This window comes from Zosterops lateralis, assembly GCF_965231275.1.
Source record: "Zosterops lateralis genome assembly, chromosome: 1".
Taxonomy (NCBI): domain Eukaryota; kingdom Metazoa; phylum Chordata; class Aves; order Passeriformes; family Zosteropidae; genus Zosterops; species Zosterops lateralis.
In genome coordinates this window covers 58011207-58154975 of record NC_139762.1, presented here as the reverse complement: position 1 = coordinate 58154975, position 143769 = coordinate 58011207, and the positions used below count along the sequence as shown (strand labels likewise).

The window sequence follows — 143769 nt, the reverse complement described above, 5'->3', positions numbered from 1 at the left end:
GTGCTGAAGGAAGCACACAGTGAGGTTTTTCTGTCTGGGTGTTGTTAGGAGTGTGTGTGGTGGCTGTGTGCTTGGGCTCCTTTGCTGCTCCTGCATTTTGATTCATCGTGACTGTTCTTGGGTTCTTGGGAGCGACATGGATGCTGTTGTGAGGATTTGCGTGGACACACAGTCTTGTGTCAGTCTGCAGCTTCCCAAAACAATTTCAGTTGAAAAGTGTCTTTAAAAGTAACGTGAGTAAGTCTGATTTCTCATACAGTAAATATAAATTGATTCCTGTAATGGACTCTAAATTATAATTACAGTTCTTGAAACACTTGCTGTCGAATCGCCTGCCATAGCTCTTGAATAAAATTCCACAGGGGAATGTTTAAAATACCTCTCTAGAGGAATGTTCTGGTTTGTTTTGGTTTTTGTTTGAGCTGCAGTGTTTACTACTGAAACCTGAAATAGCATGCAGTATCTTATTTGATGCCATAACCTTGGATTTAATGCAGAATGCATTCAAACTCAGTGAAATTGTGTAGATCAGCCTTTATGGGCTCCGTGAGATGGTTGTATAAAAGGCTGGATGTTGTTTGCATCATTACAGTACCAGAGAGCACTTTGTGCCTGAGGGAGGTTTGCTTATTTATTCAGCCTCTCTGGCCCTTAAGCAGTGTTAGTTATGCACAGCACTCTCTAACTGCTGTTCCATGGGTGCTGGACAGTCCCTTCACTAGACCTACTGCCTGCATTCCCCAGGGAAAAAATGCTTCTAGGGCAAAACTTCTTCCCAGAAACAAATACAAATGTTCTTGCTGTGGTGCCTTCTCGTAAGTGGCAGACATTGACTTGTAACCTGTTCACTGAAAGTACTGAGACACATGATTGGGCTCACTAAATGCCACAAGAAAAGCTCTCATGTTTCTTTGAGAAATCTCATTCTCCTAAATTTTATAGAAAGATTGCACTCTCAAGTTTGCAGCCTCTAGTAAAAAAAAATGCTAAATTTTTTAAGTAAGTGGTTGAAGCAACATCCTTCACTTGTTTGTCACAGTGCATTTTTACTGATTCTTAAGCTAAAAGAGAATTGCTTGCTCCTCTTCCTTGATGTATGTGCCTATGTTTGTACCAGTGCTACACTGTTGCATTTTCTAAATGATTCTGGTTTATTTGAAAAAAAGCCTTAAGAATAAATTTGCCAGTCCTTTCCTTATTTGAAGGGTAAAAAAATCCCCTAAGCCGTGTCTTACTTGCTCTTGTCTCTGCAGGTGCTAAGTTCATGTATGCAGAAAAGCTTTGAACTAACCAGTAAAGGCCTCTAATCTTATGGTCTTCTTTAAATACTAAGAATTTTAAAAACTTGATTTAGTTCTGTGAGTTTATTTAACATATATCATTATTTACTTAATCTGAGATAAACACCATTCCTTTCTAGTGTGTTTGGTAGATATTTCCTGTTTGGCTCATTTGGGAGATGACTTTGTGTCCATGGCAGCCCGTTGAAATCTGTAATACATAATGTGTAACATCTTCTAGCTAGGTGGCACCATATGTCAATGAACTTTATGTGAGTTCCCATCAGCTGGAATATGCTGCCATTGAAATAGAGGGGAAATTCCCAGGGTGTTTTGTAAAATCAACCTAGGGGTTCTATAAAAAATTGAGACAATTAAATGCATTTTTTCTGTTTTTTCCTCTAATAACTGCTGTATCAAAAAGTGTATTGCACTAGGGTGTAAGCCATGTTAAGAGAAATCTTAGATCTGTTCTTCCACAGAGTAGAAATAGATCAATGAAAACGTAAAATTGTCTAAACAACTGTAATTATTCTTTTCTCTTTTGTATGTCTGTCATCAATCTCATGTTTTAGCACAGTCATCTTCAATGGCAGCAAAGGGAATGTTGAGACTGTATTGTACACATAGCAAACATCTTTGTAAACAAGGATTCAGCATGGAGCAACTTTATTCCACTCTCTGAGATAGATAAGTACAGAGAAAGAATTTACTTGAAAATATTAGGTGAAAAATAAAAAATCTTACCTTTCTAATCTTCCTCCCTTGCTCATTATTAAAAAAGAAAAAGCACAAAGACATTTTTAAAGCTGTGTGGTTCTTTTGCTTTCTGGCAGATGCATTGCTGTGATGAGAGATTTATGCAGATGAGACTTGAGCAGCTGACCAGCAGAAATAACCTGATTTCTCCACCCTGCATTCCAGAATGAAGGGCTGGTTCTTAGCATGCCACCCATTTTTGTGTTTGTTGCTTTGCTGTTGTTTTTCTACCTGGCGACAGTAGGATATGGAGTCTGCACACCATTACTTCCATATGGATGGAAACGCACTGCTTTTTCTGGTTTGATTTTTTCTACCCTTCTGCCATCCTTCTTGGAATATATGTTATTATAAATGCTGATCTGTGTGCTGATGAGGGGAGGGGAGAAGAAGCAAATCCGCCTCACAGGGAAGACTAGGCATTTATTCCTAGTGCATTTAAACTCTTGCTTGACTATTGCAGAACTCAGTTTATGTAGATGAGTTGGGTTTGTGTTGCAGGAGGGTGTGTGTGTGTATGTAATTGTAAATGTGAATTATGTGTTTTAAGGTCCTTTAAGTGGATCCTTTAAGTAAAGGGGCAGGGGGTGGGAGAGTGAGAAGATCCACAAATGTTTGGAAGCCAGGGGGCAATGCTTTGCAGTTGAATGATTTTTCCCAGACTGATCAGAAATTGCTATAAATCTCAGAAAGTAAGACTGGATGCTGTTTCTGCAAGGCAAGACCCCTCAGAAACAGCCCTGTGTGAAGCAGAATGCCCAGCTTTCCATTTGCTTGTGGGGCACTCAGTCCATCGTTGCAGAATTAGGTGAATCTGTCATGGAATTATGAACTAACACGAACTTTATTTTCAGAAGAGTCAATTTGGATAACATTAAATACCGTGTTTTATGTTAGGTTACCTTCTTTGGCAGTTCATTTACATTACAGAGCACAGTCTGAAGTTCTGCATAATGTCCAAATAAGACTTTTCATTTTACATGGGAGAGGGAGAAAGGTTTAACAGCATAATGAGAAAGAAAACACTGATAGGCAGTAGTTCATTCACTTTTTATGTACAAAACATAGATTGTTGCTAGGAAATGGTACAGTGTCAGTGGAGAACTCTTGTGACAGCACTGTAATTCTTGTTGAAACAGAGGTTGAGCAGTCAGCACAGCTGTAGATCTAATGCCTAAGGTCTTTTGCAATGTGTTTAAGAAAACAGTCTTAATTGTGTCCCTGCTTTTGCTTCTTTTGAACATACCCTGGAAAAACCAGGTTGCTGATGATTATCATGCATTTATAGATGAGTTACAGCCTTGCTGAAGCTCTGATGTGGCTGCAGTTGTGTTTTTTCTGTCATTTGCATTCTCTGTATTATCATCTGAGGAGATATGTGTCAGCTGTGTTGTGTCCCGTAACCATTTAAAATGCTGGAGAGATCCAGGAAAAGAAGACAGAGACCTGTAAATTCAGCAGCATGCTGGATTTCTTGCTCAGGAATTCTTGGAAGAGATGACAGATGAGGATAACCCATTCAGAGGTCTTCCCATATATCTTTCTCTGGAGGAGGAGATAGGTCTAAGCTAGGAAGACGTGAAGAATCCTACCAACTGCTGTGAAGCTCCATTTTGATTCTATATTTTCAAAATATAATTGGTCTATATCAGCTGTAGAATGTAGTAAGAGGTTTTGATTGTAACACTGACAAAGGTATAAAAGAAAAGGCAGTCAAAACAGGCATTTCTCACGTATTTGCCAAAGTGTTTCTATGTTCTAGCTGACAGATGATTTAAATACAAGAAACATTGAGACTTATTTTCCCTTAAATTTCTGCCTCTTTTAGCAAGTATTTGAAGAGGCAAAATCCTAAAACTTCTGAATCTCTGCACTGGTCCTTTCTGAATCAGATATTTTTTCTCCAGCTTAGCCGCAGTTCTGTTTCTGATGAATAACAACTTTGCCTAGACATCATAGGAAATAATTGCATTTGGGCACACAATGAGACTTCCTGGACTGGTGAAGAAAACACACCTTTCCATTGTCCTTGTGTTGTGTCAGTGAGCAGTCATTCTCTTCAAAATATTGGTAATTGCTGTCATGGTAACAAAACAAAAACATGGTGTGGCAACTATTTTCAGCTTTGCATGTGTTCTCTCTCCTGGCTGTAAAACACTTCAGTTTTTAACTAGGACAAGAGAAGAGGTGTCCTCTAGTTTAAGCCTGGCATGGGTATTTTTTTCTGAACAATGGTCCAGCTGTATGCAAGGGTTTGCAATGGTTTGTTGGTTTGTTTTGTTTTGCTTTGTTTTGTTATGTTGGGTGTTTTCAGGCAGATGAGCAGAAGGCTTAGAGGTAGATGGGGAACTACAGGACAACCACTGCAGAGTGATCAGCCTATTCCTAGTAGCTATTTGCACTACCTGTGAACACCTCTGCAGCTAGGATGGGGTTGGCACTGGAATTCTGGGGGCTCTGGCAATACTTGCCCTTGTGTTCTTTAGCACAAGATTAACCAAGCAAAAATGACCACAGGAGCTTCACAGGAAGCTGTGGTCACACTGCAACTTCTAGAGAAAAAAGGTTTCTCAGATGGCTGTAGCAAAAGAGGCAAGAAAACAGTGGGAAGGAGGGTGAGATAAACTGGCATGGAAAGAACACTTTTGGAGGAATGGGAACAAATTATGAACCAAGAGTGCACAGATTTCATGTGTCATTTTTTTCTTGGGCTTTCGCAATAACAATTTATTGTAAAAAATTAATGCATATCATGCATCTTTTCTTTTTTTTTCTTTGCCTTCTTTGCACCAGCTAAGTCTTACAAGTAATGACTTGTAAGAATTGTAAAGAGCACCCAGAAATGTCCAACCCTGACTAAGGCACTTCATCTACTTCTGACTCTTAGGGAGCATTTAATAGTAAATGATTGTCTTAGGATGTAACTGGGGAAGAATGAGGATGGGTTGGGGAAGAAAACAGAGCTTGAGGGATTTTTTAGAGTGTAGATTTACTTTCTGTTTTGAAGAAGGCATGCTGGCCTTGCAACATTTGAGTTTGATTCCAGTGAGGAGGGTTCAAAAATGTGCAAGAGAGAAGATTGTAATGGAGGATTAATTAATTCCTAATACTAATAATTTGATTTTCAACCCACACAGTTATGTGGCCTGTCACAGGCTACCAAAAATTTGAGAAAGGGTGGAGAGTGATATTTAGCTTTCAGTCAGTATGCATAAAAAAATCTGAAAAAAAATATTCTCCCTTCTTAATATTGAAAATCTACTCTTGCCAGTGAGAGGGAAAGGTGCAAAATGAACATAGGTCCAACTTGCACAAGAGGAAGATAAGCTACGCTGGATAATTTTTTCATTTTCAGTTATTATACTGAAGCTCTTACCAATTAAAAAAAAAAGTCACTTGATACAAAACTGTTAGAAGAGGCACATACTTGATCATGTTTTGTTCTCCTTTGAGCAATTTTGTCATTAATACATTTGATGCTTTCGTAACTTATTTTAACACATTACTGATCTTCCAGTCATCACCCCATTTTCTCACCCTGTTGCTGCTACAGTTGACCCAGCAGTGAAAAATGTGCTAAGAAAAACTTGAATGATTCTGCTCCAGTCTTTGACAGAAATAAACATGAACATATCATCAAGGATCAACACTTATATCTGCAAAGACAAGTATAAATTATTAGATTATGGAAACAAGTTCCAGGTTTTAGGAATATTCTGATTTTTATTCTTTTTTTTTTGGCCATATTAATGAAACTATAATCATTCTAATTCTTCATACATGTAGTGTCATTATATCTATAAAATCCCATATCTTTCATTAAAGCAACCTTTTGCTACAGTTTGTATACTCACAAGCAGAGAGAAGATATTCTGCTCTTAAATGTTAGAAGCACTTTTCTAAAAATAATGTTGCTGCTTCAAGGTACAAAATTGATTAAAGTGCTGCTTCTATCTATTTTATGGATCTCTACAAATCTTTTTTTAGAAGTCTGTCACACAAGTGGTTTTTCTCAGCAGTTTATAGAGAAATCAGCTTTGAAATTTTCACTTCCCCTTCTACAGAAACTACAGGAATTTCCAGGTCTTGCTGTGCTTCCAGTTTGTTTCTAGTCTACCTGTAAGTATCTTGAAGTTAGATACTGATAGCTTTGATTCGTTTCAGAATAATGTTAACTCCTCATTAGGATTTGGAGTTAGTTGTTCTGAAAAGCAGGGACTAGAGAACTGACTTGAAAGCACAAGAAAAGTGATCTGATGGGATTGGTTCTCTTAGGTAAGTGTTTAATTCAAACCCTTGTCTTTTCCCTGGTCCTCCCTAGTCCTGCAAGTGGGAATAGGCTTTGTGTTTCTGTCTAGCATGGTTTTCCATTTACCCTGCTAAGCAGAACTCAGTACCTTGTGCAAACACATGGACTGACTGGCACAAACTCTGCTGGGTTTGCACTCCAGGAGGTCATGACCATCCTACCCCAGCTCTGAACAGTGTGGTTTGATCACAATGGTATGAAATATATTGACTAGGCTTATCTTGGGATGTTCCTCCTTCCCTCACTGAGCATTTTTCTTGCACTGTACAATATTTGTTCTGTCTCATTTTCTCAAACATATATGGAAGTAGAGTAGTAATAATAATAGCACTCCTTGAGCCATGAAAGTCTTCAAGTATAATATTTTTTACATGCCTTTCAATCTTTCCTTTAGCATGGTTGCAGAAGAAATATGACATTTGAACTTCTACGGTTAGGTTAGCTGATTGTTGAATGGATGTCATGTAACAAACCTAAAACTGACTGCCTGTAACTTCATGTATATATATTTGGTTTTTATAGAGAAAACTGGAAAATTTTCTATGTTCTGTGATGATAATATGCATGATATTGGATCTAAAAATTTCTGCTTACAGGACTTGTTATTTAAAATATTAATCTGATTAAAATATCTGTTATATGTATTATGCAAATATTTTTTGAAGAGCCATGTTTGTCTTTTTTTTTTCCACACAATTGAATGATGCTAATCTAATACAGAAAAAAAAATATTCTGTTAAATGTCCACAGCCAAGATTTATATGGACAGCAAAACAGTTGAAAATGGTATCTTATGTATTCTGTACCTTGTTTGACCTTTTTTTCTGTAACCACATGGTGGATGAAATCTTGATCATGGTGAAGGTGATTTTACTTAAGTGGAGGCAAAATTTTCTGCAGGTATCTAGAATACTCTTTTCTGTTTTATCTATTGCCAGGCTATGAACAGTATGAGTAAGCTGATCAGAAGAATTTGAAAATATCTATGAGAGAGAGGAAGAAAAGATCTTGTATTAGGAACCTCTGATATGGAAAACAGGGCAGGATATGCCTTGGTCTTCTCTTCAGAAGAGTCTGAGTCATTTTTCTTGTGAACAACCAGATGGTGTTTCTCTCTTGCTGCCTGTCCTCCATCTAAGGAGAGCAGCAGTTGTCTAAAGTAATAAAAATCTGTAGGTTGACCATAATTTAAAGGATTGATGTTTGAAAAATCAAACTCAGAGTGAAATTGTGGAAAGCAATTTATTCTGTTATAAAAAAATGTAGGAAGGAGGAAGAGGGGGGAAAAGTAAGTATTTTGGTAAAATAACAGTGAACAGACACCCTTTTCTGCCATGCTGTGCACAGGCAGAGCCAAAATTATTTTACTGGAATTTGCATTTTGACACCTGGAAGGGAAATTATAGCTCTTTAAATTTGTTTGAGATCATGAGGATTTGTATATTTCCTTGGACATGTTTGGACCTCACCCTTTGGGTGTGTGCCTTTTGCTGCATATGTATATTTAGCCAAGCTGAGTGGGCACCACTGAGAGTAGAGAAAGCTGGTTCCAGGTCACCTCTTTGTCAGTTTGGTTAATCCAGGTAAATAGCCCCAAAGTTAAACATCCACACCCTTAACTGGGAATACGTACGGTTGCGTTTTGAAATCTCTGGACAAAACCCACTGCACTCTGTTTATCAGGCACAAAGAAGATCTATCTTTTGTAAGTAGTGGCAGATCTTCCAAATAATACTTTTCCATACCATTATATACTAAATGAAGCTCTAATAAAGGTTCATTTGTACTTTGAGAACAATCAATCTGAAGTTTTTAATATTTTTGAAGGTTTTTGCGTTGTTGCTCTTTTCCATTTTGTTCTTTTACTACAGAGCCAGAGTTCTGAGGGTTTTGTTCTCTTATCCCCTGGTCATTAAACTACAGTGTCTCACTGAGCTCACACAATATGGGTAAAACTGCTTCTGACATAAGATGTACAGCAAACTTGTAACACCATTCCTGGTGGATGAAATTACTGAATAACTTTTGGAGAACTAACATTTCACTTCTGTCTTTAAAACAAATTAAAAATCCTCTGGGTGATGGCAATGAATGAATGAACAGTTTATGTGTGAACATGCTTTCTTAAGCAGTAATGTGGAGCTTCTGTTTCAAATTATTTGCATCTCTAGGTCCTCTGTTTTAAGGTGCTTCCTTTGTCTTAGGGCTTGGCCAATGGTAATAAAATATAAATATTTATACTGGCCTTTGAATTGTTAACTGACTCAAGCAATAGCTTAGCAACTGAGATAAGATGAGGTTATCTCTAGCATTCTGTTCTTACCACGCTATTTTGCTGCCAGAAATGCTATGAAAGGCTTCAGAAAAAGTCATCTCGTGGCCAATGGTGCACAGGGACTACAACATTCTTGAGGTTTACTACTAAATAAACTGTCTTGCAGTGACTTGTGGTGCTGTGGAGTCGTATTCCTGTTGTGATTCAGGATAGCCTTGTAACTGGATTTAAGAATGAAATGAATTGATGAAGTTATAACACTAAGGGTGTGATGAGCAGAGAAAGGCTCATTGATCTTTGCACTAAACCATAAATCTGCTGACATAATTTTCTAGCAGTCTGAGTTAGCAGATCTTTGTGCTTTAAATGAAACCCTGCAACCTACATGTAATGTGTGTCTTATGTCAGTATACGTAATACATGTGTGTACTTCAGGCAAAGAACAATGCAAATGATTCTCCATGTTAAAGTGCTTCCTTTGCTGCTCTTCTTTGTGTTGTGTGTATTGGGATTTTTTCTTTGTTTTTGTTTGGTTGGTTTTTTGTTGTTTTTTTTTTACAAGAAGTTTGATATGTTTATAATTTCACAGAATTATAGAATGCTAGAAAGGCTTGGGTTGGGAAAGACTTTAAAAATAATCTCATTCCAAACCCGCTACCTCGGGCAGAGATAGCTCTCACTAGACCAGGTTGCTCAGAGCTCTGCCCAACCTGGCCTTGAACACTTCCAGGGATGGGGCATCCACAGCTTCTCTGGGCAACCTGTTCCAGTGCCTCACCACCCTCAAAGTAAAGAATCTAATCTCTCTCTTTCACTGTGAGGCCATTCCCCCTTTCCCCTCACTACCTGGCCTTGCAAAAAGTCTCTTTCCATCTTTCTTGCAGGCTCCCTTTAGGTACTGGAAAGCTCCAGCGAGGTGTCCCTGGAGCCTTCTCCAGGCTGGACAATCCAAACTCTCTCAGCCTTTCCTCATAGGAGAGATGTTCCATCCCTCTAGGCATCTTGGTGGCCTCCTCTGGATTCACCCCCACAGCTCCATGTGCTTTCCAAGCTGGGGACACCAGGGCTAGATATAGTGCACAAGATGATGTCTCATGAGAGAGGGGTAGAGGTGTATTCCATTAATGCCTTTTTATTTAATGGAAAAATACAGGCATACTTTCTTTTTATGGCTTACAGATTAATCAGAAACACGTTCTGTTTTCTAATTAAAAACTCACATGATTTTTTTTTTCCTACCCCTATGCCTAGGAGGTAAGTATCAGTATCTTGGTAAACTTGCATTTTGTAGAGTATTAGCTGTGAATCCCCCTTAAAAACTAAACACCACCTGTACTAATTTAAAAAAGTTTTCTACTGTTACACAATCAAGCAATATCTAGTGCACGAAAAAACCCTACATCAACTGTAGCAGTTGTGAAAAAATACATTATTATGGTTAACTGGAGATTTATTTCATTTGCAATATCCAATTCTGAAGGATAATTTGCGACACTGCTTTTTTTCTGAATATGATGTGTTGTGGTTTGTTGCTAAAGATTTCCTAGGATAATTCTCAGAGGAAGCCAGCATAACAATGTGCTTGCAGAATAGTAAAATTATTAGAAAGGTAGAGTTTGATTAATACTACTCTTGAAGGAAAGCTTTTTTCTTTATTCCTCTCTAGAAGTGGGTTCTACTTCTGCAGTCAGATTGTAGCACTGACTAAGTTGACTGCTGTATTTATAAAGTGAAGGAAAGGATGGGAATAGTAACAACACAAGCTTCCTAGTGTTGGGCCTTTTTACACCCTGTAGTACTTAATTATTGTCTGTTGACTTCAGGTATTTCTAGAGGCCCAACTACTTTGGGCTTTGCAAATTGCCAAGCAGCCTCATGTTACTGCCCTTGGCTGGTACTGCTGGTACTCTGAATATCTGAAAATTAACAAGGCTAGTGCAGGTTCTGAACTAGTTTATGCTTTGCAGCTCCAATTTAGGAACTCTAACAGTGTTCTTGTAAATGTAACCATTTTTTTTCTGTTGTTGACATATTTAACGTTTTCTGGCCCTACAAATTTTATCAGTTAGTGTCTCTTAAGAGCATGACCTCTACCATGGGGGTGACAATGGTTGCAATAAAGCAAACAGACAAATGTTCAGCCTTCTACCTGCAGACCAGAGCCCCTAAAATCATCATTTAAAAAATCAAGAAAGGCTCTTATGTCCTTCAAAGGCATTCACTCACTCTTTGGCTGCAACATGCCATAAATTAATTGCCTGTGCAAATAGTGTATTTATTACTATACTGGGACCACTCCTCACTCAAAAAAATAATACTCCTATGGTGCTTTCTATGTAAAATTATTTTCCACCTAGAAATGCAATTTTGTAGCCTTAAGCATAAAGCTAAGGGAAACCAATGTGCCATTAGGGGTGTTGTATGAAATCAGGCTGAAATGTGATTTTTTTTAAAAAAAAATATCTAATGTTTAAAGATCAAGCCAGTTCCAAATTAAAGATCAAGTGTCAGCTGTACCAAAACTTCAGAAATGTCATTGCTTGCTTTACCAGTTTCTCTCCAAGTTCTCAGGCAATTCACTCAGGTAGTATTTATATGCAGAGTTGCTGCATTTTATTAAAAAATTCTTTTGAGATGAAACTGAAGTTCTTCAGCTCTGAGCTTTATTAAGCTAAGAAAAAGCCTACACTACAAGTAGAATTTTAGCTTTCAATTAAAATTGCTAATTTTCTGCAATAATTCAGGATACCTTTGCTCATCTCTTTCAAATAATGTTACACGATATCCTTGTAGACAAACTGACAAGTTATGGACAAAGGAAGTGGACAGCAATGTCCTGAAGGACTGGACCCATGCACAGGACTGTGGTCAGTGGCACAAAGTCCAGTTGGAGGCATGCTGCTAGTGGTGTACCCCAGGGATCAATGCTGGGTCCAGTGCTGCTTATTATCTCCATTAAAGGTCTGGATGATGGATAGTGAGCAGCTCAGCAATGTTGCAGATGATACAAAGCTCTGAAGAGTGGATTATGTACCAGGTGGATGTGCTGCAATTCAGAGAGGACTTGGCAGGCAGGAGAACTGGGCAGACAGGAACCTTATAAGGTTCAACAAGGGGAAATGCAAAGTCCTGCAACCTGGGGAGGGATGACCCCATGCTCCAGTATGTGCTGGGAACCCACTGGATGGGAAGCAGCTCTGCAGAGAGGGACACTGGTGTCCTTGGTGGCCTACAAATTGCCCACAAGCCAGCAGTACATCCTCAGGTATAAAGCAGCCATCTGTGTTCTGGGCTGCACAAAACATTTTTGTCAGTACTGGTGAAAGACATCTGGAATGCCACGTCCAGTTCTGGTCTCCCCTAGTACAAGTGAGAGATGGACTTCCAGGAGCACTTCTAGCTCAGGCTGACAAGGATGGTGAGGGGATAGGAGCACCTCTCAGATAAGAAGAGGTTGTGAGAGATGGGACCCTGCTCGGGAGAAGTCTCATCAATGTGTGCAAATATCTGACAGGAGGGAGTTAAGAAGAGGGAGCCCAATTCTTCTCACCCTACTGACAGGACAAGAGAAAATGGACACAAATTAAAACATGTTTTATCACTTGCTCAGGTTTTATACTCCCTGTTGGGCTGAACCAGGTACCCACTTCCCCAGTGCTGGTCTGGCTGCCAAGGAAGGCTTTGCTCTCCACTGGTGTCACCTCAAGACATAGAACCCAATGACCCACTTGTGTGTCCACACAAAGAATATCCTTCAGTGCCCTCTGTATTGAGACAAGCTTTTTTTTTTTTTTTTTTTACAATAAGTGGTGATAATTATTTATATACTCCCTGAGATTATTATTCTTTTGGTCATCTCCTCTGATCTTTCTTCTGTTGTCAGAGGGTTTGGATCAGTTACAGTGGTTGAAGATCAAAAAAACTAAACAGCAAGGAAGAATAGTTGGTCACAGAGTAAAGTGACAAATAAGCTAATTTTCATTAAGGTTCAAGTGAAGTAAAGTGCTTCAACCTGCATTTTATGATATGTATTTTGAAAGCTGCAGCTGCAGACTGTCATATATTGGTCACTTTTCCTGCTTTCCTGATTTTGCTGCTTTATTGCCCGATTTCTTTTGCCATATTCTGAGCAATTTATTCTCCTCAGTAGTTTATTTTAATTTTTTATCCTAATTTATGAGCTTCTAAGACATCTTAATAAGCTCTAAATTTTTATGGTCTTGTATGCTCCAAATTGGGAAAAGTATTCTATTTGAAAATATGCAACAAATGTATTTTAGAGATGAGATACGGGGATGTTTGAAACTAAGCACTGCTAATATTTTCCCCAAATGGACAGATTCACTGGCTGAATATTAGATTATGTAAGTTGATATAAATTTCCATTTTATAGCAAACAGAATCAAATTAATTAAATTTGCTCAGTTCCTGATCTAAGAATATGAAGAAACAAGTTTCAGTTTAGACAATGTTTATTTTTTTAAGGAAGTGGGGTGGTTAGTGGAGTGTATGTTGTGGTGAGAGAGTAAGAAGAAGATATAAATTCAGTTATTAATATGAGATTTCTATATGTCCCACACATTTGTATGAAAACTCAGCAAAAAGCAAGAAGCATTTTTACATTTTTTACATAAACCAAGTCACAAGTCACTTTTTTACAAGTCTAAACCAAGAACTAAAAAGAACTTTTTATAATAAAATGCTCAGTTGAGGACATGAAGAAAACAAACCATGAAACTGTAAAGGCATGACTTTTTTAATTATAAGATTTTTTTTCCAAGTCTCCATTTATTAATATCAATCTTTTTTTAGTCTAATTGTCATGACTTTCACTGTGTTTTGAGGATTTCATGTCATCAGTTCAAGATATGTTTTTGTCATTAAATAATAATTTTAAAAAATCCCCTGTCATTTTGCATTTCCTTCGAGAAATCAGAATTTTAGAGCTCATGAGTGCTGATGGAGATCATGAGCACATCTTAATTTTGTTGGTTTTGAGGTACAGGAACATGGGAGGCTTTAAGGCTTCCATGCTGAACTGCTACCTAAATCTGAGGCTGGTAAAGATAAATTTTCAGGAAAATCTTCAGCTGCAGTATGGCAAAACACTAAAACTCAACACTCAAACTAGGTAGAAAAAGTCAAGATGTAAGCTAAAAAACCCATATAAATATGTGGCTAAAACAGCATATAAATGTGTGTTTTAAAATAGAATTTTTTATAATTTAAAAATACATATCTGGCATTATATTAACAAAGGATTCTTTTTAAACTTATCAGTGTTTCATTAATCTGCATTAATTAGAAAAAGGAGACATTTTGAAATATCAAACTGAAAAGGAGAAATAATCAATCTGTGTTTTCTTTCCTGAAATTGATGCAGCATTTTGAAATGAAACTAGTAGGAAACATGTGCATGATCCATGATCTCATTATAACTTTGTGATCATTGCACAAAACAATAACACAATGAATATTTTTAATAAGACCAGAAACCTTAATTGCTTTAAGACTTTATTTCTGTTGCTATAGTGATTCTGAGAAAACTCTAATGCAACAACTGAAGCAACTTCCTGCCATGGAAGCCATCCAAAAATCAGAACAAAAGCCTCCTACAGACTGGATGTGACGTCCTGGATTGTTATCATTCAGCATACATGTCTTAGTAAACGAGCAACTTTTCCTAGTTCTAGTCCTAGAATGCTGCAGATTCTTATCTAGGGGGGAGAGACCAGGTAAGTGTATTCTGGAGGCAAAGTGTCCAGATCTTCCACTGAAACTTCTAATTTTACAACAGATGTAGTGGCCAACTGGTTTTGACACATGTTAAAAAGGTGTGAGACAATTACACTCTTTGTGTACCTCTCTGAATAGCTTCTTGTAATGAACTTTACTGACCTTATTTCCATTTATTTTCTCTTCTGGTCTTTGGGGATATGTCCTTTTGCCTGCTGCTGAGAGAATAGCTGAGGTGAGTGGCACAGGAATACGACATGGCAAGGAAAGGGTAAGGAAAAAGCAAGTTGTTGCCACCTGTCCTAGTATCCTTGTCCCCCAAACAGCAGCAGGAAAACTAAGCCAAAGATTCCAGGTCTTTTCCACATGTTTGCCTCATTACACCACCTCCTTTTGCTGTTTGTGGGAGCAATTTAGATCCATTCTGCTCATCCTCAGAACAGCTGCCTTCAATCTCGCGTGGGCCATTGAGAAATCTCCAGCCAGTTTGGAGGCAATTTAATGAGGACACAGTAATAGAACTGACATCATGGATAGGCAGTTTATATATTACTGGTTCTCTGGTAAACTGGGAATTATTTTATTTTTATGAGAGACATACCCATATTTTGTTGAAAAGAACAGATTTGCTTTTCAAAAGGTTAGATATTATCTGAGAAATAGTTCCTAGAAGTCTACAGCTACAAAGGAAACCTGCAGACATAATGTCTGGTCATTTTCTGTGTTAAAAAAACAGGTTAGAAACTGTCAAACTATAGTCTTATCTTTAATAAATACCCTCTGTAAAATGTAAGAGAAACATGGAAAACCACCTGGGTATTAACAGAGGCATCATAAAGGTGTTAAATCCATCTTCAGAGAACTTGAAGCTAAACATATCAGTCACAAAACTAAGTGACATAATTCTGCTGGGGCTTTTTTGCTCCTGTACCTACAGCACCAAGATGGTTTGACACAGGTATAAATATTCTTATCTTGATGCCTTGATGCTGAACACTGGCCTTGTGGGTAGCAATGTGTAGAAAGATGCTTGTCCCAGTAACTGCAGTGCAGGAGGAAGAGGGTAAAATGTGAAAACATTCTTGCACCCTGGCAAAAGAGAATGGGAGCAAAACGCATAACGTGTGTTCAAAATTTAGATTAAGTTTCATGTTATTCTTACTAGAAAAAAAGTAGCAGCACTGCAGGGAAAATAACAGGTGTATTTTGTGGTGTTACAGAAAAGATTTAGACAATCCTTGAGTTCAGCTCAGTCTGGAAACACTTTTGTACCCTATGCAAGAGATTCCAATGGGCCTCTCAGCCAAAAGAAATCACTTTATACCACAGAAAATGAAAGGCATTGATAAGCTCTGGCAAGAAATTTGACTATTTTCCAAAACACTGTTTGTAGATCTGTTGTGACTGTTTCACGACAAAGGTATTCCAACAAAACAAAATCTTTCTAATCTCAGAAAATCCATTTTTGTTTATTAGTTCTTTGTTCCTGGTTATTGGCAAGTGTTTGAAATTTCCTTTGTTAAATTGAAGGAATGTTTCACAATTTTTATATTTCATAAAGAGAAATTATATGTCTTATATCAATTTTTCCCACCCTGCCTAGTCCAATATGTACAGAATTGAACAATTGCTTTAAAATGAAAAGTAAACAACCATGAAGAAGGTTTCCATGTAAAGAGTGTCAAAACACTGGCATATGAGAACCTGAGCTCTCTGCTTTCATGTTAGCATTTAAAAACACATTTTAAACATGTGGAACTACTAGGTTCTGCATATTCTTCCTACAAAGCAACAAGTGTACTTTCTTCTTTCCAGATCTTTGATTCAAGATTAAAATCTTAATGTGGGATATAGTCTTCATTCTGGAGACCCCACACAAAAAATTTTGTAAATGCCCTTTCGAATTTAGATTGTATTATTTTAACTTTGAAGTTGCAGCAAGTGCTTGTACAGGTATTTTTCTGTAGTGCAAACAGAATTCTAAGAGGAAAAGGTTCCTTACATAGTCTGCAATCTGGCTCAGTGTTGTTTTGTTCACCTAAAAATTCCATGTGGCTTGTGGGAAGTGGGGCATTGTTCCCTCAGGAGATTACAAATGTCTGTGTAAAGAAGTGGCCAAACTTGTTTCTTGTAACCTGGGTTGCCGTAAAAGATAAGAACTGTCTTGGCTGTCTCCAAATTTTGCCTGAAGGGTGTTGTGATACACTGAGGGTGTGTTTGTCCACACTCACCTAAACTGAGTGCATTTTAGCTGACACTGAAATGAAAGTGCATTTTGATGATTGATATTCCTAATAAGTAAGAGCTTTGAGCAGGCACAAATGCACTTTTAAAATAGTGCACTTCATTAACTAGCAACATGAATAGTAGGGAGGCTGGCCAGGGAGCAACTGGTCCACTTCCCTAAGCCCTGATTCTGGCTACTCCAGCCTGTTTTGCTGACGATCAAGAACCACACGCTTTGCTGGTTTTCAGTTCACAGTCTTGAGTATAAATTAAGAGTTAATCAGAGTAGAGTGTAAACTACTCTAGAGGAATGTTTGTCAAAGTACTGAAAACTTGCAGTTGAAAAATTCTTGTGATGGCATCAGGCACCTTTGAGAGCATCATGTAGTTCAGTCTGCCTTTTTTCCTGCTACTTGTTATACTCCACATACGCGTTGGTGATGGAACCAAGGAGAGCAATTTTCTGTGTTAGGATAGGTACTGTGTTTCTCTGCTTGACTTTGAGTAGCAGAAGGGCTATTTCAACCCCTCCCGACTCTCATTAAAACCTCATGTAAGACAGAGAGGTGATCATGTAGCCATATAAGCTTTGTTGCCTTAATAAGTGACGCTCTTTTCATGATGAAAAATGGATGGGACCAGAAATAGTAATTTCTGTTTGTTTGTTCTTAACAGGGATCCCATGTGGGATCTGCTCCAGTATCTTTAACTTGGGAAGTAACTGCTGTGGGAATGAAGGAATGGATTTGTCTATCTGTCTCCCACATTAAAGGTTGTTGTATGCAGCCAGATTACCACTGGATGGCTAGCAGAGTTCCCTGTGTTAAATATGCCTAAAATATGGGGAGCTGTTAGTGGTCAGTGTGTTGAGGAGCACATTTAGTGCTCGTGTATGGAGTGCAGTTCCGAGTGCTCTGGGTGTGGGAGCCCAAGCCCCAGGCAAGAGGCCATGACCTGCCCAGGGACCTGTCAGCAGGTTACAGACTGCTTTAAGTATTCTCAGTTCAAGCCACTTTGACTGGATAAGGGTCTGGAGTTTAATTAATTTTGTCACCATTTTGATGTCTATTTATATATTTACACCATTACTACATGACTAATGTCATGTAACAGCCATAAGAGTGTAAGCAAAAACTGTACTTTCTGTGTTGGCCTGCTTTTTGTAGCCTTTGTATCTGCTTTGACAGGGCTTTCTGCCAAGCTCTAAGTGGCTGGAATGTTCACTGAACTGAAAATTGCTGTCAATGTTTGTTTGAATATGCAAGTATTTGTTGTAAACACCTGTGATGATTGGTTAACTGTAGCACTTCATGCAGGATCTGCTAAGATTAAGGACACAGTTTGCACTGGAAAGAACTTTTTAAAAAAATTAACAACAAAAAAACAAACCTGTGTACCTTCATTTTCTTGTGGTTTTTTTTTTCCCTTTAATTACTTTAATAGAAATTACCAATGTCTTTGTTTTCAACATCTAGAATGATTTTTTTTAATGATCATTTTCATGCATTGGTGTTTTTCAGGGGTTTTTTGCTTGATTTTTTTTCCTCCCATGTCCTGTGTGAGTCAGATCTGTTAGTGCAAGGTGTGGATTTCTGGCAGTATCTCAAGTAAACACATCATGGAATCATCTGTTTGTTGTTCAACTGATAGCAGTCATGTATTCTACCAACCAAAAAGTAAATGATCACCTTTAAAGAAGTTTGCTGAAAAATCCTGAGACGGAGTAGACATTGGTTTTAAAGGCTATTTTTTGGTTTTAGCTGGTTCACAGGATTCTTTTCATAGTATACTCACTTATGGTTCAGAAATACTGCCTGAAGACTAGATAAAAGCAGAATGGCTTGTAAAAAACATGGAGGCACTGAAGTATAGATTCTATCATCACAGAAGGAGTTTAAACTGCAGCCACCCAACAAACAGCTGAATTAAGGTGTGTTCAGCAGTTTGAAGCTATGTGTCATATGGATGTCAAAACATCTTTGTGTGGCAACTGATAGAGGTTGTTCCTTCTTTATAAGGAAAGGCACCTGGCAAGTGCAGTATGAAATTATTTAATTGACAAAGCCCTTAAAGAAGACAGAGATAAATCTGAAAATGAAGATGTGTTATTTTCAGTTATGACATTATTTTCAGTTGTGACATACTTGTTTAAATAGAGACTCATCAAGTTGTTTGTTATGGATAGTTCTCATAGCCTTCAGATGCAGTCCATAATTGGAGCAGTAATGAGGAGCCTTGACATTTTTCATAGCATTGTTCTTAAAAGTAGCCTTTGCCCTGTACCCTCTGGGAACATATGTAGTTTCAGTGTGCATAGAAGGAAGAATTATTTATCAAGAGCATGAAGTAAAATTTGTGAGGCAACAATTTTTTTCACAATTTTTTCAAGTGACACCTGAAAACAAACAAGTAATTGCTTGCAGTTCTGTTGGATTTTTTTAATGAACTGTTTACTGGGGCATTGTATTGTGACCTATTTTGCTCAAAGTATGTTTCTACACAGCTGCCCTTTACTGGTTCAGTAGAAATGCTAATTTTCTCTTGTGTATGTACATGCTGTCTCTCACAAAATGCTGCTGGGGATATTATTCTTCCAAGAGACCAGTTTGACAGTCTGTTAGACTGAATGGTTGGGGTTTTCTACTGAGCAGTGTCTGGAACTGGATTGCTGTGGAATGGATGCAAAGATAAAGAAAATTTCTCTATAATAATTAATAAAAAGAGTCCAGCTAACTGTCTGCCCCTGCTTTGTGTGTTCCTGATACAAATAAACGAGGAATTTTTTAGAAGGCCTTGTAAAAGCACCAGCCTCTCTTCTACACCAGCCCCTGATGTCTTACCCTTCACTTATTCAATTGTTGGGGTTATGTTTACTAGTCATTATTGACCTCTTTGTTAACATAGCTACTGTTGACATCACTCTCTATCCAAGAGAGATAAGGCCTTGTGTTCTGTTGCATTGTTACAGGGCAACTGTCCAAGTGCAAATTGTTCATCTATATTTGAAATATTTGTCTTTTGAGCTTTTTAATGAGACTTGTTTACATGGGGGAGGGGAGGAGAAAAATCCTTTTAAATGATTGCAGTAGTCTCAGTAGAAAACCCCATAATAATTCAGTGAAATAACAAGGAAAATGTGTTTTCCAGCTGCTGTTTGTAGATCCCTGTTGCTAGGATGCTTGATATCATCCGGTCCCATGGTTACGGTCTGCCTATCTTTGCTTGTCTTGACAACAAGGTTAAAGACTCATTACTTATCTGATTAGAACCAGCTCAGAAAATTAATGCTAAGAGAAAAAAATCTTGTGAAGCTCATGTAATCATCAGGATGTTGGATTTCATTAAGGACTGCTAAACCCGTGAATGACTCATTGGAGAGGTGGACATGAAAACCTGCCTTGCTTGCATTCATTTTATTGAGTTTAATTAGGGGAAATGTGTCCTTCAGTGTGATAACAGTGTAAGAATAATGTCTTTGCAGAAAAGGGAAGCTTTTGGTCTTTAAAACAAGGCTGGTTGTTTGTGTCTTGAATTAAAAGCATGAGCCATTTAACCATGGGGTCACTGGACAATTGGATCATACATCTCATTGCCCTTATCTATGCTAGTAGGTTGTAGAAGACTGTTCCCTCTCAGTTCACTCAAACATCTCCTTGGTACTGATTAACCAGTATGAAAATGTGTCATAGGAACTGCAGAAAGACAGCAAGCAAGAGGTTTCCTGCAAAAATCCCAATGCTTTGTGCTCTAAACAACTAAAACAACAAAAAGGAAGAAAACAACACATTAACATCTGTGTCTGGAGGAGAAGAAAGCAGAGGTTGGAGAAAACATCACAAGTTTTTTCACAAGTAACCAAAATGCTCCTTTGGACTTCTTGTTTTCTCTGCTTGGTAATTAATTATATCCCATTGTCTTCAATGGTAAACCTTGTTTACCATTCATGAGCTGAATCAATCCTTCCCTGACCCTATTAGTCCAGCTGTTGGCTGTATTCTAAGCTACGTGGCTGCTTAGTTGCATCTGACATGCTATTCTTTCTACCACCAGTCAGGACCAGAACAGCTCATAAGGCTTTAAACTCCCAAAGAAATCCAACTGCTGTTAGTCTGGGCTGTAAATCCCCTGGCTTGTTGTAATCCCTCAGTGCAGTGACATGCACAGTACTTGAAACTTTGAAGTGTCAAGGCCGAGGCTGTTACAAAGCTGAGAAATACACATACAATCAGCCTTTTAAGATGGGATATTTTGATTAAAAATGCTTCAGTGAGTTTCCCAAATTTTCATTGCATTGATGCCTTGTCATAAAGAATTTCCTTCAGTAAATTAGTCTTTGAAAGATACTGTCTTAAACAGAGATTCTGAACAACATCCAGTTACCTTACCATGGCTCCTTTGTTCTGGGAGCATACTGGCCCCAAATTCATCATTTGTGATATGACAATCTCAGGTTATTCTTGTGTTTTAACATGAGTAGTAAGCGTTCTAGAAATGGCTCTTAAGAATGATTTGTTTGTTATGCCTCTTTGGCTGTGCTTTCTCCTTTTTCTGCTTATGTCCAAACATGGAGTCAGGAATGAAAAACTAAGAAGCAGCTTGTCATCTGCTGGTCACCTTCCAAGAAGTGACTTTCTTCACTTGAGTTAGGGTGGTTTATCACCTCCATATGATCACTACAGGACAGATGATATCAGACTGTTATTAAGTTTGTAGTTGTGCATCTGCCATACTGAGCACATTTTGGTTAGAGGGCACCATCGATCCTTTTGATTTTCCATTTGTTTGGGCAACTAAAACCTATCTGAAGGGATGAATAACAGGCTGCAGTCATAATGTGACCTACATATGAATGACTAAAGAGCATGGTCCCAATTGCAGTGGGCAGGGTTTTGAAAGAAAAACACTTTAATGGATAAGTACAGAGCTCAACTTCCACCACTATCAGTAACTTATCAGTCTCCTATTTTAGATAAACATAAAATGCCTGAAAATGAGCTTCACACATTCTCTTAATTGTATGTGTGCAATATACAGGTAAATTTAAAATTTAAGTGACCAGTTCTGAAGAGGCAGAATATTAGTCCATGAGGATCATTCTCTGGTTTGACAGGGATTACTCGAAGAGTATCAAGGAAGACCAAACTGAGTATTTCACCTGAAGGATGCTCTAACCACTCTTACAGTTCTAGTATTCATGGGCTTTTTAAAAACACTCCTCTGAAAAAGTACAGTTGAAAGAACCACATCCAAAACTTCTCGCAGTTCTGCAGGAAGGCTACTGAAGTTTTAAATTCCTTTAATTTCCTTAAAATCCTTAGCTTTAAAATGGTGCAGTTCCTTACAACCAGTCCTGTGTCAAATCATATAGTAACAGAGGGTTATATATATTATGTGTAGATAATATATATATTACCAAATATATATATATATATAATATAATATATATATTACCAAATTCAATTCCAAAAGAGTTCCTGTCTGTACAGATGTGGCTAAAAATAGCTGACATTACTAGTTCTTAGTCTTATCAGGAGTTGTTTGTCAAACAAAACCCTAGATGTGAGAGAATTCATAGATGTTCCTGTATGCTCATGGTGCCAACATGACAGTTCTGTAAAATTCCCTGGTTTGTTGGATTTTCTCTTCCCATGCCTGTACCATAATTTCCCTCCTTTTTAAACTGCTGCTTGTCATGTTCTGTTTTCAAAAGGTTATAAATATATTGGATATCTGGATGATTCAGAATACTTGCCACCTTGGTCAGCTCCAGCTTTGCCTAGGCGAGTCTTGAAAACTTTCAGGGCTGGAGATATCAAGAATCTCTGGCAACCTGGCTACACGATCCCTCCTATGGCAAGCTTGTTTTGATATTTTTCCTGACATCCAGCACAAAAATGATAAAGCAGGTGTTGGCAGTACCTGGGTACTTCATCTTGGAACAAGTTCACAGCTCTAAATAAGCAAGCCATCTTTCTTCAAATGATGTCTAAAACTTTAGCTGTCCATATTTTAAAGGGGAAGAAGTGAGTCTTACTTCACACCAACATTTATCCAACTAAACAAGGTAAGAACTTGTACCATGTTGAAAAGTGAACATATCACATTATTTTTGCTACTTTCTTGTGGTGAGAATCCATCAATCATGAAAACGGTAATTTACTTTCTTTTCTCCTATCTTCCACACCTGCTGCCTTTTTTTCCCCAAGATTTTCTGGACGCATTCATGGGCATCCCTCTAGGACTGGTTGGAAAGAGCTCTGTAAGAACATTATTATAATAATGTCCACTCATGAAAGGTTGTTCTATAAAGAACTGTATAAATCATGTACAAGAGTCAGAAGCCCTCAAGTGGGTTTAACTGAAGAGATATTGTTGTGGTAAAGCACACTTTAATTTTTTCCCCATGTGAGATACTTCACTTCCCAGCTCCACTTTTTACTTAAAAATTTTGTTCACACTATCTTTGACAAAATGATTATGATTTGTGCCATGCTGCATGTTCTTTGTTTTTTAGAAATGACAGAAAAACTTTGTTGAGCTCTGTCAGCCCACTTCTAGTCAACGTGTGAGACAAAAATGTTGCCTTCTCTTTGCAGTCAGTGTTGTCTTTGTGGGTTTGGTGGGTGTTTTTTCATGAGTTCTGTGGGGAAGTAATAAACATGGGTTTGTATGTTCATTTTATTGCTGAACATTAGTATGCTGAGGGCACAATGAAGCAGATGATATTCTCTGCTTTGTTGCCTTTGGGAAGGACTCAGACTGTCACAGACTGGCAGCCAAACAGTTTGTTGGAACAGCAGCTTTAGAGTATGACATAATGTGCTTTCGAATCACTTCTGAGCTGAGTCAAAGGAAAAAAACCCAAAGGACTGACCACAAAGAGAGGATTTGCCTGCTGTCAGGTTGCTGAGGGGCTCTGACCTAGATGTAAATGGGACTGTTGCTTTTTCTTTCCAGTAGTACAAAAACATTTAAAGAGAGGATTCCGCTTCCAATTTAAAGTGCACTTTGGCACTGGTTCTAAAACAGGCTCTGTTCTCACCTAGAATTTCATTTTGCTTTATTTTTAAGCTTAGTCTTGTGAATAATTTTAGTGTGGGAGAGCAACTGAGAAACTCTACTAGAAATTACATAATTCCTCTGCAAACAATGCAGCAGCTATTAACACAATGTCTGTAAATTAATCTCTTGTGACTTTTAAAGTGAAAAGAGTTGTGGAAATCAAGCTCCTTTGAGAAATGCTGAGGTGGTGCTTTGCATTTTGCTCGTTTTTCTGTAAAACAGCTTTCAACTTTATTGCTAAGCTTTGACAGTATATCGTAACTTTTTTTTAGCATATTAGCATAATTATGCTAAATAATTTGGATAATTAGCTAAATAGCTAAATATACCAGGAGTTGAACTTCATGATCCTTATGTGTCCCTTTCAACTCAGCATATTCTCTGATATACTCTCCTAGGAGAAAGTAGCATAGATTTCTCTAATGGCAGATAATATGGCACTGGGAGGCAGTGTTTTCAAGAACAGAGCTTTTAGACATTCTGTGTTCTCACACGAAGCTAAAAAGCTCTTGTAAAAGTCTAATTTCCATGCCATTTTTTATTCTAATTTCAGGCCAGGACTTCTGGTACTCTCTTTCCTTGGTGTACTGATTACATCTTTGCTTTCCCTCTGAAATTCAATTTAGAGCTCTGATACTCTTTTGTACCTTGATGTATTCCCATTTGACCCAAAGGAGGGAACTACTTGGAGGTGATGGGGAAGCTGACCAGTACACTAGGAATCAAATTCAGCAGTAAATAAATGAGAGAATAAATTTGGGAATACATACCAGTCAGAATCTAGTCTCTTATAAACACAGCTTTCCCTTGTTGATATCAAAGGTTTTTTATGTATTTAAAAGAGAAGTAAACTTGAAATGGCTTGAGATATTTATGTTTCTTGTGACAGAATTATCATGCAGCAATTGCCTGGAATTTCCAATCTATTCCGGTTCACTAGAATAGCCAGACACCCTTCTGGCCAGCAGAGAGAATGGTGTAGGCATTATTGCTCTATTTTGGTCCATGACTTGAAACTGCTTTTTTTTTTTTTTTTTTTTTTTTTTTTTAAATTGTGACACTCCTTCATGTATAGCACAGTTAGATCTGTTCTCCTTTCCTATCTCCATGGCTGGAGATATGTGCTAGTTTTTTATTATATCCTGTTGTGTCTAAATTGGCAAATTTCAGTGGAGGACCAATTAATGTGGCATATAATGTAAGAAAACTCTGTGTGCAATCATACAGAATAGGATGGTGGTTTTTATTTTAAAGCTCATCTCACTTAGCTCACTCACTTATACTTCACTCATTCTGTTGGAAGAACCAAGGTGTGTTTATTCAAGTGGTGTGGCCAGGATTACTTCTGGCAACATGTCCTGGTTTCCACTGAGATATAGTTAATTCTTTTCCTAGTTGCTGGTATGGTGCAATCTTTCGAATTCAGAATGAGACTAATGTTGATGCCACACTGACACTCAGTCATTGCTCAGCAGTGCTTACCCTGAGCCAGGGGCTTTTCAGGGTCCCGTGCTCGGCCAGTGAGGAGCTGCACAAGGACCTGGGAGGGAGCAGGACCAGGACAGCTGACCCAAACTGGCCAGAGCGATATTCCAGACCACAGAACTTTATGTGCAGTATTTAAACTTGGGGGAGTTGGCTGCGAGGGGCTGATCACTGCTGGGAGATGAGCTGGGCATCAGTCAGTGGGTGGAGATGAATGGTGTTGAGCATCACTCATTTTTATTGGGTTTTCTTCTCTCTCTACTTGTGATTCACTTTTATTATTATTAACAATTACTATTACACTTATATTTATTTTGATTATTAAACTGTTCTTACTTCATGGGTTTTATCTTTTTTTGATTTTCCTCCCCATCACGGTGTGGGGGTAAGAGGAGGGTGAGTGAGTGATTGGCTGTTTGGTGTTCAGTTTCCAGCTGCGGTTAAACCATGACATAGCAGAACAAAGGGCACTGCTTACTAAGTCCTTGGCACATGTCCTGGATTATTCATTATTAGTAACTACACCCTGGTTCTCCTGAACATACTTTTTATACCTTTCTAAGTTCACAGTGGTTGTTATAGTTTTTTTCATCATGTCCTACCTCTAAATGTTATTAGCATTACTGTTTTATTAATTATCCTTTTGCCTCCTTTTCTAACAATAATCTGTTTTTTGTTTGCCTAATTAGATATCTTGATAAACTGCATGTTTATGTGCTGAGACTGTGACGACCCTGCTGTTCTGCACCAAGGTCTGGAGTGTGGGTGAGGTGACAAAGAAAGTGCAGGGCACTTTCTGCAGCTCAGGCTCAGTATGAAAGACCTGACAACAAATGGCTTAATAAAATACCTGCTTTAAGAAGACAGAATAAAGAAGACAGAATAAAAATGGGAATATAGGTAGGGAGTAAACCTTTTGTCCCTTCAGATGCTGAGAAGCACACATGCACACAGCATCAGGTGAACTCTGGGCAGACTTTGGCAGCATATGCTAGGTGGATTCCATCTGTGGATAGAAGTTCCACCTCTTTGGTGCTTCAAGATACTTAATAACGTTCTTACAAGTAAGCAACGCTACTCCTGAAGGTTGTTGAGGTGAGAACTTCTGGTGGCACTGGTCAAGGATGTGCAGGTGGAGCAGGAGCTTCCTGTGTGCTCCCCTGCTGCAGCCAGCTGCTGAGGTGATCCTGCAGACATAGAACACACAGCACAGCAGAACCTGAAGGCCATGCTGGGTGTGCAGCACAGCACAGTGCAGCTCTGTGCCTGCTCATGCAAGCTGCGATGTGGATCACCAGCTCCTCTACCTAAAGCAAGTGGTTTCCCAGGCAGGATAAACACATCCACTGATCTAGGTGTTACCAGCACTTGTTGTTTGTTTTTTCAGAAAACAAACTGCATTCACTCATGTATTTGCATGCATACTTGATTCATACTGGTCCCTATATTTCTGTTTCTCTGCAATGCTACTTTTGTATGTTGCTCTTGGAAGTAGAGTGGAAAATTCTATCCCTTTCTCTCAGGGCTTTTTTCGCCCTTTGACACAAAAAAAAGGTAAGAGATCATGAGTTTAGCCTCTGAAGTGTTTTACTTTAAAAAATACCTATTTGTGAAACTAGTTCTACTTTAAATTTAAAATTACAGTACAAAATAAGAAGCTGCATCAATCAGCGTACTCATCTTTCCTTCTTGCTATCAGAGGAAGCACAAGACTGAGTTATCAGAATGGTGGCCATGAAACACAGTGCTCTGATTTATTTTACAAAATACTATTCTGGACATGAACTGACAGAGGTATTCTGAGACAGTCATTATATAACCTGAGATTTTTTTTTTAGTTGCTGCTGGGTGTAGTTCAAGATATGAAGAACAGCAAGGAAAAATTAGTGGCTTTATTGCAGATTGAATTTGTGGGGAAAAAAGATAGACCATGCTACATACTGTAAAACTTTGTCAAATAATTTTCACAGAGATTTCTCTTTATCATGGGGTTTTTTTTAACCCTTATATTTTGGTTTTTTGCTTAGCACTTTTCTGTTTTACCCAACTGGTAGACCAATAGTACTTTGAAAAAATATTTTCCATTTGTACTTAATAAAACAAATCAATATTATTTTAAGCCAATTATCTATGAAACATTAGGTTACAGGGGAACGTAACAATTCAGAGAACCAGAGCTTTGGAAACTGAGCTATAGAGCTCAGTTGAGATGGTAGCTGCTAAATTACAGGTTTGAGTATATTGTAGTCAACTCCCTTAGGGACTTTGATGTCCTTAAAAACCTGAAAAAGTTGGCCCTTTGATTCCAGTTATTTTCACATCTCTTTGCCCTTTGAGACAAATTACTTCTTCTTGCTCATGTTAGAAATTCTTCTGCTGTAACAAGAGTGTAGGAGCATATTGAATGAATTTCCAATGTTGAAAGGTTTTTTTGTTTGATAATTTAGTACTAATGGGTGGGTTTCTGTTGATGTTTGTGGGTTTGTTTCCCTTGTGGCACATCAAGTATTTTCCTTCTGCATCTCTGTGATGCAATCTTCTCCTAAATAGGATATACATCCAATATAAAAGTACAAAGCTGACAAAATACATCATGTTTGCTCTTAGTAACTCAACTGACATGATTTTAGTGATCATTCAACCATGAGCATTTAAATGTGATCTGAGACTATTCTAGGAGAAGCCTCATCTCCAGCGTATCTTTGTTTTCTGTCTGACATTACTTGTATGGCTGTTCCACGTGCACACATGCACAAAATACAAACAAAACCAAAGAAGCCTCCCCAACCCTACCCCCCACCCCCAAAAAAGCAAGGACCTCAGCATTTGAGGCTTTGAATGCCCTCTAGCAATGTATGCCTGATTTAACCCCATTTTAATGCCCGAGTTCTTTTCCGCCTTATACTAACTTGCTCTTGTTCACTGCAAGAGTTTTACATTTCTAGAGCAGAAGTAGTAGAGTGCATTTTCCTATCTCAGGTATTCCCATTGATAGCCTGACAAGAAATAGTCTATCAGTAGCAGTACTTTGGCACATCAGAGTATAAAATTTGCTGTTTGACATGTGGACAAATACTCTACTCAGACATCATGTTACAGTGGTGATAGAATTGGAAAAAGTCTAATCTAAACACCTGAATACAAGGATAACTTGATTAGCTTCAGCAAAATTTGACAGAGCATTCAGCTGTGTCTTTTAGTGTGGAGAGAATAGTCTCCAATTCCACTGATTAATAGAAAACAATGTTATATTAATTGTAATTTTTGACTAGAAAATATTCTGATTTTACTCTATTTGATGGTTTACTTCATATTTTCTAGTTGCTTGGCATTTATTTGCAATAGATGAAGACCTGAATTAAGAGTGGGACTCAGCAATTCAAACAGTTCTACAGAATAAGGACTAAGGGGCCAAATATGGCATTAGACCTCAATCAAAAACAGCTCAGAATTTGAGAACCCTTTTTGTATTTGACCATTTGCTTCACATTGAACCACAGTCCTAAGCAATACTGAACAGACTGTTTTGATGTGGTTTCATTTCATTTATCCAGGCTTTAATCTGAGTTTTCTACTTTTTTTTAAGTAACAGTAACTGAGAAAGGAAGGGAATTGCAAATCAAATTCTAACTCCTTTTATGTTAATAATAAAGGTCTTAAATTTAGTGGGGCTAGAACTTCATGTGTTGATTTTAGGTTGAACTTCAATAAATCCATGTCTGGTGCCAGTACATATTCACACTGGTCAGATGAACTCTGACAAAGATCTGTTTGTCTTAACTCCAGTAAAAAAAAAAAAAGTATCACAACTGAGTCTGTTGAATAGGCTTATGTTATTTTCTCTAGACAAGAAATAAGATGACGTGGTAGCTGCTTGGATAAAAATCACTTAGTTTTAACTCAAATCTACATCTCTTATCAATTCATTTGCTAATCAATGAACATTTGTCAGCAGTTGTCTGTTAAAAAATGTCACAGTAAAAGAATTCTTACTTTTGCACAAAGAAAATACTAGTAGAATCTAGTGCCGGGGCAGTCAGCAACATTTCAGACGAACAAATAGGTGACTTTGAGCAATGCTTCATATATTTTTTTATTTGCTAATATAAGGTAATTAAAGCTAAACTGAACAAAAAAATACCCAGCATCTCAGACTCCAGCAGCTAACTGCTGCAAGTACCTCTTCAGTCAGGAAGCTTCTGTTCTGTGGTCAGTCTTGCCAAAGTTTTCCTTTCATTTTGACCTTCCCAGCTCTCCCTGAAGCATTTGAGAATGTAGGTCACCTAAGGCAAAGCAGTGCTGAAAAAGCCTTGCACTAAGGAAACATCATGGCTTGGCCATTTCCATATAAATTCCATCAAGCTTTTTTACCATCTGTGTGGCAATGCTGAATCTTAGATATTAGGCTTGACTGAAGCTTACCCTCTCTGCAGTTCTGAGGTCTACCTCCTGGCCATGTCCCCTCCTGTCAAAAAGAGAAGTGTGATTTTTTTCCCCCTCCTAAGAGTATTTTAGGGCTCTGAAAAAGTGCTGCGCCAACAAAGATAGAGTGAAATGGGGACTATACATGTTAAATTGAATAAACTACCAAAAAGGGACAACAAAATGTTTTTCAATGATTAACTGAGGGGAAAGAAATCAGAGAATTAATAAGGTTTCAGCAAGTACTTTAGTCTTTGTCCATTGTATGAAATTACATGGAATATAGATATTTAGAAATGGCTCAGTGGTATGGGCTTTGGAATGTGTTGTCTTTAACTACAAAGTCAGTGGCTTTAACTGCAGAGTCACTTCACACAGAGTTAAGATATTCAGTGGATGAAGGACCTGTCTTGTCATAACCTTTACATCCCTGAAGGCTTCCCTCATAAGACTTTTTTTTCCTTTTAAGTAATGACTTTGTGCTGCAATATTCTATGTTGCTCAGATTCCTCACTGCAAAATAGACTATCCTCAATTTATGTGAGCAAAACAGGTGCAGAGTGAAACTGAGAATGTTGATAGCTTCTCCATTGAAAGCTTGTACAAAATACACTACTGGAATCCATGTTTCTTAAATTGTGATACAAAGCATTGGATGTGCTGCAAAGTTTATCCTTTCCTACAGCTGTTCCACATTGTCCTACTTTTTGTTAGTTTTCACTTTTTGGAAGGGCATTGGGGAAGAGAATGTCAGAAATTGGAACAGCATTCCATCTGAGAGAAAGATCATGTGATGAGTTCTCCCAAAAAGGATTTATGTGCAACAGAGAAGACTGAGTGAGAAAGGGTGTTTTAAACTTTAGAGTTTCTGAAGCTCTAATCAAAACTAAATTTTTCATTGCAATTTTTGATGGAAGGTTTGGCAATGAAAATTTTATCATGGTCATTTATTTGCAGGATTGTGCTCTGTACTGTTAGAGTGATCAAGCTATTTCATTAACACATGTGCACATCTCCTGCAGTCTGGCTTCCATATCTGCATGATTTTATCAATAATTTATATTTCAGTAAAAGTGATGAGGAGTCCTGATTCCTTAAATATAATCAGATTAGCTTCTATACAAAGTTACAGGACTGTGTATAGCAAAATACAGAATGTCCTAAGTCAAACTTTCTGTGTATGAGAATGGCTCTTTATGCTTGGCTACCAATTTGAACTTCTGCCACACTGTTCATGCAATTAAATATCCTTGCAATTTAATATATTTAGAAATACATTTGTACTGCTAGTGGGTAACTGGCAGGTAGCTAGTTTTGCCCTCCTGTCAAGTGACTATGACTATACTGTAGCTGTACATAAACTGACTGTGTGTAACATAGTAGGACATATTGACAATATGTATGTTGCACTGAGATATACAAATGACAATATTTATGACTATTGATATAACTTGGAAAGCTGTACATAATTTTCACAAGATGAAGTAGGCTTGATGGATTTTTAGTTTCTGTAACTATTCCAAGAAGTGGTTAAAAGAAGGAAAAAACTGAACAACCTCTATTTTTCTAAATGAAGTGACTACTAGGCATTTAAGAATTATTCCATAATTATGACAGAAGTTTAGGCCTAATTAATGCTCTTTGATTCACACAAATTTCTGATTAAAACTTATCATATTTGAAATTTACAAGTGAACTAAAGTGACTTTTATAATAATTTTGTGATCTTGGTGATACATTTCCCTACCCAGGCCCTGGAGGCTCAAGAAATCCTTTTATTTACTCTTTACTAGTTCTGGCTCAAGACAGGATGTGTCTTCTGATTCACTGAGTAACATAAGGTTTATGTAATCTACCATTTTGTCAGCATTACATCTCATGTCTCTCAATCTGGGAACTAATGTTGGCCACAAAGTTTTCCAACTCTGGTGGAACTGGTTTAATGTATTAGCAAAGGAGCTGTCTAAGCAGGAAAGAATTCTGTGTCTTGTGGAGAACCAGGCAAAGAAGGAAGATACAGCAAAAAAAGAAAATTTTAAATAACAAAACCTTTGAACAGAATTCATATGAGGATAGACATAGAAATAACAAAAAAGACCAGTAAGTATAGAACTTTGAAAAGAAGCTATGTCAAATGCAGGAAAACAGATCTGCATCCCTCCCAGAAGACTTTATGTTTAAACAGAAGTGGCATGATATTTGATGGAGAGAATGAAGTAGGGAAATATGTATTTTTATTTTGAATAGATTTGTGTTCTTCTTGCAGTGTTAATTCAAATCAGTAATATTCTTGAATTCAACATGAAATCTGGTTGTGCTTTTCTTACTATGTAGCTCTGGAAAGGGAAAATGTAGAGCAAGTTTTCTACTCTGTGTAGAAAGATGTCTGTTGCCATCAGACCAGAGGCAAGAAAGTTTATCCTTAAACTGCAGCTTGTAGGAATTTTGTACTCTGAAAGTCCCAGTGGGACCCAGGTTATAAGCAGTGCCTGCACTCTGCTTCATTCCTGGGTTCTAAGGATATGTACTCCTGCTGCAGCAGCTTGGGAGTATTTAATAAAGAGTGTGTCAGTGGCCATGACATTTGATCAGTCATTTAGTCTGTTTACAAGAGCAAAGGAGAATTTAAAATGCTAGGTCACACTGAAAAATCATCAGGTCAGGTCTCATGGGAACCCACACAATTTGCGTATGCCAAGAAGAAAAGATGGTATCCTTCATCCACAGCAACAGCCTACAAACAGAGCTGTACTAACCTCCTGGGGAAACATAGCTAATTTTAGGACAAGATAGTGAGATCTCCAGGTTGTAGTCAAGGGTCTTGTCTCTCCTGAGAGAATAGACTTCCTGAGGAGACTGAGATAATCAAGTGTTGGACTACTCTCTGGATTTTCTGCAAGGCCCTGTTGTGTGGCAGAGCACTACTGTCTCATCAGTGTACAACTCAATAGATTCTTCTCTGGATTGAGAAAAAGTCCAAAGAGTGCTTTGTGCACGGATGAGAGAGGGCTTCTGGGAACTCTCAGGAATTATTCATAACAATGTAATTGTATTATGTAACAAAAGTGGACTCAGTGGTGTAGAAATCCACAACATACATGTTGGCATTCACATTATTTCATTCTCTGAAAAATGTCCAAGGCACACATAAGACCCAATGACAGCATTCTTGAGATAAAAATTCAAATAAACGCAGACAAAGAAGAACTGCCAATTTTGCTTTAAAATATGGAAAAAGTTAATTTCTATACAGGATTAAGATGAACCCAAAGTTACATTACTTTATTAAGACAATGTGATATGTTGGGTTGACCTTGGCTAGCCCGCAAGATGCCCAGCAATCCCACTATCACTTCCCTGCCTCAACAGGAGATGTGACAGAAGGCTCATGGGTCAAGATAAGGGCAAAGATATGACTCAGTAATAACTGTCATGGGCAAAACAGACTCAGCGTAGGGAAATTAATTTAATTAATTGCAAATCAAAAGTAGGACAATATGAAATAAAAACAAATCTTAAAACACATTCCTTCCACTTTTCCTTCCAGGGCTCAACTTCACTCTTGACTTCTTTTTTTCCTCCTCCTGAACAGTGCGAGGGGATGGGGAACAGAGATCAGGTCAGTTCATAATGCTTCATCTCTTCCTCCCCATGCTCTTCCCCCAGCATGGGGTACCTCGCATGGGAGACAGTCTTTCAAAAAATCGTATAACACAGGTCCTTCCCAGGACTCCAGTGTGGGTCTTTTCCACACGATGCAGTCCTTCAGGGACAGATTGCTCCAGTGTGGGTTCCCAGATAGGGTCAGAGGTCCTGCCAGAAAACTTGCTTCATCATGGACTCCTCTCCATGGAGTCACAGGTGCTGTCAGAGGCCAGCTCAAGGATGGCTTTTTCTTCTTTTGTTCACAGGTTCCTTCAGGGAACATCCACCTGCTTGGACATCCAGAGGCTGCAGGGTGGATGTCTGCTCCATAGGCTGCAGGGCCACACCTGTCTCACCCTGGGCTGCACCACAGACTGCAGGGAAATCTCTCCTCCAGTGTCTGGAGCACCTTCTCTTGCTCCTTCTTCCCCTGCAGACCTTGGGGTCTGAATAGTTGTCTGTGCCATTTTCTCATCCATTGGCTGCTGTTGTGCAGCATTTTCCCCATTTTTAAATACACTGTCACTGTGTGTTTCCACCAGGCTCAGCTTTGGCCAGCAGCGGGTTGGTCAGAGCCAGCTGGAGCTGACTCTTTCTGACACAGGGGCAGCTTCTGGTATCTTCTCATGGAAGCCACCCCTGTAGCCTGCTTGCTACCAAAACCTTGTCATGTATCCCAAGTACATATAATCAAAAAATGGATTTGTGCGATTTTATTCTTTAATTTTCTAAAAAATAGTTTGGGAGGTGTAAAAGACAAGCATCTTGAACAACAAACGCCAGTTAAAGGAATGAAATAAAGGGACCAACATTATGTCTCATCCCTATCCTGGCCATTGAGAGGGAGCTACCTGATAGACTGTGAACTGAAGGGTGGGAAGGAGGCCGATGTGGATTAGGTTGGGAGCACGCATATGCCCTGAGGTATCACTGATTTATTTTTGTGACTCATTTGTTTTTGCCAAAACTTCATGATACCACAATTCCAACAGTATGACTCAGGACTAGGAACTTAATTACTAAATTAAATTAAATTTAATTGCTAAATTAGATCTCTAAACCCCTCTCCATATGAGAATATAGGGTCTTCAAAGTGTGACCAGAAAATAAGTGTTATTAGGTTCTTTGATAAAAAGCTCATCTCCATGCTCTAAATTTGGCACAGAACAACAATATCAAGCAGGGGAGTCTTCATCTTTATGGGGAACTTAGAAAAAGTATTCCTTGTCCCAGCCTCAGGAGTGTCACAAAAGAGAACTGATGGTCATCATCCAGGTCTGAAACACATGGGATGAGTCTGGAAAGGCTCTCCAGACAAACTTAGGGGTTGGAGTCAGGGCGACTATTGATGCCGTTTGGGTTTTGCCTTTTTTTTCTTTTATATGTTCTCTGTGTTCTTCACACATATATTTGTAACTCTGTCACCTATTTTATTAGTGACTAGTTTTCCAGTAATTTTCCATGACCTAAGCAGAAAGACAACAAAGATTCCAGAGCTCCAAGCCCTGGGGGGTACAAGGCTCTGTTCTATCTTGGTTCTCCCTGGGTAGCAAGGCCAAGAACAGCTCTTCGAGATACATTCTCATGGACAAAGTACAGCTAGTGCTGAAGAGAGGGCTCCAGAGAAGGACCTGACCTGGGGGGGAATTGCATCACCACTTGTCCTCCTAATTGGTTCTTTTTATCAGTTATGCTAATCTCCTAAAACCTATAAAAATGTACTCACCCCTTTGGGGGGGTGGGGGGGAGGGCTTTTGTGGACATCTTTCCATAACTGCCTCTGTGGGCCTTCAAATAAAGGTCACCTTTTATATTTCCTCCTTGCTAAAATTATCTCAAGTTTCACTTCCAGGTTGGGCAAAAGGCAACACTATCTAGAGGGTATAACACACACTGTGGGATGCAGGGGAAGAGAAGAGAAGAGAAGAGAAGAGAAGAGAAGAGAAGAGAAGAGAAGAGAAGAGAAGAGAAGAGAAGAGAAGAGAAGAGAAGAGAAGAGAAGAGAAGAGAAATGTTCATCAAGTCCAACTGCCTGATTGCGGCAGGGCTGATTCAAAGTTAAAGCTTGATTTTAAGGACATTTTCCAAATGCCTCACAGACTGATCAGCAACTTCTACAGAAGACCTGTTCCAGGGTACGACCATCCTCTTGGTGAAGAAATGGTTCCATGTAGCAAGTCTGAATCTTCCCTGACATTCAGGTCATCAGGATTGTACAAGATGTCTTTTGGCTGGTGTAGGGACAAAACTAAAGGCAGAGGAAGGAAGGGTTTATCTTGGCTTGGAGAAAATGGGTCATAGAGGGCCAGGAGGACAAAAGCAGATGCCCATGTGTAAACAGGTTGCTGATCAGTATGCTTGTCTGGCCATGACCCACACCCAATAGTCACCTGCTGTCCTGCCTTCTTCCTAAATTCCATTTCTAAATATTTTCCTAAACGAGTGGACTCTGTTCTGCATGGATGTGATTGTGTGGATGCCTAAGAGTCAGCAACTGAAAGCAGACAAGGGATTATAAGGGCTTGCAAATCAGCAAAGTCATCAGCTGAAGAGACCAGAGTGAGTAAAAGCAAGCACCAAAAGCTGCACTGCAGATCAGGGGTTATATGTGTCTGTGGTATATGTGCCTGTGGTGCAAGCAACTGAACCAAGTGCAAATATCAAGCCAAACTAGGCAGAGAAGAGATTAAGAGGCTTGGGAAGGAAGTATGTTTGGTAGTAAGAGGATTGGAGAAGGTGACTTCCAAAGGGACCAAGAAGTCTATGCCAACTGATGGAGAAGGTGTAAAATCTGAAGGTCAGCTGAGAGACTGCATGTGTCTGTGTGTGTACCTGTGTGGGAGGAAGCTGGGGACAACAGAGATCCAGGCTGGAAGGAGGGCCTGTCTCAGATACTGGGTGGTGTTTGCTGAGGAGAGATTCACAGTGTGCATGTATCTGTGCTGCTGTGCTGTGCAAGGACATCTGTACCAGCAGCTGGAGTGGGACTGTGGGGTCTGGGAAACAGTGTGTCCAGATGCCAGTAACTGGGTGACCTGGAATCCACAGCCATTGGATGGACTGCATGCCTAAGCCCGGCTACTGAGAGAACCCTGGTGCACGTGAGTGAGGAAGTCTGTACCAGCCCTTGCAGGTTTCTTTTGTGAGAGTACAACAGCTGAGAAGATCAGAGATCCAGTTACTGCTGGAGATCCAGCAGATCATGGTGTGTGTCTGTGGGTGACAAGTGAAGAGCAACTATAGTGGGATTGCAAGTCTTAGGAGCTCATATGTCCAGGGTACAGCAAGTGGAGCACATTGTGGATCCAGGGGTAGACTGAGTATCTAAGGTCAGCTGCTGGAGGAATCCACATTACACATATGCATATATTTCCTAATAATACACTTTCATCCTGGTTAGGCAAAAGGCAACAAGATGAGGCCTTTGATGCTGTTTGTGCTTGTCTGAGTGTTTCTGCCTGTATTGATCCGCATAGCTGTCCATGTGCGTATGCACATCTGTATTGCAGAATCGAGTTTGTATGTCTGTGCCTACCAAGAACACATTTAGCTTCACTACTGAGTACCAATACAGGCTGAGGGATGAAGGAATTTTGAGCAGCCCTGGGGAGATGGACTTGGAGGTGTTTGAAGACAACATTGATTTTAGTCTTGTGAGAGATCACAACTTCATTTGCCCTACACCACCACAAAACTTTCACTCCTACTTCAGCCAAACTCAACCCTAATGTGAAGGGTAATTTAAAGTCCCTGACATTGACATTCTGGGTAATTTCGATAATTGCCCTAAGTTACTGAAATCAGAGTTTATAAGCTAATTTTATAATAGTTTGTTAACTGTTGTAAGTATACAACCAATTTAAAAATTAGCCATTTATACCCCCTGCATTTGAAAAAATGAGAATCCATTGCACATTAGCATTTTGCTCTCCTCCCTCCCAACTGCAGGTAGATTTGTTTTAACTTCATTCCAGCACAGCAGCAATGAAGTTACACTCCAGCAAGCTCTGTGGGGTCATTGGACTCTGGTTATAAATTCACAAATGAGGGGGCACAACGCTGACTAGATTCCTGCTGACTCCTGGGCTGTGTCCGTGCTCTAGGATTCCGGATGGGATTGCTCTAGAGCAGGTTTGTGACTGCGTTTCCCCGCTGTGCCGGCCTTGGGCAGCTCCCGGGGAGAGGCAAGCTAAGGGAAGGTGAGGCTTTTACAGAATGCCTTCTACACCACACAGCCTAGTCTTCCACATGATTTTCATTTACGTTGACGACCCCAGCTTGCAGCAGAGCGGAGCGGCCACCAGCCCCAAACCCGCCAGAGCGGGCGGGACGCAGCGGACATTGGCTTCCCTCGCTGCATCGTGAGGGGTAGCCAGAGGATGCGCGAGCAGGGCGAGGCTCCAGCTGCCGCCGCGCACCTGCCGCCGCGCTCCGGGCGGCGGGGCAAACAGGGACAACGGGAATAACGGGGATAACGGGGGAAACGGGGATAACGGGGGAAACGGGCTGGGCGGGAGCGCGGCGGCCCCGCGGGCCATGTAAGGCAGCGGCGGCCGCGCGGCCCCTCAGCCGGCGCGCGGGGGGGGCGGGGCGCGGCCCCAGCCGGACGGCGCGCGCCGCCTATGGGCGCTCGCGGCGCGCGGGCGGCGCCGGGCTCCGGCCAATGGCCGCGCGGGGGGGGCGGCGCCGCCGCAACGGCCGCGCCGAGAGCGGAGACCCGCGGCTGCCGCCGAGCGCGCCGGAGCCTGCCCGGCCAGCCCCGCCAGACCTGCCGCCTCCGCAGCCGGCGGTGAGTGCGCGGAGCCGCGCCCGGGACGGCACCGGGACGGCACCGGGACAGCGCCGCTCCGCCGGGGGTGGGTGGGGTGCGCGTCGTGTGCCGTGCCCGCTGCCTCCTTCCCATCGCGCCGCTCATCGGTCGCCGCTCGGCCGCCGGCGGGGCGAGGGGAGGGGGCACCGGCGGGGGTCCGGCGGCTCCGGTGCCGCTCCCGGTGCCAGTCCCAGCGGAGGGGCGCCTGAGCCCAGCCCAGCCCCGCGCGGCCACCGCCGTCGTTATGTAACCCCGCGGGGGGCTGCGGGCCCGCGTCCCGCCTTGGGGTTCGCTCCGGGCTGTCCCCGGTGTTCCCGCTCCCCTCCGCGAACGGGGAGCAGCGCTCGGCGGGGAGCCGCGTCCTTTGCCTGCCGTGGGGACGGGCTCCGCAGCCGCATCCCCCCATCGCCATCCAGGAGGGGCGCGGGGATAGCCAGCCAGCGGGAGAGCCGGCGGTTTCCCGGCTCCCGGGGCAGCGGGTCCGCGGCTGGATGGCGATGCTGGGGGGGCTGCGGAGGCTGGCGAGCCCCGGCTGCTCCCAGGGGCGGCTCCCGGAGCGGCCGGGAAGGAGGCACCTTGCGCGCACGCACCAAATGCTTCCTTCGCAGTCAACAACAGAGGCTCCGCCGCCCCGGCTGCTGCCGCTTCGTGCGCTCTGCTAGAGGCTGCGGTCCCCTTTTAAGGAGACGGATGCGGAGAGGCTATTTGCCGCTTCTTTTTTTTTTTTTTTTTTTTTTTCCTCTGGAAATCCCCAAGCGGTAGCTGGAGGAGCTTGGTCTTGGAGAGCCGCTGCTGTACAGCGTCCTCCGCACAACCAGCATCAGGTGTGGGAGAGCATTTCTCGCCTGCGGGTGATGCCCGTAGGTAAACAGCCTGGTACCCCGCTTGGAAAACAAGCGCACGACAGAATCCCGTGAATGAATCTGTAACCCCGGCTAGCTCGTTTGGAGATAAACACAGCCCCCCCTCCGCCAGATCAGCAGCGCTTGCAAATATTTCTCCTGGGTAAAAGCTCTGGTACATTGGTGAAGTTATTCCAAGGGAGGTTGGGTGTAGGCTACAAGGTGCTGGACGCAGATGTGAATAGCATCTTAAACGCTGATATCTTTGAGTCATGTAGGAGATACTGCTGACAATCAGCTTCCCTCTTCATGTTTTGCAGGCTCTTCATGGGCAGGTTTGGGAGGGGACAGGTTTCTTTTCGGTTTTTACAGAGGGTTGCATAACTCCTCATGTTAATTTGAAAAGAAGAGGAGGAGCAAACCCAAGGCCCAGCCTGAAATGAAACACATGATGTGAGACTGTCTTTCACTGCGCCATCCCACTGTTTTCTCAGCTAGCATCATTAAATAGATGCTTTAGATGGGTTGGAAAGGATTAGCATCATAATAAAACATTAAGATTTGGGTCTTTTTTCCTTTAGTGCTGTGAAAACTTTGGGGAAAACCAAAGAGAAACCTACAGGCTTTGGTAATCTTGGGTTTAAAATAGCATCACTGTTTATCAAACCCATACAACTTATTTTTTAAATGGCAATGGCCATTTTTTAGTCCTTTAGTGATGAGCCACTTCTTTGTTTTTAAAGACCCTATCCCAACTCAACCTTTCATCTCCTGAATCCAAAGTAAAATGCTGTTTTCAATGCCTTTGTACATTTCTGGGTCACAGTTAAATGCTTTTAAATAGTCCATCATTTGTAACTGCTGAAGTGTATGTCCAGTATTAAATTATAGTACAGTGTAATGCTTAGACAGCATGCCTGCAAGGATCAAATTGCAGATGAAGTTCACATAGGAATCTCCTGCAGTGCTTGCACTTGACCCTTGTAAATCTAAGAAAAGATATTTATAAATGGGAATATACATTCAGAAAGTAGTTGTTTCTGTGTCATATTTAATCTGTGGCTTGACTGTGGTGAAAAATGTCTTTTAATTTAATTTTTATAGTAGATATATTCATTCCAGTTACTTTTTGGAGGCAGCTGCCTGATAGAAGCTGTTTTTGCTTCTTGTATCTTGAGGTTAATTTGAAAAAATAAAGTAAAGCTCTTTCAAGGAGTGAGGCAGTCAGTTATGTCAATTTATGTTAAGTGTATTCTCATTATAGGTAGAAGCAATTAATTGTATTCAGTATATCTCATAGTTCTTCAGAGAACAAGCCATACAATGTTTAACCTTGATAACTTGCTCTCTGGTGATAAGCTAAAATACAAATTAAAATATCAGATATATTTCTTGTTTTACACACTTTAATTATATAAGTCTCTGGTGTGAGGATGTGACCATACTCACAAACATCTGTCTCTCTATGTTTATATATTATTATATATATTTCATACATTGCAACAAGAACACCATTCTGTGGCATAGTCTGTCACTCAGTGATGTCATGTCCTTTTTATTTGTATGTGCATACTGCTTGTAGGCTTGCATAAATGGAATGAATTCTCTTCAGCAAGCAACCAAGTTTGGTTTTGTCTCCTCCTGAAACCCATTTTTATGCTGTGCCTAACTGAAATTAAATGCAGGTATATAATTTCCACACCTACTGTTTCTCTGCTGTACTGGCATGACTGCTGTGGGCATCAGAGCTTCTAGAAGTCTCTGCCTGTTAGTTGAAAGGAGGTATTTTGCTTACTGTTTGCATTGCCATAGTGTCTGGAAGCTGTGCTCAGGGACCTTCACTAATGTGTCATGTCCAGTATAATGGAACAAAAACTTCAGCATGATCCCCTAAATATTATGATCCAAAATAAAGAACAAGGAGCTGTGAGTGGTGCAAAAGAGAAATCAAGCTGATGTTAAGAAGAATACATTGGTATGTATGTGCATTATCCAGCTATGTACTTTCTCATCCTAGGGTAAGACCAAAGGGAATTGTAGAACTTCTGTAAGACTCCCACTGTTCTCTGAGGGTTATCCTTGGGACATGTGAATGGCTTGGGTTTGGGGGATTTTGAAATGTATCTAACTTGACAAAATGCTGAAAATTAAGGTAAAAAAATCTGCATCAACCCAATATGAAAAAAAATTATCTTCAGACTGCTTGATTGTTTTTACAGTGTTTCATATTTAAGGTAATATTTTAAAATTTTGAAATGGAGTTTTCATTTCAAATTTCAGTTGTACAGGAAAAAATTGTTTTTCCTGTATTTCATGTTATTTTTCCTTTTCCTCAGTATTTTTTCTAAGCTGTTCTAGTTCTTTCTTCATCTCATCCCCCTCATGTGCCTAACCCCCCAGAAATACATAATAATAACTACCCCTTCAGGTAAAAGATATTTCTGAGTGAATGTATCACTCTGCCCATCCCAAATGGCTCATAGAAGTACTGCAAGAATTTCCCATTTCATTGTAGAGTGGTTATTGGGATACTTTGGAATAGGGATGAAAAAACCTGTATATTGAAAGGATGTTACTGGTAAAATGCCCCTATATAAATATGGTCTTTAAGTACCCAGGGACTGTACATGTGTTACAGGACAAGTATGCATATCCTGCTCAGGTTTCAGGACACTCTTCCTGAGTGGGTGTTTATCTCAAGTGCTGACAGAGCAGAACAGACTGATTCTGTGCTACTCAGTTTTCTTGGCTCACAGTGGTATGTCCATTAAAACAGATGGGAAGTTTTCCTTTACTGTTGGTTGCTACATGTGGTGGGTGGGCAATTCACTTTGCTGCTGCTAAGAGGGATTCTTACCTCTGTCAGGACTCTGAGGCAGCTGTGAAGAAGCTTAGGCTCTTATTTTTGCTACTTGTCTTTAGGTTCCCTCTTTCTTTTCATCCTCACCCTTCTCCTACCTCATAGTGTCCTGAGTTTGTGGTACGAGTTTACCTTGTCCTGGATAGAAACCCAAGAAGTGGCAACCAAGAGTTTGCAGATCAAAGGTTCAATCAATGCATTATGTGGCTGATGAAAAGATAAAATAAATCTGCAGTATTACTGTTTTAAATAATCATATGAAATTAATTTTTGCTCAGTTTGGCTGATCTCAAGAATATGCTTCTGTGTCAGTGTTCATATATGGGGGAGCCTTTGACAAAATGGGCACAGAGAAACTTGAAATTAAAAAATCAATGAGATAACAGTTTTTGCTTGGATCTCTGAGGTGCAGTCCTAGTTCAAATTCTTAAATAGTGTTTTATTGGATTAATGCTAAGAAAATTCTTGCGGTAGTAGTGAAAATGCTAAGAGGTCTTGCTCACAAAATTCTTTTTTTGTTGTTGATGGCACTGTTTATCTTTAATTTAAAAACAAATCTACTTTGGCCTGTCTCTTCTGATTTGAGCATTGGAATGAGTAGTACCCAAAAATTCCATCTTAGAAGCGCTTATAGATGTGAAAGAACTTACTGATTTAGCAAAGGAAGTATTTCCCTTCTTATTTTGGACCAGGCTGTGGGTGGTTGCAAAAAAACTGTATTTAAAGGTTAGTTTATTTTCATGGATTCAGACAGAAGTGAAGTAGCAGATTTTAAGAACATAAAGGATCTTTAGACAGTCTAACCTGATTCATGTATTAGTTAATTATCTGAGAGCAATAACCTACATTTGATAAAAGTCTGTCTTTCAAAGGTACTTGACTAAAAATATCTTCTGTATTAAAGACAGTCTAATGTGCACACATGAGGATGTGAAGTATGTGCAACTATTGGAAGTTACTTTTAGTACCTGGCATGGCATAGTCTCTTCATAAGGAAGTCATATTTCTAATTTGCAGTGGTGTTGCCTGAATTTTCAACTGTTGAGTTTTTTGATACCTTTGGCAGTAAAGAGCCATTTAATAGGTGATGCAGTTTCTCTACAGAGTTATTTGGATCTCTCAATAATTCCACCAATGTAATTTGTAAAGCATCTTATGGTAAAACCTCTTGTCTTATGATTTTGCATCTCTTATATCATTTCCTTTCTTTGATCAGAGGTGGCTCTTTGTAACTACTAAATCTTACAGTGCTCTCAGTTCTCTGTTAGCTCAGTTTTTCTTAGATCTAATTCTGTCCCTGTCAATAGTTGGTTCTCTAGATACTTTTACTTATGGGTGGTACTCTAAGTCCCCCATCTTACTGGAGTTTGAAGTGATCTTTTTGTACAGTCTTTGATCCCTTTTCTTGGAGTGGATCTTCATTACTCATGGCTTTTCCAGAAATATTTTGAAAGGGTTCTGTGGAAGTTCCAGGTGGAGTTTGCTCTGTGTGAGGTGGGTAGGAGAATACAATGTACAGTGTATGAGGAAATGAGGCTAAGCAAGCTCTACAATTGTAGTGGAACCTGTACTCAGCTAATTCTAAAGTGATGACAGGCCTAGCATGTTATTTGGAGCTGTAAATTAATTGTATGACTAACTACTGTGGAGAGCAGCTGTTGTCTTCCACTCTTTTCGGATCTGGGATTCCAAGTCTTTTTTTGATACACCATGAAAAAATACCTCATCTAAACAGTTGAGTCTCCTCTTTTGTTGTGCTTTAGTCGGTGTCATATTCACTCCTCTGAAGGAGTTCTGGACACTGGCTTGTATCCTTTGCCTGTGTATGAAATTGCAGAATGTTTGTGTCCAGATTATTCATCTACCAATGACAGCAGCCCAACAGAGCTTAGAATGAGTACTTAGAAGGTGGAACTCTCAAATGGAATAGTGGCATAATGGAAAAAAAAGCATAATAAGGGTTCACCAGTACATGTATATGTTGTGGATGTCTTATTTATGCTTTTACCTTCATAGTTAAAACCTTGTGTAAGTGGCATGGTGGTATTATGGGATATTGTGGAACTAGTTAAGAGTTAGCTAGCTGGAGAGTTTTTGTGTACTTTTAAGTGTTGTCAGGTGAACATGTTTTTTATAATAAGTAAGTTGCACTAGATCTATTACTGGTTTGTGTGCCTGTGTACAAGTGCTTTGTTTATATAAAGAGGTGATATTTATGAAGTGGTTCTTTGAAATGGAGGAGTGTAATTTACTAAGAACTAAACTTAGTTTTGTATCTCAAGTGACATTGTAGAAGTAATTAGCTGAATAGCAATAGTTTCTAGAAATACAAAAATAACAATAATTTGTCAGCAGTCACAGTAATCTCTGTTCTTGCTAATGTGTTTTCTAAGTTAGATCCTTTAATGGCATATGTGATGGCATATGTTCACAGTCTGAAATACTGTTTTGCTGAGGAGAAACATTGGGCAGGTAAAGTAGGTACCTTTTCTGTTACTCTGTGTGTCCTGCTGAAGGTCTGAATGTATCTGCATGATCTGGCCAGCCTTGCCCTTGTCCATAGTGCTAAATTCACATATACTGTTAAGAGGACTCGAGGTTCAGCCATGTGGTTCTTCATAAAGCCTGCACAAGGATTTAATTTTCTTTAGGTAAAAATGTCTTTAACTGTAGGTAGAGTTGTTAGCTTTGCTTGTTTTGCAGTGCTCTCTGCTTATTTGCCTTCTGTGTTGGATGCTAGGGAAAATGGATGGCTATCTTTCACTTCAGCATCACAAATAGAGAAATATAACCAGAGCAGATCTCTGAAGAGAAATGCCTTAATTCTGGTTCCGACAGGTAGCTGTGAAGGAGGCTTAAGGGAAGCTTTAAGAGCAGTGTAAAGCATTGGTTTTTATTAGGAAGGTGTTGCATTTCTCCGTCTGTTTTTCCTTCCCTAAGCTTGAATGTTTATGCAAAAATATGGGAAAAAGATTCCATCTGCTGTACTTTGTCTCTGCTGGTTTTATTTGGCATAAATAATTACAGAGAGAAAATAAATGCAAATTCCCTTTCATTGCAATTTTGTAAGGTTTTTATAACAAGGGGAAGATGGATCAAGTACTAAAAAAAAACAGACGCAGTCAGACAAATTCAAATGCCTTGCACAGTTTCATAATTCATTACAAATTCAATTAACTCATAAAAATAACATCTTCTGTGCTCATTGAAAACTTGCTTTCTTTTTTACTTGAGTTGGCTAGAAGGTCATAAGAAATTTTGAATGGCAAGTATTTGTGGTGCATTGGATACGTTTTACCAATAGTGCAGTAACAGATTCTGATAAGTTGTGTCCTAAGCACCTGCATGCTTACCAACACTTGGTGGGTAGAAAAAATGAGCAGGAGAGTGAAAGTGTAAAAACAGGTAACACTGAACATATAAACTAGTTATCTGGGGCATATGGTAGAAAGGGTTAAGAAATTAGGGAGCTTTCAGGGCTAAGACTGAGACCCTGAACAGACAGTGCATTTTAGGTTGTGGGAGCCTGAGGAATTTACACTGCAGACTTTGGTTGTTAGCTAGACGATGGCCTCAATGCTCAGTGTAAATGGAACTTTGGGGTCTTGTGTTGTCATGTTGTGGGTTGCACTGTAGGTGGGTACTACGTCTGAGAAATAAGGCTGGCCTGTGCAAAGGTGAGTGTTACAGGAAAGAAGAGACACCAGTAGTATCATTATTGCATTGCAGCTGTGCTATTGTGCTGTTGAATTCTGCAAATTCATCAATCTTAGCAGTCAGAAGTCTGCTTGATTCTTGAATTATTCTGCTGTTAAAAAGTGTGAATTGGAAGTTTTCCTTAGTTCACACTAGACGTTTGCCCTCATTTTAGCAAATCCTTGGTTGATAAGTATTCTAAAGAATGAACAATCTTAAAATACACTGAGGCTGTGATAATGCTGTAGTGTTGTTCTGTCTTAGACAGTTGCATTCATATTAATTTCTATGGTAGATGATGTTGTGAGACGATTTCCATTAAAACTATTTTATAACCCAGTTTAAAACTTGCTGCAAATGAAAGCTCTTAGAGGTGAGCTAGACAAAGCAGATGAAAAAGTACATGGTATAGCCCAAAAAAATAGGCATTCAGATTTTTGTATCCTGCTGATACGTGTATATGTATGTTTGGGGTTTCTTTGTTGGTTTTGTTTTCTTTTTTAAACGGTTTTTGATGTGGACATCCTAAAGGGGTTTAATCATGTATCTGCTTTATGTGACCTTAATAATTGGTGTAGAATATGGGTCCCAGGGTCCTCCTAAGGATGTTCTGAATACTGGCAGGAGAACAGACATTTTTCTTCATTCCTCTCCTTTGGTTCCCCTGTCTGTTGCATGGCAGTGATGATAACTTGTTTTACAAATACTAAGCTTTCTGCTGAGCACATAAGCCATGAATTAGTTGTCAGGGACAGGGCCGGGAAGGTGCTGTGGTGAATTTTGGCCTGGTAGGATACATGCATATTCATAGAGTTGAATAAGCTTCTGAAATTGTTGAAAAAAATACTCTGGGATTTGATGTCTTCCTTGCTGCTGAGAGATGGATTACTTCTAAGAGCAATTCCCACAAATCTAAATCAATGCTATTCCAGAATTCCTGCAATTTTTTGACACTTGGAAGGGGTATGGATAAGTAAAAGAGTGTAAATTAGTATAAAGCCTTCAGTAGAGTTGGCAGTTGATCAGTACTGAGGCTTTGGGTATTCACACAGCTCTAGAAAGTGGCAACTGAAATACACAGAGACAATAACTTCTTGTCCCATCTTTTATGGAAGAATCCAGGTTAATAAGTGACTATCTAGTGGAGGTCTCCCAGCTGTCTGTCTGCAGCTGAGTATATATTCTAGTCTCTGGCTAAAAGGAAGTTTGATGATATTAGAAAAGATTTTCAAATGGGTTAGGCATGTTCTGAGAATGCAGATCTGCACTTTCAGTCTATTTAGCATAAGATAGTCATGAAGTTAGTGGCTGACATCAGTTAACATGAGTTAGTTTGATCCTTGGCCTTATCTCTGTATAATGTACTATATTATTTACCTATTGCAAAGTGAGGGAAGAGACAAGAACTTTTTTTTGTGTTACTAAAGGACACAGACTATAGCAGTTCATAGCACAACACCTAACTGTCTAAGTATTCCATGGGTTTCTGAAACTCCTTTTTTTTTTTGAGGATTTTTTCATAAACCTCCTAAACTCTAACATGTGCTTGTACTTCTTCCTTATCTGGCTGCTTTTGGTGATGTGGACCTGCTTGCTTGGAACATGCAGTATTTGTAGAGGCTTGTATTGGTGGCGAGTCCCACCTTCTTTCTGCTGGCTCTTGAAATTGGCATAGTGTGATCGTGTACATGTTAGACTTTTTGGATGGTGATGAAAGGCATTTCTTTGGTTAACTGTAGTTGTTGTAATCGGCATCTACACAGCTCATGCTTTTTGAACAGTGGCTTAATTTTGTTTTACTGAATTTTAGATTTGGTATTCTAGAGCAATCACTTTCTTTCATCTTTCACCTATCATCTTGCTATGGCCCTGCCCCAGATTACTCCTAATCTTTAATTCTAGCAGAATCTACCTTTTGATTCCTTTGTCCAAAAGGAAGAAAGGTAAGACTCAAAACAGCATTAGATTGATTTTTTGTCAAATAGATTATTCTTTATTTCTGGTTGAGAGATCATTTCTTCACCATGACATGATCTCCTGCCTTACCTCTAATCACTAAAAAAGGTTAAAGTAGCTGGCCCAGTCCAAAGTCTAATTTCATATCCTGTGTTGTGCAGTTCTTTTCCTTCTAATTATAGTGTGTTAGTAAATATAGTTCTCTTCACACTGTTGTTTGTAGTGTTTAGAAAGAAGAGCTTAAATTGAGACTAGATATTTTTTCATAAATCCAGATAGCTTCTTTTTAATGTATTTCATGCTATTACATAGGATTTTAACAAGTAAACTGTAATTACGATTCAAGGAGTGTTCATTTTAATATTTGGCCACCACTGCAGAGTCCTGGTTTTAGTCTCTCCTTGAGTTTCCACTTTAGATGGCAAGGATTTATTTGAAATGAGTCTGTCTGTTCTGCATAGCAGGTTTCACCATTCAAAACTAAAGCCTTTTCTGTAGTGTGTCTGCTCTGCCTGATTAAGAACTTCTCAAACCACCCCAATACAAAGTTCATTTGTTAATGAGTGAGAGAAATAAGTCTGGAACTATCTTTCGGAAGGCCAGATATGTTCCTTTGAGCATTTTTCCTGTAACAAGCTTATAAAGTTTAGATTTATTAGCTACTGAAAGTAAGTAAAAAATCCTTCAGTTGATACAGCTATCATATTAAAGACTGTATAAGATAGTAAAACACAATTCTGCTCTGCTGTGCAAAGTCAAGTTATGGTTATAGGCAACAAAGCATTAACCAAAATTGGCCAGCAAGGCACTGACACTGGCTAAGGAAAGATTTTGTTCAGGACATACTTAAAAATGTAGGCACACAGTTGTATTTTCCAATTTCAGATAAGACAGAGTGGCACAGATGTTTTCTTGTTTACAACTTGTAAACTGTGCTATTGTTGTAGCTTTTAAAGATACTCACTCTGAGTATAGCTTCTGAAGAGAATTGCTAAGAGCAGTCAGCTATCCCTGAAATTTCTTGGAAAGTTTATTTGCCACAAGATAAAATTACAAATTGATGCAAACCATATATACCTTACCATGGCAAATTTCCAGCTTCTTCTGTCTTATTTCTTGTGTACGAAGGTAACTTTGTTTTTTAATATCCTACACAGACTTTGTGTTTTGTTGATCTGTACTCTGTTTCTCTAGCCAGTTAGTATTAGCTTGGAAATTTTCTGGCTCTGTATTCCAGCTCCAATTGATTTGAAATAGTACAAGCTTGGAAGAGACTTCTGCTTTTGGAAATCAAGTCTATATTCCTTGAATATAGAGGTACATCATAGATTTTCATGGTTTGATTTTTAAAGAAATACTCTTTTGTATACATTGTGTCAATAGTAATTTTTTTGTTTTTTCTTATGTTATTTCACTACTGTTTTGGTAGCAAAAGAATGTAGCCTGATGAAACAGAAGATTTGATCTAGACACGTTTTGGTAAAAATGTGTGCATCTGTAATGTTTGTAGCAGCTTGTAATTTACTGTGCATGCTTTTGCTTTGGAGTTTCAGTGCTGGGATGCTTTCAGGTATGGTTTTTGTTCAGGTAAAATTCCTATTTGGACAGTAGACAGAATGCAAAGGAAATAGAAATGAGAATTGGTTACTTTTTAAACTTTTTAATGAACTTGACATTTTCAAACTCTTTTTTCCCGTCTGTGCTTCTCTTTTTATTTCATAGGTGCACATACAATTCTCAGGCTGCGGTTAGTAAATTTCTGTCATATTAATTTTAATTTAGCATTTTGGTTTGTTGGCCAAAACTTGTGCTGACTGTGTAAACAAAACAGAAGGATCCCCAGGTTTAAGATAAAACAAGGAATTTGGGCATTTACATGGGTGTTTTCAAAAGAGGCAGTAGTGCTTTGGCCATGCTATGTTTGCTCAAGTGTGAAGGACAAAGGTCTTTTTAGTATGTTTTTAATTAAAAGTTTCTTTGTAATCAAAAAGCTTAACAATAACTGCTGCATAGCAATAGCTATGGTTAGTTCTGTTACATTGTGGAAGAAAGGGTATGTCATGGTTGTTTGTGTGACAGAGTTTAAACAATATATGAAGAGGTAGAATTTGAGAGCCCTTTCCCTTGCTGAGGCATTTGTACTGATGTACAGTATATAAACCAAAAGAACTTCTATCTGTTGAGGAAATAAAACCTAAATTAGAAATACCTACCAATCTCTGCATATGTTAATCACATCCCACATACAGCTGGGACTTCAGAAGAAAGGCCAGGTAAGTATGATGGGCTTTCAGGTCTTTATCTAGCATTTGCCATATTTCAATACTTGAACATCTCTTTATGGGTTAAAACTTTGTAGCAGCACCACCAGTGTGACTGTGGCAACAGTCCGTGTGCAGGGGTTGGGGCAGGCAGGCAGTGTACCCTGTGCCTTGGCTTTCTAGTGCCTCTTACTTCTGCCATGCCAAGAGTGCATGGGCAGAAGACAAAGGTTTCTCTGACTTGCTTCTGGCACTTCAGGGTTTGGTTTGGTTTTTTTAAATGAAGACACCTGAAAATAGTATTCTATTGCTCAGTTTAAGGTTTCATTTAAAAGGCAAACCTATAGTATATGGATTTGGAGTAGTCTGAAAGTTCTTGTCCGCAGTAATGACATCCCTCCTCAGTATGCCTCCATCATGGATGTGTTCATTCCAAATGAATTCCACAGCTACAGTTCTTTGGGTATAAACTTGAGAAACAAATGGTCTGGATAACAAGAGAGACTTGTCTTATACTTGTTAGCCCTTACATAATGTAGCATAAGGCTTCTAACATTAATATTTCTGCTGCATTTCAAAAATACTTAATTCTTCAGTAAAAAAATAATTTAAAAGACAAAGTCCAGAAAAAAAAGGGCTGTTTATTTTTCCTTCAGACATACAAGTACATAGTAATGTCTATAGTGTAAAGGGCATACTTCTATTCAAAGCAACAGAGTGACTGTGATTATTGCCATTTAAGAAAAAAAAGAGAGCAAATATTAAGTGTTCTTTTGATGGCTGATATAATGATGGCGTAACTAGGTTTGCATCCCTGATTTCTTGCCTTGCCTTTTTTTTTTTTAGTTTACTAGAATTTTTTTCCCAGATGGACAGGGGTTACATGGTTCTCTGTTTCGACTGATGTTTGATGGTGGAGGGTGGTGAGTTCTTGCTAACTTTATAGACCATTTATTCTTCGTATGGACTTCATGTGTTGTGAGATGGACTCTAGTGTATAGATTGACAGAAAGTAATCTAGTACAAATTAATGTAGTAAGTTTACCCTCCTTTTCTTTTAGCATAATGGCTGACAAATCGGCAAAATCAAACTCCCATGAGGGAGCTACGGCGGGAGAAATAAGTGCTCTGGAAGAAGCCTTTAGAAAATTTGCCGTCCATGGTGATACAAGAGCCACGGGAAAAGAAATGCATGGGAAGAACTGGTCAAAGCTGTGTAAGGACTGCAATATCATAGATGGGAAGAATGTGACAACCACAGATGTTGACATTGTCTTCAGTAAAATCAAGTAAGTTCATTTCAGCCATAATTTCATTGTCCCTGACCCCCCATGTTTTGTAGATACCATGTAACTTTACCTTCTGTTGGTTCTGATACTGTGAGACACTGTTTGACAAAATCAATCTCTTCCTTGTTCCTTTATAAAATTTTCTTGCTTGGTCTGAAGATACAGCTTTCAGCTTCTGACCTGCTATCTTAAATTGACTTCAGTTTCACAGGTGTTATACTATACAAAGAGAATTATGTGGTCAGGATAAATGCAGGCTATTCCAATAAACTGGACTGCAGTAAGTGTTCTCAATGTTTCCTGAAAGATATCTCAATGAAGTCAGGATGTCAGTATGATCTTGCCAAAGCTTGGTCTCAGAGGACTGAGGCTAAGGTGGGATATGTACTAAAAGTCAGTATTGTGACAACAGTCATGATGTTCAGCACAACACCAGCTCAGGTTTGAAGTAGAGGGCCATGCCAGACTGATGGTGAATATGGGATGATGACTCTTGGCTGTGATGAATTAGGAGTGTCTTGGTCGTCTGATGTTATTTTTGTGACTGGAGCTTTAGGGAAACTTTCTCCCCAGTTGAAAACCAGGCTTAGTCAAAAACTTGTCAAATCTGAGAGAAGATATGAAAGGAAATATGTTAACAAGGAATTAATCTGTTATGGCATATTCTGTATGAAGCCCCAGATAAATCTTTCGGTTTTGCTTTATGTGTAAAGTTGGATTATTTTCACCTTTTGTATTCCCCTGACATCTTATATGATAATCTTGTCTTTTTATGTTTTCTTTAAACAGTAATTGTTTAAATTGTTTCACACGTCATTGTGTTGAGGGACATGCTTTTAAAAGGGGTGCCTTAGTTGTACTTGTAGCTTGTAGGAACACTTATTTGGCTCGTGCACTCAACTGTTGTGGTGTAATGCTGGGAGAACATGCAAACTGCATTGCTTACAAGGTAGTTGGAAAATCTTGCTACAAGCACTGCCATTTAAACTGCATCAAAATGGAGAAGGTCAGAGAAGAAAAGACCTTTAATCTTGAGAGTTGTCTAGTGTAACATATATAGAATGATATTAGAATGACCTTACTTATTTCATTGATTTCTTTCTTTGTTTCTTTTCTTCTTGGGAATCTTATCTAGATAACTGAAAACGTGTGCATGTGCACGCTCCTACCTTCTTGTTCTTGCATCAGTCCCTACTTGTATTTTCTTGAAAGCTGTATTAATGGAGTTAGATATATTGTCAGGCTTATTTGAAATGGATGTTTAGGCTGTAAGGTTTTGTTTCTTTTTTGATTGATGGTATTTTCAAATTTTCTTTGACTTTCATCAGTCTAAAAATTTGTTTTATTATTTCCTGTAGATAAATATAACCTTAGTGCTATTTTCTCATATCAGTTTCTGGACTCTTTAGTGGCAGAATGACCCCATGATCTGGCATAAACAGATACACAGCATTAGCAGACATAAAGAAGTATCAGGTTTGGTGACTGTTGGGGCAGAAGGAGTCCAGTCCTGTTGTACAAGAGTGGATTGTAAGATGGCAGATACCTGAGGCTCCTGGGGCATGTCAGCAAATCCCCTTGCTGCTGTTGAATGCTCCCAGCTCAGCTTGGGGGTTCTTGTCTCTGTCTCTTGAGAGGGAGGGCTAGCTCAGCAGCTTCTCAGACCTCGCTCCTGTGACTGCTGTTAAGTGTTGTCATTTCTCTTGGAAGAGGCATGCCATCTTTTCCTCTATCCAGTTGTCCTGGTTTAACCCCAGCCAGCAGCCAAGCCCCACACAGCTGCTTGTTCTCTCCCCCACCAGCAGCACTGGGGAGAGAATTTAAAAAAATACAGCTGGCAAACTCATGGGTTGAGATAAAGACAGTTTAATAGGAAGAGCAAAAGCCATGCACACAAGCAAAGCAAAACAAGACATTAATTCATTGCTTCCCATGGGCAGGCAGGGGTTCAGCCATCCCTGGGACAGCAGGGCCCCATCACATGGAACAGTGACTTGAGAGGACACACACCATCACTCCAAATGTCCCCCCTTCCTCCTTCCTCCCCACACTTTATTTACTGACCATGATGTCATGTGGTCTGGAATGTCCCTCTGGTCAGTTGGGGTCACCTGTCCTGGCTCTGTCTCCTCCCAAGCACACTCACACTCCTTGCCAGTGTGGCACTATGGAAAGCAGAAAAGGCCTTGGCTCTGTGCAATCCCTGCTCAGCAATAACAAGAAAATTGCTAAATTATCAACCCTGTGCTCAGCACAAATCCAAAACACAGCTCCATATCAGCCACTGTGAATAATGTTAACTCTACCCTAGCAAAAACCAGCACTCTAGTATTTAATAGCTTGGCAGATAACTGCATCAAATGCAAAAGTATCTTAGTTTTAATTGTTTGATTTTTTTTTTCATTCCTCAACCTGTACATTTACATATAGCATGTATTTTATATATTCTTCTCTTTTAAAATGATTTTATTTTTAAATTATATTGCCTAAGTGGTGTATGGGAGCTGAGATTTGCTATCTTTATTAGGAAGGTCTGTTTTTTGAATGTATGCTTTCAGTAGGTATACTTCCACATTTTCTTAACTATTGGGGTTTTGTGGGTTTTTTACATTTTATTCTTGTGTGCATGTGTTAGCAATTCTTTTTAGTCTGGATCACATATGATATTTTAGGCTTTAGGTTTTAAAAAGGGAAGATCTAATGGCTGTAGGAACTCAAGTGTTAGTAATATGCTTTAACTTAGGAGGGTTAAGCATAAGCTGGATATGCAGAATTTTTTGAACATGTTCAGACAGCAGTTTTTCCTTGCTTTCTCTTTTACTTCACATTTAACCCTAAGCTCAAGGATAAGGATAGATTTGATAATGCATCAAAGCAGGCATACTCAGACAATAAACTCATACTCATTTTTATTTTACAAGCAACTTTTTCACAGCAGAGCTCTATGGTTTTTTGACAAACCAAGTTTTTCCCCGTCTATGTTAAATGTAAAACCTGAAAACACTATAAAAGAATCTCCAACTCCCTCTAAAAGAATCTCCAACTCCCTCTAAAAGTGCAAAGTGCAGCTTCCATGCCTCAATAAGAATTCTGCTTCTTGTTACCAGAAGGCTTTGTGCTTCACTCTTGGGTTTTGGGCTCTTGAGTTAAAGTGTTTTTCACAAGATTATTCTCAGCCTGGGATTCCTATAATCAGCCAAAGTGGTGGTTCAGTGGGATGGGGCTGGTGGATTTAAGCAGTTGTAGGCTAGCCAGGAAACACAACAAACATAAAAGGAAAGTGTTTCCCATACCCAACTACAATTGCCATCTAGCATTGTGTTAGAACTTCCAAACATATTTTCTGATGGTTGTATTACTGGGAAGCCACTGTACATAGCAGGGTTGTTTTCTAGCAAACTATACTTAGAGTTTATGACAATGGCACATGTTGTTCAGACACTAGAAAATAATTAATCTGGTAGAAATGTTCTTTGGGTTTATGAGTTACTATGTACAAAGCCCACATTTGTTGTCTTGCTAACTTTCCCAGGCTTCATTTATTATTCTAGTGGATACTGGCAAAATAGGTAGGAACTAAACATTGCTGATAGGGTAAAGTAACAAGGAAAATTAATAAGAGATTTGTTTACCTAAGAGCTACTGGAAGATAGTGTTTTATTCGTCAGTTGGCAACTTGCTCTGCTCCAGGAGAGATTTTACCTCTGAAGTAATGAACATTTTTGTAGACTTAACACCCACTCTCCACCTCTGCCAAACCAAGTGAACAAACTTCAGAAAGTTTTAAATAGTCTGTGATACTTCTTGAAAGCTGACACCTAGGTCTCTGTCTTTCAGAGATTAGTTCATTTAAAGTTAAGTTTAATGTTGTTATAAAGGTGGAAGAAATTCCACTGAGCCTTTGTTACAAATAAGAAAATAAGTGTAGAACGCATGAAGATGTCAGGTCAGACTGAAATGCAATTTGTCTATTTATCTTGCATAAAAGGTCTACTGAAGGCCTTCATGTGAGCACAACATTTATATGTACTTGAGGATAAAAAGAAGGAATGGTATAATGCAAACAATCCATGGTAGTAGACATGAAAGAATTATTGCTAGAATTACATTTTTTGGTAAGAAAATATGTAAATTGGGTGATCTCTCCCCTTCCCTCCACTAAATATTTCTGCTTAACAGTAATTTGTAGGGTCCCACAAGTCCTTCCAATTTGGTGGATTGTAATATAAGTTTATGTTTATTAAAATTGTCAGCTCAGAAAATACAAGAAATGAAGCAGCAAAGAATTTTTCAATGGTATTACTTGAAATGCAAAGCTAAAGCCCTCTTATGAGAGTAGCCACATGTATGAATATTTATGATTTGCATCCCTAGAGAGCAGAGTTAAAACACCTACATTTATGCCAAATACTTGGATTGCATTAATGCAGTTGGAATAGACTACAGTTTCTGTAATGAGTAGAAGAGTAAACTTTTCTTATTTTTTAGGTTATAAAACATACAATAAAGCCATCTCTTACCATGTCACTAACTTTCCCTGCATCCTGTACCTGGAAGAGCAAAAGAAATTGTGAGGAGTGAATGACAAAAGTTCTGCGATATCTTATGGGATGAAATTTTTAAAAAATTTAAAAATGCAGCAAAGCCAGCAGAAGACTACATAACTGTAAATGTAATTGTTCACTAACCTTTCTTTTTTATAGGTTCATGTTCATCACTTGAGATGTTGTATTCCTTTCTTTGTATATTCCTTGGACTACATAGAACAGTAACACCAGTTGCAGGGTAAATTCTGATTTCAAAACTAGCTTTAAGTTACTTGCTTAAAGTTATGTAAAAATCCCTTCTGCTAATTGGTACCAGGAAAACCTTTTCTCTGTAAATGGCAAAAATGAGGCAACCTTTTCTCAGAAGAAAAAAAGCTTACATGATTGTTAAAAAAAAAAGCCTGAAAATACTTCATAAGAAGTGATTTTTCTAACTGGCCTATAAATTCACTGCCATACTTGAAGACAAAGAATAAGTCACAGTAATATTCTGTGGGAAAGGAAGTTTTCATACCTTACTGTATCTGAAATATTTGTGACAGGACTAAAACTAGTACTCCAACTTTTTTTGTTACGATAATATCTTCAATTTCCCTGTAGCTCAGTTTTTTGCTAAAATGTAGGAATTTAGTATAAATATGTTAGCAATATTAGATCATTTGAAGCATTAATTTTTCACACACTATCTGAACTTTATATAGAAATCTTTCTTTTATATTTTTTTTAAATGGAAAGTGATAATGCAATCTGGGCCTACTGAATTTAGAGACATACAATATGCAAGCATGTAATAGCATTTGAAGATGGATGTTTTTCATGACAGTGGGAATTCCATGGGCATCTTTTCAGTACCTGAAACATTTGTCTGCTTTCTTGGAAAATTTCATCATTAACTGTTTCTTTTCTGGTACCCTTCTGGAGTTCCAAAAGTTCGTAGGCTGTGTGTCTTGTATTTTGCTTGCAGAGTGCAAATATGGATTTAGTGAATCTTGTTGCTCTGGAGAAAGCAAAGTCATTGGTGACAGAGGAGAAGGGCACTGAAGAGTTCTGCATTTGGTATGAAAAGCAACATGTGGCTTCATTCTTCTTATTCTAGCAAGACAGTGAGACACAACAGTCTAAGAACTTCAGGATTTTTGTATTAAGGAAAGCAAAACACCCAAGAATAAGAGATGCTACTGAGCTCTGATAAGCATTCCGGTATGTTGCCTTAGGAACTTAAATTTCTTTGTTTATTGAGGGTCAACAACTGCTCTGGGAAATTTGATATGTTAGCTATGCCATACACATACTCCACTTGTTGTATGTAGTTAGCATGGTAATAGTAATAGCCTTGATATAAATACCTCAGCTCTTATTTTAGAAGTGGTACCACTCAGCACTGCAAGAATATGTTTTAAGCACTGCCATAAAACTACTAATTCTATGACATTATTAGACAGAAAAATAAAAATATTTCTGTTTACACTGGCATGTTACTGTGGTTGCAGGCAGGCCTGGGTGACGTCAGCCCTTGGATCCATTGCGAGCATTTATTTAGGTAGTCATCTCCATGGAAACATTTGTTTGTTTTGATGTTACTATGTGTTAAATTTTGAAAAAAATTTTGCGGTTCTATATTGGATTGTTATTGAAGGTTAGTTAAGCTACAGAAGCTTTGAAAATATACCTTACTCCCTGCTCTCTAAAATATTCTTGGTAAAAGATCAAATGGAAGCATAATTGTCTTCTGAAGTTCCATTAGAAGTTCCTGATGTTGCTTTGATGTGTTTTCTTGTTGCTGAGGAAGACAAAGGCCAGAAAACTCTCTTCCATCTCTTTGAGAAAGGAAGGTTTTGTTCCCATGGAGAATCTTCACAACACACTTCATTGTGCCCTGACTTTTGAGCAGACCCACCCGTGCGCTGTCCTCCCTGTCTTGCACACTTGGCTGTTTAGCCTAATTCCCACAGCCTGCATCAGTCAGGTCTCTGCAGGAGTGCTTCCACCTGAGAACAGCTGGGCCTTAATGCTGCAATAGTTCACCATGGCTGCAAGACTTGAAATGGGTGATGTTTGCTCTGAGAAGCTGGCAAGAAAACTCTCAGCAAGAATGCTTTCTGCATTTGTCAACTGCAATGTAATTGTTGTCTTTCTTTTGTACTGAACAAGTATGATGCTTCTTGCTCTTACTGTATTTGAAAGGACTAGTACTTTGACACCTGAGCTTATTCAAAACAAATATCTATCCATGAGGTTTCTCTGAAGAAAATAGTCTTTAATAAGAGATTTTTACTAAAGCCTCTCTTAAATTTTTGAAGTATTTAAATAGGTACAAAGTGGTCTTTATATATAAATGAAGCACCTAGTAGTTGCAAGCTGTATTTTACATCTGTACTGGAGACGTTCTTTTGATAGTGACATAGAAAAGGATTATTGTAATCCTACTTTATGCATGAAGTAGGCATAACAGTTAACTTTTGTACTTTAATATATCTGCATCAGGAAATAAGTTTTGAGTGGATATAGAACAATATGCAGAGCAAAATCTTTTTTTGTAAGTCTCAAGCAAACTGTGAAGTTGTGCATTTTTAAGTAGAAATGTAGGTAAGTTTCAACAGAAAGTGTTCTTTTTTGCCACATCTGTATTTTAATTGAAATTAAAATCCAATTGCCTTTTTGCCTAAAGAGCCAAATATAATGTTGCCATTTGCACCTTATCCTTCAAAAGCTTTTTATTTAAAAAAATAAAGCAGTTCTTCTCCCTCTTCTGCCAAGAGGCATAAATTCTAAAAGGGAAGCGGTGATTGCATGTGAAAAGGAAGATGGTTTTAAATTCACTTGCTGTAACATAGGCTTGTTTTATGCATGTATAATGGGTAAATTTTATACCCGTAATGATGTTTGCTGATTAGGATTTTAAAAACACCATTTTGCAGGAGCAGACATCACTTGAAAACCTATAGATACAGTGGTGAGTGATTCATTTCCCAGCTGATATGGAATGCTGCATGATGTCATATACAGTACTATATGTAGCAGCTTGCTTGGTATTTGCCACATTTTGTGGCCTATTCCACTTGTGCTACAAGAACTTCTACTGGCTTAGAGTAGAAGTCAGTTTTTTGTTGTTGTTGTTTTGTTGGGTTTTTTTTTCAGGTCAGCCTATTGCATCATAATTTAAAACTGCCTGCTTTACATTTATAAAAGCAGCTATGTGAAATCTGCCTTAATTTTACTGACTAAATAAACTAAGTAACAAGCAAGCATTTTCCAGATTGTTAAATATCAATTTTGATTTCATGGACTGAAGTAGAAGATGATTAAGGCAGCCTTGTCTGCAGCAACCAGGTGATTGTAAAGTTTAAGATCCTGAGAGGAATGATCAAGATTAACAACAGAATTACAAACCTGAACTTCAGAAGGGCAGATCTTGGCCTCTTCATTTGCTCTCTGGTAACCGCCCTGGAGAGTAGAGGTGTCCAGGGGAGCTGGTTGGTCTTCAAGGCAGCTTCATCAGAGCACAAGAATGTTTAATTCTCATGTGCAGGAAGTCAGGCAAGCTTGGCAGCAGGCTAGCAGGAGTAAACATGGAGCTTCTGACTAGGCTGGACCACGAGAAGGAAGTACACAAGACATGGAAGCAGGGAAAGGCTCTGTAGGAGGAATACAGCCCATGCATGAAGAAACAGAGTGAGGACAGTTAAAGTTCAAGCTGATCAGCATAACCTCAGTCCCTGGGGAGGTTATGAAGTAAATCCTTTTGGAAGTCCTTTCTCAACACACAAAGGCTAAGAAGGTGATTTGGAGCAACCAGCATGGATTTGCCAAGGATGAGTTATGCCTGATTGACCTCACCACTTTCTTTGATGAAATGACTGACTCTATAGGTAAAGGGGTGTAGTTAGTGTATACACTGATTATGGCAAGGACTTGACCCCAGTCACATCATGACCAAATTGGTGAGGCATGGGCTGGAGAGTGGGCCAGCAGTCTAGGAGGCAGCTCTGGAGGTGGTGGTGGTGTCAGTATCATAGTTTAACCCCAGGAAAATAAGGGGAAATGGGGAAAATAAGCCCCATGTAGCCGCTCTCTGTTTCCACCATTGGTGCGGTGGGGAAGAGAAATCAGAAGGATAAGAGTGAGAAAACTCATGGTTTGAGTAAAAACAGTTCAAGAGGAAAAGCAAAAACCACTCATACAAGCAAAGCAAACCAAGGAAGTGATTTACCCCTTCCCATGGGCAGCCTTCCCCAAAAAAGCAGGGCTTCATCATGCAGAATAGTGACTTTAAAGACTATCACTCTGAATATCCCCCACTTCCTCCTTCCCAATGCTTGTATGCTGAGCATGATGTCATATGATATGGCGTATACCATGGGTCAGTTGGGGTCAGCTGTCCTGACTCTGTTCCTTCCCAACTCCTTGCATATACCCAGCCTCCTCACTGGAGGAGCAGTAGGAGAAGCAGAAAAGGCCTTAAAGCTGTGTAAGTGCTGCTCAGTAATAACAAAAACATCTCTGTATTATCAACACTGTTTCCTGCAAAAATCAAAAATACCACTTCATATTAGTCACTGTGAAGAAAATTAACTGTTCTAGCCAAACCCAGCACAGATGGGAAACTTCTGAAAGTGAGGTGACAGCAGTCCTTGCAGTGAGTGTGACTTATGGCAGCAAGGAAGGGTAGCTACATCCTGGCCTCCATGAGTCTGTGTTTCGTCAGCTTGTCTGGGGAAGTGATCCTTTCTTTCAGCTTGAACTTGTAAGACTGTATTGGGACTGCTGTGCCCAGTCTGGGGTTCCTCTGTGCAGGAAAGAGATTGATACACTGGAACAGACTTTGTGCAGGGCCACCAAGATGGTCAGGGGGCTGGTTGTGGTACATGGTGACCTGTGGAATAAATATTAGTTTCTTCGTTCTCCTGTATAGGCAGTAGAAATTAACTTCTTGTTCTGAAGTTAGAGTGGAAATTTTATAGGGGAAAAATTGTGTGTATAGATGTTATTTTCTTCTAAAAGTAGATGTGAGTTAGAAATCCTTCATCTCGGACAGAGGATTAATATACTATATATGTAGTAATTAGATATATTTAATCTACCTATGGGTGTAAAACTACTAAAAGAATTTAGATGTAGTCTGCTTGGGATGTGATATTTGTGAATGGAGATGTGCTCCATCTGACATGGTGTTTATCGTTCTTCAACCTTTTTGTTTGTCTTTCCTTAAAAAAACAACAGTGGCTTGACTTGGAAGAGCCTAGTTGATGTATTCTTTCCATTATTGAGATTATTTTTTACAACTGAATTTGGAGCCAGTCTCATTAAAGACTGGACTTTAAATTAAAGTGGAGTTGCTTATTGTTTTCTTTTGTGTGAAGTGTGTCTGTGCACAAGCTAAACTGAAGGAACATGAATGAAATCCAATTTTTTTCAGAAGCTTGATCTCTGTTTCTGACTTTCTGCAGACTTTTAATGCATGTGCATGTATTTCCATGAATTTAAAAACAAAGTAAATACAGTTTTGGTAGGGAGTTCAGGTACAATCCTCTGCCCCCCTCCGCCCCCCCCTCCCCGCCCCCCCCCCCCCCAAAAAAAAAAAAGTTTCCACGTTACAGTCATTTATTGTTTCTCATTTTGCAAAGGTTGTGGGTACTGCCAGCAGATCAATAATTTTCAAAAACTTGCTGAGGCTCTGAATGTTGGTGCTGATTCTGTAGGCTCCCAGAACATTTTAACTGGATAAAGAAATCTCCATGGCAACTTTTTCTAGGAAGATGTGCTGTTAGATAGTGAAGTTTTATGGGTGAAGGAGCAAATGGAGGAAAGCATTCAGTTTCATCAAGGAGAGCTGACTGCAGCTGACAGTGTAGCCAGAAGTAGTGTGGCTAAGGTGTTGTACCCTTGTGGTGAGGAGTACCAGGAGCAGCTCACCTACTGCCTGTCACCATTGTTTTTGGCAGTGCAGGCACTCCCAGCACTGCCTGCTGAAAAGACACAGTCAGTCCCTCAGGTAGGCAGGGACTGTTTCTGTACTCTGTGGACATTCGTAATTCAGGAAAGAAAACCTACCAGAAAACCCTCCTGCAGGGTTTTGCATCGTTAAGTTTCTGCCGAAGCTGTGGAGCAGCTTTAAATCAAACCTGAATCTTTGTCAGTGACGGCAAGCGGTGGAAAATACCTTGAGGCAAAGTTGTTTCAGTGTTTCACTTTCACTGTGAAAGTGAAGGCACTTGGTGTCTGTTTTGAATGTGTAATATTCCTGAGGTCCCACAGGTTTTCCCGATGCTTTTCCTTCCCAGGAATTGGTTCTGGAGAGCTTTTGGGAACGGTGCCATGCTGTGTGCCGAGCTGCCCAGCCCAGAGTTCCCTCAAGCTTGCCAGGGGCTGTGGTGCTGCAGAAATGAGTCCTGTGCAGCTGCAGGAGTGTGGTGCTGCAGTGCCACTGCTCATGGGACCTTTTGCACTGTGTCAGCTGCAATGCTTTTGTGGCATTTGCTTGGGTTTTGAACTGTGGGCTTTGTAGAGAGGATGGTAACGTGTGCTGACAGAAAATGAGGGACGCTCCCTTGTTGGCACTGAATCGTCTTTCCTCTTCTTTGCCTCAGCTTTGTTCTGGAAGGAGAAGACCTGAAAGTGTGGGAAATCTTCCAGTTGCACACAGTTACCTTATTTTCATGTTTGTGGCACTTGCTTCATATGATACTTCTTGCCTTCTGACACACAAGTTGATATTATGGGGTCTTTGAGTCCATAAAATTGATGCAGTTTTCCTGCTGCAAACAAGCCAGGCCAGTGCAGCTGCAGAGCTTTCACAGGATATATTTTTCTTCAGCAAACTGCTAGATCATTCTGCTGTCTTGTTTTCATGATTGTGGCAGTAGGATGCTCAGGACAGCAAAAAGTTTTCTTGAGTGCTCTTTTTCAGGCCGAAACGTAGAAGACTCTAAAGAAAAGGATAAGCCACCACCATCATCTGGGGAGTAGGAGCTAGTACATCTGTTTGTCTCCGCTGTTACAGGAGACCATTGTACCACTTAGTGTCATTTGTGATCATGGGCATCAGCAGCTGCAGAACACTGGTGATCTTTGGCACCAGGCTGTGACTCTCATGACACATGACAGCGCTTGCTTCATTGCCCAGATGTCTTGGATCTTTATTATATGCCCTTTGGTTGCAAATATTGTTTAAAAATCAAAATAAGCGAACAAGTAGTTATTGTAATGTCAGTATGATATTTTAATGGTATATAAAAAGTGCAACTGATAACTTTTATTATATCTTTAGAATTGTGTACAAGAGAAGTTGTTTTTCTTGCAGTTAACAACAGATAACACAGTGATACTGTAACACAATAATAGTTCATTACAGCACAACTGAAAAATTCGTGTGAGAAAACAAAATGGGTCTGTGCTTATTGTCTGGAATCTATCTCAGTTATACAGGATCTCCAGATATTCTCCATACAATTCCCAGTATAGTACCAATTAACCCTGGATTTAGCTGCTTTGTGCTATTTGAGGTGTTTGTTACTCTTTGTGGCGTGATGTTTGTTAAACTATTGAATGGAACTGACAGTACTAAGAGTGGAGGGTTTATCTGATCCAGACCAATGTGTGAGTGATAAGAGGAGCTACTGACAAGAGGATCACAGAGTAGAGGGTGGGCAGTTCTTACTCATCATCATATGCAGTCTGTATTTCACAAAACGGTGTTATGTGTTTTCTTCTGCTAGAACAAACCTCTGTGGTATCTGCTGCCTTAAAAGCAATGACTCTGGTATTTACCATCAGCTCTCTCGTCACTTCCTGTGCACAGCAGCTACTGCTGCACACTAAGGTAGTTCATGCACAAGGGGAACACTAGGAGCTCTGTTTTGATACGCCTTTGTGGGCTGTCTTTCTGTGTTGCAATTTGAAACAGGTAGTAAATAACCTTTCTTCCAAATTTTGGCTGTTTACGTTTTCTTCCTGTTAGGGATGCTGTAGGGAAATAGATATCTGGGGCATTTGTAATCCAAATAGAGATCAGCATGTGTCAAACTATTTGCATTTGGCATGGTGCCAACAGAAGGTTCTGTAAGTTTCTAAGCAGTATGCATTGATTAGTGTTTTCAGCTCTACAAGAGAGTTTCTAGGGAGAATGTTTTATTTGATTTTTGGGCACCTGTTTAATTTTCAGCAAAAAATTTAACAGGTGAGCTGGCATTCTTAACAGAGCCTACAAATAGGAAAAATAAGAAAAAGGGAGTAATTTGGCATTTATAGGTTCTGTCTTTTTTTAGTCTAAAGAGCTTTGTAGGTTGAGAGAGAGGTTTCAGATCTAACAGAACAATGTGAGAAGGTACAGAAAGGTAGTTATAGTAAAAGAAAATATGTACCTCTTATGGTAGCTGACAGCCACTTTATTAGGTGATTGTCATGTGTATATCTAGAAATAAAGAATTTTAATTCTAGATGTCAGATGAAGATTGGGGTGAGCTGTCTGAGATTTGAGTTCAGGACATTTTTAATGCTAATTATTAGAGATAATGAGTGGTGTGGATGAAAATCTAAAATTAATGACTATAATATGAATAAATATTTTTTGTTCCCAGTAAGTCCTGGTACTAGTTTAAAAAGAACAGTGAAGAATATTCAACTTAGTAGATGCTTCAGAGAGCTAGTACATTCTAGTACATTTGCCATGTGCTTCAGCAATTCATCCTTTATTAAAAAACATAAATAGCATATTTTTTTCCCCAGACGTCATAGTAAAATTGAATAGAAATTATTTCCTTACCTTTACAGAAAACCTGGAGCTGTGCTGTCCTCTTCCAGACAGGTTGCTTTTCTTTCATCACTTCACCTCAGCTGAGAGTAATGGGAGAGCTTTGCATTATGCTGAAGTGGATGTCATAGCAGGGAAATCTGTTGAACTAAAGTGCAGAGAACTAGCTTGATCCTTTTTTTTCCCAAGACAACAGACTGTGTCCTATTAGGACTCCTCTAACCAGATGGAGAAAGCTATAGAGAGGGTATTAGGTAGTTAAATAAGCTGCTGGTTTTCCTGCTTCTGTGCTGAATAGGATGAACTCTGTGTGCTGATTTAAGATTCTGGTTTTGAGTCTGACTTGTAAATCCAGCTGACTGCAGCTGCAGTCAACATTGGCCATTTTGAACAATTTTGATAACTCCTTTCCTGATGTAGTTTTGTGTTCTTAGCCCAACAATACAGTATCTCATGCATGCTTGGAAGATTGTTCCTTTTATTTCCCTTTTAGGTGCTACACTGTGTCAACCAGTTATTGACTTCTTTGTCTTTGAGTACTAATCTGAAAGCCATGGTCCAGGTGGACAGTGAAGTGATGGTAACCTGAGGTAAACAGCAGAGGTATATAAGAGCAATCAGACTTAAGAACTACCCATGGAGAGCTGGACTTCTTTAATGTTAGGTACATTGACTTGATGTTATCTAACATGGCATTTGCTCTTTTTGGAAGTTTTTCAACTCCATTTGTCAAAGCTTTGAGATAAAGAAGATGACAAGACGTACTTTCTGGAGACAGTTACCCAAATAAGTTAGGCCAAGTGTGGATTAGATTTCTATATGTACTTGCCCCAGGTGTGATCTCTTAATCTTGGAAGAAGTAATTTGCTGAAGAGCACAGCTTCTGCAACATACATAGTGATTTTTAAAGGAGTTACAGTATTGATTAACCTCTCAATAGCATTGTTAATTGTAATATGCTGTTGTTTTAAGAAAATGAAGCATATAGAGTGTACCTGATTTGCATGTACTCAGAAGATTTGTGCCCAGAATTTCTGCTTGTCGTGTTTGTTGAGCTCCATTTGAAAACCTGCAGGGTTTTTTGAGCTTTGAAGTGTGAGAGGATTTGGCTTCTAATGCTTCTAAATGGTTTGACACCTTGTAAGTGCTCCAGGTTAGAAGGACATAAAGATGTAGTAGTTTTTGTTGCTGTGATCTTGGAGCTTTGTTGATGTGTAGGTATAGAGTACTCTGTAGGTGTTGGATAAGGTGTTCAGGAGTGCATAAAACTTGCTTTGTGTTCTACCCTGTTAAAATTTGTTAAGTAATTGAAGGAGAGCATTGAAGGAGAGCCTGAAACATTTGCTATTGAATTCCTACTGGTTTTGCTGTCCTTACTATGAGACATTAAATGACTATAAATACATTCATCAAGAACTTAAGCTAGTTTAAATTGACTACTTGTGTAAACATTCCTAATGTAGAGGTTCTGTAATAAAAAAGGCTGACATATAATCCTGCAAAGATGTTTGTCAGTTGTATGTTTTGGGAGGTTTCAGAGTAGACCTGCACAGGCTGGTACGTGCAACACAAAAAATAATAGAGCTGAATTGTGTATATATACATGGCATTGTGTTAATCTATTGGTTTTGTACCATCCTATTTTCTTGCAAGAGCCGGTTTGCTTTGTGCTTTATAGGTTGTGAGGATATACTTGACTTGCTTACGAATGGCATCTACCCTGTTGATAATGCTGATGGAGGGTGAGACACTCTGTGTTGGATTAGATCCCATGGAAATTCATCAGTGGTCCTCATTCAGATGATTTTGTACCACAAGTAAGTTAGTATATACCTGGAAAGTAAGACAGTTTTCTGACATTGTGGGAGTAGATACATTGAATATTCTTGCACCAACATGGCAGTGGATGAGCTTGGAGCAATACTTTGTTGCTTCTGCTGGTGAAATCAGATGCTTTTAAGAAAACAGTTTCAGAATTGAGATAGTGCAAAAGGCAATCCTGCCTCAAATACATTGCAACTGTATCACCAAAGAGTGGGAACAACCTTGCCCTCACAGCTATGGGTGTGATAAAGAGTGAGTTAGTTGGTAGAGTTTGGCTGTGCTGTGAGGACAAAGGGAGAGGAGGTTGCGTGAGGGAGGACAGAAAAGGTAAGCCCCTGTATGAGGAACAGACAGGGTTAGGTGGTTGTGCCAGGGACAGGAAGCAGCGAGCTGGGACTGCAGAAGGAAGAGAGAAAGAAGGAGGTAAAGAGCCAGAGCTGTGGGGAGCTGCCCATAGGATTGCTACATAGAAAAGGTATAAAAGACTTCTACATAAGATAGTGCTGATACTTGAGGCCCCCTGAGGTTTTTAATGAAGCACTCTGAGTGCAGTGGCCATCTCGACTACAACAGGAGAGTAATCCAAGAAAAATGGACATGAAGCTTCCTTTTCTGAATGTAAGTAACTGAGAGCTACTGGAGATTGTTAGTGTAAGAGTATACTAATTTGTATTTGTAGATGAAAGACCGTTTTATACAAAGCAAAAATCAAGAGAGCAGCAAATCTTATCCAGCATTGGCTCAATACCTTCCTTCAGTAGGTGTTGGTCTAAATAAGTCACAGATTTCCAAAAAAGTATATGCTTGCTCTTTTATAGTCTCTTCTCTTCTTTCACAATTTGTTCCAGCATCTTGGAGTCTTCCCAATTGTTCCTTATCATTTTGGTTTGTGATGATGATATCTGCAACTATGTGGGTAAACCTCCATTTATTGTAAACTGCATGTTTTGAATAGAGAAGTGCAATGTAAATGAAAGAATATCTGAATTGATATCAACTGTCACAATCTTCTGCCTTTCTTTTGGATTGGTTTCAGAAGCACATGAGTCAGCACTGTGAAGATCTTATATACAGATCTTTAATCCAGGGGAGGTGATAGATCCCCATAGAAAATTTGGTCACTCTGTTTATAGCTTTCACAAGGTGCCAAGACATTATTGGCATGGACTGTTCTGCAGATTCCGTGGCACAACTGAGAGTTCCATTTGGGAGATGTGTTCCCTGCTCTGGACACAGAGAGAGAGGATCAGTCTCTCTCACCCAAGGAGTCAAAATGGCTTCTTTCTGAAGCTGGCTGTAGCTTTATTGTAAATACTTGTTTGGCAGACTTCCTGTTTCTCTAGAGTTGGGGTTTTTTTGTCAGGAGATGGATAAAATTCTGTGCTTTGCCTATGTTAAATTATTTTGGTCTCTGAGTTTACAGGCATGCCCTAATTACCTGTGAGATATACTGGGCCTTCCTGCAGTTGTTCATGATTATGATTAGTAGGGAGATCTTCATTCAGATTGAGGGTTGCATTATCAATTGCAGCAACCTTGTGCTGAGATGGAAAGTGCCTAGAGATTGCTCTTGAAGTATACAAAATAAGTGATCAGATGCATTAGCTATTTTTTCCCTAAACTGTGCAAAGGTAAATATCTATCTCCACAAGATATGATAAGGAGAAATGATAAAGGCATAGCAGAATAATTTACTAGAGAATATTCTCTGCATTGGCAATAGCAGACATATGGAATTGGCTTGTGGATCTGTAGTGGAAACAAGGTGCTCTCATGTGTAAGTGTTACAGGGGTTTTGCTGCTCTATAATTTAGCCTTAACATTTTCCATCTGCACTTTTTAAAAATAGTATTGTTGTCTTCAAGTGGATACCTCTTCAAGTACTCTCTTACTCTCATTTGTAAACCGTTTGACAGACTGCTTTGGCCACAGTCTTCTGTCTTGCTTTCTGTTTTGTAAAATGAGAATGCTGCCAGTGCAGACAATTGTATCTCTAATTGCTGTTTCAGAAGATATGAAGATAAGAAGGGCATGGGGATCAGGACATCATTGTGAATGTTGTTGCTTTAACATAGAGTGAAATCTCCTTTGCAAGAAACAGACATAGAATAGGAAATTCTCCCAAGATTGGGGACTGTATATTTAGAGCTTTGCTGTGACCATCCAATTTTCCCTTTCATATGGGAAGGCAATCTTCCAGTAGGGGAGAAATATGCAGTTCCTTCATTATTTCTGTTATATTTCTTGTTTTCTTTGACAGAGAAAATGTCTGGTTTCTTCTCTGTGCATAACTGCAGTGTGGATTCTCCTTTCTTGAATGTTGTGATTTGGTCCTTGGCTGTTGGCTATGGCAAACAGTTTTGTGGCTTTCTCTGCATGTGAGCTATGGATATGGACCAACACTGTAGTTAGTTTCTCTTTTTTCACTTGGTGTGTCATTCTTGATTTCACACCTTTCTATCTCCAGCCATGGTCAATGACTCTTACACACTGAGATCGTGCTGGCGTCAGTTAATGCCAGCTGTCTATTTTTAATGCTGCCACCTTCTCATATTGCCAACAAAAAATGTTAGCAGATATACATACATCCGTGTTTTCTCTCTGTCGTCAGGATCACTGAAACAACCTCTCCCACAAACACATACTTTCTTACTTAGAGAGTTCACTATCATTGAGCTGTCACTGCGCTCAGAAATTGCTTTTGTGGTTAGATGTGATTTGACATGGAAAACAGTCCAACTCTGTGAATCCTTTGAAAAATTGGAATGGTGCGGTGCTGTTGTAAAACCATCTGACAATATTTTCTTATTGAGACAATCTGATAAAACTCATGGTTTTAAATTCTGTGTAATTAAACTCTAAAGGAAAATTCCATCTTGGATTAGAGTACTGCTGCTCTGGCTTCCATAGTTGCATTTTAGTAAACAATGAGTTGCTTACTGCTGAGCTTGTCTGCTGAGCTGGCTGCAGTTCCAAAATACATGAAGCTGTGTTGCTTTGCTTGAATTATGTTTCAGAAATAACTATGCAAAACTATTTTTGAAAAATACGTACCATATTTCTTGTGTATAGTATTAAATGGTATTGTACCTTTCTCACAAAAAACTCACTGAAAACTAGTCTGCAACTGGAAATATTTACTTGGAGGGCAGGGAGGAATGTTCTGGAGCTGGTTACCTCAGCTATCAGACACCATTTTCTGAATTTCTTGGCCAAGAAATACAAGTAAACTTGCCGTATCCTGGTGCAGTATGGTGATTAACAAACAGCTGCCATGCCTGAACAGTAGAGTGAATGTGCTCTAATATTCAAGGTTACGTTATTCATCCCTTTTTCTTCATTTTTCTTGTCATCAGCCAGGGACTTCTTTTCTTTACATTGACCAATTTAATTTCTGAGTTAGGATGGGAGTTTTTTCAGAGGCCTCAAGAAAACTGACACAAACATCTTTCTCCTTAGGAACAAGCAGTAAAATGTTCAAGTTTTAGTTGTAGTTTTACTTGAGCTTCATAGTGATTTAAAAAAACTGTCCCCATAGTACTTGCCCTTTGCCTTGGCACCATTTTGCATTGTACTTTGCATGCTGCTCTGATCTGGATTGGCTCAGTGTAAGAAAAATGGCTAAAAATTTGGTAGTAATTTAATTCTTATTTGGCAATGAAAAATCCGTCATCGTATTAGACATTGTAAGGATACACAGCTAGAGTTTTTGCTGAAACATCAGAGTATCTGAGGAGGAAAACAAGAAAAATTCAGGAAGTCAGTAGCACATAAAAGTAGAGGTTTTTTTAATGTAATTTTAAGGAAAAGCTGAGAGGAGAAAATTTTTGCATGATATGTTGCGCTAGACAGAAGCTTGGATGTTCACTGTTGTTCCATAATAAACAGTTGGATTCAGTTACTATTCTGTCCCTTGTGCAATGGTTTGCTTTTGAAGTCCAGTTCAGTTCTTAATGAAAGCATAATTTAAGCTCTAATATCTTCAGACTTAAGGAGTTAACATCTTACTATGTCCTGTCCTATTTAATAATGCCTTTGTTCTTTGTCCCCCTGAGTTTGAATTTTCTCTAAATCAAGCAGGATGTCATACCATATAACCATTCAATATCTAGTTCTTAGATATGAAGCTTTTCTGTTCTGGGTCTCATTAATAAAAACAGCACTGTTTCATGTAACTCTGTTTTCTATTGTAAAAACTCCACTTTTTATTTCTCTGTCAAATGTCATGTCCTGTTCTTGGTTAATTGGCCTCATCCAAAAAGATAACGTCTTCCCTGAATGTTGACTTAGTCAAAACATTAATACTGTATGTAGACAGAAGGCAGTAAGCGAGGCTACTGGTTACCAAAAACCTGAGGGTGCTAACATGGAAGTTCATGAGGTTGTGTCTCTTTTCCTATCTCTGAGTGCCATGTATTTATATAAATTTGGATTCTCAATGTAAATGAAGTCCTGAAAAATAGCTAGTAATCTCAAAGCTGTACTTGAGAATATTTTTCTCGTCATACTTATGAACAATTTTGTATAGTTTCTGTGGTTTAACTGCTTGGAATCAAATGCATTCAATTCTGCTTAGAAGGTGTTTGGCCATGCAGCGTTGACATTACTTGTGGTCATGGCTTGTCACAGTGTTCTAGAACAGTATTTGTGTTGGGTGTTGTTTCATTATACTTTGATTGGCCTAATTTTTAATCAAATATTTTCACCCTAGGAGTGAAATCAAGAGAGGGAATCAAAATAAACCCAAATGCTGGTCTCCTGATTTAGGGCAAATTTGGGAAGAAACCTCCAAACGGGATCCCTCTAGAAAGCAAAATTCAAGCAACCCCTCCCACAACTGGTTTGGGAAAAGATTTCCTTGGAGAAAAGTGGAAAAATGTGTTTACTTAACAAGAAAAGTATTCACAAGCATAAAAAAAAAAAAACAAAAAACAAAACAAAACAAAACAAAACAAAACAAAACAAAACAAAAAAAAAAAAAACCACAAAAAAAAAAAACCCCAAAACAATAAAACCTCTCACTCCTCTGAAGAGATGGCAAATTCAGGAAGACCTTGCTGTGAGGTGTAGCTTGGCTCACTCAGTCTCTTATCAGTCCCTCCAGCACTGGAAAATGCCACATCCCAGCCCTGGTGGGCCACAGGTGTGAACTCCCAGTGTTTTTCTGGATTTTTAGTCCAGAGCAGGTTTGAACAGTTCCAAGAAAAAGAAAAGCCACAGTCTGGGGAACTTCTCTGCCTCAGATAGCTAAAAAAACCTATCCAAAAACAAAGGAGAGTGCTCTCCTGGTGTCTGTCCCTGCTGCAGGCAAACAGTCTGTGTGAAGGATATGGGGGAGCAAGTGCAGTTTCTGATAACAAACTCTGTGCTTCTTTCCCCCTGCCCCCGGCCCCTTTGCTCTCAGAACGAGTCATAAAGGTGCAGAACTTAATATCCAGCATAAACAGAACAGATGACTGGGGATACAAACATCATAAAGTCACCCCAGGACTGGTTTGATTTTATTTTTTGTTCTGGGTCATGAATGAGACATGTCAGCTCACATGGGATTGCTGGTGATCTGAAGAAGAACGCCTTATCTTTGTATCCTACTTTTCTTTCCCTGGGTTGTCAGGCAGTGTGCTCATGTGCACTGCTTTAACTGGTGGAGAAAATACAGGTGATGTTGGTTCTTTGCCCTGTCCTCTCAACTGTAAAGCCTTTGCCCTAAGCCCCTGCATTTCAACAGCAGAAAGAGCTTTTGAAATTGCAGTGGTTGTATCAGCTTTTTCAGCTGTCTGAAGATAAAATGGTAAGTACTATTATATGAAAATAGCTTCTGAGCACTAGCTTGTGTGGTAAGCTCACCCTGGGGGAGAATGACAGATGAAGTGATTAGCTATTAAGAATGCTTAGTAAATCTTCAACTATTCTTAACTGCTTTAATTTATTTATCTGAGGCTGACTTAATAAGCACTATGGCATCATCCTCTTGGATTTTTGTATTTTGGATGTGCTCAGCAGTGTCTCTTGGCAGCTGTGCACTCTATTGGGTTGTTACACTGTGGTTAGTTTCTGCTTCCTTCCCCTGTGGTCTGTGTGTATGTCTAGCCTAGTGCATAACCTTAAGATGGCAAGAACCAAAGAACAGCAAATAAATTGAGCCTCCTAGAGAAGTAACCAGCATATATGCTAGAAGGCTGATTGTGAGGCATTGTATTTCTGCTTCAGCACCAGTTTGTTCCCTACCATTTGTGTCTAAGACCTGTCTGCGGCCTCTTTTTTGAATTTTTTTTTTTTTTTTTTTTATTTCCTTCATCTTTCTGTACTTTGGCTAATATTCCTGCTAGTTTCGCTCACCCATGCCATGTCCTTTAATGTCTTAACTTCCACCCAAATCGTGCTGTCAAATGGTATCAATCCTTCATACTCCGAAGAGATGGATTTCTGTTACTGAACAACATTATCTGCAAGTTGTGTGTCATTTATTCGATTTTTTCACAGGAGTAGACAGCATTGTAAGGAGTGATAAAATTGTCTTCTATCTGTTGTGTGTGTTGTTTTTACATTCTTTGGGTAGAGTCCACAGGATTGACAACCAGAAGATGGATATCTCTCTTCTATAACAAGGAAAAGCTGAAGTACTCCCAGACTACTTGGTAGCATGTTTCTATCTTTTTCCAAACTCTTGTCCATGCCTGTCATGTCAAATACACTTGCAAAACTCCTTTAATATAAGTTGGGGCATGTGCTTTCTTCAGGCTTCACAGTTTTCCTTATACTTCTTATCATTAAGAAGCTAACCATTACATGAATCTTCATGATTAAATATTCAAATGTAATATTATTTTTGTTCTTTTAAACTGAAGAAAACCCCAAACAAATGTGAAGTAATTGGATTCTGCTACTCCGTTTAGCTAATTTAATCTTTTCCTCTAAGCCGTATTTAGCTATCAAACCTACTGGCTGCTTGGACTTTCTCTTTTCTTCATCCTCTGTAAATCCCATTTAATCTCTTGTGTGGTTAAATCCCTTTAACTCATTCTGAGATTTGCTTTCTTTTGGAAGCTTTCACATAGTAATGTTTTTGCCAAGTCATACTCTTTCTCCAGTCCCCCTTTGTTTCCTTCCCAATAGTATTTTATCTGATTGGCTCATAGCTGTTGAGTTTATATTTTTTTGAATTTCAGATTTGATTTTAAAGAAATGAATTTTCACCATGCGTGAAGCACATAGGATAGAAAAAAAGTCAAGAGGAGAGACTAGTTAACTTAAGTATCAGAAAATAGTTTTCATAAGAGAAGCCTAAAATATTTAAGTTGCAATGAAGTCTGATCAACTGCTGGTTTAGTGAGCCACTGGTGTTCTCTTGCTTCAGATTTTCACAGCTTAGCAGCTGTCCCAGTTTCAGATACTTAGAATAAACTAGGTACACTCTGCTTTACCCTTGCTCATTTATAAGACAAAAAGCACTAGGAGGGGAAAAAGGACTATTCCAGGTTCAGTTCCTGAGTGAATGATCTGAGGTGTTTTGCCCTTGTGACCCACTCCCAGAGAGGTTTCTGTAAGTCATGACTATTTGCAGTGATATAGTGAGAGAATTTTGTATTGCCTTTTGCATTGGCTTGTTTTTTTTTCTTAGAAAAACTGATAATGGTGTTCCCTTGTGGTCATGGGGTATGTGAAGCCATTTAGTCCAACTGCTATACTGTGACTTGGCCAAGATGCTATTCATCTTAGAGGGATTAATTGTGAAGGTCATCTAGATGTCTTTGTTGTCAGTCATACTCTTCCCCTCAAAAGACTCCACTTGTGGAGTCTTCACATTCAAAAGTGCTTGTGTCCCAGGAGTGATCACTGCTTTAGCTGAAGATCTGTTGTAGCTTCTTCCTAGGATCATGTTTTTGAAAATACCTTCTATGCCTCTTTCCTCACAATTTGCCAAATTCCTCCTGCTTGCATTAATCATTTAACATTTAATTTCAGTATCTGAGCTCTACCCATTAATTGGGCAAAAATCTGATGCGAAGTGATATCTGAAGTTTTGTTACCTTAATTTTTTTAACCATGTCTCTAGAGCTGTTAGTACAGTGCAAATATCCTGATAGTATTAAAGTATCATTCTTCACTTGCTTATCTGTCTTCAGCTGTATTTTTAAAATTTATACACAAGCCTGTCCTTTGGGTTAATCATACAGTAGTCCATTTTATCCAAGAAAATGTTCCCTTTTTCATTTTTAAGGGTTTTTTTTTCACTATATATCTAAGAGTTTTTTTCTGTTCTTGACTGATAAATAACAAAAACTAGACCTTCACAGGATATCTTCAATACTACATTAGATTGCAAGGTTTCACCAGCCTGGTTAGCTACCTAGGGACGACTATTACTACTACTTAGCTACTTCTTGGCTATAAATTGTTGTGCTGATAGTCTGTAGAAATTCTGAGCTGTGTAAGAGAGGAGAAAGTGAAAATTGTAAACCACAGAAAGAAAAAAATAAACCACCAGCCCTGTAGCATAATCTGCTTCTTGGTTAAACAGCCTTGGACTTTGTGATGATTACAGCAGACATTTTTGGACAAAAGTGCACGTGTTAGATGAGTGTTGTGTTTTGCAGAGACTGGTACAAACCTATTTTGCTTCAAGGAATTTGAATTTGTCTGTGGTACCTTATGATTGTTAAGGTGTGCAGTACAAATACTACTAGCAATTATTATTAACATACATTATGTTTATAGACCATATTGTGAAGACTTGGTGATTTTACAAGTAGCAAGGAAGAGAAAGTGTTTGCTCTACTAAACAAAGAGGGGTGAATGCCCTGGGCTGTAAGTGTAATAATAAAGTTGCTGCTGTAAAGTGGTAAATAAGAAAAATCTTTGAATGAGAAAGTTTCAGCTGTAGTGACTTTTTTTAGTATGGCTTAAGATAAAAAAGAAACAGCTAAAGTTTGAAGTCAAGGCTGTGTGTCATTAGGAAATATGCCTTTGGTTAGCCTTTAGGCTAAAACACCTCACTAATGGTCTTGCTCTCAATGATGACGCTTTTGTATGATTAATTTGAATAATTTTTAATGTTTACCTCTGATAAGTTAGAAAAATTTCATAGTATTAGTTAGAAGTTGCCTACATAGATGTGGGAGCAATAGTGGCAAATCAGAAATAGCCTGATCAGGCTTATTGTGCCAGTAAGTCAGAAACTGTGATAAATAAGCTGCTCATGCGTTCCCTTGCCAGCGTGGTCCCTCGTTCGGTTTTCTGAATGAATGAGTGCCTTGGAAAGGGAATAAATATAGGAAGTACCCAAAGTCCTGTTCTAATTTACAAGAAAAGATGCTGTTGAGTTTTACTTGACTGCTCAGTTGATCAGACACCCAAGTCTCTGGTGAATTTAGAATTGTAAACAAAACTCCTCCCATTAGAGTTTATGCAGAAACATTTGTTGGGCTCCCACTTCTAGGTATGGTGTTTTTAGACCCTTGTCAGGCCTGCTATACTCCTTAGACCTTTGTGAGTAGATGACAATTTCCACAGCAGAACAATCCTGGTTATCGTAGGTATCCTGCTGTAATCCTCTCTGACATGCTAACAAAAATAGAAGCTTCTCTCATTAATTCTACATCTTCTTTCCTATTTTTGATATAAGAAAATAGAACAGTGTCCTACTGTGATGGGAATTTGAGATGGCTTTTGGTAGCTTGGAGATTACAGCAGGACATATTAAATTGTAAACTTTGTTGTACTAACACTGAACTGTTTTAGTGTTGTGGAGGTAAAGATCTCTAATACCAGCCAAGGATTTTGTGTATTGGGTATATGGAGTGTAAGTATGTAGCTTTTCTGCTGAAATTGTGGACAACTTTTAAAATTCAAGTCCATAGTATCCATTTGTAGCAGTACACTTTCACCTTTAAGAACTCAGGGCACTGTTAGTAGCAATGTTTGCACGTGAAAAATTCCTCACTTACTGTTCAAATCTACTTTGGGCCAATGTTTGATACTTTGTATTTTTTACTGTGCTAATGTCCAGACACAGAACTGATACTTTTATATAGGTGAACTTGGACTCCCAAGAGCAAACCGAGGATTTCAAACTTCAGTTCAAAATCTCCCAATATGTAGTGGCCACATGTGGAGAGACTTATCAAGGAAGGGGAAGTGATGGGAAGCTTCCTAAAATTCTTCTGAATATGTTCATTCTGTTCCCAAATGTAGGCATAGATATAGGAGGCTGTCATTATTGTACCAGGAACACTGCTTCTGCCACTGAAGGATGATGCATTAGAGTAATTCTGTTTGTTGTAAGAAGCAGAGCTTAAAATAGAATGGTATGTAAGAATGTATCCTTTCTAAACATAAAGGTTTCTTTGTGTCATAATGAAGTATAGGCCTTTAAAAAATTTTATTATTAATGTCCCTCATATATTTGGTTCTTTTCATTGAAGTGGCCAAGCTTATGACACCTACTTTTGCGAAGACCTTTTTCTTCTCTCCCACCTTCCCTTGTTTGTTGCTATTTTCCATTTGGTCTTATTTTTTGGTCAGTTTTAACTTTCATTCTGATGCCTTGATTTATTATTTTTTTTAACATACAGTTTTTTTTCTCTTCTTTCTATACTAACTCTCTAGAATGCTAAACCTAAGAGATGAGTGTTAAGAGCTGAGTGATCACCCTTGGCATACTTAATTGTAGACAAATTGTTTGAACTTGTAACACTTGGAAAATGGAAGTGAATATATTTGTTTTGTCATTCCCATGGAAACGAGATATTTATAATGAGCTTCTAAAAACAAGTTACAAATATACACAAAGAAGCTGATTCTTTGTAGCAGTTGCTTAATAGAAAGGAATCAGTTTATTTGGGGGGGTTATGAGTTGGGTTTTTTTCTTAAGTTCATGAGTTCTGAAAAGCTGGTACAAGGAAGGGATTTCCTGAATGTGAACAGGGCATTAAAAATGGTGAAAATAAACTGGGGTATGGCACCCTTATGTGTTATGCTGTGTTCATGGTATTATAATTTTTCATACGGTTTGGGTTAGAGGGAGCTTTTTACATGTCATCTAGGTAAACACCACCTCACCCTCCCCCACTAAGCAGGGACATATTGCCTGAGTTCAGGTTGCTCATAGCCCCATCCAACCAGACTAGGGGTGGGCCATCTACCATTTCTCTGGACAACCTCTTACAATGTTTCACTGCTCTCCTAAAAATGTCTTCCTTATGTCTAGTCTGAATCTACCCTGTTTCAGTTCCCAACCATTACCTTGTCCTGTCACAACAGCTTTGCTAAAAAGCCTGCCCCCCATCCTTCCTTGTAAGCTCCCTAAAAGCTGCAGTAAAGTCTCCTGGAGCTGTCTCACCACCATATTGAATAATCCCAACTCTCCCAATTTTTCTTCATGGCAGAGGTATTCCTTCTCTCTGATCAACTTTGTGGCTCTCCTCTGGGCTTACTCCAACAGAGGTCAATGTCTTTCCTGTGCAGGGGACCCCAGAGCTGGACGCAGTGCTCCAAGTGGGCTCTCACCAGAGCAGAGTAGAGGGGCACCCTCACCCTGGTGCCGTGCTACTTTTGGTGCAGCCCAGGGTACAGTTGTTGGCTTTCTGGCTGGGAGTGCATGTTGCTGGCTCATGTCCAATTTTCCATCCAATAGTACTCACAAGTCATTATCCCTAGGGTGTTTTTGTGGACCTGGACTGGAGAGGGTGTAAATCAAGGTTTGTTGAAAGACTTCTGTCATTTCTGCCTACTCATTCAGTGCTCTCCTGTACGTTCAACCCATGACTGTACAGACAGAGGAGAGGGGACCATGCTGTTCTGGTTAGTAATCATGATGACAGCAATTGCTCAGAGCTCTTTAAGACCTCTCTCTAGAGACAGGAGGGGTGTAGGATTGCTGCTTGGTAATTTAGATGCTGGTACATGGCATACATGTACCATAGCTCACATACCAAAAGTGCAAGGACATGTGTTCCTAGGGTTTTCCATAAGAATTGACATATGTTGCAGCTGAAGAGTTTTAGAGTTAATTATGATGCTTTACAAGTGGATTTGATAATATTGTAATAGATGAGGCAACGAGAGGGGATATTTTTGGAGTGTGGTAAAAGATAACAAATTTCAAAATTAAAGCTGTTTTATTTAGAAAACTTGGGACATAGTTGCAAAAATTCTTTCACTTCCAATCCTATTTTCAACATCACTCCAATTAATGTTGTTTGCTGGTAAAGAATATCAGCTATGATGTATGTTTATTTCTCTTTTGGGGGTCCAGCTGCAATACTACATTCTACTACACATCATATATATTTCCAATTTGTGGTTGTACCTTAAGCTGAAGAGGAAAATTCCACTCATTTCCTTGCCCCGTGTAAGTGACAGGGAAAAGACCAAATGTGAGAGGTAGGTATACCTGTGCCTTAGACCAAATGTTCTTTGTTCCTCTTGGCAGCCATATTTATGTATTTTTCCTTTTAATTCACACAAAAAAGTTATGCTCTTCTATTTAATAAGTGTGCAACCAAAAATTATTAATGTGCTAATAAAACCCTGAGATCTGTTAATAGATTTAGAGTGTGGTGCTAGTAGCAACAAGGTCATGGGTTTGATCACTTAAGAGTTGAACTCGATGGTCCTCGTGGATCCCTTCAAGCTCAGAATATTCTGTGAAAAATAAACAAGTCAACATGAATTTATGCTGGTTTTGGTGAAAGTGATCATTCTCTTTCCCATTGCAATGATCCTGACTAGTGATGCAAGCTAAACCAATGTGCTACAGAAAACTGCCTTTGGCGAGGCCTCTATGCTAGACTTGGCTGTGAGTCTGTAGAGAATTTAGGGCCTTAGAGTGTTGTTATGCTGAAACCTTACTTTGATGGCCAGTGCTTTCTTTTTCTAAATGAGAGGCAAACCAAAATGAAGTATTGACCTCTTGTGCTGCTTAAAAGTTCTTGGACATGTTTCATCAGAAGAGGGATGTTAATCCTATTAATGAGAATCCTGGAGAAATTCCAGGTAGTTAATTGCAGTTTATTCCACCTGTCTTTCTGATTAATGAAATGCTGGATTATATTCTTTATTTCTACTGTCACAATGTTCTTTTACCGGCTAATTCTGTGAGATACTCCAGCACATGCTTTTCCGAAAGCAGACAAGTAGTCACAAACAGCAATGTTTGGTCAAAAAACACATGAATATTTTTTTGTGGAGGTTGCTGACATTTGCTACATGTGTTGGGCTGCATTGAAAATAAAGAATGCTAGTAATGAATCATTATGTAAAGACTTCCCCTTGTACTGAATTTTGTTGTGAATACCCAATTTCTCTTTGTTTTAAAAGCCTGGGATAAAATTTCATTTCATTTAGTTAATTGAAATAGGAGTCACTTTCTAACTCTTGGTTGCTGAACCATAATCTCATTTAGCCTTTTCATTAGTAGAGGTGTCCCCCTGCTGAGAGGGATTTGACCACCAAAAGTGTTTAAGAGAAGATCAAAGATAAATCCATGACATATAGCTGAATTGCTCTTCACAATGGTCTTTTTGACACTTGAATAAAAATTAGATTTCTATATACTGCTTTTCTAGACCAATATTTCTGTTGCTGGTGCAGACTTTGTCTATCCTATCATCTATTGTTTATTCCTATATAAACAGCTGTCCCTGTTGAAAGGACTGGTCTGGGTTGTGTGGTGGTGCTTGGTTATTTTTTTCCCCTGGTTTGCTTGAAATGTTCTCTAAATTGGCGTAAAAAGAAATGCTCAAGCTGCAAACAAAACTTGTGTGGTAGCATGTTTCCCAGCAACATGGACTCTCAAATATTGCTTTAACTTCGAGAGTTTTGTAATGTTGTAAACATTTTCTGCTTCTGAAGATGGTACTATTTAAGATTATATCAGCAAAAATGTCAAAACATCTTTTTGAAAATGGTTTTATTTGATCTGCTGAATTTTAGTTCAAAGGATATGGCTAAATTTTGGGTGTAAATTCTTATTCAAAATATTAGAGAATCTGTAATTTACTAATACAGGAAAATATGTGGCTTGTGTCTGCTGTAATTCATAACAACTAAAAATAGTTGGCTTTTGTTTAATGGCGAGTAAACTCACTAATGCTCTTGCTTCATACCTGAATTTTAAAATGAGGAACACTAAAACTAGGTTAGTATTAGGGAATTGAGTGGAACAGTGCATACTCCGCAATGTTATCTCCTGACTAAACTGAGTATTTCAAAATGCTAGAAAACAGATATGCATTAACCTTCTTTTGGTTAAACACATCACTGTAGGGAAAGCTTTGTAAGACTTCTGTCAACTGAAACCTTCGGTGTGATGGACCAAAAAAGATCTGTAGGAAAGACAATGTAAACTGATGTTTGTAAAGTGTGAATTTCCCATTCATCAGAATTTGCACCACAAACTTGTACAGCAAAATCTTCTCCATTAAAAGTAAATATAAATAAGTAATTTACTACTATGAAAGTACGGTCTTCCTATTAGTGAAAATTACAGCAAGTATTCAGCTCCAAATTTCTGGGAGGTTTATAAGTTTACCAGACTACTATATTGTGTTTTCTGTGTACCTTCAAATGTTTTTTGAAGATGATGGTCTATGAAGGAAAACAGGTATTGAATTTAAATGTGTCATTTAAAAACTTGTCAGTCTTCAGTTGAGGAGGAGTTTCAAGTTTTTAAATGCTTTTCAATAGTTTCCTTTATGCAGTAGCAGAATAATTCTTAATTTATTTGTGCATATATGAATAGTGACTTATAAATAATAACCAGTTATTCAAAGAGGAATAAAAAATAGTAAATAAAAAGACTTACCTAAGATGCTTCAGTTCTTGTCTTACACATGCAGGCCTTATAAGTGATCAACCAAATGAGATTGTATTTAATTTTATGAGCTGCAGTCATTTTGACAGTAGACTCATTCCCTTTATTTCCTCTTTTATTTCTGAGCATTCGTCAAGAGAAGTCTATGAAGTGCCATCCTACTGATGTACATATTAAAAAAAAAAGTGGTATTCCTGGGGTATGTTTTATTTGACACCATAAATGGGCTGCATGGGCCTTCCTGTTCTGTTGCTGTGTTCTGTTGTGCACTGTGGTATGCTAAAACCATTCTGCTATTCTTGAAATGCTTTTTGTGCTTTCTTGTAATTTCTTTCAATTGCTGTGTGTTTCAACAGGGGAAAGTCTGTAAGAACTATTACTTTTGAGCAGTTTAAGGAAGCTCTTCAAGAACTCTCCAAGAAGCGATTTAAAGGCAAAAGTGATGAGGAAGCACTTCAAGAAATGTATAAACTAATTGAAGGAAAAGGCCCAGGTTTAACTGGAGTAACGGTATGTTACTGATCTAATGGACAGATTGTTTCTACCTGTCCCTTGTTCTACTGCAGTGTTGTTATGTTCACCACTTCCCTTTAAAATGCACAAATCCAATTGCTCTGTGAGCCTGAAGGCAGCAATTGCTAAGCAAAGACTATGCAACAACTGGGTATTGCAGAACTGTATGTTCTTGTGTGGCACTGCCATTGCTCCTTCTAGGAATTCTAGTAGCACCTCAGGAATATCCAGAGCTCTTGTGTATGCTTAGAACAATCAAATGTTCATGAAGAGTGGTGTATCCAAATCAAAAAGAGTAGAATGATATTAGAACCCCAATAAAAAGTTGTAAGATATTTTGTGAAATACCAAAAAGCAAAGGTATCTTAAAATACATTTAATTACACCATGTGAATCCTAAAACACTGGAAATCTGGGAATAATTATCATGTGGTCCAGTCTTTGTTTCTTGTTTGTTCGAAGTCTGTCAGAGTTATTATGTTCTTTGTTTTTAATTTTAAAATACAAATATTAAGCTTTGAATGTGAAAAAGAATCTCTAAAGCGTACTTTACATAAGCTTGGTTGTCCTTTTAGATGCCCAGGCTAGGCAAGCTTTTATCCACTATTTTAGGAGATACTGGAGTGTTTACCATCAGCTTGAATAGTCCTGTTGGTTTAGTTTATTTCCTTAAAATTTGTAATCCTCCTGAATATTGCCTGTAAAGCTGTGAATGAAAATATGATCTTTTCAGAAAGTGGTTCTCTACAAATGATCAGTGCAAATATCAAGTGGAAAGATCTTTTTTGAGTTGTAAAGTAAGTTAGCTTTTTATAGGATTTTATTGTATTACTCTTCTACTCTTATATAACACAAGTAATAATTTTGATAGACTTAAAATATTGCACTTTCCTTTTTGTTCTTCAATTACCTTAATAAAATTGAGTAACTTCTTTATCTGTTTAGAGATTCTTACTTTGAATTGTGTGCATTTTTCTAGGCCTCACTCCTGATTCCATTTTTGCTATTTCAGCAGGCAGACATCGAAATGATCAGTATCTGCTACTAAAGGAACAGTCTCTTTCTGTGTGGGGGACATGGACAAGATGCAAAGTGGTACCATATAGGTTCTGCAGATGTGTATGAGTGTCTCCCAGCAGCAGTGGGAGAAGAGTGGAGGGGGAATATGAGCCAGTGATGTGAGGCTTGACTGTTCAATATGTGCAGTTCCAGGCAGAGTTGAAGTGAAGAAAGAGGATCAGAACATCTTCTTTGCCTACCTGGAAAAGTAAGGGGCAGGAGGCAGAGCTTAAAAAGGAGGGAGATTGCAGGCTGGGAGCATGTGTATGTAAACCAAAGCATATGTAAAACCAAATTTCATGTCTGTTTTCTCATGCTGATTTAGTTCCTGGATGGTAAAAAAGACTCACAAACTTGGCAATTAAAGACATTAAAATAAATAAATGAATGCTAATAAATACTACTAAAATAAATAAATAAATGACCACTTTCCTCCTGCAACCCAGGAGTGCAGATATGAAATCTCTATACAAGCTTTTAATGCTTTATTTACTTCGGGAAGTCAATATTGTGGAAATTTTATGTTGTGCTGCTTTCTGTGTGGTTAGATAAAGTTACATTAAGCTTTTCTTAAAAGTTCTAGGCTAAGTTAGTTGTGCTATGTAGTGTGTGCCCTGCTCTGTAAAACTCTGCTATAAGTCATGTAGATTTGGTTCAGGTTTCAGACATAAAGCTTTATGTGACTACTGACATATTACTCTAAACATATTAGGGAAGGAGTTGAAAGCATGATTAAGTGAAGCTTGTGGATAAGAATGCTTCAGCAGCATGTGGAGAATTTTGTGTGTTAGCTTCTTACATTCTGTACTAGGTATTTTGGGGAGGTAGGTGGCAGGGGCAGTATGTCTGGACCAAATGGCAGCCTGGGGAAAGCACCCCTTCAGCAGCACAGTTGGAAAGTTTACCTCTACATCAGACAATGAGACTTTTAGTGGATGTTGTGATAGAAGTGATAGAAGATTTTTTTATCTTTTTCTATATATTTTCTCTTCTCGTGCAGAATGTTGTATAATTACAAAAATCCCTGCTTGTGGTTGAGAAGGCTCAGCAGCCAGACATTGAAACCAAGTGAATTTTAGGCTACTTTCTGGTCTTGGAACAGAACATGTATGATTGACTTTGTTGCACAGGAAGAAAAACACAGGAAAGTGATAAGGGTAAATAAAGCAGTGGCTTTATCAGCTGCCTTGGTAGTGATCTGTCAATAGAATATACAGTGCAGGTCATGTAACTTGGACAGCTTGTAAACAGACATGTAAATGAAGTCTAGGGCCTTTTAATTGTCCTCATTCCCGCACTAAGGTTACAAAGAGCAAAACTGAGGTTCTTTCTTTTCGTGTACCAAGAGCTGTGTGCCATAACAATGCTGAATGCATTTCTGCACCTCCTAGGGAACAGATCCATGCTTTGGTCATTGTTTGCTGTTAAAATAAAAGCAGTTGAACTTCAGTATATATTCATCAGGGTCCTTGACACAGAAATACAGAACAATTTCAAGTGCAAGGAGTCTGGGATGATCTCATTGAAACATTCTGCTCACAAGAGGGCTAACCTAAAACCAGATCAGGTTTTTCAGGGATCAGTCCAGTCAGATTCATGGTGAGAGGAGTATGGGTGGCAGGGCAATACAGCAGCAACAGCACTTTAAAAGCTGGGTGATGAGTGCTCAGGACGATGTTGATGTGGGCAAGATCATATTCTCGTCAAAGTGTACTTGTTAAGGCAGGAGCAAGGTAGCCAGAGTACAGCCCACAGTGTGTGGTAAATGAGACAAAACAGTTGTTGCAGCAGAAGGGCAAAGAGGCCTAGGAATTCCACTTAAGACTATGTAGCTCTGGTTGAAGACTAGTGGTAGTCATAAAAAGCTCCAGGACATACTGTCCAGCACATGGACATCCATTAAGATGTAGAAGTTTGCAGAACTGCCATTAGCATATCAGAGTCCTTGGCTCTATTAGGAAGAAGTCCTAATAGAGCATCCACCTTGCATGGTTCAGAGAGCTCCCGGAGGTCAGGGTGGTGGTGGCCACTCTTGTGGGAGATATGCTGTGGTCAAGGTCCTGAGATTCCAGATGATGGGAGAAGATGAAGAGGAGACTGATGTGGTATTTGGGGAAAACCCAAGCTACACAAGGTGAGGAAGGAGTGACAGCTGGAGACCAAGTGGACAGAGACTATGGAGATAGAGAAGGCTGATAGCGTGTGGCTGCTGGCAATAAAGTCACAGATCTTCTCCACCTGCATTTCTTCAATTTCAGAATAACTTTAGTATCCTGAGCACTGGTGAGGATTAACAAGACCCATCAGAGTCAGCTGAGCCTGAATTTAGTTTTCACACGAAAGGGGGAAAATGAGTGATAGTGTTGACCAGCACTATCTCACACTGTGGGAGCAGACAGGTTCTTTTAAGGATCCTTGGTTGAATGACAGCTAGCCACAAATTTGTAGTTATGTCAGGCCTTAGCATGCGCTGTGAGTTAATGAAAATCTGAAAAGGAGTTAACAGTCACAGAAGATTTTGGCATCATGAATATCTCATGTGCTATTACACTTCCCTGTTCCATAATGGGTGACACTATACTCTTGCAACAGTGCTGTACCATGAGTCAAGAGTAATGGCTACCAGTCACTGAAAATTACTGAAGATTGTTCTTGTGGATAATCAAGGCATGCATTTTCTGATCTCACCTGATGTCTCAGGAGTTTTATTGCTTGGTAGGTGCCAGGATCTGGGATTGTTGTAGGTGCATGGCTAAGATTTGTCCAATCTCCTAACATGAACCTGTTCTTCCTCTTCCTTGTGGGTACCCGGAGTACAGCTCTGGAAGTAACCTGGAGCATATAGTGAGGAACTACAGAGGTCTGAGGGTGAGGTTGATGGGTATGGAGCTCAGATCTTGTCATGCCAGTCCCAGGAGGAGCAAAGATTGGGTAGAAGTTGACTCTATGGCTTCTGTTGAAGATGGGGCTTTGGCTTCTAGGACCAGAGAAATGAGGGTGTCTTAGTTTGAAAGACAGGTGTCTGCTAGGGAAGACAAAAGCCTCCCTTGGAATGGAGAATGTAACCCTGCCCTCTGAATTATTATAATTTTGAAATCAAGGAGCTCTCAGGCCAAGGATATGAGGATAGGAATAACAGTTCTTTACTAGTATGTATAACAAGGCAAACAAACAATAACAACAGACAGAACAAGGAACCTCGTGACAGCCTTCTTGGCCAAAAAAGGATGGAATGGAGGAGATGCTTTGCTTCACAAAACCCTGGGGCACTCTGATCCCTGTGCCCCTGCAGGACTCTTAGGAGCACCAAGCTGGAATGGCAGGAATGAGCAGGAATCCTGGGCTGGTGGATGAAATGTATCAGAAGCTTTGCAGTGGTAGCTGGAACTGCTGGATGTCCTGGCAGGGCAGGGGGTGCGGGGCTACAGCACAGAAAGACCCAGAGCAGCTCCAGAGAAGTGGCTGGGGGGGACAGTGGCGGCCCGACTCCCAGCAGGGCAGGAAAAGGTGAGCTCAGGATTCCTGGAAACACAGGCAGATGGTGGTAGGTCCTTAGGACTGGGCTCCAGTGGTGACAGAGAATTCTCCCCACAGTAAGCAACAGCTTGACTGTTGTCCTTTCAATGCTGAGAGCAAGAGCCACCCCATTCTTTACCTGCCCCCAAAACTCGCAGTATCTTCCCCCTTGAGAGAAACTCCCAGAGACAAAAGAAGTGTAGCCAGGTGCTACAATCCTCTCCCGAATTTGGCCACTTTGTTTTGCTTAAGTGCCCTTAAGTACCCAGTACTTAGTTTCCTAGCAACTTATGGAAAAAAATTTATAAGGAAAAAAAAGGAAAAAATCTAACCCCCAACAAAGGGCTACGCAGCCGGGATGGAATCAATCTAAGAAAGTGGAACAAGAGTATCTTTACAAACTAGGCTTACTAATCTGCTGAGGAGATTGTTAGACTGGATATGGAAGGTTACCATAACCTGAAGATGAAAGATCATTAGGGGCAGAGCAGATATGTCTAGGTGACAAGCCTGACAAGGGAGTTTCTTGCCCTTCTGTAAATGCAGCAGGATATGGGGTCTGTCTCTAACATCTGCATTCAAAAGCATATGGTATGGGGAAAGCAGGGCAAATTAGTTGCAGAGATGTGATTCACTGGGATTGTGCAGGTGTGTTAACTCTTCTGACGGGAGTGCTGCACTGGATGTATAGAAGCTCTTCAGGGAAATACATGGAAAGAATGAAGAAGAGGGATTGTAGCCTCCATGTAAAGGCTCATGTTGACAGCATCCAGCTTTGGAACAAGTCTCATTAGAGACTGGTTGTAACATTAAATTGAAGAAGGATTCAGCAACACTCTCACTTAAAAAAAGCCAACCCTCGAATATATTTCCCTTTCTGTTTTGTCTTCATCACCAAGAATGAAAAACTCTTCCTCAGAGAAGTGTTGGTACACTGTTTTTGTGGAAGATTGTATTAATCAGGCTGCTAGATCCAGTGAATTGGGACCATGTAGTGACTTGGACTGTTGAAATGCTGGAGAACAGGATTAAGGGGCTAATCCTAGAGAGGAGGAAAGGAAGGGGTATCTTGTAGGTGCCAAATGGGCAACACCTGATCTGCCCTTAAGGCTGGATGCTACATGGTCTTCTCTTGATGGAGCTAGACCTGGGTCAGGCAGATTAATGTGAATTTGTTGCTGGAAGTGATGTCACATACAAGGCACCTTTTTGATGTCTTTTGCTCTAGCTCTTCCTGGACTTCTAGTCAGTGAGAAGGTTTAGGTACTGTATATAGAATTAGGACTTGCAGTGCTGTATCACCTGAGTGACTGGGGAACCACTCCATTGAAAGTACTCACCAGGATTAGTTGAAATGGTGTTACTTTCTGGCAGTATTGAAGTGGAGTTGCTTATCTTTTTCTTTTGTGTGGGTGTTTAGCACAAGCTAAACTGAAGGAACATGAATGAAATCCAATATTTTTTGAAGCTTGATCTCTGTTTCTGACTTTCTACAGACTTTTAATGCATGTGCATGTATTCCCATGAATTTAGAAACAAAGTAAATAGTTTTGGTAGGGAGTTCTGGTACAATCCTCTGATCATCCCCCCCCCAAAAAAGGGAAGGCTTTCCCTCTGAAATTTTTTTCCACGTTACAGTCATTTATTGTTACTCATTTTGCAAAGGTTGTGGGTACTGCCAGCAGATCAATAATTTTCAAAACCTTGCTGACACTCTGAATGTTGGTGCTGATTCTGTAGGCTCCCGGAACATTTCAATTGGATAAAGAAATCTCCATGGCAACTTTTTCTAGGAAGATGTGCTGTTAGATAGTGAAGTTTTATGGTTGAAGGAGCAAATGGAGGAAAGCATTCAGTTTCATCAAGGAAAGCTGACTGCAGCTGACAGTGTAGCCAGAAGTAGTGTGGCTAAGGTGTTGTACCCTTGTGGTGAGGAGTACCAGGAGCAGCTCACCTACTGCCTGTCATCACTGTTTTTGGCAGTGCAGGCATTCCCAGCACTGCCTGCTGAAAAGACACAGTTGGTCCCTCAGGTAGGCAGGGACTGTTTCTGTACTCTGTGGAGATCTGTAATTCAGGAAAGAAAACCTACCAGAAAACCCTCCTGCAGGGTTTTGCATCGTTAAGTTTCTGCCGAAGCTGTGGAGCAACTTTAAATCAAACCTGAATCTTTGTCAGTGACGGCAAGTGGTGGAAAATACCTTGAGGCAAAGTTGCTTCAGTGGAGCCAAGAGTTCACTGTGAAAGTGAAGGCACTTGGTGTCTGTTTTGAACGTGTGATATTCCTGAGGTCCCACAGGTTTTCTCGGTACTTTTCCTTCCCAGGAATTGGTTATGGAGAGCTTTTGGGAACGGTGCCATGCTGTGTGCCAAGCTGCCCAGCCCAGAGTTCCCTCAAGCTTGCCAGGGGCTGTGGTGCTGCACAAATGAGTCCTGTGCAGCTGCAGGAGTGTGGTGCTGCAGTGCCACTGCTCATGGGACCTTTTGCACTGTGTCAGCTGCAAAGCTTTTGTGGCATTTGCTTGGGTTTTGAACTGTGAGCTTTGTAGAGAGGATGGTAACGTGTGCTGACAGAAAATGAGGAACGCTCCCTTGGCAGCACTGAATCGTCTTTCCTTTTCTTTGCCTCAGCTTTGTTCTGGAAGGAGAAGACCTGAAAGTGTAGGAAATCTTCCAGTCTCACACGGTTACCCTATTTTTATGTTTGTGGCACTTGCTTCATATTATACTTCTTGCCTTCTGACACACAAGTTGATATTATGGGGTCTTTTGAGTCCATAAAATTGATGCAGTTTTCCTGCTGCAAACAAGCCAGGCCAGTGCAGCTGTAGAGTTTCATTGGATATATTTTTCTTCAGCAAACTGCTAGATACTTCTGTACTACGGTGACTAAAAACATGTTCTTGACTTCTGTGCTCTCATTTCCTTTTTACTGTGGTTAATTTCGGTTTCCTAGGGGCTAATAATACATTCCTGTAACTAATTCAAATTCTCTAAAATAATGAAATGCATTGTGTTGCTTGCTCCTTGATTCATCAGTTATCTTGAGGTAACAGGCAAAATCTCGTAAATTTGCACAGTTGTCTTTCTCAAGAAAGGTCAAGGGTGGAATATGGCATTTGTTGAGGTTTCCAGAATTGAAAGACTACAGCTTTCACTTCTTGTCTTTCTTTTGAGGGCTGTTTCAGACAGATAGAAATTGGACTATGGGTAATATAGAATTTGGATGAGATGTTGGATTCTTTTGTTTTATTTACTTACCTGTAGTGTGGTCAAACACTGGAATAAGTTGCCTGTGGAGGCCATGGAACTTGGAGGGATTCAGGACTTGACTGGAGAAGCTTCTGTGTTAAGCCTGTTTGAGCATTGGTGTGAGCAGGGCTTTATGCTAGATAAAGACTCATATTCAAAGGTTCTTTCCAACCTAAATTGTTCTGTGACTTAGTAGTTTTAAGTTTTGATAATCCTCAGGGACAGAGAATTCCCCGCTCTTTCCGGGCTTGGCCAACCACAATGGTGAAAAATTCTCATGTATCTGGTTGGAATTTCATATCTTCCAAATCATGCCCATTATTGTTTACTTCTGAACTGTCTCTGTTTCTAATATAACCAGTCTGTTGAGGACAGGAATAAGATTTGTCTCTCCCTTTTTTTATTCTGAGTCTTGATAAACACATTCCCATCATCTTTTCCATGTATTTCACATGCTCCAACCCCCTTGCTTTCATAGGAGCACTTCTTTGTAGACACTAACACAGAGTGAGGAAAAACACTGAATTGCTAAGAAAAAGTGCACAAAAGAAATGAATGACCTCAATTTGGAACACTAAATGATTATGTTTGGTTCTGTTGTGCTAAGTAAAACTTCCTTCCTAAGAGAAAGTTTTTTTAAAGTAAAAAATAAAAAATTGAAGTTCATGGACAGTTTCTGTGATATGCAAACTTTGTGGTTAACTGTATGTGCAAATAAGACATGGAAAATGTAGGCTTCTGTGGTCTCACAGAAAAAAAAAAAAAAAAGGAGGAAGTTGGCCCCAAGGAACTTATTGCCTTTAGAATAATGTAACTAGAGAGATTACATAACTTACTCTAGATAGCGGAATTCAATTCAAGCAGAATTGCCGTATGACAAGGCAGAAACATTTGTATGTGATTCATTGTGAAAAAGAAAGGAGAGTAGTAATTTGCTAATGTGGAAACTGTTCTTATGCAGCCCTTTGTGCTCTTCATTATATTTCTTTCTACATTTTTCTTCATTTAAGAAGGATGATCAGCTTTCTCCCCCACCTCCCTTTTTTTTTTTTTTTTTGCCTCTCAATGCCGTTGTGCAATCAATAATGAGCAGATGGGTTGTAGAGAAGAATGAGCTCACTGCCACCCTTTCAGTTGCTTTTGCCTTTTGCTCAGTATCCAGTTTGATCTGCCTGGTTGGTTTTGTTGTTCAGAAACAGAAAAAAAAATCATTTTGATTAAAACAGTTGGTTACACATTCAGTTCATAAGGGCCGTTAACTAAAAATAAGTTATCAGCTCATAGAGGAATCTTTATGGATAAACTTTTTATATTAAGACACTGAAAGTAATGGTACAGCTAATCCTAGAAATCATATCCAGGCACATGAAGGACAAGAAGGTCATCAGAAGTAATCAGCATGGCTGATCACCAAGGAAGAGTTGTGCTTGACTAGGCTGTAAACTTCTACAGTTAAATGACTGCCTGAGTAGATAGGGGAAGAAGAGAGTAGTACAGTGTCTACCTGGGCTTCAGTAAGGCTCTTGATCTGTCTCTTATAAGAGTCTCACAACCCCTCAAACTGTTGCTGAAATGGCTGGGTGGGTGGGCACTGAAGTGGATTGAAAACAGGCTGAATGGTTGGGCCCTGAGGGTGGTGATGAACAGTGCAAAGTCTAGTTGGGGGCTGGAAAAGAGTGGTATACCCCAGGGGTCCATACGGAGTCGAGTCCTGTTTAACATCTTCATTAATCATCTTCATGATAGGGTGTGTTATGCTCTCAGTGAGTTGGCTGATGACAGTGCTGGGAAGAGTGGCTGATAGATCATCCAGATGGGGTGGTTGCCATCCAGAGAGGCCTGACAGGCTGGAGACCTGGGCTGACAGGAACTTCAGCAAGCTCAGCAAAGTCCTGCAATTGGTGAGGAAGAGCCCCACACACCAGTACATGCAGGGGGCCATGCAGATGGAAAGGAGATTGGTTGAAATGGACCTGGGAGTGCTCATGGACAGCAGGCTGAACATGACCCAGAGAGGTGTTCTTGCTGTATGGAATGCTACTGATCTCTCAGCTGCATTAGAAGTGTTGCCAGGCAAACCAGGTGTTCTTCCCCTCTCCTCAGCACTGGTGAAGTCTCATCTGAAGTCCTGCATTCAGCTCTAGGCTCCCAGGAGAAGACTGATAAGCTACTGGAGAAGTCCAGAAAAGGACCATAAAGATGATGGAGGGACTAGAGCATCTGCCCTATGAAGAAAGGCTGAGGGTACTGGGTCTGTGTAACCTGGAGGAGGCTCAAGGGTGAATCCCATCCATGTATATAAATACGTGAAGGGAGGGTGCAAAGATGATGGAGCAAGGTTTTTTTCAGTAGTGCTCAGTCACAGGACTTCTCTATAATTTTGTGATATGTAGACCCACTAGCTGCTTCTGGTTGAGGAGTCCAAGATGGATATGAAGTTGTTGTATATTTTACTCTGTATTTACAAAGACTTTTTTGAATGAAAACATCTTAGCACAACCTTAAAAATGTTCACACAACCTTAAAAAGAATGGCGTGTTTTCTTTTTAATATATACATGTTCATCATAGTAATGATGGAAAAGACAAAGGAGAAATGAGGTGTTCTTCATAGCCTTGTAGTGGCATCTTACCTCTGATCTTTTATATAGATATATCAGTTCAGGGAGTGAGAGCATAATGTACAAGGAATTAACATTGCTTGGATTTTGTATTGTTGGAAACAAGGCGAGCCTCCCATTTCATAGAAATTTTGCCAACAGCAAATCAACAGGATTTCAATTGTAATAGTCAGTCACATGAGGGAAGGGCCACATCAGTGACTTGATATACAATTTAGGAAAAGGCTGTGGTTCTTATTCAGTAAAAAAGCAATTTGAGAAAAAATGTTTGCCTTGCAGCTACCGCCTTTAATGTTCATTTCACATATGACTCCTATGATGCAGGAAGCCTACCAGTCCATCTTAAAGACCACATCTGAAAGACCACCAGATGTGGGATCCCTGTTGTTCTTGCTCTGGATTTGTGCTGTTCCTTGTTCTGGGGTTTTAGGTTTTGCTTAATTGGTTTTTTGGGACAAAAAGATCATATTTTTTAACCTGCCAAGCTGTTACCCATCCTCAGTTATCTTTGTTCGTTTGAAGTGTTGCTGGTTTTGCTACAGATTAATAGGGAAAGGAAGGGCTTGTGTGGCATGCTGTCATCACCTTGTTGTAAAGATGCACCTTACAAGTCATGTGTGTTATGGTCTTTCCAGAATGCAGGTGTCTTGATATAAACACCACATCTCTCAAGTTTACCACTGGGAATAGTTTTCTGGAAACATCCTTCTTTATTGACATGAGCCATTCTATAAATTCTCATCTTACTGTTTCTTCTTGCATGTTAATACTATGTGTGCATTTCCATCCACTCACACAAGTTTTAGTATGTATGTTACTAAATATGCTACTGTACAAAAATTCTCATATGTTTTTATTGTAGTTTTTGTATTGAGGAAAATTTCACGCCACACCTTTGAAACAGGAGTAGAAGCTGTGTAGTCTTTCTTTTTCAAATAGTGATTAAATTTACCATTACAAATTCTCAGAATAGCAGTCTGTCCTGAGAATGAATTTGGTAACAGAAAAGGCAATCAAGTAGAATTTCTGAGACTTCTTTGTGGATGTGACAGTAGAGGGTGTAGGCACATGCAGATAAAACTGTAAATTTTCTGAAAAGTAGTGGTTTTTAACTACAGGGAAAGCAAGTATGTTTTAAGTTCAATTAACTCACTATTGAATATATTGTCCTTGTCCTGCATTTGAAGTTTTCCTGGTTATAAGGTGCTACCAGGTCAATGTGAACAAGTAAACTGTATATATTAGACCAATACTTCTTCCTAAGCATTTTCTTGATACCTGTTTTTTCAGTATATTTTTCTGCAAGTAGTACTCTTAAGATTGCAAGACAGAAGTCCTTAAAGGTCATTTAGCAATGCTGTTTTCAGCAAAGAATGCTCCAATGTTTATTTTCTTTCGGATAGTGACAAATGGTGCACATAAAAAAGATGCCCAGATTTTAGCACTCTGCTCATTTTAGCTCAAAAGTCTTGTGTGTTTTTTCTTCCCCTGATTTTAAAATAGAAATTTAAGAATCAAAGAAGCTGCTCCTAGTACAAGCATACAGATTATCATGCTTCTATATTGTTTTGTGAAATAATTGGTTTTTTATGTTTCTTGAGTCAAAATTTTTGTCTCAATGACAACAAAACTGATTTTTTGAGAAGCCTGATATGACTCAGTGGAAGGAGTCTTTGCTCAGTGCCATTTCATAGACTGCCAATTTGCTAGCATTAGAAATAGCTTTCAATCCTTCCAGTTTGTTACTTTTGTCATGAATCCTAGAGTTTAGAATGAAATTGTCTTTTGAAGCAATGAATTCTAATTGTATTGGAATACATTTTCTATATTGATGGAGCCAAACTTTTATGCTTTCAAGCTGACATAATGAATTTTGAACATGGTTCAGAATAGGAAGTCATGATGCAACTTCATTGTATCTTTGCTGCTTAGAACTTGATAGTTAATCAAAAGTATCTCATACTGTGAAAGTCTCTTCTAAAAGGTTTTGACATAATTTGTGCTATTTCCTTTTCTGATATATTATTTTGTCATTGTATGCAATGGCAAGAAACAAAAATCTTTTATATTCTGTTGCTGGGAATGGGTAGGTATTTGCAGTCTTTGTCATTAGCAAACATTTAAATCTTGGTAGCATGTAAAAGCATCTGTATTAAGAATAGCTGATTTCTGATATGCTGTTTTGTTTTGTTTCTTTTTTTCTTCCAACAGAAAACCGTTGCATCTCCAACTGTTTCACGCCTTACAGATACTTCAAAATTCACAGGTTCTCACAAAGAGAGGTTTGATGCCAGTGGGAAAGGAAAAGGCAGAGCTGGCCGAGAAGATCTGGTGGATAACTCAGGATATGTATCTGGTTATAAGCATGCAGGCACATACGATCATAAAGTACAAGGAAACAAGTAAGGCTGAGGGTTTACAACGCAGAGGGGAATAGAGTATATATTTGTAAGGATGATGTTATGAATCCCACATGTTTTGGTTATTGTGAATGTTGAGACTATGTTGTCAAGAAGTTGTCTTCAGGAACTGGAACTGATTTCAACATCTGAGCTACTTGCAGCACAATGCCACTTCATTACATTCCTCATGCATATATTGGCAAAAATAAATAAATATGTAGGTATAAAAAATACATCATTTTGTTGAGCTTTAGGAAAAAAAAAGCCCAAACCAACAAACAACAAAACCAAAGTCAAGAACAGTTATACCACACTTTGTCAATTCAAGCAAAGTATCTCAAACATTCCTAGATGTTCAGTTGCCCTGATGATGTCAAAGAGAACTTCTTGAAGAGAGGATCTTTTGTAGCAGTCTTTCTGAAGACTATCCCATTACTTATGCAGTTTCATTTGACTACTTTTTTAGGGGGCTTTTTAAAAATGTCTTATATGGGATCTAGCAGTTTTCTTAAAACATTCAACAGTATACTATTGGGAAGTAAGTGGTAGTGATATACTAGGTTCTAGCCTGTGATTGTCATATATGACTCATGGAAAAACTGAAAAAAAATCCTATTTCTAGGACAATATAGGCTCTAAAGTATTTTATGTCAACAGAAAGAGTTGGAAAATACCAGCCCTTACTTTCCTCCTGTCTATACTTTGTGCTTGTTCTTGTGTGTACTGTAGCATGGTTCTGACTGGCTGGATTTGGATGGAGCTATTGTACTAACCTGAGAGGTGAGGAACAAGACATTACTAAGAAAGTCTAGTTAAGGATTTTCACAGTCTGTATTCAAGTTTGCACTGCCTCACATTGGAAGTGAAGGGAGCATTAAGCTAATAATGCTTTAAAATACTGTTTATGACTAAACACTGCTGATCAGATTGCTATTAAATGAACGTTATTTTGCACATATGTTGGCATATAGTCCCTTTAAGCTCTAATATATGTAAGGAAGGCTTATGGCCCCTTGGAGTAAGGACATTTACAATTAATATATATGTAATTAGATGCAATTTATCCACCAATAAAACCCCAAACCATTGTAACTGAACTACATTTTATGATAGGTTAATTGAAGCCAAGGGATTTGATTCTCTGTTCACTGTTGTTGCCAAACTTGAGAGTAATAGTATTTCTGAGAATGGCTTTCCAATGATACCAGGAGAACCAGTCCCAAAGGTTTAAGGTACAGGCAGCTGACTGTGACCTAGCTGGGGTCCAGAATGCCAAAAGAAATTAATTGGAATAAAAACAACTCTCTTTTTTAGTATTGGTTGAAAATGAGAGAAAAGGCTGTTCCAATTTTCTGCAAGAGCTGAACAAGTACCTTGACGTATTACTCTGATTCTCCAAAATGATGAAAGATAGGATGTTCAGTATTCAAAACCAGCTCTTTGCAGCTCTGCCTTGCTTTCTGCCAAAAAGAGCTTGTGCACTGATTTTCATATTCAGCACTGAATAAAGGTTAATAGATGTATTGGTCTCCCCCCACCCATATAAGCATCCCACTCAGAGTACATAAACATAGGTGAGCAGTGTGTGCTGTCATGTCCCATGCAGGTGAACAGTCTATATTTGTCCAATGTATGGAAAGGGAGCACTGGTTTTCAGCCCTTAAACTGTTTTTATTCTGTTGCCGTTGTGTGGTAGCCTATAATTTTGCCCTCAGTGACCCTTTGAGCCCATACATCAGCCTAAAACCAAAACAACAATAGCGAACAAAAGACAAGGGCTTCCTTGTGAACTTGGACATCCTTTATTATTTATTTTGATGTTTGCTTTTAAGCTGGAGGGAAGTTTGCCAAAACACAGTACATGCTCTTGTAAAGATTTGAATGGCTTTTCCCACGGATGGCTTTGGTGACCTGGGAAGATTTTAGATGTACCTAAAGATGCAAAGTTCAGCTTTGTGAATTCTTTTCAAGAGTTACTCAGTGTTCTTGAAGAGTGAAATGTTATCCACTCCTGTGTTGCACTGGGGACCTGTCACACTCCAAAGCAGATACTGGATACCAACAGTGGCTAAATTATTCTCTAATGGTAGTAAACTGACATGGTAGTAAACTGTCTAAATGTAAAGATCCTCTTTGTCGCTAGGCCCGTGCATCTGAAGACAGCTCCAGGGTAGCTGTGGGGTTTTTTAATGATTAAAAAGGCTGAGCCTACAACCCTTGATGAATCCTTCAGCTGAGCTACAGGCAACATCAGTGTCCCTGTTTTTCCTTTTGACTTCAAGACTTGACTTATAACTCACTGGTGACTGAAAAGTTCTGGACTCAGCCTCACTAAAGGGTGAAGTGCAGCCTACTGCAGAGTCCAAAAGCACACTGTTGACCTGGGTGTTTGCTAGCTGTCTGCCTTGTCTGGCACATGGGGTGACACTTTGCTTTTAGGTACACAAAGGACAGGCTTTCTCAGGTACCCAAATACAGTGTCTGGTATGCCAAAATGTTTCCATACAGGAGGAGTGATTGATTAGAAAGATTTTAAGATTAATTAGATTTTAAGTTGTTAGTTCAAAGTGAGAGAGATCAGCACACTCATAATATAAAAGGCATGCAAGGGAATTGAGAGTGCAGACAGATCCAAGCTGACACTGCCTAGAAATTGAGTTATGAGAGGCTGATATAACAAGCTGAGCTTCTGCCAGAGATTACTTTGCCTGCTTGTGCAGTATAAAATCCCTGCCATGAACCAAAGCACTTCATTTAGACCTGATGCAAACTTTGAAATTCTTTCAATTGCATAGTAAGCTTGGGATCAGAACCTGAGAAGATTGTTCAGATAGCAGTATTTTATTTTGAGGAACACACTTCTTTTTTCTTCTTTGTTTCTACAGTCTGATAGTTTTAAACCTCAAAGTGGTACGTTGAAAGAAGTCATTCTAATGTGACAGTTACAAAGGAAAGTTGTTGCTGCGAAGGTAGTACTTAGTAAAGGTTTTTTTCTTTTTTTTCTATGCTTGGTGTGAAATATAATGGCTATGAATAAAAGTATCTTATGCAGCTGTGTATTAGGGGTTCACTACCTACTTGAGCTCTTACTATTCCACTAATATTGGTAGGAAATTAAAACCCTAAATACTTGCTTGATTATTAGCTCAAGTTCCAGGCCTGCTTGGGAATGAGGCAAAGTACATTTTCTTACTCATCTGCTATTCCCTCAACTCTCAGGACAGTAAGTACAGCTTTACCTCAAAGACAACAGGAAGGGATAGCTGGGGAAGTACCCCGTTTTCAGCCCCTAATATTGTTGTAGAACATATTCTCTTCCGATGCACCATGCTACAGACTGTAACTAAATGTCATGTCTGAAGTAAGGACATGGGAACCTAATAAGGTTTACTGTCCTCTTTTTTGGTGGCATCTCAATTCATTCCATCTAAATTTCCAGCCTGATTTTCAGCATCTTCCACTACATAGCACTGTCTCATGTGACGCCTTCTATAAAACCCTGTTGTTCCTAGTTATCTCTGCTTTCATTACTACAGTAGATGCTACCAAAAGAAATCAGATCAGAAAGTTCAGATAGTTTTTAGAAATAACCATCTTAAAGAACAAACTCAAATTGTATTTAAATACTGTGGCAGTACACAATCCTTACTTGTATGTCTACTGAAGCTTAATCTGGCCATCAAAACCTTTACAAGACTGAGGACAAGATATGAAAATCCTTACTGAGGCAAATGAATAGTGATTACAAATAATTTTCTAAAAATAACATAGTTTTTAAGTAAAATATGCAGCAGTCAAAAAGTATTTTCTTATTAGTACTTGCTTACTAATTCCATTTAGTCACTCCATGAGCTTTAGTTGAGAGTTTCATTGGGAATTTTGCAACCATCATTATGGAAATATAACCATAAACCAAAAATGATTGTCCTGTTCTTTGTGATTATCAAAGCTATCACAATAGCATTATTGAGAAGCAGACATTAAAAAACACAGTTTCATGAGTCCTATATGAACAGTTGTAATTAATTGTAATCAAATATTTGGAATCTTGAGGGAAGTGTTGAATATTAGACTATAGCCAAAATATAGCCCCTATTTTTTAAACCTTCTTATCTCCTTTTTATTAAGGGAAGTGAAAGGGAGATTTCAAAACTATTCACATGTCACAGCTTGTGTTTTTCATCAGCATAGAGATTGTCTTTCAAAGATATTTTGAATTGAAGTATGTATTTTACTGATCTTACCTAAATTAAAAATTCTGACAATTAAAATAAAAAGTATGACAATTTTTTAGCATTATACAAAGCTTTGTTCACAAATTACCATTTCAGTGGTCCCTATTTTCCCTCTATTGGCTCAATTAATATTTTCTATGGTAGCTGGAACTAGGCAGAACAAAAAGGCAAATGACTACTATGGGTTTGCCTTGGAAGTGATAGGTATCCCAGCCATCTGTAACCATCTGTAGAGAAAATCCTCATGTATATTCCTCCAAAACCAAAACTTTAGAGTTGTAATTGATAGGTTTTTTTCCTTAAGGCTTTTCATAGTTATGAAATGAATTTTAATTCTTTGTGCCTGCATGTATCTTAGTCAAAACATAACCCTGCCTTCAGGGGTGCATGTATTCTGGGGGCACATGCCTGTCATCGGTGAATAAGAATTATCTGTTTGCATTGGCCAAGAGCAAACCTTTTACCTTCATGATAGAGCAAATGTAACATTGCACTGGTATGTGTCCTCTTAATTGACTGTCAGCCTTGCGTGTGTGCCAAAATAACTACACCTTTGTGTATGTTGTTTGTAGTGTGAATATTATGTTCTTGGCTTGTCACTTAGTTGGTATTAAGTAATGTAATGCACAAGACTTGTGTAGGTTTGTGTATGTGTACACATGCTCTTTGGATCCAGCTAAAGTAATTAAACTGTATAAATGTTGATGAAAAACTTAAATCTTATTAGGGCCAAGCTTTAGTCCTGCAGCCAGTGCTGTTCAGCTTGGCTGGTTGGGGACGTTGTCATTCTCCCTTCATAGCATGAAGGTAATGATCTAAGGAGGCTTTTATGGTTTTACCTATCTACCCTGTTCTGAGAGAAATCACTCTTCAGCAATTCTAACATAGACTTGGTGTGACAAGAGGAGTTTCTCCATGGTGAGGAAGTAGGGGAGAGAGAGAGTTAAGGTGAAAGCAAGTTTTCCTCTGAGTGCTCTTAAGAAACCATTTAAAACTATGGTCTGCATGGGCCCTATATTTTCCTTTACCCCAACTTTGTGAAGCAAGTTGACACTCACTGTGTAAACACACAGTTGTTCATCATCCATTACTAAGTATAAAGCTGTGGTATAATGAGATGGGAACAGGAAACAGGAGTGTCATACATTGCCTATGGACTCAAGTCTTACTTGGATCTTTATTCAATTAAATACCAGAAGCATAATGACAGTACTTAAACTTGTGTGACATTCTTAAAGTCTGGAGTACCTCAAATTAATACATGTGTACCTCCTGTATTTGGAGTGTTTGCCCATAAAATATCATTTAACATTCAGTTGCTCATTTTGTGAAACCCCAAAGTTCTCATTTGGTTTACTTAACATAAGCTGGAAATGATGGTCAGGGTTGTTCTTTTTAAATCTTCAGAATCCTAGAACTACTAAGAAACCTGTAGTTGCATTCATGTTGCTCATTAAACTCAAAACCAATACTTTGAGTGATGTCCCAGCTAAGAATAATGCTTCTGGAAGTAAAAGAATATTGCAGATAGAACCTCCATGTCTTAATTGTACAAGTAATTTTTTTTTTTTGCAGGGAGAAATATCTGTTAAGATATTTGGTATTTTTAAAATGTTTTTCAGTGTATTAGCCTTGGTATATTGCTTCAAAAACCCTATGGAGAAGGTAGATTTCAAAACAAGTTTGATACAACTCTTGACTTTGTTATCAGAAAGCATTTGAATTGGCGTATTTCATTCAAACTAATGGATCATCCACTCAAGGTAGACTTTGGTAAGAGTAAGCCTGATCATAAATAAAAGGGGGAAGAATCCAGCCTCTTGGCTGAGCATTCTTGACAGACATTTGCAGTTCTAGTAGTCTGAAACAATTTTTTTAAAAAGAAGTTCTCTTTTGTATTCATGTGCATGCACACAGGCACTACTTGGGGTCATGGATATACATGAGGGCAAAACTACAGAAGAGACTTTTTATCCCCCTCTTTAAACCTTGCATTTAGAAATTGACATTGAAATACCCAACTGACTAACCCGATTTGGAAAAATGATAAGCTACTACCATATTCCATTGCAGCTAAATAGCCAATGAATTAATTTTCAAATACAGTTACACAGCATCTCTTTTTTGTGAGTTACTGTAAAGCTTATGGCACTGTACAAAGTGAGTTTTGATGTAAACATTTGGAAGGGTCTCAAAGATAATGCTCATCATAATTTGCCCTTACCTCCTTATTAGTTATCTTTATGCAAGATTTTTCTACAACTTTGCACATTTTTCAGAGAACATCAGAAACATGAATAAAGTTACACTCAACTAAATTAAAAATGGCCCTAAAAGTACACTCAGTTCATCCATCTTTGAATTTTAATCACGAGCTACATTATAGAGGAACAACAAAATAAGGAAAAAAGATGGGAGTCTGAATCCCCACAGTGGTGAATTATTTTAGGTTCCAGTTTACATCAGATGAGTTTCTGTATGCTTGCATTTGCTCAAATGCTATTTTTAAACAAAGTAATTAAATAATGTGAAATAATGCAGCCTGGGCTCTGTTAAAATAGGGTTATATTAATACAACTGAAATGCTGTGTATGTATGTAATAGTAAAGCTAAATATGTTCTAGATCTTTACAAAGGCTTTGTGTAAAGTCAGTTAACCTATAAACTGATGTCCTATATAAAACTGTGTTGGCAAACTACTTTTGTTAGCACTGTAGTGTATGAAAAGGTAAGATCATAGTCAAAAACAAATTATAGGGTGCAAAAAAGTCTATTTGTTTTTAATCTTTGTGCTGGGTTCAAAAAATATCAGCTTTGGCAAATTCTTGGAGCAGGGAAATTTTTTTGTACAATGCTTATAATACAAAGTAATTTGTCTTTACATTCTGTAAAGCAGAGAAATGGTCAATGTTGGCTAAATATATTGAAGTTTATTATTAGCAAGATGTTATGTTTCACAGATTTAAATATTAGAGGAGAAATATATATTTATACAGAAGTATAATTTCTGAATGAGATTGATTTTGTTTAGTCATGAACCATTTATTTATCCACATTATACTTTATTCCTTTGCTAGCTTGTTTATCAGTCCATGCTGTTCCAACATCCATTTCTAATTTGATTTAGGTGTTTTGATTCTTCATTTGCACAAATCTGGATGTGCATACTGTCAGGACCTGATCATAAAAGGTGGAGGCAAAACTGTTTTGTCTTCGATCACCTAGAGCACTAATTAAAATTTAATTGTTAAGCAGTTGGGATAAGGAGATAGGTCTTGACATAGTCTTCCTTGGAGCACTGTACACTATGATGAAAACCTTCAGTGAAGCTTACTAGTTTCTGCTCTTATTTTCATTTGTCTTTCATCAACCAGGAAGCTGCTGTATGCTAATAATTACCTGCAATATTTCTAATTGCAGGCATTGCAAACATTAACATGCAGCTGTACTAGCCTACTGTGTTCACTGTGAAATTTTCAACATGGTAAAAAACTTTACATGATCATTTAACCTTACAAGTTTACTTTTTCTCACTAATTTAACACTGAATTTTCTTTTCATTATTGCAAATGAACAACTTGAGCATAGCATTTCTAAATCTTAACTGTAGTAGATAAACATGTCCTAAGCAAAGATTTTTAACCACTTGATGAAGGGGGCCAGGCACCATCCAGTGCAAAGCACACTGGGCAAAATCTTATCCCCACTGCAGCCAGTTCCAAAATTCTAGCTGGTGTTAGCAAAAATAGAACCACCATTACCAAGGGGTTAATTCGCTTAGTAACCATGACAAGAGGTTATGGAGGAGCACAACAGTGATTCTCTATTTCCATGTCTTTATTTCTGTTAATTTAAAACTACTACTCTTCAATCTTTAAAATAAGTAAAAGAAACTTGAAGGGGGGATCATATACTACTAGTTTGTACTAGGTTTTTTCAGGAAAAGGAAACAAATTTATATATATATATATATATATATGCAATATATTTTTACACTGTTTATTAATGCTAGAAAGTATTAAATGTATCACTTTATCTGTGTGAATGTTAAAGTAATGTCAATGTTATGGATGTTTTAAACCTTTGAAGTTGTCTTGTTAAATTCTAAACCCACATTAACAATGGAAAAGCTACTTTGTCTGCAACATTATTGTTGATGTTTTAGGGAAAAGTTCAAGTGCAACAGTTGTTTTGATTAGCACTGTAAAAGCTTGGCTTGACAAGTTATAGTGAAATCCATATTTTAAACACCATTTTGTTAAAACATAGCTTCTCATAAAGTACGTTACTGCTGTTGACTGACTGTATAAAATTGTATTTTTAGTTGGTAAAGTGATCAATAAATGTGTTACTACATCAGTTCTGGGATTTATTGAAGTAAATGGTATTTTCTGATAAACTTTGTAAGCAGCAGTTATTTTACAGTTTAGATGTTAATTTAGTTGCTCACGAATTTATAAATTACATCAAAATACTCTCTGAACATGCAGCTGTCTGGTTCTGAGCAGAATCTATTTCTTCTTTACCATTTATTTTCCTAGTTTGAATAATGACTAAAGCTGGCCATTAATGTTTTGAGGATTCTTGTATGATGCTTAAATAATCACGATAATGGTGATCCACCAAATGACATCTGTCAGGGATGAAGCCATTTGTTCTTAACAAGCTACCTAAGATATTTAGTCTTCTGCTCACAACATTGTAATAGCATAATTAATAATGTGACCAAAAAAAAAGTCAGAGTGCTGCTCTAGAAATGTAGCAGTGTCACTTGACAATTTGACAATTGTCACTTGGCAATTGTTAATTGACAAAATGAGCAGTCAGTTGCTAATCCAGTGATTAGCAGCTGCAAGGAAAAATAACTAAACGGCTTACAGCTACCTGTGTTTTCTCCAGTTGTTCTCAAACTGGAAATTATATTCCTTGTTCTCACACACTAGACAACCTTTTTAGAACTGTCTTTTAAGTGAAATCTAATACACCTGTGTCCTGAGATAGCTTTTTTTCCTTCATAGAGAACATGGACTGTCCCCTCTAGAACTCATTTTAGCATGTATGGTTACTGAAACTGTAAAAAAGTTAGTGAAGCATAACCTATAGGAAAAAATCAAATTCTTTACCATTCAAAAAGCCTTTAAGATAGAGGAAGATAGAAGAACTTTTCTACCCTATGAGAATATAAGACCCTAAGGTCTGTATTTTCAAAAGAGTTAAGATTTTTTTATTGTTTTCCTGTAGGGCCTCTAGAAATTACTCACCCCTACACACCACTTGCACATCATGACTCTAAAATGAAAGTAACCCTCCTCTGCTAGGATGTGTTCTCTTCACTCCAGGAATACAAGTATTTGGGCTAGTTTTCAGTCTGTATAGCTACTGTAGCAATAACTACACACTCCTGCTCTGGTGCGTCGAGTGCAGGCTGATCTTTCCTGGTTCCATCAAGCAGTTCTACCACAGCCAGGGCTGCATGGACAGAGATGTGGAGCAAAGGCTATCTCTGCCAAATATGAGTCTTCAGGGGACTTAACCTGGTCTTCTAGTTAGCCTTTTTTTTTTCATTTCCTCAGCTTTCTATTTAACTGACTGCACTGATTTATTAATAATGTAAACTAATCCAAGCCCATTGAAAGTTCACATACTTATTGATAAGTATTCATTAAATCCCCTCTCAGTCATCTCTTCTCCACAACAATAGTGAATATATGTGGAAGGAACCAAAGGCGGGGATGTAGGTGGTCCTGGAAGGAACAAGCACAGGAAAATAAAGGTGTAAGGGACTAGTCCCTAGTCCATGCAGTTATTTGGTGATGCCCTGGACTAAGTGCCAGCTGCCCTGTCTTACTAAATTTAATTTCTAACTATTTTCTTGAGAGAGGGGATTCTCTGTTCTGTGCACATACATGCTTATTGCTACCCGTTGGAGTCATACCGTGGGTCACAGCAGTCAGTGTTGTCTGTGGTGCCAGCAACTAGATGGGAGGCTGGGGGTGACAGGAACCTCTATGCCTGTGGTGCCAGCAGCTGGGCCAAGTGAGGGCATGTATAGCATCATTGGCTGCCAGCAGATACTGAGCTGAACCTAGACATCATGCAGGGCTTTAGCATCAGTTACCAAAGCATTCATAAGATTGGGCCAGGTACATGTATGTCTCTGAGACAGCTGGAAGCACATACCAAAGGGACCAGGCAGTCCATAAAAACTGCTGGGGAGGCTACAAGGTCTGATGATGTGTGTCTCTGCACGGGAGATGATAGAATTTGTGGGATAGGTACTCAACTGGCTGCACATCTAATCCCGGTTACTCAAGAGATCCAGTGTGTGCTAGTCTGCATTAGGTGGGAAGGGAATGATGACATGGGACTGCACCAGCAGATGAAATGTAGCTGTGATCTTCATAGACTTGCATGTCCAGATTCCAGCAGCAGGGGAAAATAGGGATCTAGGCACTAGCCATTGGATAGGCTGTCTGGAGGGAATCTCTTTAAATATATGCATGTTTCCTACTATCAGCCCTTCATCCTGGTCAGCCATAGACAGGTTGTTGGAACTGATTTTGGTTTTGTTGGTGGTACTGGCTTTGTTTTTTTTAAGTGTGGAGAATTTCTGGCTGTGTCCATCAACGCTACCATAATAAAAAAACTTTGCCTTCTTTGCAGTGCTACTAACATCTGTTGTTGCCTGTATTGTTACAAAAATGTTGTTTTGTTGGGTTTTCTTAACTGATAATAGCTCCCATTAAATTGCTCAAATTGAGTCTCAAGGCATGTGCATGTCTGCTAATTCTTGATGGAAATTAAAGTTTTTTACATTAAAACAATTCAGGCAACCAATTCAGGCAGCTAATTTAAATTATTTTTTAAGTATGTCCTTTCAGTAGTATTTTGGTGGGTTTATTCTATTTTAGTACTACTAACATGAATTTTTACTACAAAGCAAACACTTTAAAGGAACATTTCTTGTAAGTTTCATAGTGGAAAAAAATCTTGTAGTCATACACTGACATTCAATGAGAGTAGGTTTCTTATGTTGATGTCACTGGCCCAGATGGAGTATAAAATATGAAAAGTATAAATACAGGGGTTTTTATATAAGATTAAAATTTCTTATATCTTTATACGTAAAACATATATCTCTCTATATATATACACACACACAATGCCTGTGGTTGAAAGGAATGACAAAAGTCAGAGGGCCCACAAAGTTTTATTAGTAAATTAGTCAATGGGATGTGCAGAGTCCTGGAGCTGTGTGCCTGGGCTTGATGGGAATACTTTTTTACCTCCCAGATCTATTTTACCTGCTCTGAGGATAGGTTTCTTGCTTTCTATGCAAGTGAGTTATCATTTGTAGTCTGTTCTTTCAGACCTATCTGGACATGGTTTGGAGGGTCACAGGGATCTTGGGTGGTCTCATATCCTCCTTCCTTGACAGTTCATGCCTATTTCTTCACTGATATTATCTTTTGTTTGTTGTGCCTCCAGGGACTAGAACAGGGACGTTTGTCCCTGCTCTACCTCCACATGGTCCTCTTCTCCAGTCAAATCTTGTTCTTGGAACAAACCCCCATGGCTGTCCAGTTATTGGTGTTTGAGACATACACATTAGCCCCTCATCATCTGGGCTTCTACATCGTCCTGGGATGTAGCTTGATCTCATTTAAACTTTACCTGAGATAACTTTGGACCAAGTAGTGTTTCTAATTCTTTTTAGAAGTAATATGAGATTGTCTTAAAATTTTCATTTTAACCAAAATTTTTCATTCTCCGCGGAAGACAGACCACATAACAACTGCTGTTTTAATTACTGAATAAGTAGCTGTTTTCCTCAGATATTTTACACCAGCCAGAATGCTGTTAATTATGATTATTGGTGCCACGTGTTGAAGTAACAACACTTTATGATGTTGCTAAATACAACTGGATGCTGAACAGAAGACATAAATTAAACCTTATTTTTTATAAATTAAGGCATATTTTTTCAACAAAGTAATGGGATTGTGCGTTTTCTTTTTGGAAAGAAATAAATCCTGTATTTCATGGACCTGTGAAAGGATAAATCTTTGGCAGGATATTAAAACGAATCCAGTAGGTGGTGCACAAGGCATAGGAAAGATAGGCAATGCTCTGGAGACCTAACTGCCTCTTAGAAACTGTTTTCAATTAAAAAAGAAGGCATCACAAAGAATCAAAAGTAACCCCAAAATCAAAGTTTAAAATCATTGATAAATAACCTCAATGAGAAGTCCAGGATGCAAGCAAATTTAACTTTACCAATGAAAGTCTTCTTGCATTTCTATGCAGATTCAATGACTGCGTCTGGAAGAACACCAAATCTTACTGCTAAAAAGATAAAAACTTTTGTCCCAAAGCCTGCACAATGTGATATTAGTAGAGAAGGTTGAGGTGAATTACCAAATACGTGATGCATGACACTGAGCTGAAACCCAAAGGTCACATCCATTTCCCCAGTCACACAGGAGGAAGAAAGCAAAAAGGTTTGTGCATCAGTTCCCTGTCATTTCCACTGCAGGATATGTGTCCATTATGTCCAGTATTAGTTTGAGGTACTCTTCTGTACAGCTCATGTGCATGTCTTCCTCCACAACACTACCTCCAGTTATTAGCCAAATTCCCTTATGTTTAGCTTAGCCATTACCTCCCTGTTCTCCAGAAGCACTCTCATGCACACTGCCTGCTAAGCAAGAGGCAATTTTTGGCCAGTGTGTACAAAGCTCAGCCAGCCACCCATCACAGGTATACACAAATTACTAAACAACTAAAGGCTGCAGCCTTTTTTTCTTCAGTAAAGACACTATCAGAAATTTCTATGACTGTTCTTGTGTTGGTCATCTCCTCTGTCTTCCAACTGCCATTTTATAAATTGGAGATGCCAATAATCATTTCTTCTGACTTACAGTCTGTGTCATTTTTCACCACAGTTCTACATGTGACTCCACTAATCCACATTACAACTTCAGAATAGGATTTAAATAAAAGACAATTATGTATTTGATAATTTTCCAACAACATCTTCAGAGAAGAAATCAAATTTAAAATACTACACTGTATGTAACTTGCTTGTATCTTAGAACCATAAAATAACTCAGGCTGTAAGGGACCTCTGCACATCCTCAATTGTCCATCTTATGCTTCACTGAGTTCTCTAACTTCAATGTCAACAAAGCTGCTGTACAGTGTTCTGTTGAGTCATATTTCAAAAGTCATCTTTAGGTTCTTGACCATTGGAAAAAATCCTTCTTTTATGTCCAGCTGGAATTGTCATTGTTGCTATGGAAATGTTAGCTGCCTCTTGTCATTTTGCTTTGTGTGTTGGTGAAAATGTGGTTTCATCTTCTCCATATGCCCCCATGTAGAAGACAGTATTTAGATTCTCCTCCTGCTCACTTTCCCCAGTTCTTCTCCAGTGTAAGCAAAACCATATCTCTCAGCCTATTCCTTGTATATGTTCTAGCCTATACATTCTTCTCTGGACTCTTATGTTTAATGACCTCTCTTTTACGTGGGGAGCCCCAAAATGAAGTGCAGTACTGCCTCACAAGTGTTGAGTAGAGGGAAATAATTTCTTTTCTCAATCTGCTCTCATTAATAAAGCCCCAACTTGCACTGCAGTCATATTCAGCTCATTACCCAGGAAAAGGCCAAATTTTGTGCAGAGCTGGTACATAACCTGTCAGCTCCTGCACCTGCTGCAGGGGTTTATTCTACCCAAGGTACCACTTTGCATTTGTCTTTGCTGAACTCAGTTATGTCTGCCAACTTCTCAAGCTTGGTTAAGTTCCTTCCTAACAGTAAGCCATGTCCAGTTTGTTCTTTGCTATACATTCATAAACACAAAACTCCTTGTAATTTAGAAATTATCTTGTTTCTTTGGGATTAGAATAGGAAAAGTAATGTAAGTTTACCCAGAATACATTTATTCAGAATAACTTGCTCTATTGACTCACCTTTTTAAAGATATCTGTAGAATCATATGATCATATATAAAAAAAAACAGTTATAACTGAAGGTGATGGCCCTGAATATAAGTTGTTGGGTCCACTTTGGACACCTAATTTTGAGCATGCTGAGGAAGTTATGTAATTTTAATAAATGGCAGAGTTTTGTTCTTGTTCCACAATTTTCTGGCTGCATGTCCAGAAAAACAAGATGAGCAAGAATAAAGGTACTAGACTCCATGGATTCTCCATGTGAGCAGGTTCTACATACAGTCCTTGCTGGAGAGTCATTTCAGCTGAATAGAAACTAGACAACACAAGTTCTTGTTAGAAGGTCTATATTGTTTAACTTTCTATATGTTACAAATAGCTTTACAGAAAGGAGGCTGATAAAAGTATTTCAGACATGACAGGTATGGTAAAAATAATGTAAAGCCTTTATTTACAAGTATATCATTGTGAGAGCTTTTAAAATTTAAGACTAAAAGCCTAATGAGTTAACCATCTCCACAATTAAAATCAGATGGGTAAAACAAGTCTGCTAATTTAGACCAGTTAATGGCAGCATAGTTTGCCTCAGAACAGCTCAGAAAGCTGCAATCTGCTAGGTAAGGAGGAGACAACAGAGCACTGCTGAACTAGGAAACACTGGGCAAGCTAAAAATTACATTGTGCCTGTATTTATGTGAGCATACATATAAAAAAAGATAAAGTTATAAAAAAAAAATCACAGAAATGCATTAAAAACAAAATACTAAAATTACTCTAATTGTGATTACTATACTCTAATATTGTATCTTGGCATAACAAAATGATAGTACCAAAGCTGACATTCAAAACATAAAATAAATTTGGTTTTTATTGCCAAAGAGGTGCTTAAAGGCACAATATGCAGTTACATAAACACAAAGAACCAACAGAATGGAAATTTAAATGCAGCCAAAGAATACTCAAACCAGCAAACAGCAGATCCATTATAAATACATCAGAAGTCCTTTCTCCCCATGTACTAACTATTGATACTCAGTTCCCAAAATGCTTGCAAACCCATTCCAGGTTTCAAAACAAGCTAGCAGGAACACAGGATGCTAGTGTTTAAAGTTAATGAGTCCACCAATGATGTATGGATATCAAGAGACTAATTAATGACATGGGATGCCAATTGAAAAGGCACCTCCAAAAGTGAATAAATGCACAAGAAACTGACGAGACTTGTTAAATGTCCCTGCTGTATCTGTGCTGCTGAGCATGCTGCAAGACAGCTATTTTTGAATGAGACATGTGATGTACCAGAAACATTCCAGCCACTGAAGCATAAAGCTGTGTGTAACCAGTTCATCACACTGCAAGGCTGCAGTACTATATGTGTAATTATCTTTCAAAAATATTGAGGCAAAATTTAAATGGTGAGTGGTCTTGTAGGTTTTTTAAGTGTTTCACTATGGGTTTTTCGTGAACTCATCTCACTGTACTATTCACTTTTGAATGAAGCTCAAACTTCTGTGACAGTATTGCAATATCACTGTCTCAAAATGCATTTGTAACTTTGATTGTTTGATTCTGTTGTTTAGAAAGACCTAATTTTAATGCATTATCTGTACTAAATTGCACCAAAGATGCGTTTCACTCACTTATCACTCACTGAACAATCATCTACAAAAGGAATTGATTAAAATAGGACTTGTACAAGTGTTTAAGTCAGGAAGTTTGAGCAATGCCACAAAATCTTTCAGATTTTATTGATAAACTGTCTTTTAATTCAGTAATGTCATGAATCAATACTGAGGTGGGTAATAAATGTTAATAAAAAAGTAAGTGCACTCAAGATAGCATTGTAGGACATGAAATCTGTCTGATGATGTACACAAAACCTTGACAAATTGTGTAAATCTAGCTATTTTTCAGAGAAAAGAAGATTTTAATTTTTTTAAACTCATATGACAGGAAAAGGTTACTTCGTGATGGCCATTTAAAAATATTCATTATGTTACATAAGTTGCTGAAATTCATCTCCCATTGACAGCACATGTTAGAGCTATAATGGAAGCATGACTATTTAGAATAGCAACATGCAACAGCAAGGCATGTAGAAAATTTGGGTTGATACTGAACAATAAGAATTTTTGGCAATAGGCTCTGTGGCCAAGATTGATGACTAATGTCAGTAGCATTGGGACTTCATGTACAACTAGGAAAGCTTCCAAATACTGTTTGCGTATGATGGCTATTCTTTAACTTAGTCTTACACATGAAATGATGTGATTTTGTTCATACAAAGGTAAGCATGCAAACTATCTTTTTTTGAAATTTGGTAACAGGGAAAATAGAACAAATAGGTTTACTTGCAAAAGATAGTACAGAAATATCTCTACAAAAGTCACAGAAAATATAGAAAGGTCTGACAGTTGACTTCCACTCCAAATATACCTCTTTCTATATTGTTTAGTCAGTTAATAGTGTTAGTTATACTAGTAACTATGAATAGACATAGCTATCTTCAATAGCTGTGGCCTTCAATATCAGTAATAAAGCAATAAACTACAGTATGGATGGCAGATGGAAGTTTACAAAGCATTAATATGGCAATTTGTTTTGCAGCTCCAAAGATAATTAAAAACAGCACAGCTTCCCAGGGGAAACAGAATCTAGTTTTCTTCCTTGATGCTACTGTGAGCACAAGACAACATTTCCAAGGAAAATGAAATAAAGCTATCTTCTCAAAAACGCTTGTGTATACTGTCAATTTGTAAGTGGAATTTGTGTATACCTCTGAATACCTGTGAATTAACCAAGTCATATCCTCATAGGACAATAATATAAAAGCTTAAGTCCAGAATATAGTACTGTTTTGTATTTCCTGAGTTTTACTTTGATCCCTACTTAAAAACAACTTTAATCTGAACTAAGTTTATATTTCCAAAATACAGTCAGACTGATAGAAATTTGATATTTTACAGAAGCCAGAGTAGCCCAAAACAAGAACCTTTTAATTTAGATGAGCATAAAGTTAGCAGAGAAACTAGACTGAATTACAAATTCTGGTCTCCTTTTAATGTCAGGCATTCATCAGCCTGACACTGTGACGTGTCATGATGACCTGATCTAAAAGCTCACGTACACTGAAAGAGATGACAATCCTTTTCCCCTGTTTTTTCATTCTCTTTTTCATGCTTCCAATCAGAAGTTGCCAATGCACATATTTTTTACCCTGCACAAACTCCTGTGTTCTCTAGATTCCTCTGTGAGCTCATGTCAACTTGCCAGAAAACAAGTCAATCAGGAAAAAGAAGACTCTCTGCTAGATTAATGAACTGAAGTGACTTGAAGAGTTGTTTGATGAGTGCCAGAGGGAAAGCAAAGGAATGTGCAGGACTATGTGGCCAGGAGCCATGTATCAGGAGTAAGGTAGGATCTGTGCCATGACAAGGAGGATACAGGAATAAAAGCTATCCTTTGCTGCATCAGCAAGGCATTCATTTCACTCCATTTTCTTCATGAAAACATTCTCACTGTTACAGACCTGGAAAAAAATTATGATTTTATTTTTGTATTGCCGTTGCAAAAAGCTATAAAAAGTAGAAGTAACAAGTTTCATTTTAATTTTAAAGAAAAGTGCAATGCATGGCAACCAGCTTTTAAAGCAGCATGTGAAACCTAAGTGCTATTTCTCCTTTGCAAGTGACTTCCAGTCACTTGTTCAAGTTCTCACACCATTTTCTACATTATATCTTTTGAATATGTCAGGTTTTACATCACTACAGTTAACCAAATTGGAAAGCTGATCTGGTTGACAGATAACCAACTGGAGTATTTATATATATATATATATATATATATATATTCAAATATATATATAAATTATTTATTTCAGCATTCAGCCATACGAATATCTTAGTGTTTGTGATAGGGAAGCAGCAGATACATTTGTTTTGGCAACACTTCAGCTTCAGTTCACATATAAACTTACTTGCTATCCCACCTGAGTCAGAAGAACTTCAAAAGTAGTAAGATAGTGATTGATGCCATTTTTTTCAATAAAAATACTTAAGTTAGCTAAAATAACTCTAGTACAGAAACTAAAGGATAAAGAGTTAAGGGTTAATGGATAAAGAGTTTTTTACCTCAGTATTTAATAAGGATCTGTATGGTGCACCACTTTGCCAAGGTAGAATGTGCTGAAATGCGCACACCTGATAGATCGTGTATACAATTTTATAGACTCTGCAAATTAGCATATCTAATAAAGATGCCTCAATGAGAGGCTTAAATGAATAGTGTGATATCTCCCCATCCCAAAGAATTCCCCCCTGGAGGGGCCTAATCCTAGTTTACAGGGTATATTCTAAAGAGGACCTAGGTTTCTCAAGATAGCGTAGGGCTTTCTGGCCTCCAGCTGCGAGGCCTCTGGGATGTTTGGTCTTCTGGCCTAAGTGTGCATACTAAGAGCACTGAGGATACATAAAAAGTATATGAAAGGTTTATAAAAGAAAAGGCAAAAAATCATCTTGGCATGAAAACAACTATTCAGGATCCCCATGTGAAGCACCTGGTATTCCCATGATGCTGCCAAGAATTCTGTGATTTGCTGTGTTTGAGTTCCTGTGAAATCACAGTTACTATTAAAGAGAAGTTCCTTCAAGTGTTGTCAGTTCAATGTATGCATAGCCAATATGTTCTTCTGCATACTCACCCACTGGTGCAATATCATCCCTGTGAAAGAAAAAATAAGTTTGAAATACTTTTCCAAGCTCTAAGTCTACTTCACTCAGACTACTGCCAAAGGTTGGTTTCTGCTGGGTGCTTATTTTGAAATAGATTAAATCCATGCATGCATTCTGAAGTGCCTTCTGAATAGCTAGAGGAAAATATGTTTTACATGCTGATGATCAAGTGCAGAAGTACAATTATCACCTCAGCATGAAACCTACCCACTTCTTAGGATGCATGTCTCAGGAATCACCACCTTAGTTTACAGTTATATGTTGTAACTGGAATCAGGCACTGAAAGTTCCTCATTTAAAAAATGTAGCTATTGCAATGTTGCTGTGCACAGTTAACACAGTCCTAACCTAGTCTTCCATAGGCTTTCAAGACTTGGTATGTATTGGTTACACCTTTCTTAACCCTAGTTGTTAAGAAAACTCCAACCAACCAGCCAACCAACCAACCAACCAACCAACCAACCAACCAACATCCTTGCCTCCAAACTATCCAATGCATTATGAGAGAGATCTAGGGTTTACAGATGACTAATTTTTTTCAAAGAATTACAAAAACGAGTAATTTTGTCCTGTCAGAAAGGAGCAAGGATGGCACATCACCTACTTCAGAGCAAAGGGGCAGGCGAGGTGGGGACATGACTGGGAACATCCATAACCTCAGCATATTTATAAGAAAGGCAGGTAATATCTTCTACACATTTTAATACTTAATTGGGTTAATACAAAATGCATGATGAAGCTATTCTGCAGTATAACAAGAATTTGGTATTATACAAAAATAGGAAACTTTAGTTTCTTATTGCTGCTTGAGGGGCTTTTTTGGTCTTCTTTTTTTAAATAGTTGAACTAGTAATACTAATTATATGGTAACCATTGCAAAAGGATGCTAGAAAGAATTATTACGTCTTTCAAATGCCACTTAATATAAAGCCAGCTCTTTCTTAATACCCAGCATATCCACTCTCCAGGATAAAATAACCTCTATGCTTACAACTTTTCCTTGAAAACAAGTATTTATAGCTAGTGCATATTATGCAAATTAAATCACTCTCATACAAGGAAGAACACACATCAGGTACAGAGATCTGTGTTTGATCTTCCTTAGGAAAGAAGCAATGGAATAATAAGAACTCAATCTCTAAATATATGAGGGGTTTGCTCACAAACAACATTTTAGATGTGTCATATGAGTAATAATTTTTTTTTTTTTTTTTTTTTTTTTTTTTTTTTTTTTTTTTTTTTTGTAGAGGTAAGTTATGAGAGGAAGTGGATTGTATGTTCCCTGAGTTTTATGGTACTCTGGGGCCTATCTCTGCTGAACTCTGTGATAGTATTTTTGTAGGAACAACTGTAAAGAAAAGGTATCAATACAGTGCAGGAGGCACCCAGAGTAAAATCTAGCCATGATACAACAAGCAAAGTATGTATTTCTAAACTGGGAACTCCTGCTCTCAGTCTGTGTACCAGGCATTACCTTTATCCCTCCTGTAATGGTTTCACGTTTGCTGAATTTAGTCTCTGCTCTTTTTTACCTTTTGGGAGATAGGATTTTGGAGAAAAAGGCAAAACACGCCCCAACTTAAGGTAAACAGATCTTATTAACACACACTAAGAGAAACAAAGGAAAAGGAAAAAACCCACAAATAAAAATTCTAAACCAACCCTTTCTCCCACCACAAACTGTTCATTTTCTATAAACAATGTAAAGAGGCAAAACTCAGAACTCCAGGTCAGTACCACTTATAAAATAGTCTTTGAGAGAGAAAAGTCTCTCCTGTTGTTTTGGTAAATTTCCACTAGAGAAACAGTCTTCTTGTGACTTCTAACTCACACAAAAGCAGCCCGCCCAGTAAACTTGTGCAGTTGTGGAACCTCCCGTATCACGTGGCCTTTCCCATGACCACATATGGGCCATAGACTCACACATATATATTGGGGTGGCACTTTTAAAGATAAACAACTTCAAAGGCAAAGGATTCTTCAACTCAGGGAACAGAGATGTCTTCTCACTTCTTTTGCTGGCATAGGGGGCTTCTTCTCATCTCTCTCTGTTCATAACCTCTTATGGGATCACCAAATCACAGACTGTAATTCAATATCCACTCAGGAAATCACAGACACCTTTGCTTTAAAAAATCCACAAATCATCTCCCCAATTCATACTGTCCACAATTTAAAGGATTATTCTAGCATATTCATATTACAGTCTGTTACCATAACTCGTAGAAAGTTTTTCAGCCTAGAACCAAGGCAACTTGTCATCTCTTCCACCGAAGAGGTCACTCTTCCTTTACTGACTTAAATATCTTCATATTGTCCCTTTACATGTCTCCAATTTGGCCCCTCTCTCTCTCTAAGGAAAAAGTTCGGGCTTTGGAAATTTCATCTGTGCCAAGAAAGAGTTAAATTTGCCCAGGTTCTCTTTTCTCTGGGCTGTGGCTGACTTCAAAGCTGTGGTGGCTGGGCTGATGGGGGAAGGGGTAGGGAGGGAAGAAACTCATGCAGATGGATCAGATTGATGGATGGGAGCAGCTCGGGCAGTTTGGGCAGTCCGGGATCTCGGCTGCAGCCTCCTCTCCCACCCCCGGCAGCCCATGGGGGTCTGGGGGCACGGCCAGACCAAGGATGGCTCCCCCCACAGGGGGTAACAGCAGGGCCTGGCCAGCCCAGGCCTCCCCTCAGGGCTGTGTCACCTTCTCTGGCCAGAAGTAGGAGAGAGCCTTGGCCTGGGCACACTCAGTTTATGTGGGTATTACCAAAAGTCGCCTTCCGTTTTCTCAGTGGTCAAAATGCTTGTCAACCCAAGAACTGGCACCTGATAGGTCCCTTACAAAACAAAATCCCAGTCCTGGTAGGGCAGTATTCCATTAAGCAAAAACCAAACCGTGTTAACCTATGACACCTCCCCTGATTTAACTGCACATGTAACATTTTCATTTGTGAAGAATTTATAAGCCTTAATGAGCTTACTTTCCATATCTGAGAATGCTGTTTCCAAGTACCCTGGGATATTAGAGCATTACATAATTTTTGAAAACTTTCAGTTTTCAAGCACTGAATTATGGAAAACATTTTGTATTTCACATTACTCAAAGTTCAAGAAACAATTCAAAATTTACTGAAGTATGTCAATGGCATATCTAAATTAAGTTAGCTCTTAAATGCAGCTGCATCCTGGGCTGCATCAAAAGCGGTGTGGCCAGTAGGTAAAGGGAGGTGAGTCACATGCTTCACTCTGGCAAGATCCCACCTGAAGTGCTGCATCCAGCTCTGGAGTCCCCAGCATTGAAAAGACATGGACCTGTTGGAGTGATTCCAGAGAAAGGCCACAAAAATTATTAGAGAGGTGGAACATCTCTCCTCGGAAGAAAGACTGAGAGAGTTGTGGTTGTTCAGCTGGAGAATAGAAGGCTCCAGGGAGTTTTTTGTGGTCTTTCTGTACTTAAAGGGGACTTAAAAGAAAAAATGGAGACAGACTTTTTAGCAGGGCCTTCTGTGATAGGAAAAGGGGTACAGTTTTACTACCTTTAAAAGAAGGTAGATTCAGACTACATATAAGCAAGGCATTTTTTATTATGAGAGTGGTGAAACACTGGAATAGGTTGACCAGAAAGGCAGTAGGTGTCCCATCCCTGGGAACATTCAAGGTTAGGTTTGGGCAGGGGTCTGAGCAACTTGGTCAAGTTGAAGATATCCCTGTTCATTGCAGGAGGTTGGACTAGAAGAGGTTTAAAGGCCATCCTTTAAAGGCCCAACCACAACTATTCCGTGAGTCTATGATCTATTGTCTACTAATAGAGGTAAAAGGTTACTAATGTCAGCTCAGCCAAAACAAGTAACAGCTGCTTCCACTACCTGCAAACAGATGAAAAGGGAATGGGAACCAATGGAAATTTGTATGCAGGAATTCCAAGCCTTCTGATATATTTAAAGGAGAAAGATAAGGCAACCTGAGGGGTTTTTACCCACAGCATATAGGTGGCGATTTTTTAATCCTTCTCCTCCTGTATCAACCTTCCTTCCAGTTATGTTCTCCTGTTGCTTTATTCTGCATTGACTCTGGTAGTAATTTAACCAAAGTTCATGGAATACCAGACAATGAAACCAGAATTATGCAAGAACTTTTGCTAGATTACCAAATTGAATTGTAATACTGCAAGAGATAATAAACACCAGAGATGGTGCAAAGTAGAAATTACTCATTAGAAATGAATAAAAGAGAAAGAAGAGCAATGAGGAAAGACAACAAAAACAAAACACTCACATATATCAGCTACCTTTTAATTAACCATATTAAGAAATCAAATTTAATAGCATGTTTCTCTCTTACATACTTTTATGTGATATACATACATCTGAATAAGAAGTTACACATTCTGATTTCGTAGAGATTTATATCCCTTGATCACACAAACTACCGTCTAAAATGTAAGATGACAAGGGACTTAATTAATCAGCAAACTATAGCTATTCTGGTGTATTGTGTACACAGCAGCCAAAAAGTAGTGTTCTTGTGCAGTTGGGTGTTTCCCCTGGTGACTCTTGGCCAACAAAACACTATGTGCATTTTCTTCTACTTTGGAGCACATTTTACTTGATGCATTTGTAGGCAAAACACAGAACAGTGCTTGTGATTAAATATCTGGAGAGGACAGTTATCTCTGGTGCCAAAGCCCCAAACCTGGGTTAAATGGTCTGCTGACATGAACCACTGCGGTGTCACTCTATCAGTGCATGAATTGTTGGTCAGGGGCAAGCGGCAGCAGTTCAAATCTCCCGTATTTGATCCCAGCGCAGGATCCCTGCACTTGTCCTCCCTTCGGAACACGGGCGTGCTGCACCACTACCCCGGCAAACTGGTCACTTGAAATGCTTTATTTATTGGTGGTGAGAAAGTAATTGCATTCTGCTGTAAAATTGCATGATGACAGAAAATAAAATATATTTTAACTTGATAGCTGTTACAAATACATATTATAAAGCCGGCTTTTCGCAAATGTTAAGATGAATGCTATATGTATAATATTAAAATAACTTGGCTGTATGGATACGGTTTCTAGGTTTTTGCTTAGCCATAATAGTGGGATAGCTGATAGAACTGTCTGTTTAGTTGGGATAACAGCCAGTGAACATATGATGAGGACCCTGCTACTGACATGCCAGTTATCAGCATCTGCCGTCTGAAGGAAGTACAGACCAAGGCCTGGACTGGAAGTGATAAAAAGGACGGACTGAAACCACAACCAACCGCATTCTCTACAAAGGCGGACCCAAGGAGTGGCCATGCTAAACAGTCCCTGGAATATGGAAATCAGTTTGTGGGAAAGTATGAATAGGCATAATGATCTGTGAATATGCAACAGGAAGATGTAATAGAAAAGGTATTTCAGGAACGTGTCCAAAGGTAGTAGGGGTGCCCTTGGCTGAATGCCAAGCACCCGGCTGTTTACCCCTTTGCTTTATCTCTGTCTTGTATTGTATTTTTATTAAATTTTTAAAATTTTACCAAGAAAGCGAATCTCGTTTTTCACAATGGCCTGCCTGAATTTTTTAAACTGATGTGGGGACATTTTGAGCTGGGGCATTTTGAGCTGCAATATGTGTATAGTCTGTGAATGCAGCTGATCAGTTTTTACAAAGTTTCACTTTAAAACAGCAAACTTACACCCAGGGTTTGTGAATAAGTCCTTGACATCCTCTAAACTGTAACCATGTTGTGTTACTATCTTTAGCCTTGAAAATGTCTTGTCTTTTTACCTGCCTGTACTGCCAGACTTTAAAAAAATTATATAAAGACAAACTCTCTTGAGCACTGATTGTCTAACTGGTTTTATTTCTGTTGATATTCCCAAAATATTTACATCATGTTGACTATGAATCTGATACATTTCCTCTCTGCATAAATAGGGAGTCTTTCTGTTGGTTTAAAGGGAACTGGATTAATGATGAAAAACCAATAAAAAGCCTGATTCTGAGTAGTGGTGAATTTCTTAAAGAGAAAAGAAACCAAATCTCCTCACGAGATCTGAACTTCTTTCATTATCTTCTGCCTTAAGAACTGGTAAATGTAAAATCTGTACAGGTACTGTGGATTGGGACAGAGGGCCAGGGTGTATGGAGTTATGTTAATGTGCAGATGGGTTATTACTATATTCCTCTATAACTTGAAGTGCAGGTTATATAGTGTATCTTTGGCTGTTCATGGTTTTTAAGGGATGTTAGGAAGAAGGTAGAAAGGAAACTCAAAGAGCAAAGTAGTTGCAATATTAATATTCATCATTGTGTTAAACATCTGACTTGTCTGCTTTTTTCCTCTTAATTCCTATACATTAAATAGTACCTTTATTTGGATTATACTCATGTCACTCGAAATACCCGTCTAGTGAATCCAAAACCACAGAATCATTGTATATCTTGATTTGGAAGGAACCCACAATGATCATCAAGTCCAGCTCCCCACTCCACATAAAGCAGCCTAAAAGCTGAACAGCATGTCAGAGTGCTGTCCAAACCCTTGTTGAGCAGTGACAGCTTGGGGCCATGACCACCTCCCTGGGGAGCCTGTGCCAGTGCTTGGCCACTCTCTCAGTGACAATCTCTTTTCTAATACCCAATCTGAACTTTCCCTGACACAGCTTTATGCCATTTCCTCATATCCTGTCTCCTAGTGTTCTTTCTGCTTAGTAGGAGATGTTATTTTAAGATTTTTTTCCTTAATTACATTTTTCATAGTAAACATAATTGTTCTCTTTAATATAAGACTTTTTGTAGCTCAAACATCTTACCTTTTTTATTTGATCTACTTTAGGCTACCTGCCATTCTCTATGTTAGCTGTTTAGGGCCTAATTTTGTCACCATTATAATGTATGGCTGACTGTCCATGTAGGTGTTCTTCAATTTTTGCTCAGTTTTTGGAAATTGGATAGTATTTTATTGCTAACAGAGTACACTCATCAATCTATTAAAGCCATTATCAGTTACTTTGAGATTAGGGTGCAAGACAAAAGCTCAAAGGTGAAACTTGAAAAGCAGCAGCATCAAACAAATATAATTGCCTTTAATATAACTTCTAAAAGTAGAGTCAGGTTTTTTCATGTAATCATCTTCAAAGCAGTCAATCCAACACTGTTTTGCTAGTATGTCTGGGAAGGATTTCTTCTCTTTTGTTATGGTCAAGGAAAACTTTCAGAGATTGGAGGACAGTTTTAGACCACTGTCTATCCTAAGTCAGACAGGAGGCTTTTGGCACAAATCTGTCCAAGTTTTAGTCCAGATTTTAGTTTAATGTTATTCTTAATTCAAGTTCTCTAAGTATTAAAGTGGAATGAAAAGAGAGAGTGTACTTACTATGTACTTTGCCCATTCACCCTAAATGTAGGTGTACTTTTCCCCATTTTATTCTAACCATATGGATTTTGCCAAGAATGAGAGGAAAAGGTTCTATAAAGTAATGACTATAAGCAAATATACCAAGTATATTGGGTATAGTAGTCAGCATCATTTTCCTCTACAGATCTCCTGATTTTCAGCAATACTTTATCATGTAATGTAGCCCATCTGAGCTATTTTTCATCAGTAGAAATGCTAATCCAAATTTTTTTCATGTTCGATGTTTCCATGGTTCATCATAGTAATAGAAATGATGACTAAGAAATTTACAGATCATGAATATTTTTTTAAAAATATTGTTTAGACATAGAGAGAAAAGTAACTTATCTCTACAATTACAAAATTTTGCAATACAAATTTGTTAAAACAAAAGTTACCTTCACAAGTTTAAAATAGTGTAATTAGTTTCCAGAATGCCTTCAACTGGACATTAACCAGGGCAAATTGAAATGTTACTTTTCCAAAATCTTTCTGGCATCCAAATCCTTTAAATTCCCCACTCTATATAAAGCTGCTAAGGAGTCCTGGCAATAAAATAGGCAAAAGAGAATTTTGAGTAGCTGTTGAAAGTTGCTGATAGGAAAAGCAAGAGTCACAAGAAAAGGAAGTGGTTTTATGAAGTGTTCTTTTTTTTCTTTTTTTTTTTTTTTTTTTTTTTTTTAATTGACTCTGAAAAATAAATCTCCTGCATTTGTGTAGAAATTGCATCCTGCTCGTACACTGAAGGGTTAATGTGTGTAATCCATGTTCTATTCAGTGGGATTTTTTTCATTAATCATAATTGTACAAATAATGCAGTTTTTAAAGGAAATTAATGCTTGTTATTCTGTGAAGCACAGGAAGCACAGGAGAAAGTATTTTGATGTTCTGCCAGTGTTCAAAACTTTCTCTTTAAATATAGTTTTAAGATGATTATGGGTGGGGCTGTTTATATTATCTTCAGTAGGATTTCTCCAACACATACAGCCAAGGAGAACTCATTATGTTAAAACAGACATTGTAATGTATTTCCACGCACTGGGAAGACTTTTCTTTCATAGTGGAGATGTGATTTTGCAAGCATACACAGTTCTGAACCAATGCTAGATTTTTCAGAGCAGTATAGACAGTTTGTGTCAGAAATTTTTATTGCAGTCAACATATTATCTACTTTAAGTAAATTACAGCCAAAAAAAAAAGGAGCAGATTCATTATATTGCTGATGAAGAGACTCAAACACAGTACTAAGTACCTGAATATTCACCATCTGAACATCTCATTCTAATGTCAGTTATCTTAGCCCCAAAACAACTGCCTGTTGGTTGTGCTTTTGTTCTCTCTGCTCAGGACAGCTGCTGTTCATGAAGTGTTGATTTCCTGTGTGCTTAATTTTTTGTTCAGCCATCAAGAATGATGCATAACCATTAGAAACTAATCTCTGTCAGTTATTCTAACATTCATTTGCAGGTCTCATGCAAGTGTACCCAAGGAAATTTCCAAAGGCATTGCTGGAAAGTGGGATCCAATGAACAATATTTTTTCTTGATGGCTGGTTTTTTACCTGCTGTTTTTTACCTTTTAAAAATGTGCCCCAAAGAATTTCTTCCTGTGGAAGGCCTACAGGAAAACAATTTCTTAATGGAGTGATAGGAAAGCTAGAAAATGCACTGTATTCAAGATAAAAGACTACATTTTTTTCTTAAGAGTCTAATTTAAGGGGGAAATTAAGAAGATCCTAAACCTAGATTTATTGGCCAGATGAAAAAGAGAGAATTGTAAGATACTGGGTAAGGTCAAAAAAGTCTACAAAATGTTTTTGAAAAAAATAATTTTCAATCCATTTTCATGGATTGAAAATACTAGCATTAAAACAGCTACAAATGTGTTACCTCAGTTTCAAACTCGTTAAAATATTTTTAATCAGACATCTCATGTTCCAGGAAACAATTACCAGTATGGGTTGGAGAAAGACAGGAAGATAAGGACACCTAAAAATATCTGACACTACATAATCCCAAAATCATGCTACAAAGTGTAGCAACTTTTAAGATTGTGTAAGTGAATGGAATTCAGTCTTGTGTCTGTTTCTGAGGTTTGCCATACTAGGAGCCCATTCTTGTTTTGTGTGAGGCTTTTTCTTGTATGTCATGGAAGGGATCTCTTGAGGCCATGTGCCCAATCCCCCCTTGGTTCAAGGCATGGCTGGCTAAAGCAAGTTCCTTAATACCTTGTCTGATCATTTCTGAACATCTCCAAGGATGCAAACTCCGTAGACTCTCTGTGCAACCTTATCCAGTGTTTGACCTCAACATAGCACAATGGGGTTTTTTTCATATGTTTAAATGGTGTTTCCTGACTTTTGGTTTATGCCCATTGCCTGTTGTTCTTCCGCTGAATACCACTGAGAAGAGTCTGGCTGCATTGTTATATACAGTGGGATTCTCACTCACCAGGTTTGCAGATGACACCAAGCCGAGTGGTGCAGTTGATGCAGGAGGGAAGGGATGCCATCCAGAGGTACCTTGGCAGGCTTGAGCAGTGGGCTTCTGTGAACTTCAAGAAGTTCAACAGGACCAAGCCCTATAATTTGGTGTGGGCATTCCCCAATACCAACTCAGACTGGAGAAATGAAGGGATTGAGAGCAGGCCTGTGAAGAGGGATTTGAGGATAGATACTGGTAGATGAAAAACTGGACGCGACCCAGCAACATGCACCTGCAGGCCAGAAAGCCAACCATATCTTTGCCTGCATCAAAAGCAGCATGGCCAGCAGGTTGAGGGGGTGGTTGTCTTGGTTTGAAAGACAGGTGTCTGTTGAGGAAGGCAGGAGCCTTCCTTGGAATGGAGGAGTTAAACCCTCTCCCTCTGAATTATTATAATTTTCAAATTGAGGGGCTCTCAGGCAAAAAGATAAAAAAATAGGAAAACCAGTTATTTACTAGTATGTATAACAAGGCAAACAAACAACAATAACTATGGCATTAATGACAAACAGAACCAGAAACACAGTGACAACCTTCTCTTGGCTGCGGGCACTTTCCCCGTTGGTGCAGTTCCGGTCACGGCCGGCAGGGGCGCTGCTGGCTCCCGTTGGGCAGGGCGGGTGCGATGATCCCCATGTGGCTGCAGGGGGCGCTGTGGAGCGGGCTCAGGGAGTGCACGATGATGGCAGCTTTGCATGGGACGGGGAGAGGTGGAAGAGTGGCTTTGCTTCACAAACCCCTAGGGCTGGCAATCCTGGTACCCTGGAAGGACTCTCAGAAGCAGCAGGCTGGAATGGCAAGGATGAGCAGAAATCCCTGGGGAGGTGGACAAGATGTCTCAGAAACTCACGGCAATAGCTGGAACTGCAGGATGTCCTGGTAGGGAAAAGGGGATGCAGGGCCCAGCAGCAGAAGAAAGGTAGCTCCCAGCTGGGTTATGGAAGTGGTAGAGAAATTCTTTTCCCCAGGCAGCAGCTTGACCTTCCTTGGAAAGCTGAGAGTAAGTGAGAACCCCCAGCTGCTCCAGCCCCTGTCTTTTACCGGCCTCTATTCTCCCGGTGTTCCTGTCCCTCCCAGGGGTGGCCCGGCCTCAGGGAAGGAGGTGTCTGGTGGCACTCCTCTGGTTTTTGGGAAGTGTTACTTCCAGCAATGGGGCATTCACAACTTCTATAAGCAAGACCACATTGGGTGGGGTCCTGCAAAACCTGATCTAATGGGTGGCATCCCTGCCCAAGGCAGTGGGGTTGGAACCAGGTGATCTTTAAGGTCCCAGCCAGCCTAAACCATTCTGTGGTTCTGTTATTGTATACACCATTCAGATATACAAAAACACGTGGTAAGATCTCCCTTGAGCCTTCTCTGCTAAACTAAACCCCAGCTCTCTTGGTCTTTCCTCATTTAAGTATCAATATATTTTCCTAACTCAACTGATATGCGCCTTCATTTCAATGAAAAGGGATGTTTTCCAGGTCAATGATACCGTGCCAAAAAAAATTTAGAGACTTGGGAAGTAATTTCAGAATTCTAAAATCTTCCAGTTGCAAAGCCAAATATATAGCTTACTGTGTTTGGTGTCTAGAGAGAAAGTAAAATTGGAATGTTGGGGACTAATTCTCAGTTCAGATCTGTATTCTCCACTGTGGTGAAGAATTAGTCAAAAATCAAAGTCCGTGGTTTTTTTTTTTATTATTTTTTTTTTTTTTTTTTTTTTTTTTTTTAATTTTCTAAGTTTTGTGTGCCTAATTCCTCTAAAAATCTCTTAAAAATCTGAATTTCATGACTGGAATCATACAGGAAATTTGAATTCACCAATTTCCATTAAATTCTGACTTCTGTGTTCTGGTATGTACATATGTATTTTATATGTATGTGTAGATGTATGTAAATATAAATCTATAAAATCCTTATATTTTTTCATTGTTATTTTCTCTCTTGATTTCTTTGGCAGTTTCAGTTGCCTGCCAGAGATAATATGTTACTTTGATAACTGCTAATGAAATTCTATATACTTAGGTGAATATGAAGTCAGCAGTGATTAAATTGCTTAAAGGGTTGAATAAATTTTGAAGAGTTGAAGCGTAAATAAACAGAAAGCAGTGGTATAACTGGAATATTTTTATACATTTTTTTCTAAATATTTCTACTAGATAAAATCCAAAGAAGCTGGTTATCCAAATCAACAGCACACCACAGTTTTTCCTCCCTTTTGGAAGACAGAAGCTGCAGGCTAATAAAGGCTATTTATAAGAAACTAAAGCAGGTCATAAGACATTTTGTGCCATATTGCTTCAAGATAGGATGGGAAGGGAAAATATTTCTTACTGAAATTGTGAAATAGGTGGTTAGAAACAAGTGTCACCCTAGAATCATTTGCACTAAAAAATGCTTGGATCATGTGCTCCTTGTGGCAAGGATTTTCTGTTGCAAACGTAGGAATCTGGACTTGATGACTACTATTCTTCTCTTGAAAAATTGTGACATTTGAAAGGTAAAGTCACGTCTATTCGTTTCTTAAATCTCAGTAATAAGGTTTTACAGGTATCCTGTGTTGTGCAGCCATCAAGAAATCCAAAGTAAGTTAAAAAAAAAAAAAAAAAGTTGTAATTTCTGTGTCTTCAGAAAGTTTCACCATTCTACTCTGCAGAACTGCTGCACCTACAATCTAGAAAACAAAGATACAGTGATTTGTGAGTAGTGACAGTCTCATCTTCCATAGTGTTTTTCTGATGTCTGCTCAAATCGTGTGCTCACATCCGAGCCAACAGGACACCATGTTTAGCTCAGTGTTGACATCATTACCAGGGGTGTTAACACTTTGCCTGTCAGCACTGCCTTAACTGAAGCTGTGCAGCATTAAATCTGTAATCTGAACTCTGAATGGCATGCTGAGTTCAGCGTCTTTTGTTTTGCAAATGAAATCATTTCATGCCACTGCATTTAACCTTTCGTGTTTCTGGTGTTTATTGGGATAATGAATAAAGATCAGGCAGGAATGGACCCCTGTGAGGAAATCTCTAAATACCCTTAAATGCCGTAGCAAGCAGTGGTGGTTACTCAGCAGATGCTGCTCTTTTGTTCCAGTTAGTTATCAGACAGTACCATGTCAGGGCACTTGTGTTTGTTTGTGGGGAGGTTTTGTTTGCTTGTTTTTTTTTTTTTTTTTTTTGTCAAGCAAAACTAAAGTCGTGGTTAAAAACCTGATCAGAGAATGGAAAGTGTATATTGAAAAATAATTAAAACAAAATAATAAAAATCAGATCCTTATGTGTAAGACTGACAACTGGAAAATTTCCACTTATAGCCAGAAAGAAACCAATTTATGAGTGTCATGCAACTAGTAAATTAAGAACTCGATTTCCTTGAGAATACTGTAACATGAGATACTTGAGATACTGCAGCATTTCAGTGTATAAATTTAGATTCTGAGTGTCACAAGTCAAGTGGAAACACAGGGATGATAGACAACAGAGTAGCAGTCAGCACAGCTGCGTGGTAAAGAGTACGGGCATGAAAGCAGTTACAATCGCTTGGTATTTTAGAAACAATCTTTAACAACAGTTCTGAAACGGAAGCTAAATTTCTTTCATTTATACTTACATATATGTAATGTATCTGGATCTAACAGCTCTGATAATATTCTTGTCGCAGTTTTTGTATGCAATAACGTGTTGAGAATTTATTTCCAGAAAGGATATTGTACTTCAGATCCCTTGCTGGCAGTATAATGTAATTTCTGTATTTAAATAATTTTTCCAGTAGATGGCAGTAGCCGCTTGCTGGCTGATAAATGAACATGGTCGTAGTACACTATATGAACATACAGCAGTAAAACCCAAATATGTTCCTATGCAGGTACTTAACACACAACTGATCTGTTGTTACAGACCTCTTTGCTGTATCTGAACATGAAATCTTTTCTGAATATTTTCCTTTTAAGTCTATTGATTTGCTTAGAAATGTGTGACAGTGTAAAACTAATAAAGCTGTTACAGGACTACTAAGGTTTAGGGACAAATATATCTGAGAGTCTGCTTGGTTCTGAGGTCATTATGAGGGTTATGCCTACATTTGAAAACTGTTGTGGATTACTCTGAGTTGATTAATTTTACATCTTACATTCAGATTAAAATACTTTATTGTAAATTACCTGACATTAAATTGTGCTTTTATGATTGGAATTTTATTCAAGTTTTCTTGTCCCACAATCAGTGTGGATGATTCTGCATTGTGAAACATGTCATGTTGCAAGACTGTCAAAAACCTACCGTTTTTTTTTCTATTTTGTTTTGCTGCTTCTAGGCTTTCTGTCTATCCGTGTTGCCTTTTCTGTCGTGGAGGAATGTTACAGAAATTGTTTTTGGGCTGTTTAAATGCTGACCTAAAGCATTTTATGTGGTCATGCCAAATTCATAAGGAGTTCACAAACCAAAGCTCTTGGTGCTTCATCTGCCATATATGATGCTGGCTGGAGTCACATTCTAAGAAGCTTTGAGAGAAGACTTTTTTTCACCAGAATGACTTGAATTATTTTAACTGATCTGCAGTTGTATAAACAGTCACCATTGTGCAGATGAAGGAATACATGGGATTAAATCTGGTTTTGCCAAATATCTCATAAGTAGATTTTGGGTAAGAATTACAGTGATCTGGTGTTTTTATGAAAAGATTGATAGTATCTTGGTAACTGGGCATTAGCAGTCTCGGTAACACAAACACGAGAAAGTCAAACACACTGGATATCAGAAACCCCTAAAGAGATATGGGGAACTGAAAGATCCTGGAAAACACTGAAGAATTGACCTGAAGCACAAGCAGAGACAAAATGGATGCATAGGGTCAAATGCAGCAAATAGAAATTGATACAGTGTTGTTCAACTTCAGTGTAGGAGGGTAGGGAGTTATGTTATGTTAATGGCACTAACACATTTTCCCAACCTTTTTTTGTTTCATGGATTAATTGTCTAACCTACTACCTTGCCTGCATCCTGGCTTCTGTTCAGCTGCCCTGCACAGGACTCTTAGCAGTTCCCCTTTTCTGTAAGTACACATTAGCAGTGTCCCACTGTCCCAGATCATGGTGCTTCATCTCTTCCTTTCTGCTGAGTTCACTCTGGTTCTCTGGGAAGGGTGTTGTTCAGAAGACAGTTTTAAAGACAGACATGCAGAGAAGGGTGAGTGATATCTTTGAGAGGATCAAAGAGCACACATAACTCTTAGCTTTTCAGTAATACACTGTCAATTTGTGTCCTTACAATATTCACAGGAGTACCCAGCTTGTCAATGGTCATTAATTTCTCTGGCTTGGCAGGGCTACCAGTTTTTACTGTGAAGCTTTATATCTAACCTGAGGAGTAGCTATGCATGTGAGGAAGGTAGCTTTTTCTCCTTTTGGCCTTATAGCTCTAATGCCATGGGAAAGAAAGGCTGGGGAGAAGGAAGGGGTAATGAATGATGATGCAAAGGCCAACAACTTCTTGACATACATATCAAAGTAGTCACTTGAATCTACATAGTGCTATAAAAGGCTACAACGAGGTTTTTGTAAGATAAGTAATTTTTTTGTATTGCTATCTGATGAATAAAAGACTCTTTTTTCTTACTGTTTTGGATCATTGATCCTCCTTTTATTTCATCATCATAGCATATTCAAAGACTCTGAAATGACATGGAAACATCAACCTTTTTACAAGACCTGTTTTACAAACTATGCATGAATGTGCAGAAAAATAACATTAAATGTGATTACACTTATCAAATCTGATTAAACTATGATAAACACTACGCTGGGTCAAGAGGACATGTAGCATTCCTAAGACATGTCTTCTATGAACAAATGCATACTGATGAAAAGCTGAAATTAATATCAGTATGTGAGTACAATACATTCCTTATTTTTAATTTTTTTCTCATTTTAATGAGTTCTCCTTTCTGACTTACCAGGCTTGCTTTTCTCCCACTCCCTTTGCAAGGTTCTTTCTTATTTGGTCTCCTGAGCTTCTGCAAACCACATCCAGCAGCACTCAAAGGGAACATGTTTTGTTAGGGTTTTTTCGCTTCTGGAAATGTTGGTCTTTCAGGCTTATAGATGGGGCACTATATTATGTCTTGGTCTTTCCTATAAATTTCATTACTGTAGGTGAATTTTCCATATGCAGACCAAACTGGTATACCAGAAGAAGATTTTTCTCTGTTTCTTGGGGTATAGAGTTAAAAAAAACCTCAAATATTTTGACAATCAGTAGACTTCTTTGATTTAGAGAATGTCATCTCTGTAAAATGATTTGTTTTTGACTGAGCCTGAAGGCACTGCCTTCCTTTGCTGGTCATCCTGATTCACAAGTTACTCTCTGCTTTGTATATGTTGGCAACAACATATGACGTGTTTATAATTTCCTCCTGACTGCCTTACTTCACTATGAGATAGAAATAGGGTGAAAGAACCAAGAGGGCATTAAGACCAATAGAAGGGAAACTTCGCTAATGACAGAGGAGCTGCAAGGCAGAATGAATTAGTCCCACTGGGCAGTGGCAGTGTGCACAGCAAGGTTTGTACAGGCCAAGTTAGACAAAAAGAATGAGTGAAGTCCAGCACAATGGTCACAGATGTACCACACAGAGTCCTGCTCCATCTGCTGTGATAAGCATGACAGAGACAAGGTGGGTCACTGGTGAGCACATCCTGTAATAGGTCATTTCCATGTGGACACTGCAATTGTAAAGGCAAAGCCTGGCTTTAGACCAGTTGACTCCTGAACAGTGACCAACTGTCCCACTCATAGGTATCTTCAACATCCCCAGCAAATGAGGATTTGTTTGCTCCTACTCTTTCAGACACAGTGCTGAAGATCTGCTTCTCTGAGTGGAGAGATAGAAAAATTTTGCTGGACTTGCCTTGAATTCTCCTTGCACCTGCTCAGAACAGGCCTTTTTTGTAGAAAGCAAAAGTTCTCCTAGGCAAGACCTGGCAAGCTGCCCAAGATGTCAAAATGATTTGCTGTGACCCTGCTCCACGACAACTCAATCAGTTCTAGGTCCTGTCCAACTTGCCAGTCTGGATGAATATTTCAGCGTCAATGACATGTTTCTAGTGAACACTGTATCTTTGAAGTTGTTGTTGGACTAAAAATGTGACAGGTCATTGGCTTCTAGACTAGTCCTTTCACAAACATTCTACACAGTTGGCTGTCTGACCTTCCTGACACTGGTAAGGTCAAGTTCCTGAAACACAAAGAGAACTTAAGCTTATACCAAGAAGTTATCCACTGCCACAACAGACTGACCTTTCCCGCTCTAGTTAAGTGTTTATCTCATGTGCACACACGTCTTGATTTCCTGGAAGGAATATTTAGAATACAGGTAAGCTTTGTTGAAATGCACTATTGTTCTGGAGATAATACATTTCTCTAGGTGTATAAATTCATGCTTTCTGTGCAAATCACTTAGCTGCTGAGATAAGGAAGCCGGTTGCTACTCCCAAGCAGAATTGGTTGGCTCCTAGTGGTCAGCTAGCTCCTGTTGGTATTTAAAGCCTCTAAAATCTATTTACAGAGCTGTTAGTATGAACACTCCCTATCCTTTTCATTCGTACTTTTTATCCTGATCCCATCTGAGCTTGTTTTACTGTAAGCTTTACACTCACTGTGGAGTATGTGAACAAGCATACTGCTCCAGGGAAGACAGAATGTCTTATTTTCCAAAGATTGGCTGTGTGATAAACATTACTTAGTTTGAATCAGAACTAAAAATTCTGCCTTAGTGCAGGAATGGTATAAGTGCAAAAATGCCATAGAAGTGTTTCATTGTAGTAATTTGAAAAATTAATTCTGGTTCTTTTTCTTTGCCCTCAAAAAAAAAATCATTTTATGGCAGCTGTGAGTAGTTTTATGCTATAAAAAGATGGATTATTCCTAAACGTCACAAGTCAAGCAGAGAAGGCAGAAGGATGGTTTGACTGAACAGGGATCTTCTCTTTGAAGTAAGATGGAAAAGGAAGGTTACGTCCAGTGGAAGCAAGGTCAGGTGCCTTGGGAAGAATTCAGGGACGTTACTTGCCAGTGTAGGGAGAAAATTTGTGCAGCCAAGGCTCAGTTACAGATGAAGCTGGCAAGAACTGCGGAGGGGCAAAAAAAGAGAAGTTATTTAAAATATGTTAATGACAGAAGACAGTTACAGCCCATTGCAGGATAAGGGTGGTCATCTTACAACAGGGACAAACAGAAGTGCTTAATGCATTCTTTGCCTCTGTCTTCAACAAGGGCCAGATGTTGGACTTGATGACCCTGATGGTTCCCTTGCAATTCAACATAATCTGTGATTCTACGATTCTAAGGTATTTCTGTCATTCTGTGTATTCACCTAGCCCCAAGGTGTGGAAACAAAATGAACAGCTCTAGCAGCAAAAGCCACTTTACAGTGTTTTTCACTTTTTATCTAATACATTTTAAGATGAGGAAAGGGCATGAACATACCAGAGTGCTATGGGGCATAACTAGAAAATAATTGTGATCTGTAAGTGATTGTGAAGCAGACAAGGGTCCTGTGATGAATCTAGACCCTCAGTGTAGTCTGTTGCTCCCTGCTATAGCATGTCTCGATACCTGGAAGCACTCAGTATTGAACACTATATATGTGTTAATTGTGCTATTTGCTGTCACATAGTTCTTTAAAAACCCCAATCAGACACATTGGGACAGGGTGAAGAGTAATTAAGATGGTATTGTTCTTCGTTCATTGTTATGAACTCTAGAGGTGCTTCAGGTTGGGCCAGGAAACTGATAATTCTTCAGGCAGAGCAGCTGTTTTGTTCCTACAGTCCTTGTAAATGGGTCCGGAGCCTTATCTAATCCCATTTTTTTTTTTTTTTTCTTGACCACACTCAATTCACTCGGGATAGTTCAGAGATGAGCATTGTCTCTCAGGACTGTGCAATTCATTTTGAATGCAGATTCAGGAGGTGTTAAAAGGTGAAAACAGCTCAGCTGACAGCAGTTGCAGACCTAATGAAACAACAGGTGGGAAAAATGAGTATTTTCCTCAGTTAAAATATATATTTCACTAGTCAGCTAATATGAGGGTATGGTATTTTGTCAGCAAAGAAACTACCGAGACAAGTTTCAGGCGAATGCTGACTCCTGAAAAAATGGATTTGTCAGGTATGTAGACATGTGACTAACTCATATTCTTTCAGGAGTTAAAGAAAATTCCTGCTTTTGTTTTTTTCACCAGTAGAGCAAAAGGTTATTTTATTAGGAAAAAAAAAAAAAAAAAAGTTCAACTCAAATAGTTGAGTAATTCACTTAGTTTGTGAAATCAAAAAGCAGCAAGGACTTCTGCTTGAGCAATAAATTAGGGTTTTTCTTTAATTATAAGATTCACATGTTCACAATGCTGTAACACTGATTGGAACGACGTTAGAGTTCAAAGACGGTCTCTCTCCATCTCTATGTGGGTGTGAAATGTGTGATTTTTAGTTTTGTTTAACACAATATCTTTGTTTAGCAAAATATTTTTTAGCAAGATCATAATTACAGAAATGCTGAACAAACCTGGTATTGGAGTTTTTCATGAGAACTTGAGATTTTGGCCTTTATTTTTCCATCCTTCAACAAAGAGGCAAAGCCTTATGAGCATTTCTCTGTGTCAGATGTCTGGTTTTGAATCAGAACTTCTTTGGTAGTTTGGTACTAGAGATTTGGTACTCTTAGCAGAAGAGATCCAGTGGTCCAGATGTCTCTCCTAGTAGAAACTCGGGATCCTAATGGAAACATTTGACCCACAAAGGGATTTGATGAATCATGGTGCTGGAAATTTGTTGGTCATCTGCAGCCGAAAAGCATGAGCTTTGGGAAAGGGGGAGCTGGTCAGCCATGTTTGCTAAACATGGTTCTTCCCTACTATACTATCATCTTATAAAATCATATATTTGAGGAAGTTCTTGTTCCCATTTACTAAAAGGCCTCCTAAAGTATACAATTCCATTTCATTTAATATGTTTAGCTAGCTTGAAAAATAATGCATTTTTAAATTTCTACACAAACTGCATTTAATCATTGCCAAGTCTGCGCAGAGTAGCTCCTGCTGATCTGAGGGTTTCATTGTAAGCTGTACAAATTGTTACTGGGTGCTCTCTTGAGACCACAGTGTATGTTGATTTAAATATCAACGTGAATATGTTCTTACGATCTAGCATCAAAAATATAGATTTTTGATGTCTAATAAGACAATTGACAGCATATTCAATGATTCAGACAGTGAAAGATTGTCCCTGCTCCACAGTTTAATACTTCCAAAAAGGAAATACATAAGTATTAGTAACAGGAAACTGCTATTGGGCAAACACTGTTATAACCTCTGCAACAACTAAGAGGTAGGAAGCACTCAGGATTTTACTTACATGTGCACATACAGACACAGGCACATCCCCTTGTATGAGAGTCTAAACGTCCTAAAAATTCTTGCGTTTTTGGCTCAATTTGTTTCAGATTCAAGCTTTGAATACCCCACCTAACTTGCGGGAAATCCTTTCTCTGTGTTTACAGATGGGGTTTTTTGTGTTTACATCATGCAAACCGAGAACAATGGTGGCTTTTTAAAAATTCTTTTTATCTCTTGGAATTGTTAGAGGTCCCACAGCTCTGCTGTCACTAGGTCACTTAGTTTAGCTTTTCCTAGTTGAGCGTACTGTGACAGAGCACCTCTGCTTCCATACTTAAAATCAGACTTCAAAGGATTCATCCAGCCCTGAAAGTTGGCTGAGGCGTTGCATTTTTATAGAAAAAGTTAAAAAAAAATTCCTGTTCTTGACACAGTTTTTCAGCTGATATAACTTTACCAAAATACCTTGGCTTGCTCTCCTAAAGTGCATAGTAATGCCAGAGGGATGCTGCTTAACTTGCATTTGGTCACAGGGTTTCCTGTCACATGTCCTGCATTAAGTTAAATGACAGGGACGTGCTTCTGCATTGCTTCAGACCACAGACACATCCTGATCGCAGCCATCCCTCCTTAGGACCTGTAGTTTCATAAGCAATGACTGGGCCGGGGAGCAGGGCTGATCTGTTCTCAGCTCCATTTTTGAGGTTGCCAGTGAATTTAGGCAATCCTCTTTATGTCGTGGTATCTTGATTTGCAAGTGATAATGATTTGGAACTCTTTCACAGCAAATTAACAAATTCTGGATCTAAGTGAGAGTATTGTTCTGTTCCTCTATTTGTAAAAACCCAGCGTCTTAGTATCTTCATCATGGCAATCACAGACATTTTTTTTATCCCAGAGATTAATGTTAAATGAAATATAGGCAGAGACAGAAATGTATCACTCAGGTTCTTTATTGATCACTTTTGAAAATTTTGATTTTTAATTGGATTGTAATATGAATTTGGCTAAAAGATTATGTGTGTACAGGTGACGAATGGGAAAAATGCTTCTATTCAGAAGAGCTTATAATTTATACAAAAACATTTACAAGCATACATAGAACTTTACAGGAAATAATTTGTTTTACAGGAAATGAATAAGTTAAAAAAAACAATTTATTGCTCAAGCTTAAAAAAAAAAATTATTGCCAGTAGTTGTATGTATAGTGCTACAACCTAGATCATGAAACAGAACTTCAAATTCTTGTTCATTCATGTGTTGGTGAGCAGTATTGTGCAATTTATCTAGGAAAATTGAAAGTGATCTTTAAACTCTCTAAACTATTAGTAACTCATGTACTTCCTAGAAAAGTAAAAGAAAATAGCTGGCCAGCAAATGTATAAAGATGACTCATATCTTTTACTTGTACTTCAGTTTAGTTATGAGAGAAAACCATTGTTCTGATAGATAGTACTTGAAATATATTGAACATAATATATATTATTTGTCCTGCATAAAACAATAACTTAGTCAATGCTTCTACTGAGTTTTTTAAACTTGATGTGCCACCTGACTTATGTCTTTGCTTGTGTGTTAGTGCCTGGCAAGCATTTTTTCTTTTGTTGATGCATTTCATTTTAGACATGATAATATGGGGTTTGAGTATGCCCTAACTGGTTTTGAATCTGGTCTGTTGTTTCTGACACATTATTTTTCCTTTTGTGTAACATCTCCTAAGTATGCTTGACAGACCCAAAATCTGGGTCTGGCATGGTTTTCTTGGTGTTTCTGTTGTCTTTAATTCTTCATCATAAGGTTTGCAACTATGCTAAGCAGTAGTAAAGAGATGTAAACCTGTATTAACTTGGCAATTTCCCATGGAAATATTCTGTTATCAGGTGGTTGAAACCCTATAAATCACCTTACACATCTGAATATTATGATATTGATGGACTGGAATACACAGCATGTTTACTATGCAGTAAAAACAATAACAGTATCTCTGTTTTCAACTTGTTGTGAGTTTTGTATCCTGTACATTATGCTTTTGTGTAACAGATTATCAAGATTTTTCTTCTGTTGGACACAGTGAAATATCCTTTGCTAGATATTATACCAAAGCTTCCAAGTTTGTTTGTTTGTTTATTTTTCCCAATGAGCAGTGGGGCCCCTTTTTTCAGGTTTTACTAAACAATTCTGTCAACTTTAATGGTAGAGTGGCTGCTTTAAAATCACCTTTCTCCTTTTCCTTCTCTGTTTATCAGTTTCTTGATTCTAGCCTATATCTCTCATGTTTCCACTGGACTGATGGTTCATGTATTTTACCGAAACCAAGTAATGTGCCGAGCTAGTGGACTGTTAGAACTCCTTTGAAATGCTGTGCCCATCCACTTATCTGCTTTATCTCAATTATGAGTACGTTAATGCTGACTGAATAATTGATTTTTACCAGTAAATACATGCCACATGACTTCTCTCACGTCTAGCGAGTCCCTGACTCCTCCAGGATCCTTTCAAGTGCTTGGATTATACTGCTTCAAACAGCAAGCAGAGATGAACTTTCAACATGGTCCTTTCCATAGTGTGCTTAATAAATGGCTTGTTACGTGGGGAACAGACTCCCCCAGATAATGGTGCAGTACAATGCAACCTTACTTGGATGGTAAAGCAGACCCTTCTGTCCAAAGCCTGAAACTTTGCATATGTCTCCATCACAGGGGGCAGCTTTACACATAAAACTGGAGCTAGTTCTGAGTTAGCTGGTGTGTCTACAGAGGGCAGCTCAGTGCCATAATGAAATATGAGCCTTGACTGATATCAGCTCAGACTCCACTCTCAGTAAATACCCTGCTTCACAGTTAGAATAATTGCACAGCAACAGAGCTTTACAGTGAGGTAGCCACAATGGTGACACCTTGGCCCACTAGCTTTCAGTTAGAATAAATATCTTGGAAAGTCTATTCCCTGTGCTGCAGAGAGGTATTCTATACTGCAATGCTTACATTTTGTATAATCTTGAATTTTTGAGCATATGTATCAGAAGGATATGGGATAAAAATGTACAACTTCCCTAACGAATCCAAATCTGCCTGTAATTTCAGACTTCATGTATTTTCTGGAATGCATCTCTTAAGGAACATGTTTCTTCATGTCAGTGTTGGTAAATAAGTAATTATTCTTCTTCCCCAGAAATAGCATGGAGTCAGCTATGTCCTGGAAGGGCAGAGGCTACCTTAATTTTATTAAAGTTGCAACCTGCTATCTCCTCACTGCTCAGCACAGCTCTGTTCTCTGCTCTTTGCCCTGAAAATAGTACTGTAGTTGTGCTATATTCTGGCATATATAGCACTTAAAAGATATAAAGGATTGACCTTGACCCTTAGAGAGGATTGTGCTTTAAGAAGTCATCTACGGGAAGGTAAAAGAAGAGTTTTAGCCCATTATCTTCTTTATTAAATTTTGCTATCAATATTTCAGGAGACACACTTATTGAGTATCTTATTAACTGGTGTATTTTATGTGCATTTATTTAATAAGCCAAGGGAGCTGATGGGTACTTTGGTTTTGTGTAACTCTGCTTCTTTGTGTTGAATATTTATTTTCACAGTGTCTCACATGAACAATAAATCAGGGCTTTCCCATTAACAATAAAAGCTCTTTCCCTCTGCTTTTCTCCACCTAAGTTCTTTATAATCAGCACAAATGACTGCATTTTCCCCCCCATTTTTTAGGAAAAAATTACTAATGCCATACTGGATTACATGAAGTGTATTACAAAATAAACTGGCAAGGATCAATGTGCATGCTGTGGGGACTTGTTGAAAAGAAAATGAAACAAATTCTATCCAAATCTAGACAAAACTTTTAAATGCAAAAACTATGTGGCCATGATATGTGATAGTAAAATCAACAGCAACACAGTCCTTTGCTCCAGTAATAACTTTGCCTACAATAAGGAGTTCAGTAATAGTAAGTTTTCATGGAGATTGTGTGTTTATGTGTGTGTCCAAATTGGCATCACCTTGCAGCTGAGATGTCTGTCTCTGTGCTCTCAGTTGGGTAGTTGCCTCTTCCCAGTTTTTGGCACTACTTCTTTGATCACATGCTAAGATGACTCAATTCAGTAACCGAGCAGAAATATGTGTGTGTTTAGCTTGAATAAGTTCACAATGTAAGCAGACAAGTGCCAGCATTAACAGAAGGTGAAAACAGTGTTTGGTTAGACATGGAAAATGGAGGAAAGAGGAAGGGGGATCTCTCCTTTCGAGTGCTGAAAAAATATAAATTTGGCTCTCTGTAATAAAACCCCATATTTAGCTATAGAAGGAGACTGCAAGTACAGTGATTATTCTGCAGAGAAGAGAGCATTCTCTAATGCACACTTCTCATTTCTTGCATGCTTGAGAATTTATAAAACAAACTTGCAGAATAGTACATTCATTATTAAGAAAAGGCCAGTTTTGAACACAGTTCTTCTGGAGGAAAGTTACACGTAACTGTTCAGTTATTATGGGTAAAATCCTGTATTTTCATCTATATCCACTATATATAGCATTGCAAGTATTGCACTCACCAAAACCAATGGGTAATGAAAATAGGCATGAATTAAAAGCCATTCGGCTGCATATTTCTAAACTCTGTTTCTAAAGAGTAAATACAGTTTGTCAGAAAAAAGGAAGAATGTCTGCTGGAGTTCCATTTCTAAAAATGATTTCCAGAACTTTAAAATTTTTTTTCACAAATCATTTTCATGTCTGAGTGGAGAAATATGTAGACCTTTCTTTGTGTAGCCCTACCACTGACAGCAGAATAATGATCAGGAAATTCTGTCTGAATAGAGTGTGACTCTTTGCTCAAATTTTGGCTGTCACATAGCTCATGTTAAGGCCATGCTTGGCGCAGTGCCATTAGCTCAAAATGAGGGTAACACATAGGCAGGGTATGATTGGGCAGAAATCGCTAAAGGTCATTGTGCAGCCACTATCACCCACAGCTTATGATCGCCTGAAGAACCTTTTCATTAGCAGTTTTCTGGAAGTTTCCTCAGAATCCAGTGCAAATGAGTGGAAATAGACCAGATTTCCAAACTGGAAGGTATAAAGCTTACCCTCCAAAAATTTGAGGTGGATCCAGCAGCAAATAGGTTCCCAAAGTTTTTGTGCTTTTTGGTGGAATATAGGGAGTGCCTGCATCATGGGGAAGGAGGAAGGATGAGCATTCTCACCATCAGCTAGGTAACTACTTTGTTCATAGGTGTATGAGTTATAAGTTATGATTGTAACTCTAACTCAGAAGAACATCTGAGTTAGAAACTTCATGAATTAAGTAAATGAGTTAGTGAATTCCTGTGTTGGACTATTCTATACAAATGGGTTTGAGCTCTTGTTCATCATATTTATTAGTTTTCTTTCATTATGAACTTATAAGGTTTGTTTTACAGAATATGTTTTCCCCTTACATGTGAGAGATCTGGACAGACAGTGACAGATGAGTGAAGTAGAACTCTGGGACATTTGGCCTTACTTCAGAGAAATCACTAGCAGGTGAGGAAGAGCAGGCAGCTGTTACAGAGGGATGTAAATTTATGTTGAGATATGCTGGACAGATCTGTTTGAGCCTGACCAAGTCCAACTGTGTACTGGTGTGGTCTTGTACCCTGTAGGGCAGATAGCCAGGCAAGACTATATGGAACACTGCTGTTTCTATGGGTGGAATTACAGGTCAAACGCCAATACTTCTAGGTAAATCCCTTTATGGACAGCATGTCTGGAAATTCAGAAAAAAAAAGTTTAGCAAATAGGTTTTTTTAAAGTCATCTTTAAAACACTAAGATGTACCTCATCCTAGTCTCATTTCACTTTCTGTGTGAGCCCAGATTGCCAGTATCTTAGATCAGAAAAAGATCTCTTGTCAGCACGATTTTACTTCCTTTATCACCACTTTAATTTGCCATCCCACTGCTTCTCAAGCATAATTCTTCATGGAGACATCAAGCTTCCCTGCAGTGTGACGATTGTCAGCAATACAATGTTAATTGTTGCAGGCAACCTCATACATACATTCAGCATAAAATACAAACTGGTATTTATAATTTTATTCAGCCTTTTTCTCCCCCTAGCCTAACCTCATCTACTCCTAGTCATTTTTCATAGTGTAAGTGTAACCAAAGTTCTACATTCTGTCAGTTCAGAACACTCAGTGTTGAATTTTACTTCTTCTTATCCAAATTTATGTACTCAGGTATTTAAACTTATGTTCCCCACCCTCTCCGCCCCTCCAGAAAAGAAAAAAAACAAACCCAAACTGCCAAACAGTAGAGTGATTATAGCCTGACAATATACACCTCATAAGCCTCTAAAAGAGAGAAGCTTTAAAGCAGAACAATAATAGTTGGATTTTGACATCTGTTCATCTCAAGATAGCAAATGAATAAAGAAAATTCTGTCTTACTGGAATTTGAACAAGGATCTGATGATTTAATCATATAATATATTATTTAATTAATGAACAAGGATATAATGGAATAATCTTGGTTTCAAGGTTACCAGTCCATTGTGTGCTATCAGATCAGGCAAAGTTTAATATGCCACTTCCTGTCATACACCAAGTCTGGTATGGGGAAAGATTTTAGATGCTTCTAGAAAGACAAATAAACAGAAGAACATTCCACTCATCCAACTGTACTTTTGGTATCTAGATTTATGCCTGGAGTAAATTAGACATCAAAATAAAGACTATTTTGTGCTTTTTTTCTGGACACTGGTATGAGCATAATAAAAGTAGTGCTAGTGAGTCCAGATGAGGGCCATGAAGATTATCAGAGGGCTGGAGCAGCTCTCCTAAAACACACACTGAGAGAAATGGGGTTGTTCAGCCCTGAGAAGAGAAATCTCCAGAGAAAGCTTTGATCAGCCTTTTATTATGTGAAGGGGGCTACAAGAAAGCTGGAGAGGGACTTTCCCCCATATTAGAAAGAAACTATTTCCCGTAAAGATGGCGAGGCACTGGAATATATTGGCCAGAAAAGCTGTGGTTGCCTCATCTCTGTAAGTGTTCAAGGTCAGGCTGGATGAGGCTCTGAGCAACCTGGTCTAGTGAAAGCTGCCTCTGCCTGGGGCAGGGGGATTGGAACGAGGTGATCTTTAAGGTCCCTTCCAACCCAAACTGTTCTATGATTCTGTATTGCACATGAATTATAATAGTAATGTATTATATACATTTGGTATTCAGAAATAGGTCAAATTCCCACGTTTTACTTGAGAAATAACAAAGTTTCAGAACTGGATCAATTAAAGGAGCACTTCTTAAGAATGGTCCTACTCCAGCAATAAGTAGGCTTGTAAGTTCTCCTACTTCAGCTAAGTTGATAAGCTCTTGAAAATAAGTAACAAAAGGTGTCCTTCCTCAATTGTTGTTAATGGAGGTCAGCAGTCTACAGAAAAAATTAAAAACAAAACCAGGATTTTAAATTACCTAGTTATAAAGCCTGTCCTCACCTATTGTTTACAAATCTTTCATAACTATATATATGTATTTCCATAACTATTGCAGTGCCATAATTTTTCTGGTTATCCAATTGCCAGAAGTCTGTATGACAGGTAAGACAGCAGTTTCAATCAGTCTAAAGTATATGACTGAACAAAGCCAGGTTTATTCATACCAGTTAATTCTATTCCTTTTACAGATTTAGAAAGAAAATTAAATTGTAATCTCAGACCATATATTTTTCCAAGTATTGTCAAACTTTAACACATCCTGCTATATCATACTTGAGATTTCATGCCCCCTCTGCATTATTTGGCTCATCAGTGCTTTTCAAAAGATAAGGAAAAGAATGAAAAGGATCAACAGAAAGAACAAGGAAGGCCTAAATCCTTCTGTATAATCCTAAGAGTGAATGAACATAGTGCCTCTTGAAGGAAGTCATACCTAGATGAGACAAGATCTGTATTCCAAAATTTCAGAAACTATTTGGGTTTTAAAAAGAATCATAGAATAATTTGGGTTGGAAGTGACCTTGAAAATCATCTAGTTCCAAACTCCCTGCTATGAGCAGAGACACCTTCCACGCACAAGGTATTTGAAATTTCTCTGGACAACCTGTTCTAGTGCTTTACTACCCGTCACGGCAAAGAATTTCTTCCTAATATCCAATCCAAATCTACCTTCCTTCAGTTCAAAGCCATCACCCCATGTCCTATCATTATCCCCTTGTAAAAAAATCCCTTTCCAGGTTTCTTGTAGGCCCCAGTTAGGCACTGGAAGGCTGCCACAAGCTCTCCCCAAAGCTTTCTCTTCCACAGGCTGAACAGCTCAAATTCTCTCAGTGTTTTCTCACTGTGGAGAGGTGTTCTATCCTTGTGATTGTCTTTGTGGCCCTCCTCTGGACCCACTCCAATATATTCATGTCTTTTCTGAGGGCACCAGAGCTGAAGGCAGTACTCCAAGTGGGCTACCACAAGAGACTAGAAGAAACGATAGTTTTATATCCCCAAATTTTGCCCAGGAAAACATTCTGCAAGTTTGTAAAAAAATTGCAGTTCAGGAGAATGAGAAACTCTAAAACTAGCAGGTGTTGAGTTCTATCAAAACTTATTGTAGTAAGAACAAGTCAGAGAAGCCAGTTCTTTAGCTCAGTTTGACCCTGTCAATCAGTAAAACATGATAGAAAGAGTCTAAAGTCAGCTTTTTCTTAAAGGAAAAGGGAAATTGGTATATACCTGTAGGACATTTTTGCAATAAAACTTTATTGAATAGTTTTGCTTTCCCTTTTTCAGATTAGTTTAATTACCTTAAAGATGATAATGCAAGTAGACCACTGCAAATAAAAAAAATGAAAAAAAAGAAAAGTTTTTTTTCAGGTTTAATAGAAAAAATTGAAGTACATACACTGGCTTTTCAGTAAAATAGAATCAAGTTTTTCTTCATGGCAGGAGAATTTTTATGGGTTGATGAGTTTCAAAGTGAAAACCAAGCAAGGAACCAATAAAACAAAAACTAAGGCAAATTTTTAGATGATAAGCTAAGTTTGGAAAAAAACTTAGTTAAATCAATACTTTTAGGATTCCAACTATTTCATCAGTCCTAGTGGAGTATACAACCTTCTATAAGCTTTCTCTTTTATTTTCCCATATTTATTTCTTCCTAAGATATTGCAAACTATTTTTGACTATTTTTACATATAATAAAGACCAGCATATGTATTTTTGAAGTTATTAATATGAAACAAATGAAGGGAACAGAACAAGTATGCTTTTCTTCCCTTCAAGCCTTATTTGATCACTATTTTCCAGGGTGTAAATACTGCCTTCTATTTGTTTGCCTACAGCTAGGTAAAATAAAGAAGTAGTTAATCTAAATTATGTAGAAAAGATTAATAAGTGCCATAAGGAAATGCCAGGTCTTGTGGAGAATGTCTATATAAATTCAGTTGGAGATTCAGTTCTGTGGTGACTTATCTGGACTAGGCACTTACAAAAGTAATCGTGGAAGAAAGCCTGTCTTACACAGTTCCATTCCTTTCTGTGTGCAGGAAGCTTTCCATGGCAACATTCACAGCCTTTTTAGAGCATGGGGACAGAGAGAAAACATGGCAGAGAAGCAATCTAAGCCTCACATCACACATGTTGCATGATGGGCAATGCTACTGATCAAGTAGTAAATTATTACCCCCCTGAAGCAATGAGGAAACAACGTGTTTAAGTTTGGCTCCCGAGGTGTGGCTCTGGGACACATTACCTCCTGTGACTCCCCTGGAAGGTTAAACGCCAACATTTGCTTAGGGCTGTGCCCAAGGGTATCCTTTGGAAGCAAATTCAGTCTTTTATTTCTGCACTTAGCTCTATCCAGTCAACAAGAAATGGAGTGGTGGCCCTGTCTCCCGTGCAAGGCAAAGCCTGACCAGTGTTCAGATATTTCTGAATCAGTTTTGCATCATTGTACTTTGCTGTAGGTGAAATGCTGTGGCTTCTGGAGCTCTAGTTTCATAAAGATGCAGATGACATTTAGTTTCACTGCTTTTTTTTTTTTTTTTTTTTTTTTTTTTTTTTTTTTTTTTTTTTTTTTTTTTTTTTGCTTTCCCAGAGGTGGGCTGAGCTTTGAATATCAAAGAGGCGGATCACTGATGCAAAATGATGGTGGTAACCAGGGCTGGAGAAAACTTTCCCTTTATAAGACATGTTCTCTGTAGGATTGTATATTCATTGAAGGATTTATGATCTGGGTGATGGGCTTTCGATTCTGCTCTGCTTTCTTTATGTATGTGGTTGTGGATGTGAAATGTAATTTAGTATCTTGACTTTTCCAATATTTTCTCAGATTTTAATTTGGCTGCTAATTTGGATGTTGTGGTCTATCTTAGTGTCATTATATAGTGTCATTAATTAATATATGACATATGAGGGAAATCTTTCTAGGAATTTTTGATTGACTCT

General features: G+C 38.6%; 1 protein-coding gene across 3 annotated transcripts; it reads left to right on the top strand.

Moving 5' to 3' along the window:
* Nucleotides 1-37246: 37246 nt before the first annotated feature.
* On the top strand, nt 37247-102804 carry TPPP (tubulin polymerization promoting protein). 3 transcript variants are annotated; one of them, XM_083862649.1, is made up of 4 exons: nt 37247-37330; nt 50686-50913; nt 81205-81358; nt 94020-102804. In XM_083862649.1, the coding sequence occupies exons 2-4, from the start codon at nt 50690-50692 to the stop codon at nt 94212-94214; spliced, it is 573 nt and encodes a 190-aa protein (XP_083718775.1). In that variant the 5' UTR covers nt 37247-37330; nt 50686-50689; the 3' UTR covers nt 94215-102804. The 3 variants fall into 3 exon arrangements, with proteins under 3 accessions (XP_083718775.1, XP_083718774.1, XP_083718773.1); XM_083862648.1 differs by having other exon boundaries at nt 37303-37398; XM_083862647.1 differs by lacking the exon at nt 37247-37330 and adding an exon at nt 37918-37988.
* The last annotated feature ends 40965 nt before the right edge of the window (nt 102805-143769 follow it).

Excerpts from the sequence above, each read along its gene's own strand:
- TPPP (XM_083862649.1), top strand. The coding sequence starts at position 50,690 with ATGGCTGACAAATCGGCAAAATCAAACTCCCATGAGGGAGCTACGGCG. Across the intron at positions 50,914-81,204 it reads ATTGTCTTCAGTAAAATCAA|GGGAAAGTCTGTAAGAACTA; the intron begins GTAAGTTCATTT and ends GTGTTTCAACAG. Across the intron at positions 81,359-94,019 it reads CAGGTTTAACTGGAGTAACG|AAAACCGTTGCATCTCCAAC; the intron begins GTATGTTACTGA and ends TTCTTCCAACAG.